Source organism: Cinclus cinclus, chromosome Z (genome assembly GCF_963662255.1).
Source record: "Cinclus cinclus chromosome Z, bCinCin1.1, whole genome shotgun sequence".
In the NCBI taxonomy this organism is placed as follows: Eukaryota; Metazoa; Chordata; class Aves; order Passeriformes; family Cinclidae; genus Cinclus; species Cinclus cinclus.
In genome coordinates this window covers 38,433,166-38,544,965 of record NC_085084.1, presented here as the reverse complement: position 1 = coordinate 38,544,965, position 111,800 = coordinate 38,433,166, and the positions used below count along the sequence as shown (strand labels likewise).

General features: G+C 40.3%; 2 protein-coding genes across 2 annotated transcripts; both read left to right on the top strand.

Annotated features, from left to right (window-relative positions):
- The first annotated feature begins 21,744 nt into the window (after nt 1-21,744).
- Nucleotides 21,745-77,789, top strand: LNPEP (leucyl and cystinyl aminopeptidase). Its single transcript, XM_062513332.1, has 18 exons — nt 21,745-21,842; nt 44,749-45,589; nt 47,543-47,681; nt 50,363-50,494; nt 52,674-52,794; nt 53,460-53,614; nt 53,948-54,061; nt 63,204-63,335; nt 66,055-66,186; nt 67,302-67,462; nt 69,971-70,059; nt 70,714-70,894; nt 71,602-71,758; nt 73,109-73,293; nt 74,019-74,180; nt 74,986-75,126; nt 76,098-76,179; nt 77,154-77,789. Exons 1-18 carry the CDS (start codon nt 21,824-21,826, stop codon nt 77,283-77,285), a joined length of 3,075 nt encoding a protein of 1,024 aa, XP_062369316.1. The 5' UTR covers nt 21,745-21,823; the 3' UTR covers nt 77,286-77,789.
- Nucleotides 77,790-83,827: 6,038 nt separating this feature from the next.
- On the top strand, nt 83,828-86,135 carry LOC134056771 (acrosin-like). The gene is made up of 5 exons (XM_062513654.1): nt 83,828-83,889; nt 84,204-84,416; nt 84,715-84,974; nt 85,252-85,388; nt 85,803-86,135. The coding sequence occupies exons 1-5, from the start codon at nt 83,828-83,830 to the stop codon at nt 86,133-86,135; spliced, it is 1,005 nt and encodes a 334-aa protein (XP_062369638.1).
- Nucleotides 86,136-111,800: the final 25,665 nt, after the last annotated feature.

Below are 111,800 nucleotides of genomic sequence, written 5' to 3'. Positions count from 1 at the left end.
CTTTATTCTGAGCTTATTTCTAGTTTCTGTGGACTAAATAGGTTTTCTAATTAGGAAACACATCTGGTTTAAAGGGTTTCACATCATATTGTTGGAATATGTGGAAGTAGCAATTTGGAGACTCACAAAGAGCTCCCAGATTTGTGGAAAAATTGGAAAAAAATCTCCATTCCTTTTAACTCTTGCTCACAACAGTATGTGAATACCTAATTACTTTTTCAATATCATAATGGAGAAAAAATAGTACTTCACAGACATCAACCTCTGCACTTCTCAAAAAATTAACAGAATAATATCAGAACATCAGGATAATTCCTCTTCACGATTCATTAATGACCAACTTTCACTGGTCAGAGATTGGAAAGATTTCTTCATTATAAGCTTCTCAGCAGAGAATTAGAATGGAATCATAGACAGTTCTGCATGCTAAAAAACATTTAACTGCCTTGATCAATTGCAGGGAACCAAGGTATAGCTCAAGTACAGAGACTCCAGGAAATTAGCATGGGCACCCATAAACATTTCTCTGAAAGGCTAAAGCAGACATTGCAGCATAGTGAATACAGCCACAGCAAATAATCATATCTCTGAAATAAATTAGTGGCAACTACTGGGACAAGAGATGTGAGAAATTTCATAATCTTTTCAAAGTGGTCTATATGAAGCAGGAAAGAGAGGTAATATTGAATACAGGCTTCCAACAAGCAATCCATACAGCTGGTGTAGTAATTGAGTCTGGATTAGATAAAAACACAAAGCATAATCCTGTAATTAAAGGCTAAATCATAACAACTACAAGTAAGATACTGAATTAAGTTTCTGCATGCAGCTGTGAGCCTGACATTTCCAAATCCACAGTGCAGACAGAGAGAGTATTTATTATGCTATTGGTTATGTTTTAACATTTCCCTAGTTCAAGTAGAACAATGAATTAATGACTTTTGGAAGTCTTGTCCTACCACATTTTCATGAGGTTTTTGTTATCATAGGAAGAGGAACAGGTCTGCAGTTTGATTTTTCAGATTGTCCATACACGTACCTTCATACTATTACTGGAATATGGGCCTGCAGATTTTGCTGTTGATTTCTTGCTCTTTGTGGATCCAATGAAGAAGAATGCTATTACAAATAATCTGTGTCAAGTGTTGCTTTATGCCTCTGAGAGTCAGCAACAGTCATTTACTACGTGTTTGTCTGTCTTGGTGCTCTTCTGCTCCTATGGTCTTTCTCTGGTTCACAAGTTCCCTGATTCACAGCTTTCCTCTCAGGTTCTGAATATCCATCACAAACACAAACCATGTTTATAGCTCCTGGTTGCACTGTGTTGACAAAAGGTGTTTGCCTCTCAACACCTACGTTTTTCTACAGGTACATTTTGAAGGCAATTTTTCTTCTGTAGCTTGTACAAAAGAGGAGGATGATCTATAACCAAATCAAACACTGAGGAGTTTTGTAATATTCAAGCTCCTACAATGGAAACATACACAACAATAATTGCTGAAGTCTGAAATTCTGATTCTATAGAGGGAGATAGTTTGGTGACTTGTACTCTGGTACATACTGCAATGCAATCAAGACAACTCTGATTCTTTAATAAATTACTCCTATGCCTTCATTCAGCGTCCTCTCTGACATTTCATTCCATTGGACTCAAGTTAATTGCTACCATTTAGTGTCTACTGGCTTATGGATGTCCAAACATGGCCATTTTACATAATGAGAGCTTTTGCAATTACCTTACAAGTAATCCAGATGCAGATTTGCATTTCAGTATGCTTGGAAACCATAAAAGGAGCTTTAAACAGAAACAGATTGTTCAAATGCAGTCAAATGGCTGACTCCTCAGTTAAGATAATGTAACTCACACAAATCATTTAACCTATTCAAATGCCAAGGATTTTTCTGCACACACCTATTATAGCTTTTATACTTGTATTTAGTCTGGCTAAGGTGGAATTCATTTTGCCACAGCAGCCCTCCCAGTGCTGTGCTTTGCATTAGTAGCTGGAAAGGTTTTGACAATACAGCAGAGCCTTGGCTGCTGCTGAGCAGTGCTGGCACAGCACCAGCCTCTCTCTCCAACATTCCCCCCACACAGGCAGGAGGCTGGGAGTGGGCAGGATCCTGGAAGGGCACATAGCTGGGACAGCCAACCCAAACTGATGAAAGGGGTACTCCACATCATAGGATGTGTGTCCAGGTACAAAACCTAAGGGAAAGGAGGAGGAGGGTGGGCTCTTCATTGCTTACAGTGTTTGCCTTCTGGAGCATCTGCTGTGTGTGCTGAAGCTCTGCTTCCTGGGAAGTGGCTGAATATCATTCACTGGTGGGAAATAAAGAATAAAATCTTTCCATTTTTTTTCCTCCCTTTGCTTGTACACATACTCTTTTGCTTTATTAAACTAACCTTTTCTCAACCCATGGGAGTTTGTTTCCCATCTTATTTTCTTTCTGCTCCCACTGTGCTGAGGAGAATCATAGAGAAGCTTGACAGACAAGGGTCCCAAACAAAGTCAAGCCACCATATCACTGTCCCCTTGAAGACCCCAGAGTTCACCAAGTTTTTGAAGAATATTTATAGTCTGAACCACAAAGAGACAAGAGGCTGCTGACTATCCACTGAGGACTTCTTAACTGTCCATCTTTGTCAAATAAATATTTTTTTGTTTTGTTTTGAGAAAAAGTGTTGGCGACTGCTGTTATCTCCCTTTGAAACATTCAAATTCAAGTGGAGGATACCTGTCAGCTTGTGTCTGCGATCACTTTTAGTAAAGAATAGTGAAATACAGTGGCCTTTTAAATATAAAAAATATTTTAGGGTGTTGTATACTTTTCCCCTGAAACATAAATGATACTTTGGAAGAATTCAGATTAGACTTTTTCTTCCAAAGTATAACATGAGGTTTTGAATCATTTGAATAGTTTAGGTTTGAAAGATCATTATAAGGTCATCTAGTCCAATTCAGCCCTGCAACACACCTAAGCAGGGATATTCTTCAACTAGATCAAGCTTCTCAAAGCTCTATCTAACCTGATCACTTCTGGAATGGACCAAAGCAAAAAAAGCAGTATTTGCAAAAATTTTCCTGAGGACTGCATCTCTTTAACTATCCCAGTCCTCTATAAAATATTATGTGTGGAACTGTAAGCAATGAGTATTATGTCGGCTATTATAACTTTGCAAAATTCCATCCATCAGTGCAAACAGTCACCTGCTTTGAAGGAACAGACCTACCAAAACTAGAGTTATATCCACCTGCTGCTAGCAATGAGACATAATGTTCTGTAGAGAGAAATGATGTGATAAGAGTGTGCATACACTCTAAATTTCTCTCAAGCAGCAAATAATTTACTCATTCTTAGTTTCTCAAACAATCAGCCATTCATCTTCTTGAAGTGGGCAATAGGTGCAACAGAAACTTTTCAAATTAACTGACAGAGAAACTTCCTCTGAGGGCTGTGAATCTCATGGACCCTTATCTGTGGCACTGCTTTTGACATTACTAGATGTCTGCTGACAAAAAGAAATGAAGAATAGACTTTGCTACTATTCCCACATGAACAGACACAAGAAACGTGCCATTTGTTGCACAGAGAGAGACAACGTCACAACTGTAGCCATAATGCAGCTGGCTGGAAGAGGGGATCTCAGGTGTATACAGATGCTTCCTCACTTTTCAGTAGCTAGTGCAGTGGGTTGACCCTGGCTGGATGCCCGGTGCCCATCAAAGCCACTCTATCACTTCCCAACTTCTCAACTGAAAAAAGGAGAGAAAACAGAACCAAAGGCTCATGTGTCAAGATAAGAAGAGGGAGAGATCACTCACTAATTACCATCAGAGATAAAACAGAATTGAATTAGGGAAATCTGTTTAATTGATTGCCAATCAGAGTAAGAAAGACAAATAAACTCAAATTTTAAAACACCTTTCCCCATCCCTCCTTCTTTCCTGAATTTAATTCTACTCCATATTTTCTCCACCTCCTTCACTTCCTAGAAGCGAAAAAAAGATGAGGAATGTGAGCTGAGGCCAGTTCTTCACACATCTCTTATGCTTTTTCCTCCTGACAGGAAGGACTTCTCACAGTCCTTCACTGCTCCAGTGTCAGGTCTCTTGCAGAGGATTCAGCTCTTCATGATTGTCTCACACACTACAGTTCATCGTGACCTGTTCCAGCACGGGTCCTTTCCATGGGATGTAATCCTTAAGGAACAGACTGCATGGTGCATGGCTCCACCACAGGGTTACAAGTTCTGCCTGCAAACCTGCTCCAGTATGGGCTCCTCTCTCCACAGGGCCACAGGTGCTGCCTGTAGCCTGCCCCACTGCAGATTTTCTGCAGGGTCACAGCCTCCTTCAGACATATCCACCTGCTTCAGCATGGACCTGCTTCACTCTAGCACCAGAGTGAACCAGCACTGCTAAAGGGAAGGCATGCTCTGGACCCACACTGCACCTTTGCTCTCCTCAGCAACACTTCTACCCACAGACCTCTGGAAAGTTGGCTGACCACATGCCCAGCAGCACAACAGTAATAGCTGGGCTTACGAATTTGTTTTCTGTCTGTCACAAAGAAGATGTTAGTATGATATTATATGGTGTCTGGGTTGTGGATTGCTACAGAGGTTCCTGGCACAGACTTTTCTACTGCTGAAAATAGCATCATATGTGCAAGTCTCCAACAACTGAATACAGCTTTGAGGAATAATTCCTGCCATAAGAATGAACTAGAAAGTATAGATATATTTACTTTTCAAGACTGCAACTTGTAAACTACACATTAACCAATTTGTTTATCACTCTTTCACTCATGAAATTACATTCCATTATGAAGTGCCACTTTGCCTTTTATACTGACTCAATAAAGCATTATTATTTTGGGTACCAGAGCTTAATATCTTTTTAATTCATGGCCCTGAATCCAGATGGTTGTTTTCAAGGAGTTTCTCAGTTATGACCATAAACTTACTTGACTCAAGGCATGTAATAGCCATTATGTCTTTAACTGACATTATTTTCCAGTAATTCTAATGGAGTCTGAGTAATTGTTTTAATTGAATAAAAAAACTAAGAAAACCCTATGTCATTGTAATCTCAATGTCATCTGCTGCTTTCTCAAATTGCTATGTGGTATTATGAGGGGAGGAAGTATCCTTATATAATTAAAAATCTGCAATAGGATATGTGTTGCTACAGTGAAAGTAACTGCTGCCTTTTGAGTAATAGAAGAATGGTGGAAAAAAAGAGAATAATTTTGTCATGAGAAACACTGATATTTCCTAATTACATTATTGGTGAATCATCATAAAAAGCCAAAGCATTCCTGAAATATGAAAGGTGAAAGGTAGGGTATTTATTTTGCAGTGCCAGATCCTACACCTGGGTCACGGCAATACCAGCCAGAGCTACAGGCTGGGTGGAGAGTGATTGAGAGCAACCCTGAGGAATAGAACTTGGGAGTGATGAAAAATGCAACATGACCCAGCCATGGGCACTCCCAGCCCAGAAGGCCAAACATGTCCTGTGCTGTATCCAAAGCAGCGTGGGCAGCAGGGGAAGGAGGGGATTCTGCCCCTCTGCTCTGCTCTGCTCTGGTGAGACTCCAGCTGGAACCCTGCATCCAGCTCTGGGGTCCTCAGCATAAGTCCAGGGGAGGTCCATAAAGTTGATAAGGGGACTGGAGCACCTCCCTCAGAAAGACAGGCTGAGAAATATGCATCTGTTCATCCTGGAGAAGGCTGTGGAGACAGCTCATGGCAACCTTCCACTATCTCAAGGGTCCTGCACAGAAGCTGGAGAGGGATTCTTCATAAGGTAGTGCAATGATAAGAAGTAACGGGTACAAACTGAAAGAGGGGAAATTTAAGCAAGATATTAGAAAGAAATTCTTTACTGTGAGGAGATGGGACACTGGAACAGGTTGCTCAGGGAGGTTATGTATGTTCCAACCTTGGAACTGTTCAAGGCCAGGTTGGATAAGGTCTGGAGAAAACTGGTATATGGGAAGTGTCCCTTCCCATGGCAGCAGAAGCTGGGACTAGGTGACCTTTAAGGTCGCTTTCAATGTCAACATTTCAATCTTAACGTAACTAGTAAATTATGTAAGTAAATAAATTTCATATGGCATAGTTGGTATAAAAATAATTTTCAAAGAGTAATAATATTAATGGAAATAAAATTACAGAGAAAAGAAACAGACTTAGTCCATATTTTCCCACAGAATTTTTTCTTCATAGAAATGGAAGTAATTCTGTAACATGACTGGATTTTTTAGCTAAGGACTGGACTTGACCCCAGAAACTTGTCACTTTTATATATATCTGTCTGAATACCACACCTGGCTGAACAACAGTCTTGCCTGAGAAGGATGAAAAGGTCTAAATGTTAGTAGTATTCATTTGAAGGTTTTTGTAATGGGTGGACCTCAGCTGGATGCCAACCACCCACAAAAGCTGCTCACTCGCTCCCCTCTGCAGTTGGACAGGGGAGAGAAAATGTAATAAAGGGTTTATGAGTTCAGATAAGGACTGGGAGAGATCATTTATCAACTACTGGCACAAGTAAAACAGACTTGAATTACAGATATTAGTTGAATTTACTACTAGCAAAATCCGAGCACAGTAATGAGAAATAAAAAAAGACCTTAGGAACACCTTCCCTCACATACCTCCCTCCCTCCCAGCCCTACCTCAGCAGCACAAAGAGACAGGGAATGTGTGTTGTGGTTAGTTCCTCACATGTTTCTGCTGCTGCTCAGGGAAGGCATCCTTCCCCTGCTCCACTCTGATGTCCCTCCCATATAAGACAGCTCTCCATAAGCTTCTCCAGTGTAAGTCCATCCCACAGGCAACAGTTCTCCACAAACCACTGCAATGTGGGTAACCCTTCCACAGGATGCAGTCCTTCAGCCACAGCCTGCTACAGTGTGTCCCCTCCACGGGATCACAAGTCCTGCCAGGAAACCAGCTCCAGCCTGGGATCTCTCCACAGATCTGCAGGTCCTTGACAGGACCCTGCTCCAGCAGAGGCATCCTACAGAGTCACAGCTTCCTTTCAGGCATCCACCTGCTCCAGCATCGGGCTCCTCCATGGGCTGCAGGTGGATCTCTGCATCCCCATGGATCTCCACGGGCTGTATGGTACGAGCTGTTTTACCATGGGCTGCACAATGGGTTGCATGAAACTGTCAGCTCCAACGTCTGAAGCAACTTCTCTATCCTTCCATCTCCACTGGTTTGGTACCTTCTGAATGGGTCCTCTCACATATTCTCATTTCTCTCTTCTTTGTCCACAGTTACATCTGCACAATAAGTTGTTTTTTTTTTCCTTCTTAAATATGTTGTCACAGAGGCAGCACAGTGGCATTACCACCATTTCTTATTGGCACAGCCTTGGCCAGACATAAGGCATTGCATCTGCCAGACACAGGAGAAACTCCCAGCAGCTTCTCATAGAAGTGACTGTACCTCCCCCACTACCAAAGCTTGGCCACATAAACCCAGTGCACAAGCACTGACTGAATCAAAACCAACACAAGTCTTCTTGCATCTCCTGCCTTAGAGGTTTGGCGATGCACAGACCCATGAAGGTTTGCTTGGACCATTCTCAAGCTACTCAGCTCTGCCAAACTTATTATGAGCTCTTGTCTTTCTTGATGACAGGTTTTTTGGGTTACAATATCTTCTAGCATATGATCAGTTTCTGGGTGTGCTGCATCTCCACCCTTTCCCTCACTCTCTTCCTCTCCCCTCACCTCCCATTCATCCCATCTCCTCACTCTCTTCTCCTCCTCGTTCATTTTTAAATTAAAAAGTTATTTTTTCAGTAAGTGGATTGGAAATTGTGGGAAATAAGGCCTTCTACTAGGTAGTTTACTTTTCAAGCAGTTATAAACATGTGTTGGTAGGAAATTAATGAAAAATGTTTTTGTGTATGTGTCTTAATTACAATTAGGTCAAAACATCATATATTATCAAATACTTTTTAGCAATTGCCCTTTTTCCATTCATAATTCTTTCTTTCCTGCTTTCCAGTGTTCTTGAAAACTTTTCCAGATTATTTGGAGTACTTGACTGGAAAGAGACTACACAGACATCACATGTGACTCTTTGGGGTTGAACCAAGACCTGTTACCTCAGCCCTTTATCTGTAAACTGCAGCTGCATGGTAGAAATCATGTTTTCTTGCATTTCTCCTCTTAAGTATTTTTCCTATGGCTTTTGGATCTTTCTGTTAAAGTAAAGGACATAGACTTTAACCATATTGCTACTATTCTCATTACTAAATTAGAAATTATATAACAGATGCCTGGAAAAATTATCACAAAAGGCAAAGAAAGTAGAAAATTACTTGTTAGTAAGACATTTAAAAGAGAAAAGAGAAAAAATTAACATCTGGTCAGCTAGGCAAGGAAATAACTGCCTTTTGTTAAAAGGTATACTGAACTGCGCCAGAGTGGTTACAGTACAAAGAACTGATATTTTGGTTAATATTTAATAACAGTTTGCTGCTTGTCAGCTGTAACAATGTCAAACAAGGCCACTTCCAATGTAATACATCTCTCTGATTTGAAGTTCTCATTCTTACCATGTAATATAGGGCAATATTTTTTTTATTCCTTGATTCTGCCAGCTGGTAAATTTATATAGTACAGTAGCAATTCTGCTCCTTGGTGAATGAGGAAGACTTCTCAGGTATTTTCTTCTGTCCACCACTCTCTTTATGGACCAAACCACTGTTTCTTGCCTCTATGATCTCATGTACTAAGAGGCTTTAGCTTGTGTGTTAATAATATGAGCTACCCCAGCTCAGCAGTGAGTGCCATAGCTGGCTAACAATTAGCTTGGTCAGGAAGGACAGATTGTCAGAAAGGCAGACTGATAAATAGCCAGTGAAATCATCTCTGTCTTGTATATTGGGCAGATTTCCAGCTGCTTGAAAAAAATGCATTATGCAGTATTCATTCAGTTGTTAACTTCAACTGGAATCATTAGCATCTAACATGAAAACTTGGCTGCTTTTTGTATTAGTCATGTTTAAATTCATTGGAGGATTAATAATGAGTGAAAACATGATCTCATTATATACATGTGAAATATTTACATTGCAGATTTAAAATTCTGCAAACTATTTTCTGAGCATAAACACGGACTTACATAATACTTCACCTTTAAGTGAATATGAGAGAAAAATATCAAATACATTAAAGCATTAAACAAAATCATAGCAAATATTCTGTAAGATGGATGTCACAGACACTCTTGACCCCCACCCATGCCTTCGTTCAGACTAAGAAACAACAGGCCTCATGCCCTGTGGTGAACTTGAATGCTGTTAAGCTCCTGGCTCATGTATAAAGGAGTGAAAATGCCTCACAAAAATATTTCCAGAGCCAGATTCAAAACCCAAAAGTACAAGATAACTAAAGCACAGAACAACATGGTCCAGCCAAAATGAAGACACCTATCTTGTCTTTTTTTCTGACTATCAGCCAACTACTTCACTCTTTAAATATCACTGTCAGGGTGGGCCCAGTTTGAGGTCCCCCTAAACTGCAGCTGAACTGCATGCCAGGTGACTCCCCCTTTCAGCATGGAAGCCTCAAGAGGTTTGAAATGCCTTACCTGAGATTAGGATAGCCTTTCTTACCCAAGGTGGAGAGATCCTTGGTAAGTGATTGAAATAGTGCTGATTTAACACGAATGAAATGTTACTAATCCATGTAGCTACTCCTTCTCCTTCTCCTTCTCCTTCTCCTTCTCCTTCTCCTTCTCCTTCTCCTTCTCCTTCTCCTTCTCCTTCTCCTTCTCCTTCTCCTTCTCCTTCTCCTTCTCCTTCTCCTTCTCCTTCTCCTTCTCCTTCTCCCTCTCCTTCTCCTCCTCCTCCTCCTCCTCCTCCTCCTCCTCCTCCTCCTCCTCCTCCTCCTCCTCCTCCTCCTCCTCCTTCTCCTTCTCCTTCTCCTTCTCCATTAGGTTCATTGCACATAAACCCAACACTAGGACTTAGTCTTCCCTAGGATTCATTACGAGTTTAGAAAGGAAGGTGGCCTGTTCTGAGCTTTGTAACTTAACAAGGGGGTCTCCCTCATTCTTTGTGTCTCTGGTCTCTGTGTGACTTGTTCTAACTAAATTCACTCATATTTTAATAAAAACATTTTTTTTACTTCCTGACAGATGTTCTACTGCAATACTGTATGCCTCTTGTTCCTTCAGCTCAATAGAGTTAAAAATGCTGGAGATGACTAGTACCAACAAGCATCCTGTACTTTGAACTGCTCAGTAAGCTGTCCTCAGTGGCATGTGTTCTCACCTGATTTAAGTGATTTGCAGCTCTTTGAACCTTCAAAGGAAAAATACACTTGCAGGCACAGGTTTCTACAGAGATGTCAATTCTCTAAAATCCTGTCAACATGATAATGCTCTGATAATGGTGCTCATCTCTCCAACAAAACTCTGATGAAGCTGTAGGTGCTTCTCTTCTCCTTAGACTACCTCTGACAAGCAGTGTAGTGTTATCCAAGTTGTATCAGCCTTCTGGGACAGTCAGATAGCTACTGAGCTAGCTACTAGCCAGATTTACTACTGAGAAATGCTTCTCAATGTGATTCTACCTTTATTTTTTGTCATAAGTCAGATTATAATAAACTGTATTTTCTCTTTTTTTTTTCTCTTGCACTTTAAAAAATATCAGTTATTCATAATGTAAATAGCTGTCAGGACTGATGACCTGTCTCTGTCACAGATGCAGAGAGAAATAAAATATAAAATATGTGTGATTATCTATGGCAGCAGCAGGTGAAACATAAGCATTCAGTCCATATATTCTTGTGGGAAGTTAACAAAGAACTAGATAAAGGCAACAGTTTTAACTTAATTTACAGGGAGATTAAACTAATATAAAGTCATTATTCTAATAGTAACAAACAAATTAATTTTACAAAAAAATTTGTTTTAAAAGTCACTTTTACTGGCTGTCATGGTAAAGAAGTGCTTTTAATTGGAATTATGTTGCTGTACATAAAAGGAAATTTAAAAGAAATTAAATTGTGAGATACACTGGAAGGATACAGTTCTAATGTGATAATTTTTGTTGAAAAATATTTATATTCATATTGACACATTTTAATCAGGTTTATACTCTGTTAGAACTAATTATTCTGGGAGTGCATTTTACTTTTTCTGGGGATGAGTTAGAAGATGTTTAGACAAACCAAGAAACCAAAAGCATAGAATACCACAATTAATCTCATTAAACTCATGTCTCAGAGTATTGGAGCATGACTGGATGATCAGAGGAAAGAAGATGAGGTAAAGTTTGGATATTTAGCTAGCCAAGGGCTAGCAGCTTAGCCCAATGTCTGTGTTAGTTCAGCCTTCATTGATACAGTATGATATGAGCTAGTGTCCTCCAAATGTATTGCCATAGCCAATATTTGCTACTACTGGAATATATGTAGCACTGCTTAAACTATCCAGAGATTTAATCTTCTGGTAACCATGTTTGTGTTCAGGCTTCACTTTGGAAAGCATACATAGCTCAATAGCTCAGGAAACAGACATGCATATAATAATCACTGTCTCACACAAGTTTTATGGAAGCTGGAAAATTGTATTTGTATATATTCCTTTGTTTCCTATACTTATTAAGCACTGACAATGGGCTACCTTTAGGGACCACATACTGTGCCAAAGGATTTAAAACCAAATGCAATTTGTACACCAGTAAGCTCTTATTAAAATCAAAGTGAATTTCTTATTGAGAAAATTCAGGAGGTGCTGTACTGCATGATAGGATAACTTCCCCTGTTCCTTGATATAAAGCCTGATCGGGACAGAACAAATCATTGGCACCTCTCATTCAGTACAGGCAAGGATTACCTTCTTCAGACTGAGTTAAACATTCAGTGCAGACATATCCTAAGACACCTGCATTTTAGAATACTACTGTAACTGCCAAGTAATTAATTAGATTAATTTGTCTTTAAATCCACCTAGGAATTCCACATCTGATGTCAAAATGCTTTGCCAACTAAAACTTTATTGCTAACAGCATATTTTCGGGCAAAAATTGCAGTCTGGCAAGCACTACTTTTCCAAACTGTATACTGTACTCTAAAAGCTCTCAACTGATTCTAGGAAGTGCCCTAGTTTTCCTGGAATATTTTGTTATTTATCACTCTCAGTATTTCCAAGTATAAATGTGCAAGATGTATGCCAGTGTAGGTAATTTTTTAACAGCTGGAGGCTACATTTATTCCGTAGTTTAAATACGTGTCCACAAAATAATTGGACCTTAAAAGTAGTTAGGCAAGTAGGAACATTTCAATATTATCAGGCACATGACACTTCAAATTTGTTCTAAGAATGTTGTACTTCTGGCTGTTAATAATTGGTCAGCATTTGAAAGGGGGATATAAAAAAACTCTGATGTGATGTCATCTCATCTTGCTGATATAACCTCAGGGTTTTGGGGTGTTTTTAGTTCTTTTAAATCTAACTTCTTGCTGGTATCTTATCTCAATAGAATGAAGAAAAAGGTTCTTTTCTTTGGCTTGGCACTTGTTTTTTGGTAGAATGGTATATTCTGGAGCTTACTGGAACGGCAATTGAAGCAAAATTAAATAAAGCTAAGTATATTCAAATCCCTAACAAATGCACACTTTGTAAAAACAACTAACACCACACATAAAGAGCATGTGTGTGAAATCATCTCACCATACATAGAGAGTTTAGACCCTTCATGTGCCCAAGAACTTTTTGTCTTTCTACTTGATTTCTTTTTCACTTGGATTTGTGAGAACCTAAGCACCTGTGTTTATAAGACTCTTTTGAAGGGGAATCTGGATACAACAGTATTCCTTTGCAGAAGACACCAGTGTCTTCTGAGGAATTTAATCTTAAGTGTTTAACGCAGTGTCATAAAGTTGACTGTCTTGGGGAGGCAGCATGCTCCTGCTGCTTCCCAGCCCAGCCTGTTGTTTATGATCAGCTCTGATTTCTCCTCGTGGGTGTGCCCAGAAACCTTTGCCATAGAAAGAGATTGTGTGAGGCAATGCTATTATTAGATACCAGTGTCCTTCAGGCACACACTCGTCTCACACAATTTTTTGTTAAATATGGAAGTGACATCTTGTCTGCTGCCTATGGGGATTTTTTTTCTCTTAGTAGCCTTCTCATATTAGTGTGACTGGTTTTGTTTGCAGCTTGTCTTCTCATTTGGCAGTTGTAAAGCATTATCTGTGCTTGAAACATACTGCTGTGAATCAGAGCAAAGTGATTCGAGGTAGTTGTTGGATGTTCAGTGGATTACCCCTGACATTGTTACGTGCTGATTATATTGCATATTCCTAGTAATATGTCCCTTCACAGAACACTGGTGTTTCAAGATGCATGCTCTGCATTCCAGACAGACATCCTATCAAGCACCATTCTGTTCTAATACCATGTGCATCTCTTAGTATTCGTGAGGGTTTTTTACGGTTTCCTCCAGACATGAAAAGTATTCTGGAAGTTGCACCTACAACACAGTCTTACAAGCCTTCTTACAGCCTCTACACAGTTCTCTTCCTTGAAGACTGATATTTCTCCAAGGTAGCACTGGTGAGTGCTAAACTTCTCAAAACAGTGAGCATAAACAGGCTGTTGCACACACAATCCAAGTTATGTGAATTCCTCAGAAACAGGACTGTGAGACTCTTGGATATTATTCGCAACCATCTATTTTATTTTCAACAGATATGTCCTTCCTAAGACTGTTGAAGTAACTATAACTGCTATTTGGTTACTGTTGTTGCTGGGTTGCTGTGGATGACTCTGGGCTAGCGTGGAAAGTTCAGTCGTAGGCTTCAAGTGAGCTGCTCTCCACACACCATTCTTAGGAGCTTGGTCCAAGGTTTTTGAACTGTAGCTTAGGTTTTCTGCCTAGGTTTCCTATACTATTGATGTTAATGAAGTAGGTGGAGAGATTAGGATAGAAAGAATGGCATTTTAATTATGATAGGGACTGATAAGTGCAGACTGTGGGTATTTTGGAAAACAAACTAGGGTGTTGCAACATCAGGTTAGTAATTGCACAAGAATAATTTCAGTTAGTTGTTCTAGAGAATAATTGTCTTGCCTGGTCTTGTCTTGTCTAGTCTTTTCTTGCCTTGCCTTCTTATTTGGAAATGTACTGGTGCAACGGAGTATCCTAGCCCATCAAATCATGACAATTTAAACTACTGTGAAACATAGAGCTCTGTTTTTCCTCTCCCTGGCTGACAACAGTGTTGGAGACATGTTATTGCATCATAGTGGTGATGATTCTACACTTGCATAGGAACCATCTGAGTGAGAACTGATAACCTGCAGGTATTGTGTTTTATTTCCATTGTTTCATTTTCAGGAAAGCTAGCAACTTTTTCACTCTCTCATACTAGTCTATGGAAAAGCTAGTCATCAGTCTGGAAATAATGGAGTTAAAACATTAGCTTCTGTAACTAATTGTAAAACTACTGAAGACCAATAGAGCTACGTCCGTCTACCTATTCATATCAGTAGTGTGGCCTATTAACACTATAGTATATACACAGTCTTGAGAACTGGGATCTAACTAAAAAGTTTTCAAAATTTGATGTATTTAAAATATTGCTTAAAGGAATAAAAGCAAACAGGACTAGTTAACGCTGAGTACTTAGGCTGATATTTAATATTATTTGATCTTTAAATAAGTTATGCTCTATTTCTTTTTTGGTTTTTGCTTGTTTGTTTTGTCGTTTTTCTCAGCAAAAGTATCTTGTTGCATTGTATGACTCAGTCTTGAAGGAACTACTACAGTGAAAGGTGTCAAGAAAATAAAGGGAGCACCAGCCACTTTTTAGAAGCATGAGAACTTCAGATAAATTCCCTCAGGAAAGCTGAACTACAAAACTACTTGTTTTTTTTAGTTCAAGGGTTTGTCAGTACTTGAAAGGTATTCCAGATAAAATGTCATTATTCAGTACTAAGAAACAGTTTTGTATATTAATGGTCCTTTCATGACTGGCAATTATTCCCTACATTTGGAGCCAGAAGTGGAAGGATTATGAATTTCTAATCCACACCAAGTTTTGCTAACTGATAGTGGTACCTGTTCAGTAAATGATGCTGCTTTTCAGTCATTTGGATTGTCAAAGTTAGCCTGACCAAATGGCCAGTTGATTTTAAATTAATGTTTTTGTACACCACTCAGAACTATCTTTCCCATTTGCCACCAGCTGCAAATTTCACATACCTGTGTATGTGATCATATTTCTTACCGATGAGTATTCATGCAACCATTTTGTGACTCAGACTGCATTTACTTTCTTTGCAGAAATCTTGTAAATATACATCTACTCCAATAAGAATCACACAAAATCAGTATTTCTGAATGTGATTGTGGAAAAAATGTATGAACAGAGACTTTTCAAAGGACATAGACTATAATTTTAGTATCAGCAACAATTCTATAACTGGTTTCTCAAAATAGCACATAACGAGTATCAAGCAGCCACACAAAAGCCCCATTAAGTTCAACCTCTTGCTTAGAATGGATAACAGGAATAAAAAGGAGCTAAAAAGCGTTAAGATTTAAGCATTAGCATTTTGCATTAAAGCATTACCATTTAAGCATTATTCTTTAAAAGAAAGAAAATAAAAGGATTGTATTAATACCCACAAGTGTTTTCAATTTTTATTTAAAATCTTAGTAAAGTAATTACAATGTTTGATCAGAAGCTAGGATATGTCTTTTCAACAAGTAATCAAGTTATCAAGTAATTTGCTACCTGCCTTTCTCAAAGATTTGCTTTTAAAGGAACGCTGCCAACATGCAGATAGACTTTCAGTGAAATAAATACATCACTGAAAAATTCACCACAAGCAAGTAGAAAGAACTCTAGTTTCTGAATATATACTTGAATTAGAGCTCAAACACACTGGCCAGACTTCATGCTTTCTCGTTGTCTTGAGATGCTGTAAATTAGAGTACAGTGGCTTAATAGATGCCACTGGCATGTGAACCTTGTTTAGCATACAGTATGTTCTCAATCCTTTAACATATGCTATCTGACTGAAGGCTACATTTTTGTTGCAAGTGAAAGCTCTACAGTTTACTAAATAATTTAAGACTATGGGAGGGCATTGTCAAAGTGCATTATTTTGCTACAGAAATATTTCATGCTGTTTTAGCAAAATTTTCTTTTATAATCTTTTTAATGGGTGCAAGTGTCTTTTTCCTCATTGCCCTGTGCAAATAGAATCATCTAGAGGTGTCAACAGTGAACACTTCGGAGAAGTATGTGTAGCAATACGGATGCGTTACACTGACCATTCCACTACACTTTGTGGTTATTTCTGCTTTATGGAAGATCAAGAATACATCAACCAGCTTAGTACCTTATGGTAGGCACGTTCATAGAACTCAGCATATCAGGAGCAAATTAACTTTGGATGGTTCATCAATTTCGTGTTTCTCATATCCAATACTTGCCTGATTCACATCACTTAACTTTGTAGTACTAGACATAGAATAAAAAGTACATTAATAAAAATACATTAAATAAATAGTGCTAGTTTTTCACTGCATCTGATAAGTGGCTGATAATTTCAGATCATAGCCCTTCAGCAGCTCTCCAGTTTGAAAGGGAGAAAGTAATACTATTCAGTTGCTTAATGGAGTACTTCGGAGATGAGCCTTGAGCACAGATGACTTCTTAAATTCCAGTGTTATTCTGGCTATAAAAAATGGGATACTTACGCTTCCATCTAATTTATTAAGCATCCTGTTTATATCTTATTCATTAAGCACAGTAATTGGAGTTCTCAAAATCCATAACCATTGCTGATTTACTACTGTTGATGTCATTCAGTATTGATTTCAAAAAGAAAAAAGTCTTGTCAATACTAAGTGCTTTTTAAATGCCCACTGTAGATTTATTCTGGGTAGACTTCCTATTTTATAGAACTTCTGTCTTAGTGAATCAATTCATTACCATTTCTTCTCAGTATTTAAGAATGGTTGTTTTCAATGCTATATGGATTTAATTTATGGTGGGTAAGAGGAAGTGACAGCATCCTGAGCTGAGCTGAGATTGGAAAGAGAGACAAATATCTATGGGTCAGCTGAAGAACAGAACCCTTAGGGGCAGACTGGCATAGACAGTTTACTACTGGAAGCAGAGGAGAATTCTGAGCTGAGGTTGCTTAGGCACATCTTTATGAGCCCTCATGTTGCTATTGTTATCCAGATAATTTGCAGATTCTGATAGAACTCTGTAGCCCAAAATAAAAGTATCTACTGTTTTAGTAAACTAGTTTTCTGCCAGACTAGGCAAATAAAGAGTTGAAATCAGCCTGCAGAGGAATATAACAAGCATTAGAGTTGATGTAAGGTAAGCAGTAAAACATGACACAAGAACAGAGCAGGGAAAAGGACGTTGCCATTTTGGAAACTGGCAAGCTGTTAAATCTGCTGAAATCATCACACTTAACTGTACCCTAATTTCTCCTCTGGAAAAAGCAACTTTTGAATTATGCCCCATAGCATTACAGTCACAAACACTGGTAAATTATTTCTGTGTTACCTGATGGATATATTTATAATACATGATAGTTTCTAGCTAGTGCATGCTTTTTAAAAGAAATTTAACACTAGATGTAGGTGTCTAGAACTGATATATTCCAAGAACTGAGCAGTATTCCAAGAGAAAGAGAAAAATGCACTCATTAAATATTTTAGGAACTGAAAGTTCTTACAGTGGCTTATTTATTTTTATGGATTAAACAAAATCAGCAAAGCAAGAAAAGCATTTATGGTGCAATGACTATAAAACAATAAAATGTTCCAGTGTTGTAACCCTGTTATGACTCTTCTTTACAATAGCTTGGGGTTTTTTATCTGTAATGTAGCGCTGTAATCTACCCAAAGGCTCATGTGCCACAGGTGTTTATTTCTACATGACTATTGAGAATGGGACTGCAAGTGGGGCTGGGCACCATGTCAAATCCTTGTTCTAGGCCAGACAGCATAAAAACTTCCTGGATTCTAAGAAAATACATGGTGGTCTTAATGTTTCTGAAAGAGACATGGCGAGAGGCAAGATAACAATGCGAGCTTAACCACAGTGTTAAAAAAAGAAAAAAGGAACACATATCTAGGAATTATTGCTGAAAGGTAGGTTGTAAGACATCACAAAGAAGATAGCAATGATACTTTTGTGGCAGCAGTTGCTTCTCCTAGCAAGAATCTGCAATGAGTTAAGATAGGTGAAAACAACCATGCCTCATTTAGCTCCACTATTCACAAAATTATTTACTTTAATTATTTAACTGATTACACCTGTAGAAATAGACAGACACATAGATAAGAATATTTATTTTGCAAACAGAGTGCTATGGATTGCTTGGGACAGTAACTCTGTGCAAAAAAGTGGTTACAAGTGGCTGTAACTCCCGCTGGCGGGGGATGAGGTTGTCAGATTTTTTTAAAGTGGTGTGCACACCAAAGAAACAATTTTGGCTATAAATACAAAATTTCACATTCAGGAAGAAGTTAACATACTAATCAGTAGTATTAACCACTTCAGTCAATGTGAAAAAAAGAACTTCCTTATCTCTCAGCTCAAGCTTCAGGCATGAATATTTGTTGGGATAATTTTTTCATCTTATTTTAGGGTTGTCAGCCAAATGATTCACCAGTTCGACACTTGAGTCTGGGCTACTTCTGACATGTTTTAGCAAGACTGATGAACTCTTGCCTTCCAGCCCCTGGAGGCCTGGCAACTTCTAAGCTACAAAGCTTTACTGTGTGTAGCTGCTTCTTACGTGGAGATCTGGCTGAAAATAACTGAAGATTTTCCACTGGGTCAAAAGCACCCAAGTATCTACTGACCCTTGTACTGTTCATGAAATCTCTGAAATTCTCTTTTCACGAGAAAAATAAACTGGAAAAAAAACAGTCTGAGTCATGTTTCCAGGGGTCTAAAAGCTGGAAGATCTAAAGCATTCTGTAGAGATGGCTTGTCTTCAAAGTTAAAAAAGGTACAGGGATGCTGGCAAACATATTTTAGCCCATGAAAAAGTCTCAGTTAAGATATTGCTGAATGGATGCAACCAAATCAAGGCACAATGCAGGTTATTGCAGATGCTCTAAAGATATATTTAGGGCTTTGAGCAATCATATAATATTTTATTCTGCACCTTAGAAATATAAAGAGGGAGATTGTGGTAACAGCTGACTTAAAATCTGAAAAAAATAAACAATTAAAAATTCTTCACTTCTACAAATCACTCACAAGCTCTAACTAAAAACTGTATTTATTTTATAGTGCAAAGGACCTGTAACTTTAAGGCACTTTCTAAAATCATATTGTAGAAATTCTAGCTTTTTACCAACACAGGCGAAGATGGATGTTCAAATCCATTCAATTTTTTTTCTAAATGATATTATACAAAACTAAAGTGAAACCCTTATTCTTCTACTACAGCACAAACAGTATTACTGTGAAATGAGCTCCATACCTGACTTATTCTGTATGACTAATTCCCATTGTATTATCTTAAAACTTGATGCTAATAAGAAAATCTGGATATGGAAATCTCTGCACATGTAATGGAGCATGATCTTATTTTAGCTTTTTAGCTTCCCAAAGATGTATTATATTAATGAAGGATGTTTGATTGGCAGAAATGAAGAATGGTGAACGCTAGTGATGAGGGGCTCAAAAAACATAATTCAGGCCTCTCTGCTGTCTCTGCATGACACTGTGTAGAATCCCAGCAAAATTAGCTACATAGGTATTGTTTCTTCAGTATATTTAAAAATAGGCCAGACAGGGTTAGTGCTTTGAAAAGAAAGCTCTAGAGACCTGTCATCCTATCAAAAGAAATGATTTGATGGTTTAGTAATTTAAATAAGTTTTTCTTTTGAGGATGGGCTGCTGTGATATGTTAAGGGGTGTCTGAGAATATGTAAATGGCTAATAAAACTCATTTTGCTCTGTGCCAACATTAGGGGCAGTGTTAAACTCCAAGGACTTAGTGTGAAATACGACTTTGACCTATATTGTGCTACAAGGTTGTGACAATAACTAAATCTATGAAACATGATCATGTGTGAAAAAGTGCACTTTTAGGTTTATGAAACACAGAGAAGAATTACAGGGCTGAACTAGTGCCTGGGATCTTGTGGACTCCTGGCCCTTCTCCCCTTCTTTACTCAAAGAATAATTAACCTCAGATTTTTCTATTTTAAAAATAAATATGGAGCATGAAATTTTTATTCTTTGGGAGTAATCAATTCCATTTTCTCCTCTCCCAAAAAATCAATGCTTAAAAATCTCCTCTATTAAGAAAAAAAGTTAGCCAGTCAATCAGATGATAGCAGAAGCGTAGCTGTGAGGGAGCAGGCAAGTCAATAATGAGGCTAGGTATTGAATACATATAATTTATATATGTTCCTTTTCCAGGTTAAGTATAGATGGCCTGGCCACCTTGATCAACATCAGGAAACTTTTGTCCCAAATTGATGGTATGTCACATACCACACACCAGGATTCCTTTGTCATCTCTACATACAATCCCTCCCTAACGCCAAGAGGATTGCAGTGCTTTAGGTTAATGGTGTTCACCTTCAATCTTATGGCTCTTTGCTAATGCTCCATCATAATCACGAGCTTTTGTCTCTCATGTCTCAGCTCCTCTGGGGATACAGGGATTGGCAGCAGGAGTTACTGTCACCAATCAATACTTCATTATAGGTATTAACACAAATTACAATAAACACAGGAGTAAAAGACGTTATGAAGATATTTAATATTACATAAGTTGATACAATACTCCATACCTTACTAGCAAACACGTACACAATATCCACAGAAGTAAAAAGTGCCCTGAAAACCAAAACATGGGCAGCCCTCTCTCCTCAAGCTGGAGAACCCAGGGCCTTCAAAAGTTCAGTTGCCACAATGGCACTTCTCACATGTGCCAAGTGGAAAACCCATAAACACAGTATTTGTAGCATCTTTTAGTTCTTGAATTTGTTCTTGAAGATGTTTGTATTTCTCTACCTTTCCCACAGTAGCCACTTCTAACCATGTTTCAATACTTTAATATTCCATGGTGACATACACCACGGACGCCTGGATCTCTTTCAATTACCATGTCTGGTTTTTTATCTCCTGTGTTTGGTTCCTGGAACACTATCCGGTCTTTCTTTGTAGCATCATTCGATCACATTTCTTCACGCAGTCGGTTGTGCCTTTTCATTCTTGAGTCTTGCACTGCAGAACACCGGATGATAAGGGAATTATTTGCTTATTTGTTTAAATAAAAAGGTTAACTTGCGGCGGAAGGGGCACGGCAGGGAGATGCAGGCCAAGCCGGCCCGGCGGCACCGCCACGGCCGGCGCGGTCGCTGCACAGCGGGCCCGGGACCCGCGGGGGCCGGGCTACCCCGCTGGGCCGAGCGGCCCACGGCCCGCCACATTCCGGCACTCATTCCCTCGGGGTCCGGAGCCCGCCCCGGCATCCCCGGCGTGAGGCGGGTCCGTGCGGGAGGAGGCGGTGCCGCGGGGCCCAGCCAGGGGCGAGGAGGAAGCGGACGCCGAGGCAGCGGCGGGTGGTGGGTGTGTGGAGCTACCGCTCCTGAGCGGGCTGCCGAGCACGGGGGGAGCCGCGGGCTGACACCGCTGCGGCCCCGGCGGGGCGGTGCTGGCGGTGGGCACGGACTGAGCCCGTCCTGGGGGCATGCGGCGGCTGGAGGAGGAGGAGGAGGAGTGAAGAACTCCGGCAGCTCCTCCGCTGAGAGCGGACTCCGGGAGGAAGATGGAGCCCTTTCCAAGCGGTGAGTACCCGGGCGGCCGCCGGAGTCCGGGACGGGGCCGCGGGGCCTCGCGGTGGAGCCGCGTCCAGCGGGAGCTGCTTGCCAGAGAAAAACGAGAGGCTTCGTAGTCTTGCTACCTCCGTGATCCGCGACTTGAAAATCGTCTCAGGTTAATTAGGAATAGGTGTCTTGAACGACAGCGGTGAGAGAAGCTCCCTCGGCTTTTCGGCGCTGTTGCACGTCTCACTGCCCGGCTGGGGTCTCGCTGACACCGGGAGCCGGGGCCGCTTGTACACCAGGTGTGCACTCGCCGTGTGTGGCACCGCTGAAGGAGCCTTACAGGCGTCTGTAGTTCCAAAGCCATCATGATTCTGATGGGAACTAAGAAGCGGACCCGCTGTTCATGGCGTTGTCCTGGTCGGGGCATTCTCGCCAGAGCGGGCCCCCGCACCTCCCCGCACCCCGCACTACCCCCGCCTTCCCCGAGCGAAAGGAGAAATAAAATACAGAAGTATCAGTGGTGTCCGAAATAGTATTTCGGGGTGTTCATGAACGCCGGAAAGCTTTCAGAGCTCCCCGTGCGTTGACAGAAGGCGCTTGAAATATACCGACGTGGTTGCATATGCTTAGAGATAAGAATACGGGAGCATTTGCTGGCATGGTGATACAGCAGTGTGTGTTGCATCCTATGCTTGTGCCTAAAATGAGAAGTCCGTGTTGTTACTGCCTCTACTAATAGCACATTAAACCCATCCAGGACAGAGGAGGAAATGAAGCTCTCAGATCAAACTGAAACCAAAGTATGTTTGGTTAGATTCACGACCATGGCCAAATATGGAATTAGACAGTGGTAAAACAACAGCCTTCCTTCTGAAAACGCAGCACTTTGTTTACAGGTGGGATTTGGTCTGTTAAATGATAAGCATGTTGAATAACCATTGCTAGAGTACCAGGTAGAGTTTGCTGCATCGTATTTTAACTCCTCAGTGACCTGCCAAGTCGGAGTATGAAACATAAGTCAAATTCAGAAAAAACCCCATGCACTTAAAAACAAATTTTCTGTCTCATGGCAGGGGGATTGGAATTAGATGGTTTTCAAGGCTCCTTGTAATCCATTCTATGGTTCTACAAACCATGTTATGGATCTTTAAATAGATCTTTATCGCCTTGCATTTCCCTTTTTTCAAATGCATGATATATCCCCTATTACTTGATGCTGCTGTTTAGAATCCAAAAGAAACCGAAGGTTATGAGCTCTGGGCATATATTGGTGCCGTAGCTAGCACGAGTGATCTTTTCCCTCTTTTTTTTTTCTTTTTTTCCCCCCTCTGTATTGTCTTGCTAAAATTACAGTTTGTACAAGCAGTTGATGTTTTGATTCTCTAGCTAATCCTGGCCTTAGTTCCAAGTCTTTCAACTACAGCCTATTTCAGTCTCAGGGTTGTATTCTGCATTCTTGCATGCACTGAAAACAGAGCTTGTCTGTAATAGTAATGTAGTTTGGGGGAGAATTTTATTTTAAAGTCATCTTGCTAAGGCTATTCCCTTTGAAGGAAATGGAGTGTTGTTTTAAAGGTCTGCTTGACATAATACTATACTGCACTGTGCAACAAAACATTTAAAAAGTTTTGCTCTATGCAGCTGGAAGAAAGGGACCTGTGGGCTTGAGCATGTAGCTTAAGGTACTGAAGAACAGTATTCATGCACTGAGCGCCCTAATTTTGTTCTCTGAAATGAAAAGCCTGCAAATGATGGTAAGACTGTAAGAAAAATGTGAAGCTGAAGTTGGTCAAGAACTTTCTTCCTGAAAGCTGGCTCTGTCAGAATGTACACCACAGAGAATATACAAATATTAGAGCAAAGATGTTGCTGCTTATTTCTGATGATCTTGAGGCATGTTTGGTGCTCAACAGCAGCTGCAAAAATGAGGTGAAAAGGATGCTTACATTATTGGCTTTTGGAATAGAATTTTCATTTGCCCTACGTGGTGGTCTGGAACCTTTTGTGGGCATCAGATTTTTCAAACTGGGTTTCAATTTTTCAACTGGGGTTTTGTATACCATAGTTAAGAGTTCTGTTTGTGAGTCTGTGTTGACTTCCTGTGCCAAGTGCTGTTTAAATTCAGAAGAGATGCCTGTCACAGGAAGCTTACAGTATTATACTTGTAGATCTCTCTTAGTTCTTTGGGGCTTTTACCCTTGTAAAACACAGGGAAGAGGAAACAGACTGGATCTTAATGTTTTGCAATAGCATTTTAGTTGGATTCAGAACTCTGAATACCAGTTGGGTAAACTAGCAATAAGACAATTTCTTGTTTTACTTTGTGGGAGTAGGGCTGTATGAGAATGTGTATGTATCTTAAAATAGACTTTAAGATAGTAAATGCACTAAAGTGGATATAAATACTGGTTTTTCTAGTTCACTATTTGGTGGGATTTTTCTTTTCCTTAAATTAAAGAAAAAACACAGCCATAATGCATTTCAAAAGTCAAAAAAACCCTTATCCTTTCCTTGAAATCCTAGTGGGTGTGCTGAACTCTTTTCTGTTTGAATAGCTTCTCCAGTGGAAAAGTTCAGATAAACTAAATAAACTTAAGACCTTTTTGTTTTACTTCACTCCTCACCCCTGTGTTTTAAACTTACTTTTGGACCTCTTTGAAGCGATCTGGGCTGTATCTTCCCCCCGCCTAGGAATTTAGGTGGAGATAATGTATGAGGTCTCTCTGAGGAAGAACAGTTAATTGCATATTTATTTTTAGCACCTGGAATAGCTGAGTTAATCATAGAATATCTCAAGTTAGAAGGGAACTATGAGGATCATTAAGTCCAATTCCTTGATCCTCTAAGGACTACCTAAAACTAAACAATGTAACTTAAGAGCAGCATCTAGACATTCTTGTGTTCTCTGTCAGGCTTGATGCCATAACCACATCCCTATTCCAGTGGCCAACCCTCTCAATGAAGAACATGATGTCCCATCTACACTTCTCCTTGGAAGTTATGAATGCTATAAATCAGTAAATGTTCTAGAAATGGTTACTGGTAGGTTTTTTTTCCTTTTTTTTGAGATGGATTCCTCTTTTGTGTGACTGTTCTTAATTTGAGATTTTTTTTTCCCCCCAAGAATGAATAATCAAAGTGTAATTAAAAGTTCGTGAAAATCTTCCTTATTGTTGCACATAATTTTTCCCTCCGAAGTTGTATAATCTCACATTCCTTTGAATTCTGCTCTGAATCAATGAGCAGAATTTATTCCTTTTGACTAGTTGTTTTTCACCTAAACAGTTGCACTAAAATTTAAAGAAACAACAAAAAACAAAAAAAAAAAAGAAAAAACAAAACAAAAAACCCCAAAAAACAACAACAAGAAAAACAAAACAAAACAAAAACCAAAAAATCGAAAAACACTAAGTGAGAGAAGTAAAATACAGACTAAAGGCAATATGTATGTAATTTTGGACATCTCTGTTTTGAACATCAATACAAATTATTTTGCAATTCTTTTGCTTATCTTTTAGTTTGTGTGTTCTGAAAAGTAATTTAATAATTTCCTGTTTAATACATTAGATATGCAACTTCTCTGCTTGAGATGGAAAAAAGAGGTAGAAATGAGTTATTACAGAATTTCGCATTTAAGACAGGTGACATGAATGAACTTGCAATTGCAGATGGGGTAATTTGTGATGATCTGCTGAGTGCAAATAACTCTTATTTTCACTGACATTCCTGAATTATTTTAATCCTTTTCATACACAGCAGATGCAATTTTTGATATTAATTACATGACTAAATTGATGAATGAAACTAAAAGACCTTCCTGGGAAGAAGTGGCAGGTTTTTTTGGGAAAGCAGTAATAATTCAAGTTAGGTAATGTTCTTTACAAAATGAGAATGTCATTTGCAATGTCTAGTTATTTCAGGTAGTTCCTCTCAGTTCTGAAATGTGTTTGTTCTTTGTGTTAATTTTGTTCAGCACGAAAATGTATTGGTGGTTGCAGGGGCATGCTCCTGTGTATGTGGCTTTAATTCTATTTGGGACAGCAGGCATAGCCTTGACTGCCAGTGTTTCACACTGTTGTGTCACAGAGCAGAAGGGTTCCTGTTTGTCTTAAACTGTTACTCAGTCCTATAAAACAGATTGGGTAATCTTTTTTCGGTAAGATGGTAGATAGAAAACACCAAAGAAGTCTGTTGTTAATGTCTTTTTTCTGCCCTGTGTTTTGCCTATTCCATCACTTGTTACTAGAAAAAAATGCTGATTTAATCTCTTCCTAATTGTGAGTCTTATGTTGTCTGAGTGTGTGGTGCTGAGTAGTAGTTTTCCACAAAGCTGTGTTGTAGTATCTGCACTTGTGTTCTTGTGTCAGCTCAGCTGTACAGGAACCTGTTTTTTCAATGTGTTTGGTATGAGTTTGCTTTTACTGATTCACTGTGAACTTCCTGCCAATCAGCGGATGTTCAGAAGGGGTATTCAGTAACTTAAAGAATGTCTACAGATGAGAGTATAGGTGCTCACTGTTGATCATTTGTTAGTATTTTTCCACTAAGCAGTTAGTCTTCCACTTGGCAGAATGAAACCATGGAGTATCTGTGCTCACCTCATAAGTAAAAACTGATGAAAGCTAATGATGACCTCAATATCTACATGTAAAAGTATTCCAGGATTGTCTTGTCATCTTTTTTCAGAAGATGATGTAAAGTTGAGCAACCATGTTTCACTTTGTTGAGGCTTTGTGTGCTGGATAAAGCCCTGTAATGTCTGGCATAAAAATGGTAGATACAAATAAAAGCAAGGATAAAACCACCTCTGTTTGTTTCACTGGTCAAAATACTTTTTCCATATTAGATGGGCATTGGTGTAAAAATTGCATACAAAGAAGCTGAATTTGTCTTTATTTAATGCATCCTCTGATTAAAGTAGTGATGACTGCATACAATTCAGGTTTTTCTTTTCATCCTTTACTCAGTGGTTTAAGGAAGTTCAGTGAATTTTCAGTTCTCCTGCACAATATTTTTTTCTTGAAGTACAAAAACAACGATTGTGTAGAGGAGCAAAAGCATACTGGGGGCAGTATTTTGTCTATCAAGAGAAATGTATGCATGGCAGCTGCTGCTTAGACTTCTGTCCAACAGCACCTTAAAATAAGATCATATTAACTTTTAAAATAAACCAGGATTTTGTGTGATCTGGATTTTAATTGCTGCAAAGTATTTTAAAGGGTACATATGTACCTTTTGAGGTTGTGTTTTGGCCACATATGATACTGCTTTAAACAGTGGAAGTATATTAACCTAAAACTGTAATAATCTCAAAACGGTTGTGTGCCTTCTTGCACACAGAAAGATGGATACTCCTAAAGGAAATTTGTAGTGAGGGGAGGAACATGTCTGGAAAACTCATCCAGTTGATCAAAGAGATAGGAATTTCAGGGTAATACAGTGTGTTGGGTTCTACGCAGTTCATGTTCTTAAGGCACAGCTGATCCTTTATTGCTTCATGAATGTTGCCTTAAAATAGATGTTCAAGGAAGACTTCAGAGCCCAGCTCTTCTTCTGAATTATCTGGGCATGTAGTAGTCTATTGAAGCAGTGGTCTTCTTTACTACATCTGGTGGAGAGTGAAGAAGTAGAATCCAGATTCCACTGAAGCATGAGATGCTTTCATTCAACCATTTGTTTGTGTGAAAATAAGGTGAGTTTTGATTTTGGGATTTTTTTTTTTAATTCCAATCAAAACTCCCATTAAGATATTTGGAGAAGTGTTTCAGTGCGCTGTATTAAGCATAACTGTGTGCAGAGAGCTTTCCTTTGATTGTAATTGCTCTGATATTGAAGGAATATATTCTGTTAACTGGAGTTCTTGTGTAACAATACTTCTACCACAATGCAATTGATTTTTAAGGAGAATTGATTGTGTTCAAAACTAAGAATGTGCCTAATTCACCTACTGTTATGGGGCCTAATAGTGATTTTTATTTAAGCCTTTCTTTTGTATAAAACCAGACTGTTTCTTCAGTGACAATGAGATGGTACCACATTAGTGGAACCACTTTTACTATTTTTCATGCATGAAAAACTGAAGTTTTAGACATAGCAGGACTTGTGTTAGTGGAAGATCACAATGCTTTGATATGCTTTAGAGGCAGCATACTTCTGACCTGTGAACCATTATAAGAGAGCAACAAAGACTAGGTTTTTAGAAGACGGGACTGTGAATACAACACGTGTAAACTGTCAGTTGCTGTCAAAACTTGTACTTTTTATCATTGATAGAGGTATTGATAGAGGCTTTAGTGTCTCTTTTGGCTCAAATGAATAATCGTAAGTGTGAATCATGAATGATTTAGTTCGCAAGGGACCTTCTGAAAAGTGTCTGGTATCTGAGATGTCTACACCCCCATGGTGATGGTTGTTAGGATGGTAATTTCAAAGCTGATGTATGATACCTGGAATGAGGTTTGGAGCAATTTAGATCTCAGTATATCTTAAGCTACCAGGCAGACACACACTGTTGCTTCTTTCTTTATCAGTACTCTTTGTCTTGTTATATCACAAGGCTGAGAAAAAATGTAGGCAGACGTATTTTTGCTCTGTTACGATGATACAAAACTTACTGTGTTGAGAATTGTAGGCAGTAACCTCTAGACATTATTGTGTCTTGCTTTCTGTGAACTGGACTATCAGTTACAAGGCAGTGAATTTGAAATGTGTGCTTGTGACCTACAAATGGTTTGGTATGGTTGGAATTATCAATTGTGTATTAAGTAATGATAGTAATACTGAAGGCACATTGGGTTGCTTCTGTGTGGAGTGTTCAAGACAAGAGGATATGCTGCTATTAATTTATTGCTAAAAACAAACAAAATAACAAAATGTTTTGGCAAGCATCGGTTTGTATACAGTCTTATGAGTATTTCTACCTAACCGTTAGTTATTTCAGAAAACTCAAAATTTTTTTCTTCAGAAGAGCTGGTACCTGCAGAGACATGTTTTGTGTCCTCAGCTGTGACGAGCTTGGTATTTATCAGACATTAAATTTATGGACACATGTTGTGAAGAGGATAGTCAGCAGTTCTGAATATGGGAGTTGAGTAGCTCAGGAAATTTGAGACACAGCTTTCTGTGTGTCTCTTAAGATTCAGGACCTTTTCATTAGACCCCTGTGGTTAAGCATTTTATGTGATTTTAATTGCAAAACATGTCTTTGGTAAGATTGGAAGCAGGAAACTGAAACTACCATATTGTATAATTAAAGCCAGAAGCTTCTTCCCTATCCTGGTTTTTTTTCAACCAGTGGCTGAGTATTGAAGACTGCCTCAACCTTGTGGAAGGTTTTCCTTCTCAGTAGTATCTAAAGAGGCAAGTGTTATTTAAAACCACTTCCTCTTTCCTTCCCTCTACTTCCCCTGCATTTTTTTGTAGGAGACCTAACTGGTACCAGATTTAAACTTGAAAATATATGGTTAAATGTGAATGGATGTGATACATATCTTTTGGATATCAAAAAATCAGACTAACCTTGGTTTGGCTAGCCTTAAATTCTCCTCTTATTTCCTCTTGGCTCCAGATGATTATGACAAAAATAATTTACAATTTTTTGCCAGTTGTATAGATGGAGTATTCAGTAAATGATCCACTCACTTTTTTCCCCTTCTATGATATTTTCTTTTTGCTGATAACATAGAAGTGAAGATTTGAAAAGAAGTCTCAATAGTAGCCTGGCTATTTACATATAAATCTAAGTGGTAAATGGTGAAATGTAATTGATCCATGTAATTCTTCAGCCTGAGGTCCTGCCAAAGAAAATGCAACGGTACTTTGCTTAAGAATCAGGAAGAAACTTTCAGAGAACCTTTTAGAAGCACCCAAGACTAATAAACAGTGAGTTCCTTGAAATTGCACTCCTCGCTCATGTTTGTTATGGCAACTTAAGATAAGAGAGGGTCATAAAATGCATAATCACACATTGTTTTAATTTCCATGATACATTGAATTGGAAGGATTTTGCTGCAGTCTATGTGCAGAAGTTTATCACTGCAGTATTTATCTCACATCCATTTTAAAAATCCACATAAACAAGTAAACAGCAGAAGTAGACCTTGCGGTATAGCTTGAAGGGGTGAGTGACCTTGTAAGGCTTGGAACATGAGTTCCCTTGCATATTTTGGACTGGAAAGCAAAATTTGTCCTTGTTTGCAATACAGGAAAATCTATTAATTTTCAAGTTTTTTGAACACTAAGGGTTTTTTTTTTTTTTTTTTTTCCAAAGTCAGCTTTTGGTTTGAAGACCTTTTGTCTGTCCAGTGGAAGCCATGATACATCCTTAACTGTACAGATTCTTGTAAACCTCTACCAGTTATTTGTCTCTTGAAATCAAACCCTTGCAGAGTGGCGTATGTGCTTCAAGTCATGAGCAGATGTTAGGTACTGTCTGCTTTTTGATAAGAGTATTTATTAAAATAATACAGAATCATCATATCTGTTTGCACATCGATGTGGACACTACAAAAAGCAACAGACTTTTTTGTTTTGTTTTACTGTCATTTGTCTGCCTTTTTAAATTTAATTTTTAAAAATTATTGGTTTTTTAGTTCCATTCAGCATATGAAAGTATATATAAGCGTATGTATGTCCAGTTTTGGTCTGTTAAAGTATGCAACGCATATGTAATCTTGCTGCATAGTGAGAATTAAGAATGTGTCCTTAGCGTACCTGGTGCTTGCGTTCTGTCTCTAAAAGGCAGTCAGATCCCATGGATGATTCAGATTTTCATAGTAATGCATTGTATTGCCTAATACTTCTTCATTTTTTTCTTTAATTTTTTTTCCATTGGGTTATTTTTCTTTTTTTGCCTGAGTTCAGTAATTTGAGAGAGAAAAATTGTGACATCTCTCTGGTAGCAGCCTAACATTTTTTTCCCCTCAGAAGTGTTGTTCTCTTGTAAAGATTCTTAAAGTATGGTTTAGCACATTTAAAATAATTGTAGGCATGAAAGTTTTTGTTCCTAAATGCAAAGACTTGTGTTTTCCTGTAGGTGGCTGTATATTAACCCTTTACACTGACTATACCAGTAAGTAAAAATTCTGCTTTAATGTTCTTGTTGGAGGTAAACTCTGATAGGCAGCTTATCCCCATGCAGCCACATGCTTAATTCCATGCAGCAGGACAGGGGAGAGAATCAGAAGGGTAAAAAAAGGGAAAAGTCAGGAGCTGAGACATAGATATTTTAAGAGGGAAACCAAAAGCTGCATACACGCAAGCAAAGAGCCCCAGCTCCATAGTGGTAGGTGAAACCATGGTGAAATGAAGGCAAAGGGCTTTCCAGTAGGACTTGTGATTTCCTTGACATTTCAGTGGCTTGTTGTGTCTTTGTTAGCTGAGTAAAGGTTATAACTGTTTTCTTACTACTGATAGATGCAGATTTGAAATTATATGAATGACATTGTGTACTGTCCTGCTTTACTAAGAGAAAATAATTTTTCTATGTAGAGTTGAATTATTCTCTTGCTCAGAAGAAACTTACAATGGATGAAATGATTAGGGAGACACAGTAGAGAAGAAGGAAATCTTTAGTCAGAATATTAGTATTACTAATGTGTTTGTGGACATGGACTTTGTTTGCTGAACAAGCTTGTTGGAAAAGATCAGATAAGCTTTTTTTCATTCCCTCCAAACACAGAATTTTTAATGGATGAGTTGGAGACAGCCCAGAGCATAACAGTGCAGGAAGTTTTTTGCATTATAGAAGGAAGAGCTAAATTGGTATGACAGGGAATAATAATCGTAAACCAAAAAGTTTTTAGAGCATGCTGAAAAGATTACAAAATTAAAAGAAAAGGCAGCCTTGTAAAAAATCCCTGCTTTCTTCAGTTCAGTAATTTTTAATATCTGATGTGATGTATCTGTTGATACTTAACCACAAGAAGAAACAGTGTAATGCAGTATTTAAGTGTTAATATAATGGCCTCAATCACTTTGCTTTTACAAGACACAATTTTGCTGAAAGAGTTTTGAAAAGATAAAGATTTTTACTTGTTTTACTCTTTTTTTTTTTCTTATGTTTTACTTACACACTGTTCCACTAGCAAAATACAGTATTATTCAAAAATTAGATTTTGTAAGTAAATTTTCAGCGTTTTTTTTTTTTTTTGCTTGTAAATGTGTGAACTCAAATTTGAGCAGATTTTGAATTTAAGGAGTTCTGCATGTCTCCTGTACGATCCATGCAGCCAATCTTTAGAGTTTTTATGTTGAGTTCTGGGTCCAGAAATGCTGTAAGATGAGTAATTTGCTTTCATGAGGACTTTGAATAAATATAACTTTTTGCTTGCTGTTCCTCCTCAGGTTTCCTTTCCTCTGGGGGAGGGAGGATAGAACCAGAAACATCGCTGCTTGCCTGGCCCACAAAAGCTTGAGGTCTTAGTTAGGATTTTGAATAGGTTTGCCAATATATTCAGACATTTGGCATGTGATCATCAGGAACCTGTGCCAGTACCCTTATACTCTTTCTGCAAGTGAATTTCTGTGTGCCAAAGAGCAAGCAGGTGGCAACAGGGATTATTTACTGACTGTGCTGTAAATCAATTGTCTATGAGCAAAATTCAACAAAATTGATAGAACTTCTGTTGGGTGATATTTTAGAAGAACAGAAAACCAATTTTTAAAATAATATTTGTCAGTAAAGTATTTTTTCCATTTCAAAGGTGTTTTTTTTTTGTTTAAATTGCTTCCTCCAGAAATGTAAGGCATTTGTTTTCAAGCTATGACCAGACAAGACATACAGTGACAGAGCAGAGAAAGCTGGCAATTAGAAAAGCTAAGTGAGTTCTGTATCTTTGCATGGAAACTAAGGTAAGGAAGGAGGTAGTTAAGAGTTTGTGACTGTCCCAAGGTTTCAGAATAAGGAACTACACTAATTCCTGTGTTAACTACTCCTGGAAGTAGGCGTACAGTCCTACAGTGAATCAGTGAATGCAGTGCTCAGAGGAGAAGTAGGAAGAGCTTGCACACATTTCAAATTGTTTAATTTTCTTCTGGATAGTAGCAGCTGGTTGTCCTGAACTATTATTCTGAGAGGAGAAAAAGAACGAAGAGGAGGATGGAAAACGAACAGTGTCTGCATTATCCTGAACACAGGTGTCTTGGAAAGGATGGTGCAATGTGGTGAGGGTGTGATGTACCTTCTGTCAGAGGAAGTGGTGAGTTGGGTGGGGGAATAGGCCCAGTAATGTTCAGAGTGATGTTCTACCAGTTTTAACAGCTAGGAATACAGTATGTCATCAGCAAGTAAATTGAGATTGTCTACAATTTGTGCAATTTATTTAATCAGATTTATAGAATTTATACCTAGTATTAGAAGTTCTCATGCTAGGTAACTATTTATTGAATCATAGAATCACTTAATTTGGAAAAGAGCTTTAGGATCATGTATTACAACCATTAACCTAATGCTGGCAAGTCCACCACTAAACCGTACTCCTTAGTGCCACATCCACATATCCTTAGATACCTCCAAGAATGATGACTCCATCTCTTCCTTGGCCAGCCTGTTCCAAATCTTGAGAACCCTTTTGGTGAAGAAATTTTTCCTAATATCCAATCTAAAGCACCCTTGGTGAACTTGAGGCTGTTTCCTCTTGTCCTGACACTTACTGCCTGAGTGAAGAGACTAACACCCACCTCACTAACTTCCTTTCAGGTCGTTGGAGAGAAACTAAGGAACTTGGAAGATTCCTGTCCTACTTAACTGTGGTTTGTTTTCATGCTTTGATCTGGTTTTCGTTTTTCGCCAAAATGTGTAATTGAAATTTGGTGTAAAAATGGGAAATCTCTGTCTTGTATGGGAACTGGCATTTAAATAACATACATTACAGTACATTTAAGTAACTTAGCTCAGCATTTGGCTCTAAATTTTTCCTTGTTATTTCAACTGACTTAGATTTAGATTAATTTACCCATTGAAAGAGCAAATTAAAAAGAAATGTCCTGAACCAGATATAGCTAAATAATACTTAAATTTCTGGATAGAAGACATTTAATCTATATACAGACCTGAGTTCCTTCATCATGAACATTCAGCAGTGGCTCTGTGAATTGATGAGGTAATAACTTCAACCAAAGTTCTGCTTTGCTTTAATCCTTATAAAGAGAAACTGCTTACTAATAATTTTTTTTTCCCAGAAGACTTTTCATGACAGTTACTGAATGTTTGTTATACATGTTTAGATGTTTTGACCCCAAGCCTATACTGTAACTCAGACTCTCTGAGAACTAGGTATAGAAATGCAAATGTCAAAGTTGCCCATCAAGCCTCTGAATTGTGGCTTTTGTTTTTCAGCAAGAAATTAATTTAGACTTCTGTTTGCTTGTTTCTTTTTTCTTTAAATAGCCCACTCTTTACCCATATTTGATGTGTTTGAACTGCAAAAATCTTTATGAACAGGTATTTTCATGCACGTTTTAAATTGAACAGCTGCAAAAGCAGAACAGCTGAAAAGTGGAAATGTCAGTAATAAATAATTTTCTGAGTATTTTTGTTGGTCTTAGTTGGAGTTTACATATAAATGTAAACTGGGAAAATGGCTCTATGGGCCAAGAAAAATGGATCTATGAACCCAAGACACTGCATGACTGTTCTGGGAGAAATTTGAGGACATCAGAATATCTGCTGCACACAAGAAAGCACAGATGAGATGCTCTTTTCACTTGGACTGCTGAGATTCAAAGTAATTCATCCCAGAAAAGATAATTGCTGAACTATCAAGTAACAGCTTTATCTCTTTTTAAAATCCCAGTGTTATATAAGAGGAGAGAGAGCCCTATGTCTTGAAGAGCTGTTATCAATAGACAGCTATTGTTAAGCATAGCCTTCAATTTTATTTTTCTCTTGTCTGCATCAGCAATTTTAGAAATGAGACTGTTGACACCTGTGTGAAGACAAGTTTGTAGTATGTGTTCTACAACCTCTAGGCCTGTTGAGCTACTAGAAGCCTTTTGTGTTTAGTTAATTTTGCTCAAACCTCTAAGTGCTGCTTCTGACTCAACAGCTGTCAGTGAAGGTGTCTACTCTCACTACAGCCTAACCTACAGGCCATACTAAACCTTTAGGCCAAGGATTGCCTTGGAGCAACTTACTCTATATGCAGCTAAAATAAAAGCAAATATATTCAGAGGAATTGCCTCAATCCTGTATGGATCAGAGCATTTGTAAACTAGGGAAAGCAATTTTAAACTTGTTAGATTTTTTTTCCCCAAAATTTTATACTTTTGGGCTCAGATTTATAGGATGCTGCTTGCTCAGACTGTCCGAAAGATCTTACCAGCAAGCAATGAATGAAGAATTTAAAACTTAAGTTCTTTCAAAAGTAAATATCTCTCAGCAATAAATAACTCATAACAGCAATAAATAACTCATAACAGCATAAATAACTCAATACAGCAATTCTCCTAACTATTTATAAGCACAGGTCTGATCAATGGTTACTGTCATTTTCTGCTAAATGTGTAAAATGTCTGCCTTTTGTTTTTGCTCAATTTCAACTCTTTTGTTCCTTTTTTTTTTTTAAATCAATCTACAGCAGCCACTGTGTGCTGATTTTGACTATCCTAATCTACACAATTCTTCAAGGAAAAATAAGACACTAGACCACAGCAATTATCTAATCCTTTAAGAATGATTGCTAGGTAGTAGTGAGGAACCTGCAGTTCTGGGATTAATTGCATGCTGAGCATGGAATATTGGTAGCAAATAAACTGCAGAAACTTTCCAAGACTGTCTGTAGCATTACTGATACTACTGATTGTTTATTTTTCAGTGAACCTTTTTTTTTGTACGCTGAAGACTTTTTCCTTAAGGTAGTTGAGTAATCAGTGAAATAAACAGGGGGTAGTACTAAAGGGCTGTAGGAAGTGGCTTCAGATTATTTTTTTTTTTCACTTTTTGGGGGAAATGGAATTGCATGTAAAGTCTGCCTGGGTTTACCATCAGTTATTTTGGGTGTCTGTGACGACAACAAGAGCGTCTGTATTGCATAGGTCCAGTCCGGGTCCAGTCAGTACTGTACTCCTACTGTTAAATTCCCTGACTGAACAGAGGTGGGAGGCAGTTCTGCTTCAGAAGTAACTTTGGAAGTGGCTTCCTTTCAGCTGTCAAAATGTAATGGAGCTTCTACATGCTCATATTTGGTGTTCAGGTGGATTGAGAGGCTTCAACCCATAGTTCTGGACTGGCCATGAACATTGAGATGACAAGCACTTCTGCATATGTGTGGGTCTGTTTGTTTATCTGTTTGCTTAACTGATTTAAAAATCTAGACTTCATATTTATACTCAATGGTGAGAAAGTCTGGCTAGCTACTGATGCTTCATCAGCAATGAATTACAATTTAAAGGTTAAATACGAGTATGGTTGCTTTTAGCCGATTGATTTAAGTGTCTCGTATAATTTTTGTTCAGATTTTGAAGTGCTTGCCTGAGCAAGCAACCTATCATAAGCCTTATTACAGAGCTGAGGTTATTTCTGATTAGACCAGTATGTTTCTGAAATTGCAGTAACAGAGAAGCCGCTCTGAATCTATATCCAGATGTAACAAGGTTTTTGATAGCAGGATTTTTTTTTTTTTTGTCTTAAGCATTTACTTGTAAAATGAGCAGTTACTGGCACATACTGCCGAAGATCAGTCAATACCAATTATTTGTATTCTTTTAGAATTTTGTGGGAAAAAATTGTATGTCATGTAGTGATGAGATAATGTCATCTACGTGTTCAAATCCTGTGCCAAATACCTTATAATACAGCATAAAAATACAGCATAGTAGATATATATGGATTTGAATGATACCTAAATAAATAGGGAAGTGGGACTGTGAAAAACAGAAAACCCTATTGCCCCAGTAATCTCTTGAGGGTTTTATTCTTAAAATATTTATCTTTCACAAAACTATTGACATAAAATACTATCATTTTTCGAAGTTGTCACTTCTGTTTCTTGATCTTTATTTTTCCTCATTTCATTTGCTGAAGTGGTTAAGTAGGGTAGAATGTTGCTTTCTTCTTACTGGGTTTTTGTAACTTGTTTCTGTCATATTAGGTTCTACAATTCATAAATAGCATTAGCTAAAGTTTTCAGCCTTATTAAACCTCTTTAGGTTTAGAAGAGATGAATTTTATATCTAAGAAAATGCTAACAATTTATGTTTCAAGTGTACATTTTCAAAGTCTACCAGTTCAGATGTTTAGGTGTCAATTAAACCACTTCTTTGCTGGCTATTTTATTCCTCATCTGTTGAAAAAAAGTTCTGATTGACAGTTGTATTTTATTTGTACCCCTGACTGTTCTTATTTCTGTTTACTTAAACTCTAATGCTGATTTGTAGTAATAAAAATCCTTAATTGGTGATGTTTGGAAGTAGTGATCTTTTAGTCGCCATTGAGGAAGTGATTGCACTTTCTGAAATATTTTTCACCTTTTGGATTTCCAGTGTAGTATTTGGAATCAAAGTTTTCTTCAAAATACCTCTGTATGCCAGCTTAAGTATCTGTAACAGTCTGTTTTGGCACTCCCCTTTTTAGCCTGCCCATCTCTCTTCTCTCAGACAATGTCAAAACAATAACCAGGACAGTAGTTTTGGGTGAGAATAGGATGTAATATTTGGAGCAAGTCTCAAACATGAGTCCAGCATGATGTGCACAAATAAGAGTGAATGTTCCCTTCGGTCTTCTCTAAAAACATTAAAGTTTGGCAGTTTGGAATTGGGGTGTTTGATTTACTGCTCCCTGTTAAGCAGAATTGAACTGCCATTAGTAAAAGCAGAGCCCAAGTATATATATAGTTTTGATTTTTACAATTCTGTTAAAATTGTATTTTTACTAAGTAAGTTGGTATAAATAAATAAGGTTATGGCTTGTATTCATTAAATGTGGAGGTTTGGCCTATGCTGAACTTAATATAAAAATCGCCCAAATTTTAAAAAGGTTTTTGAATACCATATGCTATGTTGGTTTTCCATAGTAGCAGTTCTGAAGTTTTAGACAGGACAGTTTGGAGAGATTTGGTGTATTAAACATTTGAGGTTGAAGATGCAGATTTGCATCAGACAGTTCAGGAAGAAAAGTATAAATCTTTAATAGTGTTTCCAAATCTTTAGTACCTCAGATGTCCTTAAGCACATTTTAGGTGACTCTTTAATGTGAAAAATCACAGTCTTGTTTGTAGTCAAGTCTAGCCTTTCTAGGAGAGAAAGGAGCATTAATTTTTTTTTTATAGTGGCAGCCTTAGTGGTTTATGCATTTAAAATGCTGAGTTATTTTGAATTTAAATAGAAACTGATAATAGAAACACATAACATTTCTGAAATTTTGCTGAGTATTCATTATACTTTTCTCCTGTAGCTTATTTTGTTCCTTCTTGCATGGAAACTGTTCAATACCAGTACATCTGGTTTTAATTAGGTCTCATATTTCATCTTGTTCTGGTCACTAGCTTGGGATGACTGAAGATGTAAGGTATGTGTGAGAAATTTCACTAAGTAGGTATATTTTTGCTTTCCTCTCACATAAGTATAAATGAGTACCGTACTGGGAGTAATATGTTAATTTTTTCCTAAAATAACAGGTTCTATACCAAGTACACCTATTATTTGCAAACTTTATAGACCCATGTCTGCACACACAAATCATATTACCTCTTAAAGACAGAGAATTGTAGCAGAAAACTTCAATGTATTTGTCATGGCTAATAGGTTCTTTTTAATTTGTGCAGTGTTTCTAATTTCTTTTCAGATACAATGAGAAATTATTATTTCATAAGCAAAATATAAATTTTAAGTTACAGTGAAAATATTTTTTTTCATATATAATTTTCAACCTTTGCTTTTTTTCCTTCTTTTTCTAGGAAATAGTTATACTGATTTTACTGCTTTTGATACAAGAGAGGGCAGTGACTCCATATGTGTCATTATTTCTGCAGAATTCCTTCATTGGCTTTTCCATGTGACATAATGTTAGTTACTGACAATTAAAGAGCAGTAGCATTGATGCAGTTTTGCATCCATGGCTATATATCAGTGACCTACTTTAGTTGTAACTACCACATTCCTTTTCTGCTTGTCCCAAAGACCAAGTAAAGGAGAGACAGTCAGGTTCCATGTACTCTAACCAGTCTTACTGTTTTTACAGTTGAGTTAGATGTGCATATAGGCATGCATCTGTTTTGAGCGTGCTTACATGCCGTACACAAAGTATTTGCAAGTGCTCATAAGTACTTCGAATAATTCCTCAGAGTCTTGGAAACAAAATATTTTATGCTGTTTGCAAAACCTTAATGGTGTAGAATTAGTTCTCCAATTCTTAAGTAATTGTAGAGCCTTTGTTCTTTTAGTTTTAGACTGTGTTACATGGTGTTTATGTGAAATAGCATCTTCTCCTTAAACTCAATTTACCATCCTGGTAGCAAGCTCATTCATGTTTTAGGAATAACATACTCTGATTTTAGTACCTGTGCTGGAATCTTGTAAGTGTTGCACCACTGCTTCTAGCTGAGGCGGCGTTTAGACAGGTACATGAAGATAAAAAATACCTTTAAATAGAAAAAGTCCACCTCAAGTTGGTTTTTGCCCTGCTGGCTGGCCTTAGCCAAAGCAACCAGTCTTTTAATAGGATCAAATTTATGTAGTTTGTCTATGGAATTTGCTGTTTTTTCAGCAGCTGCTTCTGCCAAAAAAACGGCCAATGCTTTCAAATTTGGACATAAAAATTAGGTATGCAAAGCAGTATTATGACTCATAATAGCTAATGGCATTGTTAAACAACTATTTTTGAAATCATTGGACAGAATTATTCTTTGACATAATATCAGTGAGTTGCTTGGTAGCACAGCATGTACTTGGTGCTCAGTTTTTCTGTGTTCTTTCCTGACCCACCAGGCATGGATGTCTGGTTTAGGGAAGGCTTAACTCTGCACCTTCTCTCCCATTATTTATATGCAGCTGAAGTAGTTTACATTCAGTGGGAATCAGTTTTATTCCAGTTGGTTGCCACACTTTTTACCCCTTTACATGTTTGGTCTGACCTTGGTTTTTTGCTACTTGTGCTGGTACATGCTACCCAATAGTTGTTTTTCTCCTGGGTTATTCCAGAATTACAGAAAGGTTCTCACTTATCTGCAGTGGGAGTTTCGTTGCCACAATGTGTCAGGTGTTACTGTAATTCCTCTAACATTTTTTTCAATCAAAATATTGTATGATGTCTACTCACTTTTTAAAGATTGTATTGTGTTGAATTTCAGTCTCAGAAAGTGGCAAGTCTGTATGAATTGAATAAGATCAAATATGATTTTTGGGTTTTATAGTTTTAGCTTCTTAATCAGAATTGAGAAATTTCTAAAAATAAAATGAGTTTGAGCATTTTCTGCATATCTTTTAAAAAGGAATAAACTCAATTGATAGGTCGCTTAGATTAATGTAAGAATTTTGGGTGTTGAGATTTCTGCTCTGAGGTAGAATGCATGTTAGACAAGAGACTACTGATTTTGTTTTGCAAGGGAAAACTATGTACTTCTAGAATTAAAAAGAGGTATCAGTAGCACTACAGGAAGATACTGTCTCTGAAATATAAAGGAATAATTTCTTTTTGTATTCTACAGAATGTTTATAATGGATTCCAAAACCCAAACATCATGAGATACTTTGTCGTTGCACACACTAAGATACAGAACATTGTGTTGCCTGTGAAACTTCAGGGTAAAGCTTACATTCTCTTCCTTAGTGAGATTGGAACCTCTTCAGACAAAATAACTACTTGGAGAAAGTGCTAGACTACTGTTTTATTCCCAGCACCTGATTGTTCCTGTAGGATCATGTTTCATGCTGGACTTGAATATTGTGGTAAAGTTGCTTTATAAGTTTAAAGACTAATTTGTGAAAGGGTGTAGAAGTGAAGAATGTATGTCTTGTAGGAGCAAGCTGTATTAATCAATAATTAATAATCATTAATAATCAAACTAATCAATGTAATTAATCACTTGCCTTTGTGTCCTTAAGTCATGCCACTCTGTACCACCCAGGTCACATTATCAAAGTGTGTGGGGATTACCTTGTTGAAGACTGCAGTACATATAGCAAGCTCATAGTACTGTTGTCTTGGTGCAAACTGCATTTGAAGTTCACATCTAAGCATTTTGTCCTCTTCACAGAAAATAATACACCCAGCTTGTTATGATCCCTAAATATTGTAATGAGGTGTTATCTTGCAATGGGTTTTTGGAAATCTGTGCTGCAGGAGGCAGCTCTAAAGAAACTTTCAGAACCATCAATTTTGAGAAAATGTCTTCCTTCCTTTGGTTTTTCAGTATGAGGAAGATTAGTTTTCTGGATTTGTTGATAATATAGTAGTTAACCTCACATCTTTTCTAAGGATTATTTCTAACAGTGAGTATTCATATTATTCACCATTAAATGAGATAATAGATCACGGATTGGGGAAGATGTTTAAAATCTCTTGTTTCTGGAATAAAAAATTGTAGAAGAATTGCATAAAATTATTTTTGTTTGGGTGTGTTTAAGCTTTTAGCTGATGGAGGTAAAAGCTTAAGCTTTAACTTTTAGGCTCTTAGCATATCATTAGTGCTATGTAGACAGCAAAAACGCTCACCTCTGAGACTTTTTTCTTTCACCTTCTTGTTTGCTCTCACACTAAACTTGTGTTTAGCAGCGATTTAGATTTAAATTGTCATGCTTTATGGCAGATAGCTTTGTAGCGCATTTTAGCAGCTCAGATCAGTACTTCCGTTATTGTGTACTGGTGTGACCACAAATGTCTCTTGTGCACCTGCAACTTCTGGCATGACCAGTGGTAATTCACTAGAACCATGCAGCTTCTTTCCAGGTTAATTTTTCAACTCCTGCATTTATACTAATTTGTCCTGTGTTGTATTTGGAATCTGAATTAATCTGCTTTGTATGGTGTTTTAAAACGGGAATGTTTGCTGCTTGGCCATATGTGGTATAAGAGATGGCAGTGAAATGTGGTGCTTGCAGTCATGCTCCTCAAACTGCTCCTTATTCCTTGTGGCATGCTTCAGTTTTAAGAATACTGTTTTTTTCTCCCTTCATGTGGCTGTTTAGTTGATATTGTAGCAGTCCATGGGTTAAAATTGAACTGTCAGAAAAGTTCAATTCAGTCACACTATCATGTAATCAATGCCAGTGAACCAGCCGGAAGCAAAGAGTTCAGAGTTTATCTGAGTGTTAAAATTTGAAACGAATTTTCCATGGTTCATCTCCAGAAAATGTGAATAAAGAAAAAGACTTTTATGTCAGCATAAATAGCTTTAGTAACTTTTAGATACTTGGCCTATGTTCTTCACAGTGGAGATTAGTAGTTTGGTGATGCTTTTGATATGCAGTAAAGTTTTGATGTTACATGGTTTGATTTCTTCCAATTTGTGCAAGTATTTCTGCAGAAATTTACTATAACTGTTATTTTCCTAGAAATTAATGTCTCTAGGTATTAAAACTGTGAATTGTTTTGAAGCTAGCTTCTAGTTTAACTTTTGTATGTTAGTTTCAGTTTGGGATTTTTTTAGTATAATTCTTTTTGACTGAAAAAGTTGTTAGCACCTGCATGCAACTGTGAAAATACTGTCTTTAGAAGAAAGTTATTAGAGAATAAGCTCTTCAAAAAGCAAACTGTTCTCTAAGCATCAGAGCTGATGAAACCTACTTTCTGCTAGATTTATGCACTTCATCTTTCTCCTCCTTCCCTCTGCAGTGCCTCCCCTGTCTTCTACCTCTTTTGCTGGCCATGCAGCTGCACATGCCATGGCTGGGGTTGGAGCTGTGTACTGATTGACTGCTACCTTTTGGAGTGGTTAAGATGTGAGTCTTAATACCTGCATTTTCTACATAGCAGATATGGATTTGGGTGTCTTCCACCAGCAGCTGGTTGTTTTGGGGTGGGATTACGTTGGGTCTTGAATAAATTTGGTCTTGAGTCTGTTTTCAAATTTGATCAAAACTAGTCAGTAGATTTCAAAAGCAACCAGCTGAGGGGAGTAATCAAGAACTTCTGTTAGAAGCAGTATAGTGAATTCTTGATAAATTGTTCTTGGGCAGAGGAATTGTAGAAGAGTTTTTGCTTCACAGTACTTTCTTTCCATTCTTTTTCCTCCTCTAGTTTGCCTGTGTGTTTTCACTTGTAATTTAACTTGGCTTTCTGTCCTCTGTATTCTGTGTGGCCCCCAAACTGACATGGAAGTACACATGCTCCAGTTTAAAGATCATAGTGCTAGACCACTGAATGCAGCTGCAGCCTAAAAGCTGGCACATGAGCACTGTACTGGGAAATGCCATAGGAATAGAAAATTCTGGAAGCTGCTTTCATCTAGAGGTTGGAGCAGATGACCTCTTGAAGTCCCTTCCAATCTCGGATATCTTGTGACCCTCTGATTCTTTTCCTTCTTAGAACATGTAGATCCAAATTTCACCAAACTCTCTGCTTTCATACATCACTAATACCTCCTGTTGACTAGTGCACCTTTCTCTTACTGAACTTTTCAGGGAAGGATTTTTTATTTTCTTTTTACCTTGTTTTAAGGCCTTTTCATTGCTTAACTGACAGTTCAGTTTTTCTGAGTTTGTGGCCTTGAAACAGAAAGTCTTGATACATTTAGAGTGAATGCTGAGAAACTTAATATATCTTATTTGAAAATACTCTTGTCATCTTTTCTTTAAAATGTTATATTTTCACTTTTGAGATTTTCAGCCATACAGAAATTTGACTTCAACAAAATGAAAAATAAAATAAATAATACACTGGAGGAACACTTATATTCTAGGTTGTTTATAGGTTGGCAAAATGTACATTCTTGCTAGAAATTAATGAAAGCCTACTTGACAGTGCATACAAAGCAAAAACCAGCTTGCTTCTTCTGGAAACAAATAATGTGGAGGATAGATGTGTGATGTGAATATTGTTCAGTAGACCGTAGACATGCATGTCTGAAGGAGATTAGGTTAATTTCTGAACCTTTGCAGTTGAGCAGAAGTACTGTCTAGTCCCTTGGATAAAACCTGTGATAGGAGACTAATTAGCTAAAAGATAACTTTTTACATGAACAGTGGTAGATATGATCACAATTTTCATTAAAATGTAACTACATGCTATAAAAATGTGAGTTCAGAATTTGGTTTGAATTTAAATGCCTCGTGTATATTCACTGGTCCATTACCTATTAAGAACGAATTTTATGGAGGCAAACAGTCTGATTGCACTGTTTTGACTTCTTAGATGTATGAATTGTTTCAAGGATTGTATGAGCTACATCTTAAATTAAGATGTCAATTTGAACTATAGTTTTTTAACTGCTATTTTTGTATGGGAAATAGTTTTATCTTTTTTGCAATGTTTATGAAAAGTTTAAAATGTCAAATGGATGTTCTATTTGTGTGGCTGCCATTGCATTGGCAGATTTTCTCCTCTGCTAAAGAACTCAAAATGTAGCATATTTGAAAGACTTCCAGAGCTGTACTGGTTGCTGTGCTTTACTGTGCAACATAAGAATTAATCCAAGTTAAACAATTTAGTTGAGTACAAGTATAGTTTCCTGGAGTAGAAGAATTGCAGCTAAGCCAGTGGCATCACTGGACTGGGAGAGCAATGCAGTGGTATAGCAGATGTCCAGATATGGTGCAAGGTGCTTTTGATTATGCATGAGGAAAACATCCTTTTGAAGATACTAAAAGCAAAGTTACGATAGGCAGAAAAGCATAGAAATATTTCTGGGAAACGAGCTTAGGAGAGAAAATGGAAGAGATTTTGATGGTATGTACTGTAAAGGTGTTTCCCATGCTGTAATTGAGTGAAATGTCTTTGAGGTGTTAAACTCAAGCCTGTTGTTTATGATGTAATACATGGTCATTTCTTTTTCAGATCGAGTCCAGTTACCCAGGAATATGATTGAAAACAGTATGTTTGAGGAAGAGCCCGATGTGGTTGACTTGGCAAAAGAGCCTTGTTTACATCCACTGGAACCTGATGAAGTGGAATATGAACCAAAAAGCTCCCGCCTCTTGGTCCGTGGCCTTGGAGAGCATGAAATGGATGATGATGAAGAGGATTATGAATCATCAGCAAAATTGTTGGGGATGTCCTTTATGAATAGAAGCTCGGGTCTGCAGAATAGCATGCCTGTATATAGGCAAAATCCAAATGGATCATGCACAGTGCCCTCTGCGAGGACCATGGTGGTTTGCACAGTTGTTTTTGTGATTGCATTTTCATTAATAATAGTGATTTATCTTCTTCCCAAGTGTACGTTTACCAAAGAAGGCTGCCATAAAAAAAATCGTACAATGGAACTAATATACCCTTTGGCAACCAATGGAAAACTGTTTCCATGGGCAAAAATTAGACTTCCTGGTGATGTTGTACCACTGCACTATGATCTTGTCTTGCAGCCAAATTTAACTACTCTGAAATTTTCAGGCTCTGTAAAAATAGTGGTCAACATCCTTCATGTAACTCAGAAGATTGTACTTCATAGCTCAGGCCTTAATATCACCAAGGCAACAATTTCTTCATCACATGGGCATCAAGCAAAGCCAGTTGAATTCCTGGAATATCCATTGCATGACCAGATTGCACTCGTGGCTCCGGAGGCTCTCCTTGTAGGACAGAATTATACTGTCAACATGGAATATTCATCTAATTTATCAGACACCTACTATGGCTTTTACAAAATTTCTTATGAGGATGAGAACTCTAAGCAAAGGTATGGCTACTAAAATAACTTCCTGTTCTGTCACTTCTAGACTGTGCTTTGATAACAGAAGTGAAAATGTTGGTTTTTTAAAATTGGACATTTATGCAACTTACTCTTGTTGAGAAAAATCAGTCTTTAATCTCTTGATGAATCTACCTGAAAAATGTCTTTCATGGGTGAGTTCCTTAAGTCAGGGCAGCCTCTCCGACAGTGAACTGTACTTCAGTGTGTAGGTTGTACTTCAAATGGGCCTTATGCTGGTCATATACTTAAGAGTGTTCATGCCTTTGTGGACAAGTAACTATCCATACAAGTCTTCTAGAAAAAGTGTGGTGCAACAAAAAAGAGGAAAATCTGTGTGGATCAGCTAAGCAATTTACTGCAAGCATTAAAACATGCATTCCCATGAAGTAAGCGGACATAAGAGTGCAGTGTGTTTAAAAGGCAAAAATCACCTAAATGACTGAAACTCAGTGAATTTTTTTCCTCTTCTGATGTAGCTGCAGCTTTCTTTTCTTTTTGTATTTACGTTAGTAGAAAGAGAATGCATAATTGTCCACAGAGAAAAAATATGATCTTTGAGTAGTTTTTTGAGGTTTTGTCCCCCTTCAGTCCAGTGCTGCCTGCTTTTGTTCAGGAGCAGGATGTAACACATGTTTTAACCTGCATGTTTTTCAGTAAATCCTTTTCAGATAACTCTTCAGTGATTTCGTAATGTCTGTTGTCTTGCCTGCCTCTTCTTTTTGCAGGGGCATTGTCTCTGTCTGCCTATTGTCTGTAGTTTTACAAATGCAGACTGTTCTGATAACCTCTGTTGTTACTGCAGCAATATAAAAATGTATTTTCTTTAGTTTAGTTTTACTTTCTTTTTAATATTTTTAATATTGTCACAAAAATACAAAATTAGCAAATGGCAAAATAACTCAACTTACTGCCAAAAGAACAAAAAAAGAAAAAACCTGTGCCTTATTTATATTTTTGTGCAGAATTGTTCTTTATTCCTTGTTTTTCTTCTGCACAGTCGTGGGGTGAAACTGCATAAATTTGTCAGGGGGAAGAAAAGAGTATGAAGTTGAAAGTAGGCTAGCAGTTTAGTCTTGTGAGATGTCAGCACTGTGCCTTCTCAGAAAAGCTGTATATCCAAAAATGTTTGAATCATGGTGCAGAACAAATAAACTCTCTAAACACTTGCGGGTAGCTGGATAGTAGGTTAAAAAATGCAAGGGGAAAAAAAAGTACAATATGTAACATCTTCTTTGTTTAGTTCCCGTAAATACTTCAATTAGTAGACTTGTTGAACTCTGTGCTGTCTTGCAGGTGCAGAAGTCAGAGATGTTCTCCATCAAAGCCATGTGCTAGTTAGTATAAAAGTAATTGAGAAGGAACACAGACTCCTGAGAATTCTTCTTGTGATATGAATAGCTGTTGGATTATAAACAAGACCGTACATGAACTTGGACAGAATCCATCAACTAGCCAGCTCAGGGAGCAGGCATACAGTTTGATGAACTGTGGGAACATCTGCAGGAAATGGCCTAGCAATTAGATGGAAAAAGCTTCCTTGCAGATCTACTGCAGAGGTTTCCAAACTCTTATTTAGTAGGCATGCTCGTTAATTTAATTTTTCAATCTTCTTTTTGTTCCCTCTCTTTGGAAACTGGCGCTGGCTTATATTTTGATGATTGTTTTGTGTGTTATTCCAGGTGCATTATTCTTTGTTCAGAAAGCAAAAAATAGCAAGAAGGTTACTCCTCAAATAAGTATACATTACTGGGTTTTAGAGAAAAAAACTGTGAACGAAACATCTGACTGGCCCACCCTTGTCACCTACTGTTCAAAAAATCCATTCTCATAACAAGCTCTTTAGAACATTTAGGAGGGAAATGACTGTTCTATCCTAAATAAATTGATATTTATGCTTTTAATAATTCTTACTTTGTTCTTCTTCACTCTTCCCATTAGGTGGTTTGCAGCAACTCAGTTTGAACCTCTGGCAGCAAGGTCTGCTTTTCCATGCTTTGATGAACCAGCACTTAAAGCTACTTTTTTAATCAAGATCAAAAGGGAAGAGAAACTTTCCACTCTATCAAATATGCCAAAGGTACTTGCTTTTGTGGGGGAGTTTTAGTAGAGCTGCTGCCTAGGTAATCTGTTTCAGTGATTTTGATTGTGTTTTTATTGCATTAATGTCCAGGGGATTGACCTGAGTGGTTAAGCTATAAACTATATGACCTTATCAACTGTTTTGTTCTCAAAGGCTTGAACTTTTAGGAAAAACAACTGTTCAATGCATTGCACAGTGTAGGATGTTACTGATAGACAGTTGAATGACTGAATGATTCCTGTTGAAATTAAATGAATCATTATTTTGCAAAGGTTATGTTGTTGATGACATTGGTCTCAAGAGCCCTTAAGGTTTGCTTTCAAGTTTTCTGTGTTAGCTGCTGCTGCACATTGCAGAGTACTGGAGTATTCAGCAGTAGTTTGTGTAACTAGCACCAGTCTTTGTGAAAGATAGGCCTGATCTTGAAGGATGTGCTTCTGTGGCTAATTGAGGGAAGGTATAAGTATGACTACGGATATAGTCAGCTCCAGAACATGAATGAGGGATCTGACATTCCTTGAACTAGAATTTTTCAGACAAAATCTTGTAAGAGCATTTCTGAGTTTTGTGGTGATGTTTTATGCCATAATGCCTTTGGACAAATCTTTATGGAGGCCTAATTAGTTCAGACAAATGAGAAAGACTAATGTTACCTAGTCTGTGTCTGAACTAGGTACTCTCTCATCAAAACATTAACACTATTTATCACCCAGCAGAAACTCAATACTGACAGTAATGAGGAAATTACACCTTTGGTGTTGCTGGTACATTTATGTACACTGTGCAGCTTGAGTTCCAGAAAGTTGTCTAAAGCTCAGGTGCTAATGCAGATGCCTTGTTTTTGAAAATGAAGCTTATAATTGCAACCTTATAAAATAGTATCTATCCACAGTGTATGAACATTTATTTGGATGAGTAGTGATTCTTAGCAATTACAAGAAGAAATAGACTCTGGTGGACAACTCTTCTGTTTATTGTAAACAAGAAAGGGTGCTCACTCACTCTCCTCTGCTAGGAGCTGGGCAAGTGGCTAAGGCATCTTTCAGCAGCTTCCCAATTTCTACATGTGCAGGTAGTAAATGATGGTTTAGTACTACTACATACACTCACAATTAGCTCTGTTGGTCAGAGCAAGGTGCTGATAATGCCAGGGTTTTGGGTTAGAGCCTCACATGGGCCATTCACTTAGACTTGGATTCCATGGTCCTTGGAGGTTCCGTCCAACTCAAGAGTATTTTGTGATGTGTGCAGCAGACATTGCTGAAATAATCATCTATGACAACATGAGCAAAAGATCTCAGGACTAGGCCTTGTCAGCTAGTGTGTACATTACTAACTTGGCAATATATAGTGTCTGACATGGACTAAGGCTAGAAATAAACTGTGTATTTTGGACCTGTAGAGCTACCTTTTGTGGTTTTGTTTGTCCTGTTTGTTGGTTTGTTTTTTTTTTTTTTTGTTTGTTTGTTTGTTTCTGTTATGAAGATAGCTACTTTTTAAACCAGTTTATCTGCAGCTGCAGCATATTTCCTTAAATAGACTGTCACCTCCTTATAAAACAAAACCTGTAGTAAAGGCAGAAATTTGTGAATTCCCTGGAGGAATTCAAAGATGGCATTCTATTCATGTGTCATGGTCAGATTGAATTATTACAGTGGTTATATCTTCAGGTTTAAAAATCCATTTCTCTTTACTGCTGATAGTTACATTTCAGTGACAGTTAAATGTCAAAACGTTGTTTGGTTTAAAATGATCTTGTCTAAAACTAAGGTTATTGTTGGTTTTTAAATGTTTGTGGGTTCTGAAAACAAAATAATACATGAAGCTTCAGAATTTATGAACTGCCATCTCTCTCCAGACTTGGCAGTATTCTGTGCTATAATGGTTTTAAACATTTTGCTTTATTCTTTTCGTATTTTATGTTTGTGAAGGAATACATACAAAAGTACTTTAAGGCATATAGCATGCTTTCCTAGGACTAGTATTAAAGCAAACTGCACAAAAAGTAACTTGAGGTACAGTACAGTATCTTACTTCTGTATGGTGTATTACTGTGTGCTCAGAAAACTGAGTAGCTACTTTTGTCAGTGTGGATTTAAGACGGGCATGTTTTTGCTTTGAAGTAAGTGAAATCTTGGGTTTTCCTCAGTTTTTAAAATGCATTCTCTTTTGATTTGTAGAAGTGCAATCTGAGGAATATTTTGTTCAGTTTTAAAATAGTGTGTCTGGTTATCTGGTTTTGCTGAGAGTTACGGAAAGAGACAAATATTTAACTCATGTAACACCAGTATTTTTAGAAGGCTATGCTGAACTGTGTCTCTGGTCTAGCCTAACACTCCCTTGAATTAATGCTGATCTATATGTTGACTTTGGATTATACTGAGACTTCAAATGCAAACCAAATTAGACTAGTTGCTTCAACAAGAGTAGTTGTTTGGTAATACTACATAATAAAACCTGACAAATAATTTTGTGTGTATAAGCATACATGTTTCACGTTTTCTTAAGTTTGTTGCATTGTTGTGTCATCAATCCCACTGAAATATAACAAAAATATAAATATATTATGTAAGCTTGCCTATAAACTTTTTGTAGCATGAAATAATTATTTAACATTGATTTATTTTATATCTTAGTGTTCTTTTATCTGCATTAATAGTACTTCATTTCCCCTGCAGAAAGCCACAACACCTGTGACAAATGGAATTGTTCAGGATGAGTTTTTTGTGAGTTTGAAGATGAGTACCTATCTAGTAGCTTTTGTTGTTGCAGACTTGAAAAACATCAGCCAGATAGCTAACGGGACTCTGGTATGTGTTTTTAAGTTCTTCTTCATTCTTCCCAAGCTGGCCAGGCTGCTAAAGAAAACAAAAAGATCTCCAAACCAACAAGAAAACTGTCTCTTTAAAATTTATTTATCTTCTTAATTACATTATACTCATTATAGCTAGGGGACAAAAGCAATATGCTATAAAGTGGACTGAGGTGATACCAGACTGAATATACTTTTACAGCTAGGGACTCTGCATCAGGTCTTGTTAACAGTGGAGATTTACAAAATGTAAAATTCCTAAGAGCTTTCAGAGCTGGAAGCTTTGAAGTCTTCACTGCTTCATCTGTGAACAGTAATGTCATGCAAACCAGGAGTTGTACTGAGGATGCAAAGAAATGTGGCAAGTTTCAAGGAACACCTACATGTGGTTTCAAGCAGTGCGACAAAAATTTTCTGAAGCTGCCAAGATAACATACCTAGAAAACTCATTACAGTAAATGCTCTATAGTAATGCAAATTTAGGCTGACTTTAAATAATTTATCACTTAAATTTAGTCACTTAAATACAATTATTTAATTTTGTTTTTCCAAAGGTTCCAAACATCAAACAGTGGGTCTTCTGCTTGAGCTTTGTCCTTTGCAAGGGTATGGCCTGTTTCTACAATATGTGCAGTTAGAGAAACTAAAAAAATAAACGTGGTAATATTAGTAGATGCTCCTTAATCTTATTTTAGAAAGTGTTGAAGTTTCATGTAAGCAGCGACTTTCATGACTGTTTAGCAGAAGCTGCCCCTTTGTGGTGAAATGTTAGAAGTGCCTATGTACCTAGAAAAAGCTGAAGGGAATAGTGCCAGTAGCATTGTAGAAGGAGAAGTCCTCTCTTTAATCCAATAAACAAATACAAATAAAGATAGTAGACAGGCTTTGATAGAACAGATTGTTACTCTTTTTTTTTTTTTTCTGACTTTGTGGCTTTTTTTCAGGTCTGTGTTTGAACTCTGGTAAAATCATACAGTCAGTTCTTTAAGGCAGATAATTTTTTAACTTAATAAGAATACTTCTTACTCTTCTTACTTATCTTTATTATTTTTAATTCCTTCTTTAAAGAAATTATTAATATTTTAATCCTGCTAAGAGTGCTTACTACCATAAAGGGAGAAAGTAAGGCCAGAATTTTAGTAGGTCTAAAGTACTCTCATCAGTGTCTAGCAGACCAGGGAAGTCAGTTAAAAGGAAGCATATATTGACATTTCCCAGGAAATACTGACTCAGAATGCTTCCAGAAATTTATGGTTGGGAGATCCAAAGATCTCACACAGAATACATTTATTGTAATGAAAGCTTTAAGATAGTGTAGAGTTGAAGTCAAGTTGTTTCATGCTCATAATGCAGTGAGATTTTTCTCAACTCCGGATGATCCCGGGAGGCTCTTATGTTTTGTTTTTGAGCTTAAAATTTGCAGCAGATAATACTGTTGTACTCCAGGATTTATATGTGCTTCATTCAAACTCAAAAATTTCAAGGATCTTTTCCATCTGTTTGAAATGCGATTTGTTGAACTAATTTATAGCACAGGAAGAGGGAGTCCTTTTTTATAGAGCTGGGATATGGCTATTCATGTATTTCTTAGTTTGTGTTAAAAAGGAGGTCATAAACGTGAACCTATCTGTAACCTAGTCAAAGATGTTTTCTTGATACAGAAAATTCAACATGAATAGGGGGACATTGTAACCTTTCAATTTTTATAAGTGCTTCTTACATTGTGTCTAATGTGGCCATACCTTAGATAGGGATGAGCTCTATGGCAGTTATTATTTTTTGAGATAGTTTCTTGCAGATTATACTACTGCTATCATACTATAAATACTGTAATAGCCTAAAGATTAGTTGAGGTGTACAGGGAGGGTCACTTAATAACTCATGAGGGATTTAAAAATTTGTGTCATGTAGACCTTTCTTGAACACGTTTCTTAATGTTGTCATCCTTGAATTGTACTTGCATACACACAGGACAGTGTCCCTATATTTTGACAAGTTCATTAACGCCAGTAAGAAGAATCAGCTTATAGTGGGCGGCTTAATAACTACGTAATTTGTCTGTATACTCGCAAAAATGTTGTTTTATCTGTTTCAGGAACTCCTGCCAGCTCCTCCTTCAATTCTAAATCTTTCATAGCTGCAAGTTTCAAATATTTTCTCTTCTCTGTTTGGACTAGGTATCCGTCTATGCCATACCGCAGCATCTAAACCAAGTTGGGTATGCCCTAGACACAGCAGTGAAGCTTCTGAAATTTTACCAAAAATACTTTTTAATGAAGTACCCTATTGAAAAATTAGGTAAGTTCTGTAGGACTTTAAAAAAGAAATAAAATACAGAAGCATCTCTGATCTGAAAAATGCATAGGAATTTTCATTTTTAAAAAAGTATTGCAATTATTGAATTATAAAGTAATTGTAAAAAATAATTGCATGTCTGACTGAGTGCAAGTATTAAGTAAGTCCCAAAGTTGGGAAGCTTTTGTGAGCTTTTGGAACTGGATTTCTTATATTTTTACGTAAGTTTACACAGAAGAATTTCTTTGGTGTTACTCAACTTGGTAGTGAGGAAATTCTGTCTGTTTACTATGTTGACAGCTGCAAGATCTGCAGCCTGACTCCTGTACTTATACATGTACATGCATTAGGTTTGACTGGAAAGATAGTGAAATGCAGTCTTCTCAGATACTACTTTTCAGTAGTGTATTTTTAAGCCATCTCATTTCCATGTTACTTTTGTTCATGCGTGATCCATAGGCAGGGTCTCTTTAAGTTGTTGGTCTCAAGAGTACTACTAGAGAAACATCTTTATAAATCTGTGGGTCTTATTATTGAGATTTGTGTGTATGTTAACGCCACAGGGTTTAAATCATTAATTTTTTAATGATTGTGTCATATAATAGGTAGGCTTGAAAGACAGGGTTGCTTTGATTAGATGTTTTCTAAATCATTCAAATCTTTTCCAGATCTGGTAGCAATTCCCGATTTTCAGTCTGGTGCAATGGAAAACTGGGGACTGATCACCTTCCGAGAAACTGCACTCTTACTTGATAATAATACTTCTTCAGCAAGGGATAAAAAACTAATAACATCAGTGATAGCACATGAGCTTGCCCATCAGGTACTAGTCTGGAAAGGTTATTGTTTTCTTGTTTAATTTATTTGTTTTTTAAGTGTGATTTTGTCCTTGAATTCACCTCTCCCCCCCCTATGACTGGGTTGTGCATTGTATCTGTTCAGAAAATCTGCATGTGTATTTTCTACAGCACGGCAGGCAGATTGCAACTTTCATGCCACACATAAGGAGTTGCTGCTGCAAAAGCTTTACTATGGTTTTGACTGACCTTCATTTTACCACAAGATAAGTCAGAGGATGGATGGAATACTTCTCATTTGATTCATTCTCATTTGAATTTAATTCTAAGAAAATTGTGATTGTTTTGGTCTTTTGTAGTGGTTTGGCAATTTAGTAACTATGGAATGGTGGAATGATCTCTGGCTGAATGAGGGGTTTGCCACATTCATGGAATACTTTGCCATGGAGGAGGTTTTTCCAGAATTACATTCAGTAAGTAATTTCTGTCATTGCATTTACTGTATCTTCACTATTATCTGTTTTTACTGCTGCCTATAAATGATTGATACCTATCAACTGATACTGAAATTAATTTTGGGCATGACTGAGATCATGCTACATCTCTTCTTTGGCATTTTATTATATTGGAAGTGGCTTTGAGAAAGTACATTACTTCTGTGAATTTTAGATTTTTTTTGCTTTATTTTGGTAGTAATCTACATGCAGTCTTCTGTGTTTTGTGAAGGCTAAAGTATTCTGTGCAAAATAGTAGGTGTTAAAACATGTAGATGTCTATATATCAAATTATAACTTAAAATCTTTCTAGAACAAGTCCAGACATGTTGTTGAACAAGTTTGTCTACTTCTGCTTTTCCTAATAGACCTAGGAAGCTTTAGGTTATTAAATATGCCTGAGGCTGCACGTGTATGAAAGAAACAAAGTCCCCAGTCGTGGTATAACCAGACATGTTTATTAAAATATTATAAAAGCTATTACATAGCTTTTATAATATTTTCACCATTGGGTTAGAATAGAATGAGGCTGGAAAGCCAAGAGTATAATTGTTAATAGTCTTGCTAACCAATAATATTTATGATCAGTTTCCTAGTAGCAACATCAGACATTTCTCTCAAAGATGAATGCTTATATAATAGTTCTTTCTGCAAACTGGGTACCTGTTACTTGTTACATTTTAAAAACTCTGTTACATCTCTGCGGCTTTGACTGAATAGTCTTTTCTTTCTAGCTAAATGCCTTGTTCTCTCAATTACAAGTTCTTTGTTTTCTTTCCCTATATCTCCCCCTTTCTTTTTTACTGAGTACTGCAAAGCTAGTACAGTTTGTGTCTGCATAAGCATTACCTGCTTTACATTCTGATGGATAAGCTGTTGAATACAAGAAAATACGCATGGTAAACATAACATAATAATCAAAAGTGCTATGAGTCCTACTACAGCAAAACCAACTACATGTTTGACCCGAGGTCCAAAATGAAATCTTCCCAACCAGGAGAATAGGCCAAAAGGATCCCATCTCTGGCTTTGCTGTGGTTCTCCAGACAGCTCCTTCAGTTCCTGGATGCTTTTGTGAATGGGTTCAGAATGGGTCACTCAGGTTCATACAGCACATTCCATTGAAGTCTTCACATCAGTGTTCTTGGGCTAACAGTAAAAAGCCTATTGCTGCTCTATTTTGCAGTGTTGCATGGTGTACTGTGTCGACATGTGTTAACAATCCTGTTAAAGCATTAGTAGTAGCATTACTCTCCCTTGCAAGCCAACAACCTCATTTTTTAATTCTGTTCAAGGCATGTACAGTATCAATAGAGGCAGCTAAGGAACTAAAAAATCTCTTTGCTCTATTCTAGAATTCACCCTCAGAGTTGCAGTCATGTTTTAAATGACCTAGCATCACATTTATTTTGCCTATGTTGTAGTGTCCAGTTGGTTAGAGTTTCAAGACTGGGATGAAACACAAACAACCAAAAGTACATGGGACCTCGCGCTGCATTACTTGGAATGCCTTTGCATGCTCTGTTGCCATATATTAAAAATATGTTATCAGGCAGGCTTATTGCACTGGTCTCTGTTCTGATTTGTGAGGGAGTAATAAAATTGCACCAGGCAGAGGCATTATGATAAATGCCAGTACCAGTTATGTTAACCCCTGTGTTGTCTGCATTTGGATCATTAGTGTAGTTAAGGTAAAAACACAGAGGAGCTTTTACAGAGCCGAGTATATCCAGCTCTTGAGGCTGCAGTGAGAGAGCAGGGAAGTTACTTGTTTTTATCATGCTTCCATCAGTGTTGCTCATATACCATTTCACAGACGGGTCAGCTTTAAACTGCTGTGATTCCAAACACCATAGTGGTCTGTGCCTACTTGGACTTGTACAGTTACATGTAACTGTTTGATTATATAATTTGTTCCATTCATCCTTTGTCGAAGGAATACCAACCAGACATGTTTGAAATGGATCACTAGGACTGGTCATGGATATAAAAATGGGAGATTAGTTAATTGCTTTGGCTAATGTGAGCCACACTGATCTTTGGGGGTGGTACCTGAGCTTCGTTCACATTAATTCAGAGTATGCTGGGGATGATAAAAAGGGTTACATATGTTGTGTACAAACCCATTGCAACTGATTGCCAAGCTAAAATTGTGGTGCTTTAAAAGTAGTCATCCCTTCTGTGGTGGATTTGATGTTCTTCACAGGTAACCAGTGAGCTCCTGTGGATAGAGAAACACAGCCATAACCACGCCCCCATGTTAACAAGAGCACAGGGCCTAGCCATTGTTTACTCTGCAAGTCTTTTATAATAGACAGGTGGCCAAGAACCTGTTAAAGCATCGTGGGAAAACCTTCTTTCACTTGCTGTTTTGTTATCGAATCTGGAAATATTAAAAAAAAAATAAAGCAAACACTGTTTATCAAATTGTTTCAGAGGTGTTATACCAAGGGAATCCCCCCTCTTTTGTTTAAGAAGCATATTCTTTAAAAGGGCATGTATTTGTTCCACAACAGCTTGACTTGTTGATGAATGAGGTATACTGGTTGAATGAGGTATACCCCAGCAATGAGAAAAGGTTTTCATTGGCTGTAAAACGTACCCTGCACCATTGTCAGTTTTCACTACTTTTGGGACTCATAAGACAGCAATAGCTCACATGTGTTCAATGACATCTCTTGCCTTTTCCCCTTTATGGGCAGAGGCAACAAAAATTTTGGGAAAAGTGTCAATTGATACAGGCACATATTTTAGGGTGCCAAAAGAGGAAATGTGGGTAACATCCAATTGCCAGACTTCACTGACACTGAAACATCTTGGATTTGTACCTACTGTGGTAGGTAAGAGTATTAAACAAGTACAATCAGGGCAAGAATGGACAATTTGTCTGTCTTGAGAAAGAGTCAGATCAAATTGTTTACTCAAAGTTTTGCATTCTGGTGATAAAAGTCATGTGACAACTTTGCTTGACAACTTTAATTTGATTTGAAGCTGTTGCCATCATCATCAGAGCACCAGCAGCCACATTGCCTTCCACCAGAGGTCCAGGCAATGATGAGTGAGACCTGAGATGCATAACATAAAACCAGTGAGATCTGCATTGAACAAAATACAGAGTAGATAACAGCATAAACAAATTCTTGTTGAGTACCTGCTTTAAATAATAATGATCAATACAGTTTAAAGTACCTACTACATACAGGGAATCTGATATTAAGTTGAAAGATTAATTTTGAAACAATTGTAAAGCTTCTACCATGCCTACTAACCCTATTAGCTGTGTTGACCTTGGCTGAAAAATCAGTTTTCCCAATCCCCTGTGGAGTTTTTCCAAACAACAGCTGTTTTCTGAGTTTTTCCAAAACCATAAATGAAAACTGTGTTTGCTTCAGACAGGGGCTGTGACAATGTTAGAAAACATGTCTGCAAAGGAAGATCTTCTAAAGACTGCAAAAAGTTCTTTTTTGGCAAAGAACTAACAATGTTTCCCAAAAAGTCTATCAGGGCCGCCTGTAAAAATAATGATTCTTGGAACATACACTGAAAATTGTTTGCAGGCAAAGGACTGTGGATGTGAGAAGGATCTTCCCTTCTTAGGGTCTGGCGTAATTTTCATTCTGTGGAAACAAGTCTAACCATCACATCGAGCAGTGTAGTTACTGTTTTTGAAGTAGTGTGAGGTAAAAATACCCACTTTATCATCCACAACTGTTGTTTATACACCACTGTGCTATTAGTGCATATGGTTGGAATTCAACCAGGTTAAGAAAAAGTCTCTGTGGTAATGCTGCTTGTCATCTGGAAACAAAAGAGGTTTGAGTTTTGTTTGTTACGAGTTGCAATGCTTCACAGGCTTCTGCATCCAACTTGTGAGGAGAGGAGATACTAGATCTGTGTCTCCCTTAGGTAAATTAAACAAGGGTGACAGCTCCTTAGTGGAGATAGCAAGGGTAGGTGTGAGCCTAACTAATAGTTCCTAATAATTTTTGCAAATAATTTAGTGTTTTAATAGAGGTCCACAGCACAATGGGCTGGGGAACAACTTTCTGTTCAAGTAATAGAAACCTTAGGTATTCCAATGGTGGGACGATTTGAACCTTGTCTGCTGCAATACAAAGAGTAAATTTGTCAAGAGAAAAAAACACAAAAGGACAAAACAGTTTTGCAATACTACAGGGTCATCTGCTGCTAGCAGTATATCATCCATATAATGATACAACAAAGCCTTTGAAAACTGCTGTCGCACCAGTTGTAAAGCACTTGCTACCACAAACTGACATTCTAGGACTGTTTCTCATTCCTTGTGGTAACATAATCCAGTGATACCTTTGCATAGGTTCACTGTTGTTCAAGGATGGTAATGAAAAAGCAAAATAAGGTGCAGCATCAGGGTGTAATGCAGTTGTGAAAAAAACCAATCCTTTAAGTAAATAATTAACATTTGAAATTTTCAGGTATCATTACTGGATTAGGAATCCCCAGTTGCTGTATGCCCATCAGGGCTGTTAGTGCCCTGATAGCCCTCAGATCTTGTAAGAGTCTCCATTTGCCCATCTGTTTGGAATCACAAATATTAGGGTCTTCCATGGGCTTGTAGAAGGAACTGTATTTCCCAGATCCAATTGTTGTTTGACCAGTTTTTGTGCTTGTTGCAGCCATTCCCCTCTGAGGGGCTACTGAGGAGTGTAGCACAGAGGGATATTAGTGTTTCATGTGAGTTTAAATCTCAGCTGCACATTAGTGGCCCCTTTTAAAAATTTGTTGTCAGTGTCAGTCCCACTGTGATAACAGATCTCTTCCCCTGTGCATGTAGTGCATGTAGTAGAAAGTACATACAGTTTGACCTGTGCCTGTTTCCCTTCTGGCCTATAAGTTCCTTAGCTGACTGCTGTGGCATCTGCTGACCTCCAATGCCTGTGACAGTCACTGATGGAGTGACAAGGGCCAGGTAGGTTTACTGATGATGGCCTTGTCAGCTCTGGTATCTATTAATCCTGTGAAAGACTTGCCATGTACAACACAGGTTAGAAAAGGTTGCTGCACAGAAATAAATTTAGACCAGTAAATTTGAGGAGTGCCTGTACTCGCAAAACCTCCAGTGCATCAGTCAGCAGACAGATGGTATAGATTACATGACTGGTAATAAAGGAAGTGGGATGAGTAGAGCAATGTGTGATCCTGCTGGAATAATACAAGGCAGATTAGGAGTCCATGCCATGATATTTATTTCACCCCTAGAATCAGAGTTAATTATTCCTGGTAAAATGAAAAGTCCACTTAAAGATGATGATGATAATCTGAGTGTCAATGCATGACATTTAAAAGGAAGGGGTCCATTTAAACCTGTAGGTATAAGGTTAAATCAGTGTTATTTATTGTGGTTGTGGGATCCTGGCACTGCCTGAGGTCCTCCTGATGTTCCTTGAGCTTGAGCTGTGTGAGTTTGCTGTCACTGGATCCTGTTTTGTTGTGAGGATCAGGATTCCAAGCCCATCTTCGAGTTTCCCTGCTGTGGCAGAGGCTTGCAGTTTTGTCATACTTTAGAATGCCATTCATTGCTCCAGTGGAAACCCTTCTTGCATCTAGGGCATGGTTTGCTAGATTTTTGTTCCCTTGTTTGTTCTTGGAGTGATGCTTTTTCATATGACCTTCTGCTCCACAGTCAAAACATTTTAACTGTTGCCCTAGCAACCTGTAGCTGTTGAGTGAAGGCAGTGCTAGTCAATCTGCTTTGTATTGTTCTGTACCAACATATGTACAAGCTCTGATAAAGTCATCTGAGGGAACATCAGGTTTGTGTTTAACTAGATCAAGTGCCTTGTGACAGTCAGGATTATTATGTTCTTAAGCTAAGGAGTTTGAGTAAAAACTTATGCTGCATCTGGTAAATCAATTTGCCTTGTCACAGCTGTTCGCAAATGATAATAAAAGTAGTGTAGGGCCCTTGAGGTCCCTGCCTTATAGTGGAGAACTCAGGTTCAGTTTCTTAATGTCTGGCACTCTTTTCAGAGTTCTTATAGCCAGCCCTCTTGCTTGGTTATATGTTTCTGGGGGCATCCTTAACTCTTACCATCATCTGATCCCCAGTCCTCGTCAAATGATCCCTTGTTATTGCAGCATTAGCAGTGTTTACGTTAGCCTGTGCTTTGTCTTCACAAAGCCCGTTGTACTCTGTCCACCGTATAGAATATTGTGCTGCTGTCATAATCGATTTAAATAAAGATTTCCAGTCAGCTGATAACATAACTCTCTTCGATAGCTTCTGTACATTTCAATGTATTGGAAGATTGAAAACCATTCTCTTTCATAGATTTTTTTTAATTCTTTAACATTTAACAGAAAAATTGCTCTTGCAGAGACTGATTGCCTTGATAAACCACACGAGAAAGATGGAGCAATTCAACATCCTTTTGAAAGAAAGCTGTTTTTCTACAGGTATCCGAAAAATCTTTAATTCAGGGAGCAGCAAAAATTCAGTTGCGAAGGGCTGTTTTGTCACCTTTGCGTCAGTAGATGGTGCTGCAGCCATAATTTTCAGCTGTTGTGACGTTCTTTCAGAGGACGAGTCAGCTTTTTTTTCTCAAAGTTCGCTTACGTTTTCCCTCCCCAGTGGTTCCCTCCATATGCAAAGCAAGCGAATTAGAGCGTGAAAGCAGGGGAAGCATCTGCAGAAGAATTTATAGCTGAGATTACTGTGTCTTCAGAATTATGAAAAGCTTGCTATGCAGAGTACATACTTTTCTGTGTCATAAATTCATCTGAGTTGATTTTAGGTAGACGTGTTTGACATGATTTTAAAGCATCCCCCACTTGCTTCCAGTGATTGAGATCATAGGAGCCTTTAGGGTGGTACCAGGGGAAGTTAGTTTTCACCCATGTAAGTAGTTGTGTGAGTTTCTTTTCCTGTATTTTAAGATTTTGCTCCTTTGCTCTATGTAATAAGCAGTTTTTATGGAAGGCTTCTAGTTTAGAGATATTGTTGCCTATTTTATGAGGAAAGTACTGCATCACTAACCTGTTTATTAGCCAGCAATGACAGGACATCCTCGGCAATCCTTGAAGCTCATCATTGGTACAGTTGGGATGTGCTGCAGGTCCAGGATTGCCTTAGAAGATTGTATGTCCCTGTTCAAAGAGCCATTTGCAAGCATAATAAAGAAACACAGTCCCCAGTCATGATATAACCAGAGACGTTTATTGAAAGTATAGCTTTTATAATATTTTCACCATTGAGTTAGAGTAGTGCAAACTTGGATATCCAATAGTATAATTGTTAATAGGCTTGCTAACCAATAATATTCGTGATCAATTCCCTAATAGCAACATCAGACTTTTCTCTCAAGTATAAATGCTTATATAATAGTTCTTTCTGCAACCTGCTGTGCACTTGCTACTTGTTACATTTTTTAAAACTTTGTTATATCTCTGCTGCCTCCACTGAGTAGTCTTTTCTTTCCAACTAAATGCTCTTTGTTCTCTTAATTACAAGTTTCCATTGTTTTCCTTCCATACCTGAGGTGACTCCTCAGGTCTTCCCATCATTGTGGTACTTGCTAGTGTCTGAATGAGTTTGGGTTTCACAAATGAGCAGACCTGGCATAAAAGTATCAGATGGTCCACCACAAAGGATTGTGATGGCATTGAGTTATATTTACTAAAAAACACTGCTCCCACTGGCAGTTCTGTTTACATATATATGGCTGAAGGATAGAATCTTTCTCATAATACAGTGATTACTTGTAGTGATTATTTCCAAACTCACTCATGTACTCAGTGACCTAGCTTTTCAGACACTGAAAAACATTATGGATTCAAATTTGGTGTCTCTTCTCCAAGGAAGGGATGTCATCTACTGCTATAAAGCTTTCTTGTCACTGAGAATGATAGGCAGATAAACAATGGTTAGTGGAATTAAATGTAGAGGGTAGTGGAGAGACTAATTTTGCATTCTGGATAAAGATGTCTCTGAGGAGAGGACATACCTTAGCCCTGAAATAAACTTCTGGTAGTGTTTATGTGATTTGCCTTAGTCATGATATTAAGCACTTGACTTATACTGACTATTTCCTGCCTGATAGAGTCTGTTCTTCGCAGCATTCTGGAGAAGTGTGGGTTTTGAGTTCTTAATTCATGCTTATTAGTATTAAGAAACTTGAGTTGCTAACCTGGTCCAGTAGAATTCTTTTACAGCACTGAGTGTTTCAAAACTTTTTCATTTGGCCTAGCTTGTCACCAAAAGTATATAGCCATTCTTCTTGTTGGCTCTGTATGTGCTGAGGGTGGGACACAAAAGTAGTGTCCTTTTTTAATAAGGACACATCTAACATCTGTGTACTCCATTCCAAAAGCTGTGTGATAAGCCATCTTGACCAATATCTCATTTCATTGTTTGATGGTGCCATAATGTGTTTTGGCAAAAATCAAAGACATCACCCAGAACTTCTCCATTCAAGAAGAATAGCCTTAACATTTTAAACTTTAACAGTTATTTTTGTTGTATTTCACAGAGGGGTTTTATGAGTTTGTTTTGTTGTTGTTGTTGTTGGGGTTTTTACTGTATAGAAAATTGTTTGCTTGCTGTGATGAAGCAAAATGGACAAATACTAATGTGATGAGCTTTTTCTCAGTGTTTGGACTTTTCTTCTTCTTTAATAATGTATTAAATTCAATTATCCTCATTCTAGAAAAAAAAATGAGAGACTTCGGTCATCCCTAGATAAGGTGCTGTTTACCTTCTCCCAAACATTACTGTAGTGAATAATTTCTCTACACTTCATGCTTAAAGCATGTGAAAGTCGTACTTTTGTATTCCCTGCCCCCTGTAAATGAACTGAGAACAGTGGTGAGCCAAATGTGAAATTTGGCATACACTTATTTAGAGGGTGCATTTTTGTCTGGTGCCAGTGATACACTTACCTGAGATGGGCTTAAGGGTCTGTGAACTCAAAAGTGAGATTCCATTGCTGAAATGTGACAGGGAAATAGTAGCTTTTATAAATTATAAACTGACAGTTCTTTTGCTGCCTAGAGCAATGGAGAAGCAAAGCACAGACAACTTTTATTTTTCTGCTTAGCACGTATATTTCAGCTTCCTAAATAGTTAAAAATGATTCTCTTCTAGGATGAAGATTTCCTTACTTTAATTTTCAAGGCTATGATGAAGGATGCCTTGAATTCTTCACATCCAGTCTCTTCTGCTGTTCAGTCTTCAGAGCAGATAGAAGAAATATTTGATGCTCTTTCTTATATCAAGGTAACTGTAAAAATATTGCAAAATATTTGGATAGTGATACATTAGCTATTGAAAATATGGATGTGGAATCACAAGTAGATAGGCATGTATTGACAAACCTCACTCAAACAATGCAGGATTTCTCAGTTATGTTTTTGAGCATCTACATAGCATTTAATTAGGAAAATATTATGTATCTGTATTTGTGGACTTATTTACCATCTTGTTGAATTCTTGAGCACAAAATATAATACTCATGAAGGTGTAAGAGGGGAACCAGTAGGTAAAGCAACATAACCGGTTAGGCATATATTATTCTGATAGCAGACTGTAACAAGTGATTAAAAATGACTAAAAACAAAACACTGGAGTATTCACTTAATCTTATATTCTCCCTGGTTTAAAAAAACCCAGTATTTTAGAAATATCCTGAACTGAAAGCTTGTGTCTGAATGCAAATTATTTTACTTCGTATTTTGGTAGTCTGAAATATTATTATTTCTAATGCCTAGTGAGAGTTGTGTGTGAGGCTTATGTTTTTAAAGCATCTCAGTGCCTTACTTAAAAATGCATGAGAGAAGGAATACCTGTATTCACAAAGTTTTTATTCACATTGTCTCAGGTTTTAGATACTGGATTTTGATAGTGTTGAGGAAAACCTTTTGTTCATTTATTTGGTATTACCTGACCCTTCTTTCCATCACTGGTTTGTACTTTCAACTAATTACAAATCATGGGGACAGCTGTTTTCTACTGGAAAATAGTCAAATGCTACATCTTCCTCTGCTCAGTGGAATGCAGTTCCCGTGAGAGTCTTGGTTTGTTTCCTCTGACTTCTTTTTGCAAGTCTCAACTGGTCAACACATGTTCTCTAGCATCCTTGAGTAGTCTGGGATGTCACATAGACCTACAGTAGTGATGTGCTTACATTTATTTTGGACTCTTGTTTTCTCAACTGCAAGAACAGATAAGTGTGATTTCCAGGTTACCTTGGTTGCCAAATGAATTTGGGTTCTCTCCTTTTGTCAAAAGGCATGGCTATTGTTTCATGCTTCAGAGGTGCTGTCTCAAGTAATTCCCTTCTTGGTGAACTTCTGGAAGCTGTGCATTTGGCATAATTATGTCTGTTGCTAGCTAATTTTAGATATAAAAATTCTGTCAGTCTTTGACTGATTGAAACTTCTTTATATAATTTTAGTGGAAAAGTTCCCTAACTGATTGGATTGGAGTTTCATTAAATTAGTATAACATTATATTTGGAGAATTATTTTATTACTTTATTGCTACTAATAACTATTTGCACATTTCAAATAAAATTGTACCAACCTACACCTTTAAGAGCTGACCAAAAGAGATTTTGTACATTGTCAGAAATAGTATTTTCACAGCTGATTTCATTGCATAGCTTTTCCTTCATGCATGAAGTTTTTGTATTCCACTACTCTTGTTCCTGTAGCTTAGGTGGAGTTCTTGGTGATTCATGTGAGAAGACATTTGCAGTGCAGTCCCTAATAAGCAAAGGATTGTCTGTTACTGAATTGTACAACAGAATTTGTTTTACTGGACTACCAGCTGACATAGATTAGTAGGTGACCTCTACATTGTACTGTCTGGAATAGAAATAACAGTACAATTTTACTTTTAGTCTGACTGTTTTGCAGACTGTCGGTATACCTAACACGCATGGGTGGGACAAGATCCACCTACAACAACAGAGTGTATGAAAGGGTATGATAGTAGGAAAAACAAAGGAGCAGAGCTTTAGGTTAAGTATGGATACATGCAGGAGAGGAAATTAGGTGATATTATTAAAAACTGTCCTAAGGGCAGCTCCTGACTTTCAATGAGTAGGGAATAATCATGCAGCCGTCAGTTTCATGAGATACAATGTTACTCAGATTCCAGAACCTGAGTTTGGAATGCATGAGAACAATGCATCATCTCTCTAAAATCTTCTCCTCTACTTCTTGTTTCTTTCCTAGAAATTGTACCAAAAATGTAAGGTGCACCTTTAAACTATTCTTGTTCTATGGCTGCTCATCTGTGTTTGATTCTCCAGTATGCAAGTCTTCAGGCAATTTACTTATTGGTGGCTTTGACATAGAAAATTCACAGCCTTTTGATACTAAAACTACTCAGTTACGACTTGTTTTTTTTTTCTTTACAAGACATGGCTGTATTTAAACACATCAAAACATACTTGTTCTTCTGCAGTCAATTCCTGCCTACCAAGTGGGGTATCTCATATTTTTCCTGTATTTTTAGGTTTTTGATGTAACTGCACATCATATGACTGTTAAACACTGACTCACAAGTGCAATTCTGTACCATACAGATGAGTATTGGTAAGGAAAAATGGCAGCCAGCAGAGACATAGCAGTAAGAAGACAATATTTTTCAGATTATATTAATTGGAAAAAATGGCAAATTCTACTAGTCCATTTTTTAATTGTAGTTTGAACCTTTAAAGTTTTTTTTTTTTTTCCAAAGCAGCTAGGAAAGATTTTCAAACTGCATTAGCCTTTTCTGTAACTGTATTTGAAGTTTATGAAACAGTAAAAGAATATTTTTCCAAGGCAACTGAGTGTAAAGGTAATTATTTGAAGGATATTACTTGGGATAAGATCTGCCAGCTTCTGACTTACTCCTGTACTGTGAAGGAGCTAAAATATGCATATGCTTAACAAAAGTTCTGTAACTTCGATTCAGTGATTAGTTTTCTTTATTTTTATCCCTACAGGGGGCTTCACTTCTTTTGATGCTGAAGCATTATCTCAGTAAGGATGTTTTCCAAGCTGGCATTGAAGTATACTTGCATAATCACAGCTATGGAACTGCGCGGAGTGATGACCTATGGGACAGCATGAATGAGGTATTCATCTTTGACACACTGTTATTCTTTTCTTCTGTTCTCCACTTTTTAAAAGAGTAAAGTTCTTCCTTATTTCCTTATTTATGAACAAAATAGGATAATGGAGTTCAGGTAAATACTCTGAATGATTTGCTCATCGTATTCCAAAGTTCTCTCCTGTAGATAGATTACTGAAGCTTCTAGGGCTCCATTGAGTATCATCCCAGAAAAGCACTATGAGTGGTTATGTACTGCTGTGCATGTCCATCCACTATGACATATCCTCTCTAGAATTACATGGGTACTGTGGTAAGACCAGAATGAAAATAATAAAATTCAGAATAAAATTTACTTTCAAGGAATAGATAAATCCAGACAAGCAGAGGTCTTGGCTTACTCTCTACTAGTGTAACTTTGTGATAACTTCCATTTCAACAAGTGTGATGAAATTTTAGGAAAGTGGACTGTACAGGCAGCTCTCAAATTATAAGGCAGGCACAAGGCTGTGTCTAATTTTAAAATGAGTGTGAAGGTGTCAGTAAAGCAAGGGCTTAGGCAGAAGAGAACAAGGACAAGAGTCAGTGAGGCTGTGGGAGTCAGAGATGCTGGGGAAAGGAGAGTGGAGACAGCAGGAAGGACTAGGGAATGGACTGAGGGTCCAGGGAACTACAGGCCTGTCAGCCTTAACATGGAAGGTCATGGAGCAGATTATCTTTAGTACCGTTACATAACACATACAGGACAACCAGTGAATCAGGCCCAGGCAGCATGGATTTAGGAGGGACAGGTTCTGCCTGACCAACCTTGTCTCCTTTTATGACTAGGTGACCCGCCTGGTAGTTGAGGAAAAGGCTGTGGGTGTTGTCTGCCTGACCTTCAGCAAAGCCTTTGATACTGTCTCTTATGGCATTTTCCTGGAAAAGCTGTCTGTTCATGGCCTGGACAGGTGCACTCTTCATTGGGTTAAAAACCTGCTGCACAGCCAGGCCCAGAGAGTGGAGGGAAATTTACAATTTTACTGTCAGAGTGATTGTTTGCAGATGTGGAATCATTCTACCACTTAATTAGTAACTTAAGAAGAAAGTTAAGTGTTCTCCATTTGCTATTTTCTTGTTATGTTATGATTGTTTTTACAGATTACCAATGGAACATTAGATGTAAAAAAAATGATGAAGACTTGGATTGGGCATAAAGGATTTCCTTTAGTCACTGTTGTCCGAAAGGGAAAGATTATATCAGTACAACAAGAGAAATTTTTGTATCGTGTGGAACCAGAAAATTGGACATCAGATGCAAGGTTAATACCTTCTTAATACCTTTCATCCATTAAAAGCAGGCTGCTGTCTTAAACCTTGTACATCTTTCTTACTTGTATTCAGGCCTTTTAGTGTGTCCTTTGAAGGCAGTTAGTAGTAGAAAATTGGGCACAGAAATTAACATATCTAGTATCTACCTGAAGATCCATGTCTATTTCCACTGAAGCAACTGGTAAAAATCAGTGACACCCTTTATAATATGAATTTTTTACATGTATCATTTTCCTGAGGCCTTTAAGCTTGACATCATGAGCTGGTTTTCAATACCAGAAGGCAGATGTCTTAAGTGAAGGTTTCTTTACATTTGAGAAAGTTTTGTGTGTTTAACAAGACTCTGAAGAAAGACGGGTTGCACAAGTTCTACAGAAGTTACAGATGCATGTATCCTGCTTTAGGGCCTCTCCTTCTTACTTCCAAAATTCAGTGTATACCTTGGGCTTTGCTACAAGGAAGTAGAGAAGCTAGACTCAATGCTTTCTTGGCTTTGAAATTTTAAGATGACACTACTGCATGACAGCAAATGACTGAATATAAAACAGAGGTAATACCCATTGTACCAAAACCTAAAAGGAGGTATGTATGCAAATACTGAAGAAGCAAAGATGTGGCTGTTGGTAATTTTAAAATTTAGTTTACTGCAAATGTAACTTATGACCCTCAACAGTGTCTTCTAACAAAAATATGTAAATGTGAATTCTTCTGAGATTTTCTGGTTTTACTGAGTTATATGAGGTTTTAACAGAAGCTGAGTCCGTTGCATCATCTTGCAGAAAATTAGGTCTGTGAAAGAAATTTTTTTCTTGAAATGTGGAATTTAGGGAGCTCTGTTTTATTTTTGTTATGTGGAGGAAGAAAAACAATGTGGGGATGAAGGGTAATGGAAGAAGAGAAGGATTTTTAAGCTAAGTAATTTCTGTTTCTATGTGAAATAAATTTGAGGCATGTATGAGGAGGTTTTGAAAAAGAGCACCCTGTGTGAGTCATGCATGGAGGTGGTCCCTCTCAAAATCAGATTAATATGTGCTGCTTCTTTCATCCCACTCAGATTTGTGTTTTTCTCTAAATAGCCAAGTCCTTACCATCATTATGAACCTCCTTAGCATTTATTCTTCCAGTTTGCAGTTCAGTTAAGAAAGTCTTTGTGTTATGCAATTAATTATGGTTTCTGCACCGTGATTTGGAATTTGAGTCTTGTACTTGGGTGATTTTTTAATTTTAGTTAAAACTTGTAAAAGATCAGAAAACTAATGTTGGATTCAGGTAAAAATAATACTGGATGAATTTCTGATGCAGCCAGAGATTTACAGTCTGAGTTTGGACAAGCTACCTAGCATAAGGGAACTGGGAAAGAAGTACTAGGAAAAGTGGAGTCCATCAGTGACTGGTGTGGTTTAAGATCTTTGCTGGTGACATACACAGTGAAATCAAGTGCCCCCACAGAGCATTTGTAGATGACACCAAACTGAGTGGTGCAGTTGGTGTGCCTGGGGGAAGGGATGCCATCCAGGGGAATCTGTACAAACTCAAGCAGTGGGTCTTTGGTCGGGGTAACCCCTGCTATCAACACAGGCTGGGGGATGAACAAATCAAGAGTAGCCTTGCAAAGGAGAACGTGGGAGAATTGGTGGTACTGGACACAGGTCAGCAGTGTGTGTTCACAGCCCAGAATTCCAGTTGTATCTTGGGCTGCATCCAGAGCAGCATGGGCAGCAGGGCCAGGGAGGGGATTCTGCCCCTCTGGTCTGCTCTGGTGAGACCCCAGCTGGAACCCTGCATCCAGCTCTGGGGTCCCAGCACAGGAAGGAAGTGGACCTGTTGCAGTGAGTCCAGAGTAGGTACACAGAAACAATCAGATGGACAGAACACCTCTCCTATACAAGGACAGTTTGGGCTGTTCATCCTGGAGAGCAAAAGGCTCTGGGAAGACCTTGCTGCATTCTTTCAAGCACTTAAAGGAAAGATCAGGACAGACTTTTTAGCAGGTTCTGTCTTGGCAGGACTGGGAATAATGGTTTTAAAATAAGAAGGTAGATTTAGACAAGATATAAGGAATAGTACTTTTACAATAAGGGTGGTGAAACAGTGGCACTGGTGGCCAAGGGAGCTGATCAATGCCCCATCCCTGGAAATACTCAGGGCCAGGTTGAATGGTACTCTGATTATCTTCATGATCTAGTTGAAGATGTCCCTGCTCATTGCAGGGGAGCTGAACTAGATGACCTTAAAAGTTCTCTTTGTACCAAATATGTTCTATAAAGCTTACCCATTTTACAACATGGTGGGATTTAAAAAAATAATTTCTGTGCATGTTGTGCATTTATTCTTTCATTATATTCTGATTATATAAGTGAGATTTATACTTCATTGTTTTATGCAGCATTTGGTGATTCTAATGTTATTAGTATACAAAAATGCTTAAATTAAAACAAACCATTCAAGGGAAATAATATGTATATAACATGTCAGTAAACACTTGTTTTCCTTTGCAGTTATATGTGGCATATTCCTCTCACTTACATAACAAATAGGTGCAACTTCACCCACTGTACTAATGCATATTTACTGGATCAGAAGTCAGGTATGTGACTAAAAGCTTCAGTTGCAAATTATTTAAGTGTTAAAGATTCGTGATTAAGATTTCAGAGATCTGGAGCAAAGCTCTGCTGGTGTTGTCATCTTCAGGGAGATGGTTCCTTGTACATTGTTTGTATAAATACATGACAGCAACTGAAACAGAAACATAGTTTTGAAATTTGTAAAAACCTACAATTTTCACGACAGTGCATACACATAATCTCTCAAACTGGATGTTCTTAGAGAGAAAATTATGTGAAAGTTGGTCTGCCAATTTGCTGAAATGTTAGGAAGCAACTTTCCACCAAAATGTTTATTTTATTTAATTGTGTAGGAAAATACTGTATTTGGAACAGTAGATGGGGTTGTTTGAAAGAGCGACAGGAGAAAAGGAGAAAAATTAACTGATGCAATTTGGGGCAGACTGTGACATTGTTCATTCAGTCAGATGTAGGAAGGGGGTTCAGGAAGTACAACCTCAAATTTTTGAGCTGTCTTTCGAAACATTTGCACTGGCTTTTCCTTCTTCACTGTAGGGGGAAATAATGTGAAAGGATTTACTGTCTCTCTATGGAACTAGTTTATTTCACAGACTTTGATTTGAACAGACAGTTCTTAAATGTTTGTTTCTGCTGATAACATATTGTTTGTCCACTAGCTGTCATTGAACTTCCAGAAGAGGTGGAATGGATAAAATTCAATGTGGACATGAATGGCTATTACATAGTACACTATGCTGAAGACTGGAAAACACTGATTGATCTGTTGAAAAAAAACCACACTGCTCTGAGTCCTAAAGACAGAGCAAATTTGATCAACAATATCTTCAACCTTGCACGGTAAGACTTCTATATTGGAAAAGGTATTTAATGTGTGTTTCAAGTTTTTTCCAGGTCAGAGAAGATTAAATTTGGTTTCTAGAGACAACTGCTTTAGAGGATGTTTAATTCAGTCTTCAATAGCCTTGTTAAAACTGTTCGCTGTTGCTCTAGATGTTATCTCCCTCTTCTTTATAGCATCATCTATTTATTTGGATCACAGAGAGCCACAAGATAGTTTCCATTTCTGGAAGACACTGTTTTCTTTAGTGTCCAATAATCTACCTGCTAGGCTGTTTTCCTGTACTCTAGTGCTTCACTTTAGAGAAGTAAGCTATTTCCCTCTTAAATTTTTACTGGTGCCCCCTCATGTGTTTCACCACCACTCTCAGAGCAGATGAGGCTGAACGTTATGGATAGTCTCTTTGGAAGCTGCTATTCTATCTGAGTACCCTTATTTATGATGAATGTTTTCAGACATTCTTGCTGCACTTCCTTACCCATTTTCAATTTTTGTTAACTGAAGGCATGTTAGTGGCCATTGTTGCTTTGTTGTAATCTTACTGAAGTTAAAATATGAAAATTTCTACATGTAAATTGTTTCTTATGTCACTCCCTCTATTCACTTACCTCTCTGTTACTGTAATGGAAAGCATCACTTGTGATTTGTTTCAGAGTGTGCTTTTGTTTTGCAATCCATTTTAATGTTTGTGTTCACTGACCCATAGTCTAGGAAGAGAGTCTCTGGAAAAGGCCTTTGAGTTGATTGATTACCTCACCAAAGAGAACAGCACTGCACCACTTACTCAAGCTTTGTTTCAGCTGAGTCTTATATACAGCCTTTTAGACAAAAAGGGTGAACAACAACTGGCAGCACGAGTCATGGTATGTCTTAGTTTTTCATAAATTATAATTCTAAATAATTAGCTATAATGTTCTTTATAGTTACGGTGTCTTTTTACATGTTGACTGCTGAACATATTCATTAATTTCCCTAGGCTAGATGGTGATTCAAGAGAGTTGCCAGTCTTGCCAACTTTTTCTAATGAACTCTTATCAAAATGCTATTTTTTGGACCAGCTTCTTCCCCTCTCCTTCCCCTGTTTCCACACCATACCAATATGCCCCAAAAATCTTTTATAGGGAGTGTGATGCAGTAGGAACACAGTGATGTCTGGGGCTATCTTAAATTGCTCATACAGGTCAATTTAATACAATTAAAAAGTTATTTTCAAGAGTTAGAGTGGCTAAAGGTTGTAGATCGAATTGCTTTGTAGAAACACAAGAGAAAAAAACAGAACCGTTTTCTGTAAAAGGAGAACCACAATTATGGTTGTCATTGTCCTGTTCCTGTTGTATAATAGAGTAATACAATATAGTTCTACAGTTTTGACAGTGAAATCAGTATTGTAGGTTCTGTTCTTGATGAACATGTCTTTCATTTTTTTGTTTGCCTTCTTATTATGGAGCTTCTTCTCCATATTCATTTACTGGTTTAAAATGAACTTTGCTGCTTTATGGCGTAAAACCTGAATAAAGGGGTTTAGTCTATAAGTAAATTATGAAATTATTAGATAAAATAGCAGATGTTTTTTCTTTATGCTGGGTAGGGATAATTAATGAGTGCTTAAAGAAACATAAAAAAAAAATGTTTTGATTTACCCAAAGTTGCTACATATCTGCTATGAACATCCTGAGCTCTGGTTTGCAATGCAGTGTCTATGCAGTTTTAAGTTCAAAGTTTCAGCTGAGATGTGGTAGCTGATTAGGCATCCAGCTGTGGTTTTGGTGAGCTATAGAACTACAAAACTGAAGGGTGTTCAGCCTATAGACATACAAAACTTGTTTCTTTCTGCTAAACGAAGTCATATTTACTGTGATTTGGTGAAGTTAAAAGCAGTTAAACATACAGAAATTGTAGCACATTGAGATTGTACTCTGATTACAAGCAAGTCCAAGACATGGCTCAAAGTGTAGTCTCCAGTCTCCTTGTGCAACGGAATGATGTAACCTGGACCATCTTTCAGACTTATGTGGTATCTGATACTTATTCCTACAGTTAAGAAATATAATGTGTAAGTTGGAAAAAATAGATGAAAAACTACCATTTAGCTTCCACATTTTGAAAGCTCAGGTTTTTTTGTTTTTTTGTTTTTCTTACTGTAAACTGATTTTATATGTAGAAAATCCTATTTGCAAGAATTAGCTATTGCTAGTAACTTTTTCCTCCTTTAGCATAGGATAGAGCACTTGGTTGGAGATAAAATTGATCAACAGCACTGGACAGATGATGGGACCCTGTCTGAACGAGAGCTCCGGTCAACGCTGCTGGCTTTTGCCTGCACTCATGATATAAGAAACTGTAGAACAACTGCTGCCAAGATGTTTGAGACATGGATGAAGTCTAATGGAACAGTAAGGTACTGGAAAAACTGAGCTTCCACTTCTTTTACACTTCTGTTTTCCTGTTACATTGCCACCATTGCATTTGGGAAAAACACCCCAACAGCAAACAGAATAATCAAAAAAAAAAAAAAAAAAAAAGCCCCACCACACCACCACCACCGACTTAGTACTGATAAAGAATGTGATTCTGTCTTTAACTGTTCCATGTATAGAAATAATTGGTGTTTTGCAATGAGAGAATGACTGTGCTAGATTTGGTTTCCAGTCTCATGAAGTTCAGCTGCAAAACCAGCTATAAATTTTCTTTCATCTGCATTTCCTGAGCTGCATGCTGAAAGAAGATTATTTAGTGTCAAAATTTTTCATTTTGACTTTATTTTATTTTATTAAAAATTTTATTTTATTAAAAAAATTTATTTTGACTTTTTTATTATGAAGAATTCATTCTGCCATGGATGCATGTGCATTCTGAGCCATAGAAAATTCTCCATTTTGTGTACAGTTTACTTTGTTTTCATGTGACTAAATGATTTGTTTTTTCCTAGTGACTGAACGTATTAAGTTGGCATGAATTCAATCATGCCAAATCTTAATAATTTCTACAGTATCAAATTACTCCAAATCTAGACCTCTCCTTCAAGTTAATATTTTAATTTTGTGACTTCTTTTTTCTTTCCTCGGCTGAATGTTTTTGTGCCCCCATGTTTATTTATTTTGTTGCTTTTGCTTTTCCCTGTAGTCTGCCTAGTGATGTTATGAAAGCCATATTTGCAGTTGGAGCCAAATCTAATAATGGCTGGGAATTCCTCCTGAAGATGTACTTCTCTTCAGTTTCTGAAGCAGAGAAAAGCAAAATGATTGAAGCCTTGGCCAGCACAGAAGATGTCAGAAAGCTGATCTGGTATGAAGGAGCCAAAAAGTTGTATTCAGTGTAAATTACAAGTGATAAAATCTTCTTGGAAAAGTGCATTGCCTTTTTCTATTGTTGAAAAAATTTCTGATTGCTAAAGAAAATCCATCCAAATATTTTGCACAGGCTTCCATACACACGAAAACCCTGGTATTTTTCACTTAAAAATAACTTTTGTGACGTCTGCACAAATAACCAAGTTCTGAATATACAAAAAGAGAAAATATTTGAACTTAAAGGCTTTGCACTACTGGTAACACAAAATTTCAGATTTTGCAGTGCAGGTAACAAGATTGCAGGCTATAGAACCTTAAAAGATTAATGTATCTTTATAATAAAAGTAATTATTTGAAGTATATTTTTTGTTTGGGGTTTTTTCCTCTTCTTTTTTCTGTTTCTTTGGGTGAAAATTTGACTTTGCATTATGTTCCTCTCTGTAGACTTAATACTGCGTGGAGAACACAAACTTGCCCTGATAATTTAGTCTTCAGCTTCCCTCTCTTACTCTTCAATGTATTTTTTTTTCTTTTACAAGTTATTAGAATTTACTTTTCCAACACCAGTGAAAATCTATGTACTTGGATTAGAGCTAAGGTCACTCTTCTGATTTCTGGAAGTTAAAGCTAAGTAAATACAATTGTTGTAATAAAATGTAACATTGATTTCTTCCAGATGTCAGAAGTTGCTTGCTTGATGTATTATATCTTTTCCATCTAACTGAGGACTTCCAGGAAACCAATGTGAACATATGAATAGACCTTTTTTCCTGTCTCTTTGCATATACTTTGTCTCCTAGGCTAATGCAGAACAGTCTTGAAGGAGAAATCATCAGGTCACAGGAGCTTTCACATATCGTAGCAACCATTAGCCAGAGTTTGCCTGGATATTTGCTGGCCTGGGACTTCGTCAAAGAGAACTGGGAAAAACTTACACGAAAGTAAGGCTATTTATGCAACTGAAACTTTAAAACTCACAGTGGCAAAAGCACATATTTGTTTCTTTCAAACATGACAATAAATAGTAGTGTTCATGTAAGAAGATTCATATTATTCTACTTCATGTTTTAAAATCAGAGTTTACAAATACAACTTGCTACATAAAATTTGAAGTCTCAGCAGTTGACCTAGAGCCTCAGAGTAATTCTAAGCAATCTTAGTATCTCTTAGAAGGCTGCTGTCTCTAAGATGATTGGTTCAGTTGCAAGATATTTATGTGGATCAAATGTATTCAAAAGGACATCAAGGGAATTAATTCAGTATTTATTGTTTCTGAATTGTCACAGCAGTCCTAAAACGAAGTAACCAAAATATCCTACTTGCTTCAGAAATGCATTCTTTCACTGGCCTTGAGGAGTACATAGCAGGAAATCTGGCCCCCCAAATCCTTAGAAAGCCAGCCGTACTAGAAACTTTTGTTTCTAAATCCCAGCTTTGATTTTAAACAGTTTCATGCTGCTAAAAAAGTGTCTCCTCATATAAACTTCTGCTCTAGCAAGTTCTTCATAACCAATATAAACAGTTACCTTGCTTGAAAGAAAACCTGGTTACAAGTTCAGTTCTGGTAAACATACATACATACATACAACAAATACAGATCTTGATATTCACTGTGTGGTATCCTCAGTTCTTTACTATTTGATCTGTGATAAGAGTTTGAAAATTCTCCATGGCTTTTGCTTTGATGTTACATTTTTAGAGGGAATAGGGAACTAGAGACTTGAATTCTAAGTCCATATATTTATTTTGAAAAATAAGGTATGTCATTTGAATGTAAGGTATTGAATTCAAGTGCTTTTAATATTTTCCAACTTCTAAACAAAAAGGTAGAAATAGTAGAAAAGAATGCATGCATATACCAAAACTGCATCTTAAAATGTCTCCTAGCTGAAAATATTTGTTTGTCTTTCAGGTTTCACCTAGGCTCATACACTGTCCAGAATATCGTTAGCTGGTCAACTTCTCAGTTTGCAACAAAGGCACATCTACTTGAGGTTGGTGGCTCAATCTACCAGAAGAGGGTATTTTCTACTGCTAAGGCTGCTTTCATTTAGTTGAAGGATGAGGAAACACATGTTCACATGTTTTGTATATCCTTCACACCCTGTTGCAAGTATATATATCAGTTGCTTTCCTCATTTGACACATGGTAAATACATGCACAGACACTGGGAAATTGTGTACCAAGTCTGTGACAGAATTGCATTACAGAGTTTAACCCATTTATTGGTTTATACTGTTGTGTTTTCCTGTGCACTGGAACACACTGTCTCACAAAATAATGATTTGATCTGTATGTAATTTTGATCTAGATTTTGTAAACAAGCTATGACTTCTGTATCTGTGAAATGTGATACTGCGCCATAAAAATGGTTTTATGCTGTTTTTTTCCATCAACAATCCCAAAGAGTTATTGTGGAAGTTGAGTATCAGCCAGGAGTTGTTTAATAACTTTTAGAATGCTTTGTTGTCTTCCCTAACAAGGCCTTGAAGTTAATATGTCAAGAACAATTTATGGTTCAGTCTAATGTTTTCATTCAGGTAATTTGTTAGAGATAGATATTAATAGTTTGATCTGTAATATTTTAAGTGTTAGCATTGACAACTATAATGATGATTGGGTGTGGGGGCTGTTCCAGAATGCTGAAGAGGGTTGCTTGCAACAAACAGTTCTTTGTCAGAGAGTAGGACTCCTTTTCCAGAACACTGCATGCTCTTTGTGATATGGTAAATGAATGTCTGTTTATTGGTGAAATTATATATTGAAACCAAATGAGTTATTGCTGCTGTATCCATAAAAAATGCTTTCTTTGTATTTTGAGAACTCCTTTGAGAGGTTTGCATAGATACAAACGATTCTCAAAAATGGATTTCCTCCAGTATGTGTATAGCCTTTGCTGCTGAACCTGTTTGTCTGGCTAGTGTGGATTTAAATTAATATTTTCCTTTCTTTATTCTTGCTATGCAGGTCAAGACATTTTTTGAGTCAAAGTCAGAGGAGAGTTCTCAACTGAGTTGTGTAAAAGAGGCAATTGACACAATTCAGCTCAATATCCAGTGGATGGAGAGAAATTTGGCAAAGCTACAAGAACTGCTGTAGTGCATATTATACTGTGCTGTGTCAGCCATTTAGGAGCTCTGTGAGCAGTTACTGTGTTTCATTTGCAAAACCCAGGGTGAAACCAGGCATCACTGCAACATTGCACTATTAAGGAATCTAGATAGCTCAGGGCATGTCTCAGATAAATTTTTATTTTCCTTGAAGCATTTTGAGCAATATGTAGGTATTTACCCTGAAACTGTTTTCATCTGTAGACCAAACATCTGCACAAATGATTAAATGTAATTTTATATGTGGAATGTATGCCCTTTCCTTTGGAGTTGTGTTACAGTTTCTTGGCAGTGGGTTAATACTCTCAGTCAGGTAGGAAAGAAGGCGTTATCATGAACTGTTACTTCTTTGCAGACTGCTCATTGAGCAGTAGATTTTTTCTTAATGCAAAACTGTATGTGGTTTCCACATTTGTAGATCTAGAAGCTGTTGTGAAACAGAATTATATTTCAGATATGTAAGTAGTAGTGAATGTTATAAAGTTCAAGAGGTGAAATAAATGCAATTACAATTCAATTCAAGTTTGGATTTTTTATTTTCATACTGTTCTTTAGGAATTACACATAAAAATGTAAATCTTTTGCTAATAGTACACGATTTGAGATACAAAAATATCTGGATGGTAGTATGGAAAAGAAGAAACAGATGGCAAAATGAAGTGTTTTAGAGATGGGATTTCCAGAAACAGTGGTGTGACTTCAGAACTTCTACTCTGAATTTATCACAGTCTTTTGAGAATCTCATCATTAATGGTCAAACTTTAACTGATTTTGCTGTATTGGTCTCTGGCCAACTGCACAAAGTTGTATTTTTTCAGGTTGGTTCATCTCTTAGGCTGATACTGGTCTGTACCCTTTCGACTGCTGCTGCTTCCCTTTCACCACATGTTGCAGAGGGTTTGCAGTTGATAGATTAGTCAGTCACCTCATTTTTGTAAACTTCTCGTCTTTCGTTGCCTGATAACTCTCAAATCACAGTGTAAGTTGTCATCATTGCTCACTCTTTATGGCATTAGTTTTAGGAAAGCTTTTAATGTAGATTTTAATGATTTATTTTTCTGCTATTGTAAGAAAAGTCTCATGAGACAAATCCTTGCAGTCTTTTGAAGAATAGGAGCCAAAATCCTAATGTGCAATGCTGTAAAATTATATACCTGCGGTGCAATCTATGTCTTTCAGAAATAGTGAAAAAATCCATTTTGGAGGTATAGTGTATATATCTACAGTACATGCAAGAGTAAAATACTTTTTTAATCTTTTCATTTCGCTACCAATGTATCTTTTGTGGACTCATGCAAGCAGATTTAGAACTATTGTTAAATTATGGAATGAGAATTGCAATTAAGTATATTCTTGGAGTTTTTATACTGTCCTGTGTTATTACTTTGATTTGTCCTTTATTTTAAATCTTTGAAATTCTACAGAAGTACTATTTCCATATTTTAATATTTGCATGTATATGTGTGTGTGTGCATACATATATAACATATATATGCCATCTTTTTCTTCCTAATCACATCTTAAATTGAATAAGAAGTCAGTTGTAAACTTTCACTTTTCTATCCCTTCGGTCCCCTCACATGTGTTTTATTTCATCCCTGGCCATAGTATTGAATCTTAAAACAATTATAAACAAAACTGTGGAAGAGGATCCCATCTTCCTCCTGATTTCTGCTCTGGAATTTTAAAAATTCACTATTCTATTAAAATGCTTTAGTGTCAACTATGAAACATAACATGGAGCTGAGTTTTAGACAGGAAAGTGTACCAAGAAAATCTGGGAAGTTGGGGAGGTTTTTTTTTTTTCATTTTACCATTTATTGCATATGCATACTTTTATGTCATTTGTAGAGGTTATAAATTATTTTCTGTTAGGGAGTCTCCAGCCCTATTAATAAGTTGTACTGGAGTAAATTCCTCCTTCCATGAGAAGTGTGTAAATATGATTCTCCTTTTCTGAGTGTATTGGGGATTGATGACAGAAATGGCTAAGACCTGTTGCAAGGCAGACAGCCTTTGCTGGCAAGGCTCATGGACATGGGTGAGGGTCAGGAAAAGGTGAAGTGTCAGTCCAAGACAAAGAGCAGAAACCCAGTGTTAGGTGGGCTGTGAAAAGGCCTCCAAGGGAAGGTGAGGACTGCCACTCCACCCTAAGAGCCTGAGAGTTGGATGTCGCATTAGCTGGATTCTGGTTAGAGCTAGTGTGAGTATGGCTAGCTAGTATGGCTAGTTAAGCTTAGCCATAGGTGCAGGACAAAAACTTGAACTGTTCAAGCTAACCCAGGTAATGCAGAATTGTGGAATTCGTAGTATTACTCACTAGTGCTTAGTAAGTGAGACTCCAAGTGTAGGACACCGGGTATTAGGAGCTGCAGTAAGCAGATGTTTCCTTGGATGCCTTGTGAATTGAGTTAATGAGCCAGCCTAGCAATGCTAGAGGGTTGACTACAGAATTTAAAGATACAGTGTAACTTCTGAAAAAGGATGTATCATTGGGCAGGGTTGATTTGGGAGTGAAGGGCTGTGTGACAAACCAAGCTTGGCCACTCCCAGAAGCATGTGGCTCCCACATTACCTTCGGTATCTTTGATGCTGTTGGCACAATTGTCCAGCAGCATCTGTGGTGGTGGTGCAGCTTCTCAGCTCGGATGCTGTGTAAGGACAGAGTGGCCACATAGGGCTTGATCCTTTACTGATACTGTCTTTCACCTGCTCTTCAGCTCCAGATCTCAAACTCCATTGCTATAGCTCTGGGGTAGCTAGAGGAGAAGGCTGCTCACATCAGTACCTGCAGCTGCAGAAAGTGTTCCAGAGAGCAGAAAGCAGAGCCCCAAGGGTACTGCCAGTGTGGGCACTTCTCTCCCATCGCAGCTGGCAAACAGGATTTACCTTGCCATTTTTTTTCCAGTCAGCATCTTCAGCCTCTTTCATACAGATCTTATCCAGCTCAGAGAACAAGTCATGAGGGATGTGCTTCTCATTCTACTTGGTCCTGAGGGTGAATTGTTCTGGGATGGGGTGTCTGGGGATAGGAGACAAAGCTCCATCCTGTTACTGTGGCTATCATGCTCACATTCCAGGTTGGCATCAGATACACATCAGTTCAGCCATTATTACTGGGCTAGGCCCTCACCCCTAGGTCTGTGCAGGCTGGCCCAGAACCATGGAGGAGAAACATCTATTTCTCCTCTGCATAAGGATAGACTGTTTCCTTCTCCCACACTTCTGTTTCTAAAGAAAGGATCCCTCTGAGGAAGATGTGTTTAGCTAAATTATGCACTTAAACTACCTTAAAAAAATAAAAGGTCTGGGAAAAAGTCATCTTGCTAAGCAATGCTACTTTCCCTCAGAAGAACATCTAGCCACATGGGCCAATCTGCAGAAGACCTCACCTAGTGCCCACATAGCCCCAAGGAGGTTAGTGAGTGATGTGGATTGTTACAGCAGTAGTCCTGCTCTATTGGAGCAAAGTTGACTTTCTGATGCTTCCAAATATGGGGTTCGTGATCCCAGTGGCTGTGGGTGACCAGTGGTGTCTGCACACCCTTGCACAGGATTCAGAGGTCTGCAAAAAAGGTGGCACTTGCTCTTGATATTGGGGAGCCAACTGATGCAGAAACCAGTTAAATCAGTGCATCCATCTAAGGAGGAAATACCAACTTCTCTCAATTTCATTTTCACTGTATCCCTCAATGGTGCAGACCTGTCCTTTCTCCCAAGTCCATTCTTCTCCAGCTTTGCAACAAGTGCTGGCAGCAAGTGTTCCTGAAATTATGAAAGCGTTTCTCAAATTTCATCTTTGGCTGGCCAACTCAGATTTGTTCATGACAGGTTTTTTTAAAATCTTTGCATGGCACAAGATGACAAGATCAAATCAGTGTCATGATAATGAACTCAGGAATAAAAAGGAAAATCACAGACCACATCTGCAGCCATCACATCATTCTTCTCTCCAAGTTAGGAGCAGCCTCTGTGAAAAAATCAAACTATGAATTATCCAGCCCTGTGGTAAAGGCTTACACCAGAACCTATGGGGACATTTTTTCCCTTGGTTCCTTGGCCTGTGGAAATATCTGTGCATTCACGTAGTATTATGGCACATTTTGCTGTGTGTGCAACAGGTGCACATACAACACTAGAATAGGTGTAGGGACTTTGTGCAATGGACAAACCCACAATAGTGGTGGATCCTTCTACCAGGATCTCATTAGAGACTCCCCTTCCTACTTATACTGAGTATTGACAGCATTGCTCATCGTTCATCATGGTTAGTTGCTGCCTCTTCATCTGTATAGCAGGAGGAAGGTACATGCTGGGGTTGGGTGTGTGCAGCTCTCTTCGCCCAGGCATCACCCACCCCTGTGTCCATGCAAGTCCATAACCATCACACCTTGGCATGGCTTCTCCTCCAGGCACAGTTCTAAAAATACTGGGTTATTGTTTTTCCCATACCCATATAAAACAGCTTATAATATCAGCTCTATTATATGCAGGGGGAATCTGAAAATATTTATTACAGAGGGAGAGGTTGAGGGTTTCAGACCAAAAATAAATTCCTGCCTTGTTCCTGCACTTCCTAAGAGGGAAAAAGAAGGGGGAGCAATGGGGAAGGGGAATTTCCAAACTGGGGGAAGTGTCAAAGCAAAACCAAAAACCCACAGTCCTGACCACAGCAAATTTCAGTGTTCAAAATGACACCTGCAGGCCTCCCTAGATCACACTTGGCCACGGGATGTGGCCATCAACAAAGGCCCTCAAGAACCTGCAATGGTGAGATTTCAACCACATGAGATTTAGGCTTCCCTTGGTGCAAAACACACTTCCCAGGGGAAACTTTTATCCTTTTTTTATTATCTTTTCTTCTCTCTCTCTCTTTTTTTTCCTTTTCTCTTTTTATCTCTTCCCCTTCCCCCCCCCCCCACCTTTTCCCCTTTGCAAAAGCCAAAGGCCCAAAGCTCATGCCCTCTTTGCCTGAAGTACCACTGCTGGCACTGCATGAAGAACATTTCTGCATTGAAAGCCAAAGAACTGCAGCAACAAACTGAAACAAGTATTTTTGTTCCTCTTTTTCCCTGTAAACAAGGCAGGGGAAGGCAATTACCAGATTTACTGAGTTCAAAGAAGCAAAAACCCAGCCTCAACTTGCACTCAAGTCCAACTGCAGCTTGAAGGTGGAAGCCTAAGGCATGCTAGGGAAGTATTGATTGGTGGTAGTTCAGGCTGCTGTGGAGCACAACCCTTTCCTTCTGGAGCAATGTCTGCTGATCCAAAGCAGCCTCAGCGCCAAGGGCCCATGCTGTCCTGACCACACTCCTCATCCACTTGTGTGCAATGGCTAATGGTGACTTAGTTGCTGCAGAAATAAAGTGGCCTCCAGTGGCCTAAAGGAAATATCTATTTTCACAGATAACCATATTTGCAGTTCCCCTCATTCTTCTGTGCGAGACGAGGCCTTCCTGAGCTGGGAATCTGCAAAATGCATCTATGGGCAGGCATGTCAGGCACAAAGGGAAAGGGTCCTCCAGAGGGCCAGAACTGTGCCCACTCAGAGAGCAGGGCAAAAGTGCGGTGGAATAAAGGATTCCTGGGGGCTTCAGGGTCTTGGGGACAGCAGCTGGAAATGCAGTGTCTTAAGCTGCTGACATCTGGTCCTTCTGTGTGTGTACTGAATAGCGTGCCAGGCAACTTGAAACTGGATTCTGGGCAGGAACTTTCCATTTCCTTGGACCTCCCTGAATTTCATCAAAGGAAATCAAAGAAAATTGGAATTTGGTAATCAAAGAGAGAAACTTGTTTGCAGTAGCTGAAATCGCAGTCCAATTCACAGCCTTTGCTGTACCTCTCGAAATAGGGGTAAGCTGTTTAGCAGTCCAGTAGAAGCAATTAAATAAACAGGCTCAACTGTAAAGGGGCTATGGCTTCTTGAAGGAAAATGACTTTTGAGTTCTTCATAGTTGGCTTCTAAATGCCAAAAGAGCTTAGGCCTTGAGACAGTTATTTTTGTTTAGCTGATTTTTCCATCTCAAGCAAATCAAATGAAAACAATTTCACAAATAGTTTTTAAAAATCAGAATGTGTGCTGCTTTTAATTCTTCCTGCAAATTCTGTAGGAGTTTTGGATGACAAGCAAAATCTTGTATTAATTTCACAGTACTGGCACAGGTTGGCCAGAGAAACTGTGCATGTCCTGTTCCTTTTGCCATTTGAGGCCAGTTTGGATGGGACTCTGAGCAACGTAGTGTAGTGGAAGGCATCTGTGTGCATGGCTGGGGTTTGAAAGCAGTTGATCCTTAAAGTGCTTTCCAATCCAGACTTCTCTGTGGTTCTGTGCCTCTACATTGCCCCTCCCCCCTGCCTCCAGAGGCCAGCACCATGCCCAGAACGTGGAACCAGTCCCTCTGTGACATCAGCCCCAGGGCCAAGGGCACTGCAGCAGTGCAGACTCTGTGGCCACTACAGTGCCAGCTGCACTGGAGGTGACTGGTCTCTTTCTCTCTCTCTCCTTGCAGCTGACTTGCGTCTCTGGCAACAATGATTTTGTTGTGCACCCTCATCCTACTTGCTCTGTGCGGGCCTGCACATGGCATCTGTGGGTAAGTAGCCCCAGGCTCTGAGGGGGCCCAGGCAAAAGCTTAGGGGGTTCCCCGAGGATGCCTGCTTGCCACCTGTGGCCATACCAATTTCTAAAACGCTGGGTGGGAGTCTCAGTTTATCACCAGCACCCAGGCTGCTGGCACCACAGGTCTACGGGACTAAAGCAGAAACAGGCAGACATAGGCACTCCCCAAGAATTTCCCTGACCCTGCTGGCTTTGCAACCAAGGCCTTGTGGGAAGGGAAGCTGGCTGACATTCAGTCTGCAAAGCAGCAAGCTTTCTCACAGGACAGTAATAACTTTCTGCTTACAGGAAGACCTGTGGGCTCCGGCCCATGGGTGCTACCTTCGGCTCATCGCGTGTTGTGGGTGGCACAGACGTCATGCCAGGTTTTGGGGCCTGGGCTGGCATTGCCAGTATCTGCTGCTTCTGGAAACCACCAATAGCTGTGCATATCTGTGGAGGGACCCTCGTCAGTGCAAAGTGGCTCCTGACAGCGGCCCACTGCTTTAACAACATCACAGTGTAAGGAGGACCTGGGCACAGGGATATCCCCACACCACAAGTGTGTGCTATTCCCATCCCATTTCCTTGCAGTGTGCCTAACACCAGGACACTGCAGGGCTCAGCTGAGAGACTGCTCAGGGAGAGAACTGGGCTTATGCCACTGCTTCCTAGCAGCCTCTGTCTTAACATATCTCGAGCCTACTTTCACTCTCTGTAGTGCTGTTTTCCTCTCTGCCTCATGAAGCAGAAGGCAATGAAATGTTGGGCTGTCAAAGCACATGACTCCCGCTCACCCCTCTCTCCATCTGCCTTCCAGTCCCCTTAACGAGTGGGCCATCGTGCTTGGGGCCACCTCGTTGGGCCAGTCAAATGTGGAAGTGCGCCGGATTAAGCGGGTGATCATTCACGAAAAGTATGATATTGAACTTGTGCATAATGACGTCGCCTTGCTGGAATTGGACCGGCCAGTACGGTGCAGCTCCTCCATTCAGACTGCCTGCCTGCCTGGTCCTTCAGTGAAAGTGTCGGAGCTGAAAAACTGCTATGTTGCTGGCTGGGGTGACAGAATTGTAAAATGTGAGTTCCTATAAAGGACCTGTGCCCTGAGGGCAAGCTTGGAACACCAGGGGCTGGGGTTTCCTGACAGCAGAGGCCAAAATGAGAGTTGGGCTGTGGGACATATGCTTCTGGAGATATGGGCCTGGCCTGCTGCCCAACACCAGGCAGCAGTGACATAGCACTCCGGTACTGCTCTGGAGGCAGAGCCAAGCCCTAGGGAAGGACTTCAACACACAGACAGGCCAAGAGAATGAGCAAGGAGCTGCTGGGAGCTGATTTCTTTCTCTGTTCACAGCTTCAGGTAGAGATGTCCTGCAGCAGGCCAAGGTCCAGGTCGTGGATAACAAGATTTGCAACAGTAGCGAGTGGCTGCGGGGGTACATCTATGACTTCCATGTGTGTGCTGGGCAAGGTGGCATTGGCACCTGCCAGGTAGGAGCATGCTATGAGTCCCCCAGTCCCCAGCAGTGTGGGCATCCCCACTACACCACTCAAGCACAACCCAGCCCCTGCTGTCCCTGACCAGTCACTCTCCCAGCCCCAGGTCTGCACCACTGCTCGAGCTTCTGCCCCCTTTCCCATCTGTGGGTCCTTGCTCAGTGAGGCCCAGATGCCAGCCCTGAAACATCCAAGCACAGGGGGAGACAGAGAGCCCCACCTTACAGGCCCTCAACCTGCTCCCAAGTGTGTCAAGGTTCTGCAGGTTCCAGCACTTGAACAAAGCCTCACTTGGCCAGGAATCCAGTTCTCCAGCAGGGGCTGGGAGAGTAAAGGATGAGTAAAGGACCCAACTCTAACTGCTGACAGGCACGCAAAATCATCTTAATCCTCTTTGCTCTGCTTCAGGGCGACAGTGGGGGGCCTCTTGTCTGCCAAGATAACAGTGGTGGCTTCTTCTGGCAAATTGGTGTGACCAGCTGGGGAGTAGGCTGTGCTAGACCTAAACGGCCTGCAGTCTCCAGCTCCACTCAGTACTACTACAACTGGATCTGGAGCAAGATAGGAATGAAGCCAGCACCAGCAGTTACTCCAGCACCAGTGCCAGCCTACACCTCAGCCCCTCTGCAGACAGTACCTCCAAGTCCAATGCAACCCTGTCCATTTCCACGTGAAAAGCTGCTGCAATTCTTTAATCTGCTGAAGGATATATTGCGGTTCCTAAAGCAAAAAATGTTTTGAACAGCAGAATGGGCCAGCTGCAGTTCTGGCTATAGTGGACCACAACCCTTTCTTTCTGAGTTATATAAATTTGAATTTCATTAAACTGAATTAAATTTTGAATTGTAAAGAAAAAAAAAAGATACTTGTAGTTTCTGCTCTGAGAATACCTTGCATCCAAATTTTATAGAATCCTGTGGCTTGCTCATTGCCCAGGCACCCCTGAACTCAGGCATCCCTTCATCCTCATCTAGGAAGAATTTGGCTTCACACTTCTTTCTGTACAGAGCAATGCCTCCCCTACAGATGTTGATATATCTACAGTGGAAAAATAGCATCTGGCACCTTAAATATGCAATAAGTGCAAGAAACACAATACTAGGAAAACAAGAGAAAGAAAAAAAAAGTTGCAGATGTTGCCCTGTCATTAAGAATGTGAAGCCCTTCTGTGCCCTAAGGATTATTTTTGTCCCTTTCAGATGGTAACTGGGTTTTTTGACCAATGTAGGAACCTAAACAGTAGAGTTAATGCACTGCTGTGCCCTAACACCAACAGTCATCAAGTAGGTAAGTTATAACAGGATGTGTGTGGAAAGGGGAGCCATACGAAAGTAACGCAGCACCATTCTGGAGCTGAATTTCCTGTTCCAGTCCATAGTGATCACACAACATAAAGGACAGCTTAAGTGCAGGAGTGGGGTCAAGGAGGAGGCAAGACCAATAGAGGGACAATCAAGACCACCAAAAAACTCTCAAAGCCCCCCAACCCATTTCCAGGAAGATCCTGAATACTGGGCTGCACATGCTAACTCATTTGCATGAAGAGTGAGGAACCTAATCCTTGAATGGGGAAAATTTACCTATAAGAGGCTGGGTGGCATTCTCTTGGGACCCTGGACACCTGTTGGCTGGATCAGTGCTGGACCCAGGAATGGGAACTTCTTTCCTCTCCTACATGATTTCTTTTTTCCTCCTTTTTCCCTCTTTTATTCTTTTGTTACTCTTACTATTAGAAGCTAGTGGCAAAATATATACCAACTGCCATGCTGACTTCGTAGTTAATAAAAATTTGTGAGGTTTTTTGGACCCTTTCAGTTTTTGCCATTCCTTTTCATCTGTGAACATCTATGGAAGAATTAAAGTGCAGGTAACACCATGTGCCAAAGTCAATAGTGTGGATTTTGTTTAACAGTAATCAGTGAATTAGAGAGATAGATAGGAATAGGAAAGAAGAGCGCCAAAGGGAGAGAAAGAGTGAGACAGTTTAAGCAAAAATCTATCACCACACTTGGATCCAGAAAGCATCGTGTTGCATCCTCCTTCCCCATGGTCTTCTTGCTGGTGTGGTTCCTAAGGTGTTCAAAATTTTCACTATTTATACACTTCAGCAAACAAAGGAATTAATGCTCATTGGCTAGAGAGTTACCCACTCAGAGCTGATTTTCAGCACAGTTGCTAAGTTGGCATTCTGTGTGGATTCTTTCTGTCCAGTTTCAGTGCTCCTCCAGTATCTATGTTTTCCTCCTGCTAGTATGAGATAACACCCAGACAATCTTCTCTCACATTCCTCTCAGGTGGGTTAACTCACAGCCCAGGTTTCACAGAGACATGTTCAGTGAAGGGAAGCTTCAGTCACAGATGAGCAGTTGCTTCTTTGAAGAGTTTGCCATGGTAGGCAAAGTCCTTCAGTGATCTTAACACATTTTGGAGGGGCAAGGAGAACCTCCATTCTTTATTGGACAAGCAGGGGAATATAGTTACCAAAGTTGAGGAAAAGGCTGAGGTACCTAACATTTTCTTAGCTGCTTTTCAACAATAAGACAGATTCTGCTCAGGACAACTGGCCTTCTGAGCTGGTAGATGGGGACAGGGAACAGAATAGCCTCCCCTGTCATTCAGGAGGAAGCAGTTAGTGACCTACTGAGCCACTTAGATGATCACAAGTCTATGAGACCAGACAGGATCCATCCTAGGGTGATGGGGGAGATGGCAGAAGACTTTATCAAGGTGCTTTCCATCATTCACCATCACCCCTGGGTAACCAGGGAGGTCCCAGATGACTGGAGGTTGGCCAACATGATGCTCATCTGTAAGATGGGCAGGAAGGAGCACATGGGAAACTGCAGGCCTGTCAGCCTGACCTTGGTGCCCAGTAACATTATAGAACAGAACATCTTAAGTGCAATGACACAACACCTAGAGGGCAGATGATAGGAGGGGAAGATTGTGCTTGACCAACCTGATTTCCTTGTATGAGTGATCAGGTGACCGACCTGGTGGATGAAGGGAAGCCTGTGGATGTTGACTACCTGGACTTCAGCAAAGCCTTTGACACTGTCTCCCACAGGAAACTTCTGGAAAAGCTGGCAGCCCATAGCTTGGACAGGAGCACTCTTTGCTGGGTTAGATACTGGCTGCATTGCTGTGCCCGAGAGTGGAAGTGAATGGTGCTGCATCCAGTGGGGGGCTGATCATTAGTGGAGCCCCCAGGGATCAGTGCTGGGGCCAGTCCTGTTTAATATCTTCATTGATACCCTGTTAGAGGGTAGAAGGGCTCTGCAGATGGAACTGGACAGGCTGGATAGGTGGGCTAAATCCAATGATATGAGGTTTAACAAGTCCAGGTGCTGGTCCGGCCCTTGAGTCACAACAACCCCTGCAGCACTACAGGGTGGGGACAGAGTAGCTGGACAGCAGCCAGGCAGAAAGGGACCCCAGAAAGGGGGTGCTGGTCGACAGGTGATTGAAAATGAGGCAACAGTGTGCTCAGGTGGCCAAGAAGGCAAACAGCATCCTGGTCTGGATCAGGAATAGTGTGGGCAGCAGGACCAGGACAGGAATTCTTCCCCTTTAGTTAGCACTGGTTAGGCCACACTTTGAGTGTTGTATCCAGTTCTGGGCCCTTACGTTTAGGAAGGATGTTGAGATGCCCAGAAATGTCCAGAGAAGGGCAACAAGGATTGTGAATGGTCTGGGACAAAGCTCCTATGAGGAGCAGCTGAAGCAGCTGGGGTTGTTTAGCCTGGAGAAGAGAAGGCTCAGGAGTGACCTTATCAACCTCTATAACTCCCTGAAAGAAGGGCACAGCCAGGTGGGGGTAAGTCTCTTCTCCCAGGCAACCAGCAACAGAAGAGGACAAAGTCTTAAGCTGTGTCAGGGGAGTTTAGGCTGGAACATTAGAAAAAATTCTTCACAGAAAGGGTATTTTTGGGCATTGGAATAGGTTTCACAGGGAGGTGGTGGAGTCCCTGTCCTTGGAGGTGTTCATGGAAAGACTGGATGTGGCTCTTAGTGCTGTGGTCTGGTTGACAAGCTGGTGTTTGGTCGTAGGTTGGACTCAATGATATCAGAGTTTTTTTTCCAACCTAGTTAATTCTCTGATTGGTGTATAAGGCAAGCATGCTCTTTAAGTCTCTTACAATATCTTATGCAGCTCTGCTCATCAAGGGTGCACAGGTTCTCAGAGCTCCTGAGACTTGTCAGCAGGGAGCAAAGTCACACATCTACTATTCACTAGAGATCACCTGCACAGATGATGCTTCATCAGAATACCCAGCTGATGTGTGCAGGGTCTGCTAAGGCCATATCGGGTTTTTGTCCACAGTGTTTACTTTATAAGAAGACAACCTCCCCCTTATAAAAATTACATTCAATAAATGATATTTTCTGAGTCAAGAGTGAACTTAAAAAAAAAAGATAGAAAGGAAGGAAAAATCCAGCTTCCAGCCCTGAGATTTAGTTAAAATCAAGGACCTCTAAGGTATTGAAGCACTTAATTCCAAGCATCTGTTTATCACAAACAGGCATCTCAAACCTACACATTTTCAGCTGCCAGAGACCATCTTCCTAGGCTCTCAGAAAAGTCATGCCTGTAAGATCTGGAGGGCTGAGTCTCCCCATGGTGGTAGCGAGAAGGGCACTAGGGCTTGAAGAGTCAGGAGGGTATCCTTCTCCAGGAGCCTGGACATTTCTTCATCTCCACCTTGGGACAGCAAGTGACCAAGGTTTCTCCATTTTGTTGCAGTGTGTGAGATTCTTTGGTAGGGCCAGTGATGGGGAACAGCTTCTCAGGACTCCCTGAATTGCCATGGAGAACAGACAGAACCGTGGGGACAGAATGGAGCTGCCCCATTTGCCATGATGAGCAAGAGGGTGTTGCTTATGTGATACCCTGTGGCCATGAATTCTGCATGGGCTGCATCCTGCGTTGGGCAGAGAAGAAACCAGAGTGCCCACTCTGCAGAAGACTGATAGAGTCTGTCAGGTTTTCTCTGCAGGAACAAAAATACCTAGAATGTGTCATCACACCCCAGGGAGAATCACCAGAGACCAGCAGCCAGGCAGAAAGATCTCTTGGCCTCCTGGATGGAAACAGCTGCCAGTGCCCTGGAGCGGTTCCTGTGCAAGGGACACTCTTCCCAGCTGAGCAGGGGCCTGCAGGGATGGAAGCTGTGGGTAGCCTGCTGCCCAAGGTCTGGGCAGAACTTTTCCAAAAAGAAGAACATGTTCTTGACCCCATGCTGCCCTGGCTGCGCCAGAGGCTGGAGGCAATATATGGGTCCCAGTGGTGGCTGGCAGTGAGAGCAGAGAACAGCATCCTGTACACCCTGTTCCTCTGTGGTCCAGATGGGGAGGTCATGGTCCAGATGCTGCAGCCTCTCCTGGAGGAATATACAGGACAGCTGGTTCATGGCGCTGTCAATTTCATTGTGTGCCAATGCAGTGAGGAGGCCCAGAGGCTGCTGTGCTCCCATGCTGCTGGGAAGGAGGACAACAGTCCTGAGGCCAGTTCCTGCTCCATCAGCTCCATCAGCTGCCAGGGAGGGACTCCCACCTGGCATCCAACCCCTGCCAGCAGCCCTGCAGGCTCTGACATGGAGGACCAGCCCAGCACGTCAGAAGCTGCCCTCTGTGCCCTCCACATCCTCCAGCCATCTGTGCCAATTGGTACAGAGCAGGTGCAGCCCCAAAAAAGCAGGAGGAGATGGTGGTGGCAAGTTCTTCTGCCCACTGTGTTGCTTAATGTCAAAAGAGAAAACTCTTTCCACAGCCTTAAAAATATAAAAAAAACCACAGGTATGCATTGGAAGCTTCCAGGTGCCCCATAGTCATGGGCATACCTGGCACCAGATTAACAGAGTATTTGTAAGTTCAGCATATTAGAATATCTAATAAATATTGTCCAGTTAGAAGAGTTAGAGTTGGTTAGGTAATTTCCCCCTAGGTTCTGCCCTACTGGAGTGGTTCCAGGGCCTTTCTTGTTAGGTGTTCTAAGTTCTACTGGAACACACAGTGTCCTTGCTTGCCTAAAAAGCAAGACTAAACAATATTTCACAAATGTGTTAGAAGGTTATCTTACTGTTCTAAAAGGTAGGGCCAAAGGGTGGAAAAGTACTAGAAGCTACAACCATGTATTAGTAGTCTACAAATCTACAAATATATGAAAAATGTATAGAAACCTAAAATGTCTAGGTATCAGGACAGCAGCCACCATTCCACAGCTCTTTGTCAGGGCTAGGAACAGTCTCACAGGGGGCCTTGGCACCCCCCAAAAGAGAAAGGCTGCTGGACCAGGATTCTACCCAGCTGTGCAAGCAACTCACTTCACTGGCAGAACTAGGAGGGCTTCAGCACATTTTTAGACTGGAAAAAGGAAATACATTACTTCCCTCACCCAGTCTCTGGCTGCTGCTTTCTCCCCCTTCTTGTGCCTTTCCCCTTCCCCTCCCCCTCGCATCCTGCTGTGGTTGGCACTCGCCTGTTAGGGAGGCAGGCTATTGAGGAAGTAGCAGTTGCAATGAGAGCTGCAGGTTGAGCTCTGGATGGGAGCCCGAGGCAAGAGGCCATGTACTGCCACCCTTTGGCACAGGAAAGGACGCAGGGACCTGTGGTACCAGCCTGGGGACTGGACACTGAGATGCAGCAGGAGCTGAGACCCCCAGACTTTGGTGTTGTGAAGGTATAAAAGCCCAGGGGTTCCTTTGTTCAGGGTCCCTTCCCAGAAGCACCAGCTGGAGCTGGTATTATTGCACCATGATTAAGCTGTTTGAAGGACCTGGATGTCTGAGAATCTGCCATGGGAAACCTGGGGTTGAGCTGGTAAGGGGTCCTGAGTCTGAACATGAATGTGAGTGTGAGGGGTGCAGCTGTGAAGGGGCTTCAGTCTCAGCTCAGGTGGCATGAATGGGGCTGCCAGAGTGGCTCCTGGGTGGAGAGACAGGGAAGTTTCCTTAACAGCAGGATTCAGGGCTCGATCTAGGTGAGAACAGGTTGTGAAAGGCTAGGTGGACCTGGCTGTGAAAGTGGGTCTTCAGAAGCAGCCATCTGGATAACAGCCTTATGGGAAGAGCAGCAGGGAGAGTGGCATGGCCTGGCTGGGTGGTGCCTAGGCCTTACCTCCCATTTGGAAATGCCAGCCAGCCCATGACTCAGATTCCTGATCCTCTCCCAGACCCTCTTCTGCACAGCAGTGGTTTCAGAGTTGGTGAAGTCCAGCAGCACCTGGGAAAAGAGAAGCTGCCGATGAGTCCTGGGAGAAAACAACTCTCCAGCCAGAGGAGTGAAACTCCATTCCTGGGCAAGGCTTGTATGGTCCCTCAAGGCTTCCTCTGACCTTGAGCAAAGTCTTGGTGGGCTCCTGCTCCAGGAGTCCCTTGCAGGCTTGGGACAAATGCCCCAGACCAAGCCTCTTGCAAGGCAGATGCCATTCTGTGCAGCCACTGTACTCCAAAAGAGCTTGGTGCCAGCCCCTGGTGCTTCCCCAGGGGAAATGAGCACCCTCCCCAAGGCACACTGCCTTCATGGCACTGGGCTGGTGACCACTCACCCAGGAGTGGGCAATCCCTCCTACCTAGGGTGAGGAACAGCCCTGTGTTCACTCTTTTCACAGGCCAGAACTCAAAGATGTCATGCAGCACCTCACAGACTCTAGAGGCAGGAGAGCTGATCACCATTGCTCCCAGCATGATGGGGTCTCACAGTCTGCAAGGACAACAGAGAGTGACGGCAGTGATTCTTCTGTTCCTGCCCATCCTGGAAGACTGATCTCAACTCCCAGGATGTACATGCTGCCCGGGACAGAGACATGGGCAGAGAGTCTACTGACTATATATAAATATACAAATATCAATTTCCATTTAAAAATTTAATTTATTGCTGATTGCTACAACTGAACTGCCTATGTCAAAGCATGCAAATATCAGTATATCTATCTAAATATCCATATACCTCTAAATCTGTAAGTACAACAACAAAATACATCTATAAATATAACTCTATGGAGAGGGATCCCAGGTAGTCCATTTTCATAGGCTTTCCCTCAATACCTTTCTCCCATGCAGAGCAGCTGTTTGGGAAAGTTACAGCAGATGGACATCTAGAAAGCAAAGGGAACACTGAGTCAACATGGGACCTTGTTTATGGCTCCCTTGGCAGTAGACCTAGCAATTGTACTTCTATCAGAGACTATAAAACATGGCCTGAAAGGCAGGCTCTCCCTTGGGAATTTGAGGCGTGTGGAGGCCATGTATTTAAAACACTAGGAATCCTTCCAAGTTTCCAAAACTTTAAAGTTTTGAAGTACCCTGATAAAAGCTGCAGCACTAGCACTGTACATGGCACCCACAAGAATTTTGAAGGGAGACATTCATATCTCATGAAAAGAACTCCAGCCTTGTTTCTTCTCTGTACTAACAAAGAGACCTCAGTCCTATTCAATGGTAGAAAGTGATGGGCATTCTGAGGTGAGTTATTAACTAACATTGTTACCTGGGATCGAGAAACCACCCTTTGAAGAGAGCAACAGCTCCTCCAACTCTACCATCAACTATTGGATCAACTATTCTGACCTCCCTTTTTCTGTAAAAGTCAGGCTCAGAGTAGCTATCTCACTCATCTCTAAAAACATGTAGGTTCTCTCCTTACCAGGCTCCTCTGGATCAAAGGAACTGTTCCCACAGCCTGTGTTTCCACGTGAAGCAGCTCCCTCTTCAACTGCAATTTTCACAGGCTTACTTCCTGAAGACTCACAATGACACCAAATATTCTCCATAAGTAAAAAAAAAAAAAAAGAAAAAAAAGAAAAAAGGAAAAAAAAAAGAAAAAAAAAGAAAAAAGATAAAAGAAAAAAGTTAAAAGAAAAAAGGAAAAAAAAGGAAAAAAAAGAAAAAAATAAATTAAAAAAAAAGCAAACCCAAAGATCAATTGCTATTTTCTTGTAATCATTTTCTGGACACTGTAATAACTGTTCTTCTCCACTCTGAAACGACATGGAACACGAGGTTAACACTGTTAACATGTTTTAAATGGCAAGCCTTTGCCAAAATGAAACAAACTCCTACAAAATACCTATTAATCACAATACAAAATCATAAAAACAGAACACATCAAGTGAGAATACATGTCCTCACAGTCTGAACTTTGTCTTTGCTTATGACACTAGCTATAAAAAACACGAAGAAACACAGGGAGAAATCAAAGTGCCTTCCTAGTTACCACTAGATTTACATACATATGTGTTATTACTGAGAGATCTCACTCAAAACACTTCGCAGGTCTGTGTGGTACAAAAACTACCTTCCTGATCCATACATTTCTGGCTGTGAATCTCACCCCAGCTCATCCAGTTACTTAGTCTAATTATTAATTAATAATTTAATAATTATTACATTGTAACATACTACTTGCTTTTTGGAGCTCTTCTCTCCTGCTCCAATGGTATTTTGTAGGCAACCATTTACTGCATGGGTATGTTTCCATGACTATGTGGCAAAAATCTATAGGGTTAAAGAAACCTCCTAAAGCTAGACAACCTAGTTAGGTTTCTATTCCACTGAGGAAGCAAAGGCCTGAAGTTAAGTACCTGGAATTTGTCTTTAGTCAGAAAGATATCCTCATTATCACCTATTGAAGAATAAAATTCTCTCTTGCAAACAGATTAGCCATCAATACCTTGAAGATGAATGATAGTTTAGAGCCCACCACATATCCTTCTATTAAGGAAAAGAAGGCTTTTGAAAGCAGTGTGAGTTTACAGAAGACAAAGGGGCATCACAGTGGGTAATGGGATATAATTAAAAAAAAATCACACTCCACCATGGGTCTGCTCTTACTCAAATATTTAAAGGACAATGCCTGTCTATATTAATAGCAATATATATTTTTGATGAAACCATAAAAAATATGTAAAAAAGGCTGGGTCAATACAGGAACTAAATACCCAGGGAAGTCTGGGAAGAGCTAAGAATTAAAGAAAAGACATTTTTAATGAAAAGAGGGAACTTGTCAAACCAAAGGCCTAGTAGTCCCTGAGCTATTCTTCAACACAGAATAAGCTGCAAATTTTTAGCTACTTCATATCCAGGACCAACAACACCCTTCTTATCGCATTCATAACTCACGAGGACTAAGAACAAAAACACCTGTTCCCCAACAACTCCTTGATTCACACACCTAATCCCTCTATTCCTGAGATGAAATCTGGGCCCTAATTGCCAAAGCCTTCAACAATTTAAAATATATACTTCTCAAACACTGTTCAAAAGCTGTCAAAACTGACAAAGTGCAGGCAAGACAATTCACTTAGTCAATTGCACTAAGGAAGGACTCCTCTCAGCTCTGTGTGCTCTGGCACAAGGATGTGTTCCTCTCTACACAGCACAGAACACAACAGCCTAGTCCAGGCTGGAGATTTTTAGGGGATTCATCAGAATACAGGTCTTTCTGGAAAGACACCCAAGAGGAAGATGACTAATTGCTGCAACATGGAGAACAACAGTGGCAAGCTTGCAGCAGCTGAGGATGTCCCACCTAGAAACTTAGTCGAAGGCATCAGGATACCGAGAGGACAGTAAAACAGTAGCTTCAACATATACACAAACATGACATTTCAAGTGTCTGCATACCAGGCAGGTCTCGTGCAGCAGCAAGAGATGCAGCCTTTCTCTTTCTTTTCCTTTGTGTTCAAAACCAAAAAGAGAGACTGCATTTGGTGCTGTAGCAGGGGCTCTCCCATGCCTCTCTCTGCACATGAGAGTTGCAGTTTTCTGCACAAGAAGGAGCAGCCACAGGTAGAGCAAAGGACACTCACAACTTGTCAGGTGCCATAAAGTAGGAACCTGTGACCCATTTGTACCAACCAAATGTTCGTAAATGGTATTTTCCATAGGAAACGTAAAATTAGTAACTCCATCTAACCATTTCTCTGAATTTTCAACAAAGATGTTTGCCTTCAGTGGCAATTCTCAAAATACTCTTTAGAGGATCAAAAAGATATCCTAATACATCTACAATGTGCATTTTTACCTTGAAAATGAGCACCTGAATTTGGCCAAGACAAGCAATGATCTTGTGCTCTGGTATACTGGACAGTTTTGATTCACTTACATTTTTAAAATTTTGCTTTTAATGAACAAGCACTACACTGAAGATGTATTTACTTCTCAGGAACGTGACAACACTGAAAAGGTGTCAGTGCACACCCCAGCATTGCCAGTGAACCTCTGCAACACCGATGGGGTCACCAAGCACAGGAAATTCACCACTGAGGAATTGGTTGGGCTGGAAGTCACCTCCCAAGATCTTTCATTCAGCCTCCTGCTCAAAGCACAGTCATTCATCGGTTTTTGGTTTACAGTTGGACTTATCTTAAGGGTCTTTTCCACTGCAAGTAATTAAATAGTGCCATGTGTTGGAGTGAGGAATATCAAGTGTTTCATTCAGGCTGATGAGCAGCTCTTGCCTTTGTGCCATGTTATAAAGCATGCACACACGAGTCCTTGTCTGTCTACTGAATACAATCACAGTTCTGCACATTGTTTTAGCATGTTCAAATTTTCAAATGTTTGTCAGCAAACGTTTGAATGCTTGCTCCATTGACTTTTCTGCTCTAGGCTGCAGGTTTGGTAGTTCTCTGTATATAAATGTCTTGGCAGATGGGCATTGGATTTAACTGACTTTGTGTTTGTACCATGATGAATATCCACACCTGGCAACACTGAGTTGGTATCTGTTGTTCAGATATTCATATGGAAGAAAAAGGGCATGCTGAGAGAGCCTGTGTTACGTATGAAATTGCATGTGACATTGAAAATTAGGAGTCATTTACCAAGCAACAAAAATTAAAAGTAATATTTCACTAGGCACAGCTAGCATAGCACAGGGGAAAACACAAGACATATTTATTTGAATATTTTATTCTGTAATATTGTGTACTACTTAAATATATATAAAAGAGAAGGATACTACCAGCAAGTAGAATTAGTAATAGAGAAAAATGTCCCTTTTAACTTCCTGTTACAGATGAAGTAGTTGTAATCAGTTTTCTCAGGGAATATCCTGCCGACATTCTGCAGAGCATGGTGTTGGATTATTGTTTGCTTCCAGCAAATGAGGAGATTATTGTTTGCTTCCAGCAAATGAGGAAAGCTAATCTGGCAATCCTAGACAGAGTTGTGTCAGATCTCATTTTTTTGGTATGACTTACAGGTGTTTTTTCCCCATATTTTCTGACTTTCCTTTCCTTCCTTACGCTACTAAATAAATAACATGTGGTTTAAATTGAGTCATCCAGCAATTTCTGACAAAATACAGATATATGCACTGAGGATATGAAATCCTGGAGGATAAATTCTGTATCTTCTGTTAGTCTGATGGGGCAAGTGGTGAGTGGTATCTCTTTCTATTTGTGTTAACCACTTCCAATATGTTGATTGCCAACAGCAGCAAGTCCATTTGTATGAAGAAACAGATACTACAAGGCTCAAAGCCAAACTGCTGATGCTTTGTTAACACGACCAGTGACTGCCTTATTTTATCAGACTCTGATTATTTACAGTCATCAAAGGTCAGATATAAGATTTTTATACTTTTGTTTTGGTTATTGCAATTCAAAAGACTATGAAAGCGGCAAGATCGCTAAAAAAGCTCTGCCTTCACAGAATCATTTGCAATTATTTTCAGCTTGGACAAATAGCCCTGTGCATATGGGAGTGAATGCAAAAAACTCCAAGGAAACATTCCCCTCTCACTTACTTGAAGCAATGATTTTTTTTCCCACTCCTCTTCCATTCCTACAGAGCCATGAAATGCAACGGCTTTTGACTCCCTTTTGATTCTAATAATCCATTTTATACACTGAACTTCGTAAATGATTGCTTTAATACACGTCTGTCACATGCTATTGACTTCACTGGTACCATTGCTGCTCTTTCAAGTGATGAATCTTGTTTCACAAGGCTGGGAAGATGCAAATCCATTTCAGAGTCTCCGACAGGGAGTTCATTTATCATTACTTTAATATGCACTGTTAGCTGCATTAATAACCTCTCTTGGGCCACCATATCAAAGGTGTGGGGCCTTTCCTGATTCACTACTTCTTTGATGAAATTCTGCTAATTTTCCTTCATGATGGTGGGCAACTGAGATATTATTGTCCAATTTTTATGCTCTTTCCTTTTAGCTCAAGCCACTGGATCCTGTCAATTAAATACAGAATTGACATTAATGTATTTTATTTATATTTCTAGTGGACAAGCATCCTAGGGTTAATATAAATTTATATTAAATTCGTATGTCACATAGTTTGAGGCTTAACAAAAAGCAGTTTTTATGTCTGTCCATCCATCCATTTGTCCAACTATCTAGCTACATACCCACCTACTCACTTACCTTTCTAGCCAACTCACTAAAAGTTTGAGAACAGCTTCTGTAGTAATCATCTCCCTTTACACTAATTTTCGGATATAAGCCCAAGCATGCATTTACTGAAAAACACCAGTTGAACGCTAATTCATACTATCCACCTGGTCCAGTTGAATTGTGAGCTGAAAAAAAATCTGCAGCCTAAACTGGGAAAACATTGAAGCAGAGGAAGAGATCAATTTTGTTGTGGGGTTTCCTTTATCAAAAAAGGTAAATTTTATATTTGATCTTGTTCTAATTCTTTACTTCTAAAGAAAGTGGAGAACAAAGGAAGTGGAAGAGATACATCCCAGAAGAGATCCATCCTTTGAATGTGGAAATGAGTTCAGAACCATTTGGCAAAAACCTCTGTGTATTGAGCTAGGTTGTGGATCTAACTGTCCAGTTAAATGTCTGTTCCTTTCAGGTCATTATTTTTATGGAGTTTGACCTGGTCTCCCCTCTCGAAAGGACTCTATTGCTTCCACCTTGGACATCTTTTAACTACTTCATTCCAGACATAACTGTGGCCTCATTAGAGTGCTGAAATGCTTGGTAGGAAAAGGGAAAAGTGAAACTGAGTGTGTATCCATAAGCTAAGTCCGACTCATAATAAGGAATTAAAACTCAGGTAAAAATTCACAAGAATGTCCGCAGAAATGCCAGTGATGAGCTGATACTAAAACCAGAGACATGGTCAAGGCCTTGGTGACTGGCATTTAACTGTGGTGGTGAGCCCAAGACATGGGTGAGAAGAGAGAGTGTAACATGGAGCTGCAGTAGCCCTAGATATAGGTGTAGAGGCACAAGGAAATGCAGGGACGGATGTTGTGTTGTAGCATCATTGGGTGGGAGGATGTTGAGGGTTAGTTCTCTCCCTTTTTCCCTCTGTGGAATTTTCCCCATTGTCATGCTAAGATACCTGTTGACTGGGCCCTGGTGACAAGGGGGAGGGGACGGGAGGGAAGAGAGAAACCCCGCGAGATTCAAACAGCCAGAAGAGGAAGCGGAAGGCTGGGCCTCAGCCCATTTCCCCCACGGAGTTCGGACGAGAAGGACGATCGCCGCCTCCTGCCTCTCTGTCCCATCCCAGCGTCGGGAAACCACTATCGGACCCTGCCCGGCTGTCTTCTCGCTGTGAACTACCACCATCCAGCACTCTGCTGAGCAACAGGACCCACACCGTGAGCGGAGGGCTCTCTCCATCTCTCTCTCCCCCTGGGACAGCTCTGCCATCACCCCCAGCCCTCCTGCGGCTCTGCGGGACCCGCCCGCCCCCAGCACCGGGAACTGCAGCTCAGGGAAAAGGTGCCTGCAGCCAAAAAACACTGGGACTGAGTTACTGTTCTGTTTGTGGGTAATTTCATAGCTGTTGTTGTTCTTGTTTGTCTTGTTAGATATACTAATAAAGAACTGTTATTCCTACCCCCATATCTTTGCCTGAGAGCTCTCTTAATTCCAAAATTATAATAATCGGAAGAATCATGGGTTTTTTTTTTTTCAGTCCAAAGGGGAGCCTCTGCTTTCCTTAGCAAACACCTGTCTTTCAAACCAGGACAGATTTTGGCACCCAACGTGGGGCCTGAGGGCATTGAGAGAAAAGGGTGAAAAAGGAATAACAGTTCTTGAGTTACCTCAGTTTTGTGTTAGGTGGCATCATGTTGTCCAGCTTACCGTGGTTTGGGCTCCATGTGGCCACAGCTCTATCTCTCCCATTTGCAATCCCTTACTTGAACATGGGTCCTATAACTCAGGCTGTTGTAACTATTATCCAGTTCATTTTGTGGGCTGATAACGTGAGAAATTCATGGATTTTTAACTTCCTCTGGAAGGTGGGCACACGGATTCAGAGCTATCACACTCTAACTGTATGTTTTTAATAATGGTACATACTGTGAGGATATGACACCAGGGAAAATTTTGTCCCAGCCCCTTACACAGTTTTTTTTGGGTCTGCTCCACCAGCTTTTGAGGGGTTCAAATCTCTTCTAAGCAGTAATTATATCATACAGTGGCTGACATTACTAATAGGCCTTGTAAACCTGTTCTATTTAACATTCCAAGATGAGGGGAGATTGACTTGGATGACAACCCTGATACATCCCCCAAGGAATAGGGATCCTGCCCCAGAGCCTGGCCCTGCCCCAGAGCCTGGCTCTACCCCAGAGACTAAAGATTCTGCCCCAGAGCCTGACCCTTACCCTGCCCCTGCCCCAGAGACTAAGGATTCTGCCCTAGAGACTAAGGATTCTGCCCCAGAGGTTAAGGATGTTGCCCCCGAGCCTGATTCTGCCCCAGAGCTCACCTCAGAAAGGAACCACCCAGAGTGAGTGGGGTTTCTAGTGAAGGAGATGGGCCAAATGCTGAAGGAGTACCTTTCCCCAGCTCTTGAGAAACTCTCCCACTGCCTTAAAGAGGGAGAACCTGATGGTGCAGCAGTGGAACCCACAAATGTTACATCTCTCCAGGCTCCAGCTGAACTGCAAGGGCACTCACAGCCAGCAGCAGTTGCCCCTGTGGAAATTAGAAAGTCTAAGGTGAAAACAAAGCACCTAGATAATAATGATCAGAAAGCAGGGCCCTCACAACCAGCAGGGGAGCCAGAGGTTGAGATTGTCACAGAGTCCCTGTCATTCGAGAGTCTCTGTAATCTGCGTAAAGATGTTGTGCGAAGGGGCCATGAGGCTTTTACAACATGGTTACTGCGGGTCTGGGACCTTATGGGTACAGGTGTGCAGCTGGATGGTACTGAGGCAAGGAATTTGGGACCCCTGACCCAGGACTCAGGTGTGGATCACATATTCGTAAGGGAACCAGGCCCCCTTTCCCTCTGGGAGCGGCTTTTAATGAGTGTAAGAGAGAGGTTTGTCCATAGAGAGAGAATGCAGGAGCACCACCATAGAATGTGCTGGAAGACCGCTGAGGAGGGGATCCAACAGCTGAGAGAAGTGGCAGTACTGGAGGTACTCTTTGGGAGGGGTGGACAACATGACAATGACCCCGACAAGGTCAGGTGCACAGGGCAGATGTTGTGGAATCTGGCACACCTGGGGCCATCTCAATACACCACATTCATTGCAGCCATTAATGCTGACACCAACCACGAGACAGTGGGTTCTGTTGCCAATAAACTCAGAAATTTTGAGAGTATAATGAATGGCCCAATGCAGGCTCAGGTCTCTGCTGTGATTAGGGAACTCAGAGAGGAGTTCAGGAGGAGATAAGAGGGGTGAGGGAGGAGATGAGGAAGGTCAATGCAGCACCAGTGCGAGTCACAGATACCAGAGTTAGAGCCCAACGTCCCCCAGCTAGGGAGAGAGGATACACCCCACGAGCTGACCTGTGGTTCATTCTGCGTGACCATGGGGAAGACATGAGGAGGTGGGATGGGAAACCCACTTCTGCCCTGGCAGCGCGGGTGCGTCAACTCAGGGAGGGAAACACTAACCCAGGGAGCTCCACTAATGTGAAGGTAGCTTCAACTTCCCATAACCAAGATGCAGGGTATTACAAAAGGGAGGATGATTTGTCAGATCCCCTTGAGGGAACCTCCAACATGTATGCCCAGGAAGGAAATAATAACCAGTGCTAGAGGGGCCCTGCCTCTAGCCAGGGAGAGGCACGGGAAAACCGGGTCTTTTGGACGGTGTGGATCCAATGGCCTGGCACATCAGAGCCACAAAAACATAGGGCATTAGTTGACACTGGTTCACAGGTCACCCTAATACCATCAGAACATGTGGGGGAGGAGCCTGTTTCTATTGCTGGGGTGACAAGGGGATCACAGGAATTGACTTTGCTGGAGGCTGAGGTGAGCCTGACTGGGAAGGAGTGGCAGAAGCATCCAATTGTGACTGGCCCAGAGGCACCGTGTATTCTAGGCATAGACTTCCTTGGGAATGGCTATTACAAAGACCCAAAGGGACTCAGGTGGGCTTTTGCAATAGCTGCTGTAGAGGCAGAAAACATTAAGCAATTGAACACCTTGCTTGGACTGTCAGAGAACCCATCTGTAGTGGGACTCCTGAAGGTGAAGGAGCAGCAAGTGCCAATTGCCACCTCGACAGTGCACCACAGGCAGTACAGGACAAATCGAGATGCCGTGATCCCCATCCACAAGATGATCCGTGAGCTGGAGGGCCAAGGGGTGGTCAGCAAAACCCACTCACCCTTCAACAGCCCCATCTGGCCTGTGTGCAAGTCTGACGGAGAATGGAGATTGACTGTGGACTATCGTGCATTGAATGAAGTGACTCCACCGCTGAGCGCTGCCGTGCCGGACATGCTGGAACTCCAGTACGAGCTGGAGTCCAAGGCAGCAAAGTGGTACGCCACCATTGACATTGCCAATGCATTTTTCTCCATTCCTCTGGCAGCAGAGTGCAGGCCTCAGTTTGCTTTCACCTGGAGGGGTGTGCAGTACACCTGGAACCAACTGCCCCAGGGGTGGAAACACAGCCCCACCATCTGCCATGGACTGATCCAGGCTGCATTGGAAAAGGGTGAAGCTCCAGAACATCTGCAATACATCGATGACATCATTGTGTGGGGGAACACGGCAATGGAAGTATTTGAGAAAGGAGAAAAGATCATCCAGATTCTGCTGGGAGCCGGTTTTGCCATCAAGAGGAGCAAAGTCAAAGGTCCTGCCCGAGAGATCCAGTTCCTGGGAGTAAAGTGGCAAGACAGGCGGCGCCAAATCCCCACTGAGGTCATCAATAAGATCACCGCGATGTCTCCACCAACCAACAAGAAGGAAACACAAGCTTTCCTAGGTGCCATAGGCTTTTGGAGAATGCACATTCCTGAGTACAGCCAGATCGTGAGCCCTCTCTACCTGGTCACCCAGAAGAAGAACGAATTCCACTGGGGCCCTGAGCAGCAGCAAGCCTTTGCCCAGATCAAGCAGGAGATCGCTCATGCTGTAGCCCTCGGCCCAGTCAGGACGGGACCAGAGGTGAAGAATGTGCTCTACTCTGCAGCCGGGAACAAGGGCTTGTCCTGGAGCCTTTGGCAGAAGGTACCTGGTGAGACCCGAGGCCGACCTCTGGGATTCTGGAGCCGAAGTTACAGAGGGTCTGAAGCCAATTACACCCCAACAGAGAAGGAGATCTTGGCTGCTTATGAAGGAGTTCAAGCTGCCTCAGAGGTGATTGGCACAGAAGCACAGCTCCTCCTGGCACCCCGACTACCAGTGTTGGGGTGGGTGTTTAAAGGGAAGGTCCCCTCTACCCACCACGCCACCAATGCCACATGGAGCAAGTGGATCGCCCTCATCACACAGTGAGCCCGTATCGGAAACCCAAATCGCCCTGGGATTTTGGAAATAATTACAAACTGGCCAGAAGGTGAAAATTTTGGTCTTGCCGATGAAGAGGAGCAAGAACAAGTGACCCGGGCTGATGAAGCCCCGCCATACAACCAACTGCCAGCAGGTGAAACTCGCTACGCTCTTTTCACTGACGGTTCCTGTCGCATCGTGGGGATGAACTGGAAGTGGAAAGCAGCCGTATGGAGCCCCACACGACAGGTTGCACAAGCTACTGAAGGAGAAGGTGGATCAAGCCAACTTGCTGAACTCAAAGCCATTCAGCTGGCCCTGGACATTGCTGAAAGAGAGAAGTGGCCAAAGCTTTACCTTTACACTGATTCATGGATGGTAGCCAATGCTCTGTGGGGCTGGCTGGAAAGATGGAAAAAAGCTAACTGGCAACGTAGGGGAAAACCAATCTGGGCTGCTGATGAGTGGAAAGACATTGCCAGTCGGGTAGAGAAGCTACCCATAAAAGTTCGTCATGTAGATGCCCATATCCCCAAGAGTCGGGCTAATGAGGAGCACCAACACAATGAGCAAGTAGATCAGGCTGCAAGGATAGAGGTGTCACAGATAGACTTAGACTGGCAACACAAGGGAGAGTTGTTCCTGGCTCGATGGGCCCACGATGCCTCAGGTCACCAAGGCAGAGATGCTACCTATAAGCGGGCACGAGACCGAGGGGTGGATCTCACCATGGACAGTATTTCCCAGGTTATCCATGACTGTGAGACGTGTGCTGCCATCAAGCAAGCCAAGCGAGTGAAGCCCCTCTGGTATGGGGGGCGGTGGTCCAAATATAAGTACGGGGAGGCCTGGCAGATTGACTACATCACACTGCCTCAGACACGCCAAGGCAAGCGCTACGTGCTGACCATGGTAGAAGCCACCACTGCATGGTTGGAGACCTACCCTGTGCCTCATGCCACTGCCCGCAACACCATCCTGGGCCTGGGAAAACAAGTCCTTTGGAGACATGGTACCCCTGAGAGAATTGAGTCAGACAATGGGACTCATTTCAAGAACAGCCTCATAAACACCTGGGCCAGAGAACACGGCATCGAGTGGGTGTACCACATTCCTTATCATGCACCAGCGGCTGGGAAAGTGGAACGGTGCAATGGGCTGCTTAAAACCACTTTGAAAGCACTGGGTGGGGGGACTTTCAAAAACTGGGAGATTAATCTACCAGAGGCCACATGGTTAGTGAACACCCGAGGTTCCACTAATCGAGCAGGCCCTGCCCAGTCTGAGCCCTTGAGAACACCAGATGGGGACAAGGTTCCAGTGGTGCACATGAGAGGTATGCTAGGAAAAACTGTTTGGGTGAACCCTGCCTCCAGCAAAGACAATCCAATTCATGGGGTGGTTTTCACTCAAGGGCCAGGTTGTACCTGGTGGGTGATGCAAAGGGATGGAAAGACCCGATGCATACCCCAAGGAGACCTTGTTTTAGGATGAACTACCTCTGATACTGCGCCTGTATCTGTAACTGTATGGATGTCTATAATTTGAAGACTTTAATTTGATTTGGCATGATGGTAGGGGAAAATTCGAGGTGGATAATGTTGAGGGTTAATTCTCTCCCTTTTTCCCTCTGTGGAATTTTCCCCATTGTCATGCTAAGATACCTGTTGCCTGGGCCCTGGTGACAAGGGGGAGGGGACGGGAGGGAAGAGGTAAGCCCCGCGAGATTCAAACAGCCAGAAGAGGAAGCAGAAGGCTGGGCCTTGGCCCATTTCCCCCGCGGAGTTCGGATGAGAAGGACGATCGCTGCCTGTGTCCCATCCCTGCCATCCCAGCGTCGGGAAACCACTATCGGACCCTGCCCGGCTGTCTTCTCGCTGTGAACTACCACCATCCAGCACTCTACTGAGCAACAGGACCCACACCGTGAGCGGAGGGCTCTCTCCATCTCTCTCTCTCCCCCTGGGACAGCGCTGCCATCACCCCCAGCCCTCCTGCAGCTCTGCGGGACCCACCCGCCCCCAGCACCGGGAACTGCAGCTCAGGGAAAAGGTGCCTGCAGCCAAAAAACACTGGGACTGAGTTACTGTTCTGTTTGTGGGTAATTTCTTAGCTGTTGTTGTTCTTGTTTGTCTTGTTAGATATACTAGTAAAGAACTGTTATTCCTACCCCCATATCTTTGCCTGAGAGCTCTCTTAATTCCAAAATTATAATAATCGGAAGAATCACGTTTTTTTTTTTTCAGTCCAAAGGGAAGCTTCTGCTTTCCTTAGCAAACACCTGTCTTTCAAACCAGGACAGAGGATGGCATCACCAGGAGATGGATTGTAACCTAACATCCCTCACTGCTTCTATTCAGGGGCCAGGCATCTATTTGACTGTGACATCACTGGGCAGTGGAGAATGCCATCATCAGGAGGTGGACTGTGATATCACATCCCTCATTGGTTACATGTGTGCCTGCAGAGCCTGGCTGGGCCAGTTTAATTCAAGCCTGGACTTCTACTGAGTGTGCCTGCAAGTGGGAGCTACATCTGGCCCTCAGTTCTCCCCAGCCTGCTGCAGCAAGAAGACATGGCCACGGGGGCAGACTGGAGCTGCCCTATCTGCCACAACACTCGGAGAGATGTGGCTTCTGCTCTGCCCTGTAATGACAAGTTCTGCCTGGGCTGCATCCTGCGGTGGGCAAAGACAAATCCAGCATGCCCACTCTGCAGCAGACCTATGGACATTGTCAAGTTTTCTGAGCGGAGTGAACGGGACTATCTGCAGTTTGGCATCACAGCCTCAGAAGAGTTGGCAGAGGACAGCAGCCAGGCAGGGAGTGCTCCATTCCACCTGGCCCAAAACAGCCCCCATCACCCTGGGGTGTCCCCTCCACCTTCTCCACAAAGGATGCTGTGTCCAGATGAGCAGGAGGCTGCAGAGTCAGAGTTCGTGGGTGGCCTCCTGCCTGAGGTCTGGGCAGAACTTTTCCAAAGGCAACAGCAACTGCTGGACCCTGTGCTGCCCTGGCTGCGCTGGAGGCTGGCAGCAGTCTATAAGGACCAGTGGTGGCGAGCAGAGGCTGCAGAGGGCTTCATCCTGCATGGCCTCTGTGTCTGTGGTCCGAATGCAGAGACCTTGGTGGAGCTGCTGGAGCCTCTCCTCAGCGGGCACACAGCATCGCTGGTCTATGGCACCATCAATGTCATTGCAGGCCAGTGCAGCGGCGAAGCCCAGAGGCTGCTGTGCTTCCATCATGCCAGCACCAACTCCAGTAGCTCCAGCTGCACTAGCTCCCGGGAGGTGACTCTTGCCAGTGGACCTGCAGGCTCTGAGGTAGAGGAGGAAGCTGGCACATCAGAAACCAGTCTCCAACGGAGTGCCAGCCATCCCCCATCTATGCCCACCTGCTCAGAGCAGGACCAGCCCCAGGAAGAGGCGGAGCAGATGGTGGTAATGGCAAGTCCATCAGCTCAGGGCTGCAGCCCCTCTGCTCCTGACCAGGGCAGGGACCACCCTTCTGGGAAGGCCCGGCGTGCCCGGAAGAAGAGAACCCCCAGGTGCCAGGATTCTCCCTGGCTCAAGAAGAGGCCACCCCGCCAGTAGCACCAGCATGCCTCCAGGAACTCCTCAGCCAAGAAGAAAGAAGTAAATTGTCATTTCCCTGACAAAGTCTCTGAGTGCTGCTTTCTCCCTGATCTGGCACCTTTCTCTGACTCCCACACTCCACTATCAGCCAAGAGTCCCCAGGACTCCAAAACCATTTCAGTAGCGCCTCCTCACACAGGAAATCCTGCTTCAGCCATGATGATTGAAAAGCTTATTAACAAGCTCCAGGAGGTATCAGAGTGAAAGACTGACCAGGCATCCATCACATGAGAAAAGGAAGACTCTGATTGTGCCTAACATAATTTCTGCCTTAGACATTAGTGAAAAATGTACAGATTGATGATGTGCAGTCAGAGGACAGGTACAGCCTGAAGGTACAGCCAATTAGAGTTCATTAAATCAATGGGAGGGAAAAGACCAACATATTAGTGTAGAATGCACTATAATCTGCACTAATGTAGAAAGCACTCTAATCTATATTAATGTAGATTTAAAAGATAGCAGGAGGAAAAGGAAATAGGGATCAAATTGGGGAGTGGAAGAGGAGGTAATATTAGAAGCCCTGTTCATAAGGATGCTAATTACATATTTTGCAGGTATGTTTCAAAAAACTAAATAAACAACAAAATCAAAACCAACCAATCAACCAAGAAAGCCCCCAAATCCACCAAAAATAGTGGTGTCATTCTTTAAAACACTGGATATTGTTTTTGGACACATTAAGTTTGTATTTTGGGTGATCTGTTTATTGGGGAGCAGAAATAAATTGCTGCAGGCAGTGGAAGGAGAAAGGAGAAGCAATAACACTTAGCAAATTTCCTTTTTGTTTCTCATGTTTATGCAGTCACTAGAACAGTTCATTCTGACCACAGAAAAGGTTGGCCAATGGAACACAGTGGGAAAGCTGCAGATTTGTGCTTGTGTGCAGCAAGCAGCAAGCTTGGTGAGTGAACAGTGAGTTGCTGTCTTGATACATATTCCTGGCAGGAGCCTGTGCTGGCTTCCCAGACCAAGCATGCAAACCAAGAAGATGCTTTGAGATGCATTCTGAGCATGACACAACAGACAAGAACCTGGGTGGCAAGAAAATCTCTCAAGAGAAGGGAGGGGTGCCCAGCTGGCCGACCAGCAGCCATTCATCCAGGGAAAGTTCCACTGAACAACCTAGAGGTCTTCAGTGATGGAGTGACTACACTAGTGGACAAGGGAAAGGCTACAGATGTCATCTTCAAGAGTTCTGTAAGGACTGAGGCTCTATTTCCCAAAACATTCTTTGCTCTAAATGGGAGAGGGGTGGTTTTGATGGGACTGCTCTGTGGAGGTGGAATTAGCTGGACCAGCATATCCAGGTGATATCAGTAGTCAATAGCTTACTGTCCCTATGGGCATCCGTGAAAAGTGGTGCTCCTCAGGGGTCCATACTGGAACCAGCTGTGATCTTCATCAAGGACATAAGACAGAGGGATCTAGTACACCCTCAGCAAATTTGTGGGTGACACCATGCTGAGCAGGTGACATGCCTGAGCAGTGATGTGCCATCCAGAGGGACCTGGACAAGCTCGATAAGTGGGCTCATGGGAACCTCATCAGCTTCAACAAAGCTGGGATTACAGCCCAGAAAGCTCACTGTGTCCTAGGCTGCATCACCAACAGGGTGGGCAGCAGGTCAATAGGGATGCATCCTCACTCTGCTCTGGTGAGACCCCACCCAGAACACTGAATCCAGCTCTGGATCCCCAGCATAGGAAGGATATGGACCTGTTCGAGCAATTTCAGAGGAGGCCACCAAGATGATTGGAGGGATGGAAGATCTGTGCTCTGAGGGAAGGGTAAGAGAACTGGGCTTGTTCAGTCTGGAAATAAAAGGCTCTGAGAGACCTTACAGCCCTTTCTAGTACCTAAAGGGGCTACAGGAGGGCTGGAGAGGGACACTATGAAGACATAGCAGTGATTGAAGCAGGGGACATGGCTTCAAAGTGGGAGAAGACAGGGTTAGACGAGATGTTAGGAAGAAATTCTTGATTGTGAGGGTGCTGAAGCACTGGCATGGGTTCCCCAAGGAAGCTGCATCTGTCCCTTCCCTACCAGTGTTCAGGGCCAGGTTGGATGGGGCACAGACAACCAGGTCCAGTGCAAGGTGGCCCTATCCATGACACAGGGGTTGGAACTAGATAGTCTTTAGTATCCCTGAAATCCCAAAGCATTCTATGATTCTTTAATGTCAGGTAAACCAAGTGGCTTTCCTCATATTGGTGACTCATGCTAATTACTGCTTGTTTCACCCTCCAGGCCAGTAGTTCTTCAAGAAACCTAAAAAATACATTCCCTTTTCAAAATCTCACAAGATATTATAAAGCTCCTTGCTTTCAGATATTACTAGAATAATAAACAACTGGTGTTGTTCATAACAAGGTAATAACTTAGAAAATCACCTCTTGTAGAATACCAGGCATAAGAATATTTTATCTTAAACATTTTAACTGTTGATACAGAAAAGTTGTGACTGGAATAGACAGTGCTGTGAAGATGGGGAAGAGCTGAGCCGAGCCAACTTCTTTTTCTGCCCTGAGACCCGTGCTCAGTGTTGCTGTGTGAACTAGAAAAACTATAAAAGAAAGTGGATCAGTCGCCCTCTCTCTCTCTTTGTCTCTGGAGCTCTCTTTGTTCACCTCATTTCCAAGTAACTGTTCCTTGACATGTGATCTGGTGCCTTTGTTCAGCATGAAAAGTATTTATAAGGAACATCACACACCCTATTGGGTCAGTTGTGACACAAAGGACCAGGAAAAGAGGGTGGGAGTGCTACAGCCTTGGATGGACTCTTGCATGTTCTATAAGTGAGAGTGGCATTGGAAAATTGATCCAAATGCTGCGAAACTGCAGTGCTACATGGAAATCCAATTAAAGAATATTTGCTTTCAATATCCAGAGTCACTCGCTAGATTTGAAAGCCTGTAATTTTCTCCATTCACTTCAGAGCTAACATCAGCAAGGAAGTAACACCCCAGAGAACTGAAAACACCACCTAAACCAAACTGCATCCCCATTCTCAGGAAATCCATTCATAGACTTTCTCAAATGATCACAACAGAACGAGGTGGGACAAAGGCCTAAAAATCGGTACATTGATGAAAACATGGAAAGCTAAGCAACACATCCACTGCATCCCCATCATCCTGCTCCTGCTGATGCACTGCTGTGGCATTTCCAAGGAGGCTCGCCCATCTGAGGTGCACATTTGGGAACTTCCCTGGGCCCACCCATGCATCAGAGGGAGCTGCCTGCTGTGGATGTAAAGAAAAAAACAAAAGAATGTTCCAACACACTGTGGGAAAACTCAAAAAGTCCTAGTAGGAGAAAAGCAGTGGGACCAAATGGGCCAGTCCCAGAAAAAACTGAAGTTGTGAGGAAGAGACCAAATAGATGAAACTACAGGAAGGAAGATTTAGGAAAAAAGAAAAACCACCACTATTCCCAAATTTGGATGCTTCATACTCACTCCTCTTCCATTCAAACCAGTTTATCTCTATTTCTCATGTTGTGGTTTAACCCCCAACCAAGCAGCACATTCAACAATTCTAACTCAAAGTGTCAGAACTAGGCTGGAGAGTGAAAAGAATCAGAAGGGTAGAAGCTGGAAAAATCCCAAGAGCAGTAAACAATTGAGCTGCCTAGGGAATGCAGAAGCCTCATGCATAGGCCAAGAAACCCCTTTGAACTCATTCCCCATTTCCCAAGGGGAGGCAGGTGTTTCACATCTCCAGGACATCAGGGACCCCTCAAGCCTCACAGTGACTTGAGAAGACAAATGCCATCACTCCAAACATCCTTCCTCCTGCTGGTACCCAGCTTGAAATACTGAGCAGCATGTGGGATGGTCAGGAATATCTCTTTGGCCACTTTGGGTCCCCTGCCCTGGCTGTGTCTCCTGCCAGCCTCGTGTGCAGCATGACCCCAGGGAGCTCTGTCTGGGCAGCTCCTTCCCTAGTGCGGGGTGCCCAGCTGACACAGCCCTTGGCTCACACAGATCCAAACTGCAGAACTTTTCATCCCTCATCTTGGCCTCAGTTCCCGTAGGAGAACGCATGTTCCTGCTGGACACTCACCTGCGCCTGGGCCTGTGGAGAAGCCT

Coding starts and splice junctions, on each gene's coding strand:
- LOC134056771 (XM_062513654.1), top strand. CDS start 83,828: ATGATTTTGTTGTGCACCCTCATCCTACTTGCTCTGTGCGGGCCTGCA. Junction 84,975..85,251: donor GGGTGACAGAATTGTAAAAT/GTGAGTTCCTAT, acceptor CTCTGTTCACAG/CTTCAGGTAGAGATGTCCTG. Junction 85,389..85,802: donor GTGGCATTGGCACCTGCCAG/GTAGGAGCATGC, acceptor GCTCTGCTTCAG/GGCGACAGTGGGGGGCCTCT.
- LNPEP (XM_062513332.1), top strand. Junction 66,187..67,301: donor TATGGGACAGCATGAATGAG/GTATTCATCTTT, acceptor TTGTTTTTACAG/ATTACCAATGGAACATTAGA. Junction 70,060..70,713: donor TTTACTGGATCAGAAGTCAG/GTATGTGACTAA, acceptor TTTGTCCACTAG/CTGTCATTGAACTTCCAGAA.